Genomic DNA, 144,179 nt, shown 5'->3' with positions numbered 1-144,179 from the left:
GATAAGGGGTCCGATACCTGTACCAGTATTTGTGCTGAATGAGTAATACATCAGTCAATGTATGTATAGGGCCCGTGTCAGCTGCATATTTACTGGACACCCAGACACCACCCAGACACCACAAGATACAAAGTGCCTGTTATATATGCCTTTTAGGGTTACCATCTCACAGTTATTCACAGTTATTGAATACATGTGATGAAAGCTGGATGCATGACTGCATGCAAATCCTTGGTCTGCTGCATGTATTTTCAATAAGTGTCCTCTATTAAAGAGGTGAGATGGTAACCCTACAAATTATTATGTAGCCAAAGCAAAAGTTGCCCATAAAATACTGGGACCAGTGTAAAACTGACTAGTCTTTCTTTTTTTTTTTTTTTTTTTACAATTTTAAGTGTTTATCCTTAGTTCAGCTAAATCATGATAGATATACATGGTACATATTTGAATTCCTAATGTTCAGATTTCTAGAGCTAGCCACGCATGCAATGACCAGGAAATCCAGTATAGTCATTTAGTCAAAATCTGTTGAAGGCCTTCAAGCTCCAAACCATGCACACGTACTGAAGTAATGGAATTGGCAGAACCAGCATTAAAGGAACAGTAACACCGAAAAATGAAAATGTTTTAAAGTAATTAAAATATAATGTACAGTTGCCCTGCACTGGTAAAACTGGTAAGTTTGCAACAGAAATGCTACTATAGTTTATATAAATGAGCTGCTATGTCAACACGGGGGCAGCCATTGAAGCTGGGAAAAAGGAGAAAAGGCACAGGCACATAGCAGATAACAGATAAGCTTTGTATAATATAATGGGGTTTTAGCTGTTATCTGCTAAGTAACCTGTGCCTTTTCTCCTGTAAATGGCTGCCCCCGTGGCTACACAGAAGCTTTATTATATAAACTATAGTAGTCTTTCTAAGAAAAACACACCAGTTGTACCAGTACAGGGCAGCATTACATTATATAGTAATTACTTTTATACACTTTAATTTGTTGGTGTTACTGTCCCTTTAAGCCCTTTATATTGGCTCTTCTAACGTTTTCCACACCTAAAGTTACACACAAACTGATATTTAAGGAAAAGAAGCACATTAAGGTGCCACTTATTTTTACATTTTTGCTGGTTAGCACATTTATACCAGGAGAATCCAGACCTTTCTGTGTCCTTTTCACATGGTTGCTAAGAAAAAGTACTGGAAGAACTTTAGTGGTATGATTGTGCCTGCAGTTCCCTTCATTATGCTGCATATCCCAATTCACAGGTCCTTCTGTATCAAACTAATTGGATTTACCATTGTTACAATGATTTCTCTGCATGTGTCATCACAGCAGAGCCCATTAAAGAAATGGTAGCACACATGCTAAATTGCTTTTGTTTGTTATAATTCAAATAATGTCTTTTTAAGAGCAAATTGCACATCTTAGACTGATTCGTTCACAAAGCCATTATGGTATCCCACATAGTGGCCAGCCTGCTAGAGTTCTCCTAGGCATTTATTAGAATGTGACTCATTAAACAGTATGTGTGCCTTTAAGCACTGATACAGGCTGCTACTCATGCGTGTACTACCTCCTGCTGGGTGCTCAGCTCAGAAACTAGCACAGGAAAACCTGAAATTCATCTTAAAGAGCACAGGTTAGGAAAAAATGCATGTCTCATATTTCCTTTTATTTAACACCTTCTCTGCAAGGAAAACACATATGTATATATATATATATATAATTAATTAACCAAATTAAAGGAGATGTTCACCTTTATAATACTTTCAGTAAATAAACACATTTTCCATTTCATTAACTATGGCACTTTGATTTTATTTATGAAAATGCACTATTTCCAATATATTTATCTGGAAAGGTTGCACTGGTAGATCACTAGAAATCTGCTCTCTGCACAAGCCAGAGGGGATCACTGACACCCTGGCTAAAAAAGATCTTACCTACAGAGGAATGACAAGCTCAAACCGAGAGCACGGGTATCAATTGCTACTGTGCACGCCTACTTTATTTGCATATCTATAATTCGATCAAACCAGCCAATCAAATAAAGGATATGTAAATGATTAAAAAAAAAAGATCAGTAAAGAAGGGGCATATGCAGAATCATGCGTCTACGTCAGATTTCTCATTGGGGGGGGAAGAAGAGTAAGAATCTGCTGGTTTATTTGTATATATGAGTATGTGTGAGTCTGCTAGCATGTGTGTGTTGTGACTGTGTGCATTCCCTTGATTCAACAGCCATTCATTAAGTGGGGGGCACATTTACCTGTGGCTGTTGAAACAAGGGAAATTCACCAAACCACTACCTGAGCATATTGTTCTAAACCAGTGCTGTCCAACTGGCGGCCCGCGGGCCGCATGCGGCCCGCGACCCCCCTCTGTGTGGCCCCCCACCTGTCTGGCTGCTTTGATGGCTTACTCTTGTGTAAACTTTAAATGGTATCAGTACTGAGATTAACTGCCCCCCTGCATGGTTCTCACCTCAGATTCAGGCTGTAATCAGGCTGTATTGTTTAAATATGTAATCCCCTGTGTTGTTCACACCTTTTAATCTCTGCATTGTTCACCCCCTGCAGTGTTCACACCTCAGGCTCAGGCTGTAATCACCCCCATTGTTCCCCTGTTCACACCTCAGGAGCAGTAGAAACCCACAAATAAACCCTGCATACTACAAAAAGAACATATACTGAGGTGGTACTTCAATTAAAAAGTTTTTTAATATATAGTTATTTTGCAGACTGTAGGAGCAGTGCCAGCATTGTGTCACTGTAGGCTGCCTGTGTGTGCCATACACACATCATAGGGCAATCAGAGTATGCCACACACAGGCAGGGTAGGGAAGGCAGAGTATGGCACACACAGGCAGAGTATGCCACACACAGGCAGGGTAGGGAAGGCAGAGTATGACACACACAGGCAGAGTATGGCACACACAGGCCAAGTATGGCACAAACCAGCCAAGAATGGCAAACACAGTGAGAGTATGGCACACGCAGGCAGGGTAGGGAAGGCAGAGTATGGCACACACAGGCAGGGTAGGGAAGGCAGAGTATGGCACACACAGGCAGGGTAGGGCAGGCAGAGTATGGCACACACAGGCAGGGTAGGGAAGGCAGAGTATGGCACACACAGGCAGGGTAGGGCAGGCAGAGTATGGCAGGTTTTTGCTGTACTACAACCATTAATATGGGTATGGTCATGTGATAACATGGGTGTGGTTTCAAGTGGGTGCAGTTTCAAAAAGGGGAGTGGTCAAAACTGGCTTCCATTATCGGCCCTCCACCACGTAGGTCGGAAAAATTCCGGCCCTCGGTACAACAGAAGTTGGACAGCACTGTTCTAAACTATCCCAATAAGTCTTGCAATATAAATCATATACGAACCATCATATATATAAAATATATATAGATATGGGACCTCGTATCCAAAATGCTTGGGACCTGTTGTTCCCTGATAAGGAATCTTTCTGTAATTTGGTGGTTTATACTTTGTCTACTATAAGTCATTTCAACATTAACCCAACTCCAATAAGGATTAATTGTAACTTAGGATCAAGTACAAGGTACTCAAGGTACTGTTTTATTACTACAGAGAAAAAAAAGGTAATCATTTTCGAAATTATAATAATCTGGTTAAAATGGACTGTGGGAGATGGCCTATTCAGAACAGGGGTAAAAATTCTAGGGGCGTCCCATTGTTTAAACCCATATGAAATAGACTATCTAGTGGGCATTTTTAGATTTTATGTTATTTTAGCAGAGATAGCCACATAAGTATTATCCTCATCAAAAATGTATCATACCAATAACATCAGTAACTGAGCAATTGACATCCTCTTGAAAGGTATTCAGTCTAACTGCCCGTCCTAAAATTCAGTAGCATATTAGAAGTATAGATGCAGTTACTTATGAACTTTGATGCAATTCGACATTGATCTCAGGGACAATCCAGTTTAATGAAGGAGTTTTGCATTCTGTTATTAGACACTTTGTAAAACATAACACTGAACCTAAGAATGGAGAGATATTCTTGTAGCAAAACCTAGACGTTGGCTCTCTGTATCTAATAATTTAGTCAACTGACAAAAATATTATAATTACAATAAGCTTAACAATTAAAGAATAAAAATACTACCCCCTTCTACACCAAAAAAAGCTATTGATAACAACTTTTCCTTTTCCGTTAACCTATATTACAAATCCAAATATATTCATTTATTATATATGTTATTTCAACAAACAGTGTGGGAGTGAATACTGGCAGGAAAATATACACAACAACTCCTTCTCGCCCCCCCCCCCCCAAGATTAAATATTGATATGCACAACATAGTGTATGGAGTCGTGCAGTGGTGAATTCTTCTGTGCCTGTAACAAACTGGCAATCCATTCCTGTATGTTATTTCTTGTATGTTTGTGCATCTCTGAGTATATACATCTCAGCAATATGTTATCTGCTGATGAGAGTAATTATCAGTAGGCTGCCTTCTTCTACAGTTAAAGTATGTTCTAAAAATAGTTTTGTTTAAAGGTTGCCTCTTCTTTCCTAGGACTGAGGCACATGAATTGTAATTCTGTATTTCTTATTATTTCAAAATACATCGTGAAGTCCAGAACACACAAAAACTAGTGTAAATCATGTAAATATTGGAGGTCTGTAAAAACCACAGCTATGAATATTTCATTGTAGTGTACTTTATATTCCTGTCTTTCATACATTTCCCGAAATCTTGTTACTTTATTTATGTCTGTGGCTCAGCTGGCCAGGGATATTTCATTTTTAATGCATATTCTGAATCAAAATTTTAGATATAGATTTAATATGTATCTCATGCTTCAGTTTGTAATTATAACATTATTTTCAGGCACATTGGTTTAAATGTTTACCTTAATGAATTGTTAGAAGTTCTCATGAAAAAGTCTGGAAAGCAGTGGTCATGTCTATTGCCATTTTAGAGAAGCAGGTGTTTCTCTAGTTGTACATGTTTAAATTGAGCTTCACACTTATGACTACATTATCCTATACACTATCCTGTAAACAAGCACAGTTTAGGAAATCTTTTTGTCATGCTGTATGTTGTATAACAAAATATTATAAACAGTTTATTCTGACTCACTGTATCTTTGTAATTCCTTTGAAGCTGCACAAGAAATGAGTCCTCTGCATCTTAACTGTACTTTTAGGGGCATCCGCCAACGTCATTGGTGATATTGGCTTACCCACTATAATAATTATCCACCTTAGTGTTTGCTACTGAATCACTAGCTAGGGAGAAGTGAATTATTGTCATGCCAGTATTTGGAAGGTCAAGAAGATGACAACACAAAACTGTAGATTCATTTTGCATCATCTCTTACAAAATTAACTATATTGTGTAGCAATAGGCAAAAGCCAGAATGCTACCTTGGAACAACCATGGTGTGTGAAGTTGGACCAAGTTAAATTCTATCAGATGTACCATAGGAAAAGGCAACTCACTGCCTTTTCCATAAGCCATTTTAAAGGGGTTGTAAACCCTACCATAGCACAGTCCCGCTGTGCCCCCTAATTTTTCTATAGAAGTTGCCAAAAACGTAATTATAAATGCAAGAAAATTCACCAATGATAATTCTACTGGTCAAAAACTGTGCTTAATGCTCCCAACCCAAATTGCCGGAACAAAGAACATGGTGCCAGATTTCCAGATTAGCTGGGATTCTCACTGGAGGATTTCTTGCATTTTAATGCAGCCCCTGGCCCTGGAGATATTTCGGGAAAGTTTTGAAAAAGTTTTATTGTGCAATATTGCTTTAAGAATACAACCCTGATGTTGCTGGAATACAGCTTCAAGCATGCCTCAACCTTCATTATATGTTAAATTGTTCTGGGATTTGTAGTCCAGCAACAGCAAAGTAAAGTTTGGTTGAGCATTGCAGCACAGCAGGGTTTAGTACCTTTTAGATATGTGGCAATTTTGTGCTATCTGTTAAACCAGAACTTAATGAAGATGCCAGGAATTTTGGATGCTTTTTGATACTAACCATAGTGGCTTAGAGTTGACCCCCAAATTAGATTTTGATAATGGCATGTATGGTATGTATTGTCATAATGCACTAAGCAACTGTCAATTTATGAGGATTCAAGATATCCTTATAGCAAGCCTATTGCACAAAAGAAAGGCTATACTGCTTTTGTTGCATGTATCAAACTTTGAGAACAACTCTTTTGAGCAAAAGGGTTTGCTACAACCAACATAAAAGTGCATATTAAATTAAATATTTTAATACTGACAAAAATACTGACAAAATAGTGGCAATTATCTTTATTAAAATATGGTATATATTTTTAATTTTAACTATACTGAAAGCAGATCATTAAAAATATGTTGGCTGTGTTTTGTGAAAGTGTTTGTGTGTGTGAAGTGGTAAATAATTATACATGATCATCAGTGACATTGTTACTACCCCAGGCATTGGAAAAACAGATGTAAAATAAGTTGAGTGTATGAATTTGTATAAAAGTCACCTTAAAAATATACCTCAGTGGCTATGTGCAGATGTCTTGCTTCTGTGCTATGATTTATTTCTTGCAATATGAATATATCAAATATTCCAGAACTAATGACAACACCAAGGAGCAATACCATCCTGACATGATATCAATGCTGAGATGAACAATTCTGCAACTGTAATAGCACTGTTGAGTGATTTAAAAACAGAGATCTGCAAGAATGGGTCACAATTTATTTTAATATGGAAAATGTTCATAGTGAAGGTCTGCGCATTGCACTTTTACATGTCTTATCCTAGTTTAAGACAGTCTAGGTGTATGCTTCCCTTTTATCTGCCTTATTGTTGGAAGATCCATCATTTACTAAGCAAGATATACTGGTTTGGATGCTAGCTGGCTTGTTTTATGATCAAAACCAGAGAACTGTTGTCAGTATTCCAAAATGCAGGAGAAAAGAGAAAAGTTTTACACCACTTGACACTTGACTGCATAATACCTTTTTTTCCTTTTTTTTTTGGTACATTTGATAATGTAGATGACATATAGATAAGAACATTCTCCTTATGTGTAACTGCTGGCTTGTTCTGGCTGGCCATCTTGTTGATTATATGGTTTGCACTAAGCAGGCACATGAAAGATTAGAATTTTAGTTAAAAATGATAATAAAAATTGGTATACATAGGCAGGTGCTGTAAATATAGTCATGCCCCTCTTAGTATAGTTTTTACTGTTTCACTGTGTGTTTATTTACTCCTGAAGGGCAAAATTCCAACTTGAGCTCTTATCTTAGATTTTAAAAAAAGATGTTTTAAATATCTGCTTGAATAATAGTTGTGTGTGTTTGTATGTATGTGTTAGAGATGCACAGAATCCACTATTTTGGGATTTGGTAGAACCCAGAATCCTTTATGAAAGATTCAGGCAATGAACCAAATCCTAATTAGCATATGCAATATGTTGGCCATTTTCTAAGTGGCGATACAATCGAAGGTCCCAACCACACACTAGGGCCAGCTTTACAAGGAGCAAATTTACCTGCCTTTAGTGCAATTACCACTAACTAATTTAAGACTACAATACATCACTAATTCAGAGAAAAAGATAGATTATTGTCATAGATTGTTCAAGTAAATATGTAGGCTATGCTTTACAATGAACATTTGGTGAATATGGTACTACATTACATTTTATACGAATCCCAATAAATATACCACAAATTATTGGTTATAGGTTGTTCAAAATCCAGTTTTCAGTGCCATATTGTTATTTGTGTCTCATACATGCAGGATGAGGGGGAAGCAGACATGGGTTGTAGTCTCCTGTAATATGTAGAATTAATTTTGGTCAGTCTAAAGGTGGCCATACACCATCTTTCCACCAATATGGAAGTGCAGTCCCCAATCTGACTGGGAAAATCAATTAGTTGTATTCCAGCTGTCTACTTACAATGCTTTTTATTCTGACTTGGCCAATGCTTAATTCTGTCTCTTTATATTTCTGGGTAACATAAAGGAATACTGTCATGTTTTTTTCAAAACGCATCAGTTAATAGAGCTTCGCCAGCAGAATCCTGCTTTGAAATCCATTTTTCAAAAGTGCAAAAAGATTTTTTTTTTATATCTAATTTTTAAATTTCACATGGGGCTAACCATATTCTTTATTTCCCAGGATGCCACAGCCATGTGACCTGTGCTCTGATAAACTTCAGTCATACTGCAAGTTGGAGTGATATCACCAGTAGTCGATCTGCAGAACAATGGAAAGATAGCAAGATAGCTCCTAAAAGTAGTAGATATAAGAACTGGCTCCTTCTGAAAGCTCAGACTTGATAGAGTGCATTATTTATTTATTTTATCCCTTTAAGTACAGGCAAGAACTACAAAATCACTATTTCAAAATGGAAGGCAGGATTTACTTATATAGTTACATAGTTAAGTTGGGTTATAAAACAACAAAAGTCCATCAAGTTCAACCCCTACAGGTGAACCCATACATAAACCCATACTGACCTGTCTATACACTCACATACATAAACTATATATACCAACATCAATACTAACTAGATTTTAGTATCACAATAGCTTTGGATATTATAATATTTTAAACAAATATTATACATTTTAAATGCTAAAATGCCATTACAATATTCAGAAAATTACTTTGGTTGAACTTATATAGATATAGCAATCTATATTTTCTCAATTTAGCAAGTGTTCCTTCAACTTAGGACTAGTGATGAGCAAAAATTTTTTGCCAGACATGGATTTGAAGGGAAATTCCGCATTTCACCATCTGCAAATTTTTCAGTGAAACTGTGGCAAAACATTGTCATGGGAAAAAAAAAGACAAAAAAGTCACTAAGAAAAAATGTCATGGCCCATTGACTTTAATGCATTTTGAGTGAGATAAAACACCCAATGATTTTAATGCATCTGGAGTAAGAAAAAAAGTTGAGTGTAAAAAGTGTTGCGTGTGTAAAAATTTGTTGCACTAAAAAAAGTTGCCTATTGACTTCAATGCGCTTCGCTCATCACTACTTAGGACCTATAACCCCTAATTGCATTAGGATGAAAGAAATGTATGTAATAATGGATTATTTAGCAACAGAAATGCTTTTAGCATTGCAGAGAAGGGACAGAGTTGTGGCAAAAATGAATTTGCTCCCTGGTGCACAGGCACTGTATATTTTAAAAACAGCCAAAATCTGAATTTATCCCCAGGAGTTTACTGTAGAACTGTGAAATTGATATGTTGTTTAATGATAATCCACAAGAGCATTATACTAATAATTAGGTGCATAAAATAGCAAGCGGAAGTCATGGTAAACAAGATATTTTAATAAGCCCTTATGGAATTACTGATTTCAAGTCTTTTTTGTGCAAATATTATTGAGCTTTGAAATTGCAGGCAGTAGTACATTCAATACTTAAAAAAAGCAGGGCAGTTATTTATGATATAACACAAAATATAAGTCCCCCATTCTTAGTATAGCATTTCGTTTAGGTACATATTTAGAATGTATTCACACTTAAAGAACTATGGGACTTCAAGAGATTATAGCTTCTAGCAAACAGCAGAGACAAAACACAATGCAGTAATACAAGTGTGCAAAGCTAGTACATATTGAACCCAAAAGACTTAAAGAAACAGTAACACCAAAAAATGAAAGTGTTTTAAAGTAATGAAAATATAGCGTACTGTTGCCCTACACTAGTAGAAAGTTGTGTCTTTGCTTCAAGAGCAATACTATAGTTTATATACACAAGCTGCTGTGTCCATTCAAGTTGGAAAACAGGAGAAAAGCCACAGGTTTCATAGCAGAGAAAAGCTAAGCTCTTTAAAACAACATTGTACAATACAGAGCATATCCATTATCTGCTATGCAACCTGTGCCCCATTTTAGTTTAAATTGCCATTTAATTGATCTTCAATATTCCAAACACCTAATTAGTGCCATGATGGCCAAAATAGTTTTTTAAAGGAGAAGGAAAGTCATTTTACTTTACATTTTACTGCCAATAGTTTAGCCACATTAGTGCAATCTAGAACGCTGCAGAAAGCTTTACCATACCTAAGTAAACAGCCCTAGAAGCTCCCTTTGTTCGTTTAAGATAGCAGCTGCCATTTTAGCTTGGTCACAGTAGCTTCTGTGTTGCAGCTCTAGGGGTTGGTAGCACAGATCATACTTTCTGATGGTGTGTGGGGAATGAATTATTATGGGAAGGGGGAGCAGAAAAAGGAGAGGAGAGAGCTGCGCAGACTCTGGCCCTGGGAATGAAGGATTTTTCTGAGAGAGGAAGTCTGATACCGAAGTACATGTGCACACAAAAGAAGACTGAAATCATGTGTTTCTTTTGATTCAGTGCAGCTTTTCTGTGAGTGCTTATGGCTGTATTTACATAGACCTGACAAAGCTTACTTACTTTTTACCTTTAAGGAGAACAATCAATTGAACATACTCAGTCTAGAATGCCAAAATCATATTATAGAGACATTCTATTACCATTCATTGATATGAAATGAAGCACCTTATAATTTGATTTTGCTTTTACTTGTCTTTAATTTGATTTAGAAATCTACATGTTTTTGATTTTGCAGCGCATCTCTGAATGTAGAAAAAATACATTTTCCACAGATTAAAAGGTTATTCTAAGCATTTATACAGTGACTGATTACATGAGCAAGACATGCATACTTCTGTGGCAGGGTGCTTTAAAAGCTTTTGGGTAATTATGTGCAGCTAGAAACCTAGAAATTGCTTGACTTGATATAAATACTAGATTTTAGTAAATACTGGTTGAACAGGCAGAACATTCTACTCTTTCATTTTCCTTTCTTCCATTCCATTCTCCTCTATACTTCTTTAATTTTTTTCTGTTCTGTCCTTTTCTAAAACTCTTTCCTGGCCACTCCATGTCAACACTTTTATGCTCCCAAGTACATTACCTCATTGGTTTGGAGTCCTTAATGTTAGGGCTCTGGGATCAGGTAGGGCACTGTGGTGCTATGGTTTGTATCACTTGTTTGTCCTTGATACATGTGCCCTCCCAGGCAGCGGTTAGCAGGTCTGGTGGCAGGGGCTAGTCCCCCCCCCTTACTGGGCTTTCTTACAAAGCATTTGGGGGCAGTGGTGTGTGTGGCCCCTGCATTCCTCTTCATTTTTACAGATGGAAGAGGGAGGTGGCAGTTAGCTAAGCATCAGGAAATGCAGACTTAGTTAGCGGCCCGAGCCTTACGGCCTCCTTTTCTTTTTTTTCCTATATTGGGGCATCATTTTTTTTCTTTAAATGGAGGATTCCAGGTTTCAGAGCCAGCTGCCTTCCTCACAAGTCTTTTCCAAGGTTGAGGTAATTTTTGGGTAGGATATATGTAGGCCCTTATGCACTCTGTAGACATCGATGGGGGAGACATATTATCTAAAAGATGCATATGTTTTGCAGGGGGAAACAAGATAGCTATCTGCAATAGCTTGTCCAGGTCTAGTACATGTAGAATGTCGTTGACTGTGTTAATTTCCCCTGCTAAGTCTTTTCCGTAGGTGTTCTCTACTTTAGCTGTTTCCAGTAGTGATCGCAGGGAGAGCATATTATTACAGGCGTGCTGGTAAGTAGTGGGAGGGAGAAGAGTTTATGGTCTGTTGCTATCCTTTTCCTTATCTGTAAAATATATGGTCCTCAGATGTGGGTTGCACATTCAGTATCATTATTGTGTTGTGGGTTTTGCCTTTATAAAGTTCTAGTCCTTACTCTGGCTATTCATTTGGCTCTCATTCCTGTTTTATTTCAGTCCAGATTCCTGGCCAGATATAGAGTTCACAGATTTATACCAGGTGTTTGTTACTAAGCCCCACAGTGGGGTTTTCACTTGGGATGTATCTGGAATAGATGAAATAGAATTATATTCTGGGATCCTTCCTTCCTTTGTGGAACTGTTACCCTCCTATTTGGGGATATTAGCCTGCTATGTAGAGGGTGTTGACATGGAGTGGCCAGGAAAAGGGAAAATTGTAATCATGCAAACATGTAATCATGTGATTTTTCTTTCCTGGCCACTCCATATCAACAGTTTCCCACCCTCTTTTTGTAGTTTCTAGAAGCTCATTACTAGACACTGGAGACAGGGCCGGATTTCTCTTCTGGGCGCCCCGAGGCCGCCACTGTTGCCCCCCCCCCCGTGCGCATGCGTAAACACGCGCCCCCCAGTGCGAATGCGTGAACGCACAATAACCCCCCCCCCCGCGCGCAGCCGCGAGTGCGCATGCGCTCCTTTAAACTCCCATATGGAGCAGTGGGGAGAGGTCCCGACTGCTCCGTATGGGAGCCAAATTTACAAAATTTTATTGCGGCGGGGCGGCATGCCGCCCCTAAGCTTCTGCCGCCCTAGGCCCGGGCCTTTGTGGCCTCTCCACAAATCCGGGCCTGACTGGAGAGGGGGTAGTATTGGTCTTTTAAAGCTTTGGGGAGGGTCCTTCTGATGGGAGCAGAGGGGAGGGGTTATCCCAGAGAATGTAAACATGGAGTGGCCAGGAAAGGAAAATCACGGAAAGTATGAAACAATTTTCCCTTTTCTCCTTTCCTCTTCAATTCTCTACCCTTCTCATTTTTACTGCTCTTGCTCCTCTGCAGTTTTCTTCTCTTTTGTCTTTGTCTACCCCTTCCCCATAGTCATATGTTCTCTCTTTCTTTCCCCTCGCTCTTCCTGGCTATTCATCCTTACATATTAGGCATCATTAAATAAGTGCAGAGCAAGGGGCCTAGCAAGACTATCAAGTGCATGCACCAAGCTAATCAACCCTGCTTATCATCTATTCTAGACAAATATAGGAAGCTGTGAAAATCTGAAGCGAATTACACATACTATTTTTATAAACAAACACTTCTTTTAAAAGGTAGTTCACATTAGCATTCATAGTTTTTACCGCGTCATGCACTTGGGTACCCTGGTGCCTTTCAAGCAATACTATTCAATTATGTAATGGCAAACATAAGAACGCTATGCTTTATACATTTCCAAGCAATAGAAAACTACCAAGATGGCAGTTAGCTGTAGTACAAAAACTCCAGAGCAGGGCTGCATTATTAAATGTGGCATTTGCAAATTAAATGTGGTCATCTGCAAAGAACTTTTAAAGGACATGTCAACCCCAAAAATAATTATAATACTAATTATAATAATAAACTTAATTCTAAGCAACTTTCCAATATCAATTTATTAAACATTATTAGTGCTTTAAAAGTTATTTGTAAATGTAATTGCTATAGAAAGCAGCATTTGCTGAACTCCTGGTTGTTACTTTTTAAACATTGTTGCAAGTGCCAGGCTCCTCCAGGCAGGTCTGTAAACTCTGCTGGTGTTTATTACATTGTTTCAAACGCCAGAGCCAACAGGGCAGAGAATAGAAAGGACAGGCAAACACTGCTTTTAATAGCAGTTATATATACAAATAACTCAAAAACCATAACAAATATGTAATGAATGTATATTGTAAACATGATTAGAATTAAGTTTTTTTTATTAGGCAAAAAATTATTTTTGGGGTTGACGTGTCCTTTAAATGAAATCAATGGAATCATAGTAATAATATAAATACTAAACACAGTAGTGATTGTGAAATGAACATTGCTGCAACTAATTCAGATATCGAATGCCCATCCTCATACTCCTTATACATGGGGAGCAATTCTGAAGCAATATTGCTGAACATTTGTGTTCCCACTGCTGCTTGATAAGAGTTATCCAGTATCTTCCATGACATAGCAGTTATCCCCGGCATTGCAATAAATAGGGACAAACAGGTTGGCAATCACGTCAACCTGATAATACTTTTTGACTGTGTGCATCAATGGTAATATTTTTGTGGTAGGAATCCTGGTTAGGATATATTGGCAAGGATAAGCAAAATACAGTAGTATGTTGAAAGCAGAGAAGAAGAGGTAAGATGACCTGACCCAAGTGAAATGTATGTCTGACTTCTGTAAGAGTTGCATGTATGAATTTACAGTATGAATTTACAGTGAAAGTTTCTAATATACAGTGTTACTGGGAGTTTTCCTTCGGAAATGCTCAGCAGACTAATCATTACTTTGCTTTTTCAAGGTCACAGTTTGTTGCAAGATGAAGAATTATTTTCCCCCTTCTGGCAGATGCACACAATTTAATATCAAGTATAGCTCCAGCAGATTCATCAAAGCTTCTTTTTTCGGAGTCAACTACTCAAAATTATAAGCAAAATCATGCAAATTGTCTCACTTCTTCTGTATGGTGAAATGACAGTCTAGAGAAAATGCAACAATTTTCATTTATATGCACAGAATAAATGTAGATGAGCAAGAGCTCTATTAACTTTCAGATTATATCCAGAATCTGGATACTGAAGGAAAATCATAACTAAATAATTCTAAATGATTTACTAGTCAGTCTAGATTCAAGATGTAGGGATTATGAAACATATTGTTTATATTCATGCAGAACAGTTTTTGGAATAGTCCCACCACCCCTTATGTCCATCTAACTCAAATGGAACATGGTTAGAGATACTTCTGGCTAGGAACATGGTTAGAGATACTGGGCAGATATAGAGCTCACAGGTTTATGCCAGGTGTTTGTCCCTAAGCCCCACTGTGGAGTTTTCACTTGGGACATATCTGGATGTATCTATTAACTTTCATATTATATCCAGAATCTGGGTACTGAAGGAAAATCATAACTAAATAATTCTAAATTATTTACTAGTCAGTCTATATTCAAGATGTAGGGATTATGAAAGATCTTGTTCATATTCATGCAGAACAGTTTTTTGAATAGTCCCACCACCCCTATGTCCATCTAACTCAAATGGAACATGGTTAGAGATATTTCTGGCTAGAATAACAATATATTTTATAGTGATAGGTCTAAAGCAGGTAGGCTTGTTGAGTAATCTTGAAAACATTTCAACATTCATCCAATTCATCTTCAGTTCTAATAAGGTAACTAAGTTCCTAGCATTTCATACACTTAAAATTAACAAATGAAAACCTTTGAAGACTATGTTTGGAGCTTTGTTACAATAAAGGGGAAGGAAAGGTTCAAAGACTGGGGGGTTAGGCACCCCCCTCATGTGATTGTAAGCTAAAAGGAGCATCCTGGGCAGGTGCTCCATTTAGCAAAAAACTGCACTGGTCAGGGGTACATGCACATGTAAAAATTTACCATACTACAGCTACTGTTACTGACAGTATTGGCATAGATTTACAGACTGCAGCTATATAATTACTGCACTCTAACCATTACTTATCTGCATTTATTTCCGTGAAAAAAAATCTGTAGAATATGTGTGTGTATATATATATATATATATATATATATTTGTAATAACATGCATAATGAGATAATTAAAGATATACTTATTGTCAACATGCATATTTCCATATAGATAGGAACAAAAGGGTCTTCTCGTATTTAACGTTAAACATACTGTATGCTAATATTTGCCATTAGAAATTATTTACTTTTGACTACATGCTGGAAGAGGAAAAAGCAGTCCTTTTAGCCCCGCCATCTGGCAGCTTTAAGTAATAAAATAACAGTGTCATATGATAAACCATTCAAACTAAAGGGGTCATCAATGTGACATGTTTATTTGTGCTATTTTTACCTGTGTAGCTCCGCAATTTTAGTTCAAAATATGGGTAAATTTGCTTCTAAAAACTGGCAAAGGGTGGTGAACAATAGGGAAACTAGATGCAACCACTAGAGTCGATAGACTATTTCAGATTAACATGAAATTGAAAATTCGTACCCCTTATATAAAGGCAGAAAAACAGAGGGTGGCTTGGGCTAGAACAATTTAAAACAAAGATCACAGCTTTAGAAACCTTGATAAATGCCACAAATAATAATAAATGCCAAAATCAAATAAAAAAAAACATCATTGCATACACTACTGTACTGTGTGGCATACACCACCATCTGCTGTAAGCCCCCCCCCACTTCCTTCCTGATGAACCTGGGTGGTGGAGCCCACCAGGATTTCTTTAGGTGCCTGGGGGATAGTCTGACCCTGACTAGAAAAATACAATTTTGCTGATACAGTACATTTAAAGGTCAAGGAATGCCAAATACACTGGGGGTGCCAATATGTTAAACATGCCCCAGTGCTCCTTTTAAGGCAAAGAAAATGCACTAAAAGGACCTACAAACACAACTAACTGACACCTACGAAATCATAGCTGCAAATTTGTGTCTGCATCGGTAAATCATGCACAAGTGTGTACACCCTACTTTGCTGGCACCAGCAACTATGCTAGAATTCTGGGAAATAGGTCTGCAATACACATGCTTTGTATAGTTGAAACGCAATGCTAAGTAAAACAGAAACAATCAAATACTTTAAAGGATGTAAATGATAAAATATTGCTGCAGATCTCAACATTCATTTGAGATACCATTTGCAGAAAAACAGTTTCCAGAGAGCTTCTGACTTATTACAAATAATTATTCTGTACTAAGAAATAAAAACCTTGACATATGACGGCAGGAACTGCTTTATAGGGACAGATGAATCATTCTTTACATTTCTTAAGACATTAAGAGAAGGCTGATGTCTTGAGGGTCAACTTGCTGTTGTTATATAAACAAATGGGAAATGGTAATAATGTTGAATAATGTTGATGCTGAATTGTGCATCCCCTATTCTTAATAAGAGGGGTTATATAGTTCAATGATCATATAATAATCATGCAGCTGCAAGCTGAGCACTTTTAAGGTGCCTCCTAATATCTTTCTATTTTATAACAGGGGTATGCAAGTTTTAATAAATCATGTGACACAAGTGATACCACTAACTACTAGGAACTTTCTCATGGTGACTTTTTTCATAGCAAATTTTTCCATGCAAAATACATTGGAGTCTATGGGTCTTTTTTACAGTGACTTTCTTTTGGTAACTTTTTTTTCACAACTACTTTTTCTGTGCTAAATACATTGGGGTCTATGGTCTTTTTTCAGTATCAACTTTTTCAGTGAAAATTAGCACTCCAAATTTCTGCGGCAGTTTTGCAAAAATATTTGCCAGTGGCAAAATGTGGAATTTCCCAGTGGATCTATATCTGGCAAAAACATTTGAACATCATTAATGAAAGATACAGAGCAAAACACTACAGAGCTGAACGTAAACTCACTGCAGTAAAAACTAGGTCTTATTTTTCAAAGTTACCAAACATTATACTTTTATATAATTTTAAAGGGGACGTTCAGCTTCAAATTCACTTTTAGCATGTTATAGTTTGGCCTATAAGTAGAAGGTCTTATCCTTTCAGTTATTTGCCTTTGTCTATTCTGCCCAGTAACCAAAATCTGTTGTTGTGTGAGGCTACATTTTTAATGTTTCTGTTATTTTGTGCTTTTATTTCTGCTGAGGCCTTCCTCTGTTCATCATCAGACGTCTACTTGGTTGGACTGTTTGAACCACAAACTGGGTGGCTGCAAATCAAAACATTAAAGGAGACATATACCATAATTTTTCAGTTTATCTTAAATTGCAGCTAACACTCTAAAATTGAATAAAATAAAGTGTATTTTATACCTACTGTTGAAGAAGGCTGTGTAATCCCCGCACATATGCTAAAGCCCCTCCCTTTCACAGGGCTTTCACAGGGCTTCCGGCTGGAAAATAGTCTGTCTGTAGTTTGGGCCGCCGGCCCTGGCTTCTTTCCTATACAGACGCTGCAGCCAATGAGAGAGGAGTGGGCGTGAGACGTGGGCGGCGCCTTTGATGACGTCATTTCCCCGCCCACGTCAGTCACGCTGGGGTCCTTCTCAGTGCTGCTCCCGGCCGGCCCTGCTCTCCTGACTAGCAGCTCAGTTGAAGGAAGATTCGCTGCTTCTGTGACATGCTGGAATGTAAGGCACCTTGATTCTCTTTCTTAAAAAAAAAAAATTATTTACCAAATCAAAAAAAACGTTATTTACAATGAAGGAGTCAGATCTGTTTATTCATTAGACTGTACCTAATGATAAATGATGTGTGTTATTTGCTTGTAACTCCCTGCAGCCATGTTAGGTTCCAATTATATATAGTTACAACTCCCTGCACCCAATCCTACAGTGTCCCTGCCCATCAGTATTACGTTCTGCAATAGCTATGAGTTTTTTTTTTTACATGCAACTCCCTGCAACTTGTACTTTGACACCTAAACTGGGGGGTTTTTTGTATTTTCCCCTGCAACAACTCCCTGCAACTTGTACTTTGACACCTAAACTGGGGTTTTTTTTGTATTTTCCCCTGCAACAACTCCCTGCAACTTGTACTTTGACACCTAAACTGGCCGTTTTTTGGTATTTTCCCCTGCAACAACTCCCTGCAACTTGTACTTTGACACCTAAACTGGCCGTTTTTTTGGTATTTTCCCCTGCAACAACTCCCTGCAACTTGTACTTTGATACCTAAACTGGCCGTTTTTTGGTATTTTCCCCTGCAACAACTCCCTGCAACTTGTACTTTGATACCTAAACTGGGTTTTTTGGTATTTTCCCCTGCAACAACTCCCTGCAACTTGTACTTTGACACCTAAACTGGCCGTTTTTTGGTATTTTCTCCTGCAACAACTCCCTGCAACTTGTACTTTGACACTTAAACTGGCCGTTTTTTGGTATTTTCCCCTGCAACAACTCCCTGCAACTTGTACTTTGACACCTAAACTGGCCGTTTTTTGGTATTTTCCCCTGCAACAACTCCCTGCAACTTGTACTTTGACACCTAAACTGGCCGTTTTTTGGTATTTTCTCCTGCAACAACTCCCTGCAACTTGTACTTTGACACCTAAACTGGCCGTTTTTTGGTATTTTCCCCTGCAACAACTCCCTGCAACTTGTACTTTGACACCTAAACTGGCCGTTTTTTGGTATTTTCTCCTGCAACTTGTACTTTGACACCTAAACTGGCCGTTTTTTGGTATTTTCCCCTGCAACAACTCCCTGCAGCTTGTACTTTGACACCTAAACTGGCCGTTTTTTGGTATTTTCTCCTGCAACAACTCCCTGCAACTTGTACTTTGACACCTAAACTGGCCGTTTTTTGGTATTTTCCCCTGCAACAACTCCCTGCAACTTGTACTTTGATACCTAAACTGGCCGTTTTTTGGTATTTTCCCCTGCAACAACTCCCTGCAACTTGTACTTTGATACCTAAACTGGGTTTTTTGGTATTTTCCCCTGCAACAACTCCCTGCAACTTGTACTTTGACACCTAAACTGGCCGTTTTTTGGTATTTTCTCCTGCAACAACTCCCTGCAACTTGTACTTTGACACCTAAACTGGCTGTTTTTTGGTATTTTCCCCTGCAACAACTCCCTGCAACTTGTACTTTGACACCTAAACTGGCCGTTTTTTGGTATTTTCTCCTGCAACAACTCCCTGCAACTTGTACTTTGACACCTAAACTGGCCGTTTTTTGGTATTTTCTCCTGCAACAACTCCCTGCAACTTGTACTTTGACACCTAAACTGGCCGTTTTTTGGTATTTTCCCCTGCAACAACTCCCTGCAACTTGTACTTTGATACCTAAACTGGCCGTTTTTTGGTATTTTCTCCTGCAACAACTCCCTGCAACTTGTACTTTGACACCTAAACTGGCTGTTTTTTGGTATTTTCCCCTGCAACAACTCCCTGCAACTTGTACTTTGACACCTAAACTGGCAGTTTTTTGGTATTTTCTCCTGCAACAACTCCCTGCAACTTGTACTTTGATACCTAAACTGGCCGTTTTTTGGTATTTTCCCCTGCAACAACTCCCTGCAACTTGTACTTTGACACCTAAACTGGCCGTTTTTTGGTATTTTCTCCTGCAACAACTCCCTGCAACTTGTACTTTGACACCTAAACTGGCCGTTTTTTGGTATTTTCTCCTGCAACAACTCCCTGCAACTTGTACTTTGACACCTAAACTGGCCGTTTTTTGGTATTTTCCCCTGCAACAACTCCCTGCAACTTGTACTTTGACACCTAAACTGGCCGTTTTTTGGTATTTTCTCCTGCAACAACTCCCTGCAACTTGTACTTTGATACCTAAACTGGCTGTTTTTTGGTATTTTCCCCTGCAACAACTCCCTGCAACTTGTACTTTGACACCTAAACTGGCCGTTTTTTGGTATTTTCTCCTGCAACAACTCCCTGCAACTTGTACTTTGATACCTAAACTGGCCGTTTTTTGGTATTTTCTCCTGCAACAACTCCCTGCAACTTGTACTTTGACACTTAAACTGGCCGTTTTTTGGTATTTTCCCCTGCAACAACTCCCTGCAACTTGTACTTTGACACCTAAACTGGCCGTTTTTTGGTATTTTCTCCTGCAACAACTCCCTGCAACTTGTACTTTGATACCTAAACTGGCTGTTTTTTGGTATTTTCCCCTGCAACAACTCCCTGCAACTTGTACTTTGACACCTAAACTGGCCGTTTTTTGGTATTTTCTCCTGCAACAACTCCCTGCAACTTGTACTTTGACACCTAAACTGGCCGTTTTTTGGTATTTTCTCCTGCAACAACTCCCTGCAACTTGTACTTTGACACCTAAACTGGCCGTTTTTTGGTATTTTCCCCTGCAACAACTCCCTGCAACTTGTACTTTGATACCTAAACTGGCCGTTTTTTGGTATTTTCCCCTGCAACAACTCCCTGCAACTTGTACTTTGATACCTAAACTGGGTTTTTTGGTATTTTCCCCTGCAACAACTACCTGCAACTTGTACTTTGATACCTAAACTGGCCGTTTTTTGGTATTTTCCCCTGCAACAACTCCCTGCAACTTGTACTTTGACACCTAAACTGGCCGTTTTTTGGTATTTTCTCCTGCAACAACTCCCTGCAACTTGTACTTTGACACCTAAACTGGCCGTTTTTTGGTATTTTCCCCTGCAACAACTCCCTGCAACTTGTACTTTGATACCTAAACTGGCCGTTTTTTGGTATTTTCCCCTGCAACAACTACCTGCAACTTGTACTTTGATACCTAAACTGGCCGTTTTTTGGTATTTTCTCCTGCAACAACTCCCTGCAACTTGTACTTTGACACCTAAACTGGCCGTTTTTTGGTATTTTCTCCTGCAACAACTCCCTGCAACTTGTACTTTGACACCTAAACTGGCCGTTTTTTGGTATTTTCCCCTGCAACAACTCCCTGCAACTTGTACTTTGATACCTAAACTGGCCGTTTTTTGGTATTTTCCCCTGCAACAACTCCCTGCAACTTGTACTTTGATACCTAAACTGGGTTTTTTGGTATTTTCCCCTGCAACAACTACCTGCAACTTGTACTTTGATACCTAAACTGGCCGTTTTTTGGTATTTTCCCCTGCAACAACTCCCTGCAACTTGTACTTTGATACCTAAACTGGCCGTTTTTTGGTATTTTCCCCTGCAACAACTCCCTGCAACTTGTACTTTGACACCTAAACTGGCCGTTTTTTGGTATTTTCTCCTGCAACAACTCCCTGCAACTTGTACTTTGATACCTAAACTGGCCGTTTTTTGGTATTTTCTCCTGCAACAACTCCCTGCAACTTGTACTTTGACACCTAAACTGGCCGTTTTTTGGTATTTTCTCCTGCAACAACTCCCTGCAACTTGTAAAGATCAGGCAGCAGCACAGGACAGCTATGTGCAGACTGGTAACAGATACACAGGCAGGGAGGTGGGAGGGGTTTCCCTGCTACAGCAGAGTTCAGCCTGTCAGTCAGTGCTGTGACCATTTCCTGTGGGAGAATGAAGAGACACTCCCATCTCTCATTTCAGTTTAGCTTCAGAGGAGTGAAGATCTCTCTGCAGCTCTGATATAAAAACGATTTTAGCAGGTAAAATGCATTCAAATCGTTTTTTTTCTGCAAGATTACATAGATTGAAGAAAGATGAATCATATAACTGAATATGAAGGTTATATGAAATGTCTCCTTTAAATAATTGCAAGTAGATTTACTAAATGCTAAATAATTAGGTAATTATTTATTCTAGGTGGCTTCCATGGTTGTTTTCTAAATAAACCTTGCAATAAATCTGTCATTTCATTATAAGTCTACCCTTTCACCCTATAAGATGTTTAATTACTTTCAATGTCCACTGCTCCCTGATGACACAGCCCTCCATTATGAGCTCACTTTTTTTTAAAAAGATGTTTATTTTCTTTTTCCAACAAAGACAGTTACAAACAAACATTAACTGCAATAAAGTACAAACAATAACCATTTGCAGTGTAGATAAATTGTACAATACCAATATTTTGTTATATCATTCTATTGTTTTGATAATTGCAATGGTCAGTTATCATAGTTTATTAGTGGTTTGGACTCGTCATCATTAAATGTATAGTGTTTGCTGCTTTGGGCTAATATGCATTACCCCTTAGAGCTCATTGATTGGGGGGGTACCTCTGGTAGCTTTATGTCCAGTAAAAAAAAGTCCAAATGTGCATTAATTTATAGTTCAGTTACTAATCCCCCCATAGTGCTTAAAAAGCACTGATTCTCTGTACAGGTAAGGATCCCTTATCTAGAACCCGATATCCAGAAAGCTCTGAATTACGGAAAGCCTGTCTCCCATAGACTCCATTTTAATAGAATAATTCAGATTTTTAAAATTGATTTCCTTTTTCTCTGTAAAAATTAAACAGTGCTTTGTATTTGATCCCAACTAAGATATAATTAATCCTTACTGGATGCAAAATAATCCTATTGGGTCTAATTAATGTTTTATTGATTTGTTAGCAGACTTAAGGTATGAAGATCCAAATTACGCAAAAACCCCTTATTTGGAATACCCTTGGTCCCGAGCATTCTGGATAATACCTGTACTTCCTAATTCTGGGCTGCTCTCTTTCCTATGGGAACGATATGGTCCTGACTAACTTACCTTTCTCTGACAATGGAAAAGACTTCAGCTAATTAAGTGGTACAAGGAATAAGAGCTAGTTATGGCTAATGATAATGGAGCCACTCCCTGATCATCTCCTGTCTGTCCCTCAATATGTAAAACGTCTTACTAAAACACACGCCAGATTTGTTGCTTTTTTAATGAGAGGGAGGGTTTGTCTGTAAAAATACCATAATTATATTTATATATATATAGATATATAACACGCATGGATTCAGCACTCCTGAGCGTAGTCAATGGACCCGGGTGCAACCAACTGAGCATTGAAAAAAAGAAAATATAGTGTATATTGGTGCACACCGGGAATCATTTAAAACATAACTTTTATTAAATAGTTAATACATTACAGATCAGGCTAACGTTTCGGTCTGCATCTAAGACTTTTATCAAGAGGAAGTCTTAGATGCAGACCGAAATGTTAGACTGATCTTTAATGTATTAACTATTTAATAAAAGTTATGTTTTAAATGATTCCCGGTGTGCACCAATATACGCTAGGTTTTACATATATATATATATATATATATATATATATATATAGGACAAGCACACCATTTCACTGCAATTCTTCTATTTATTCATTCACACACACACACACACACACACACACACGGTGAATGAATAAATAGAAGAATTGCTGTGAAATGAAGTGCTGGTCCTGTTTATAGGTATTTACATATTTTGACTTCAGCACTCACCAGTTAAACTGGTTTAGAGTGCGGACACAGCTTGACTTATATATATATATATATATAGATATATATATATAAACTTTCTTCATTTCATAATTTCATATTACTGGCTGATATGGGCTGAACAGCCTGAAACCTTCTAGTAATCCTCTACTGGCCAATAATGAAAGGGGGAACTGCCTGACACCTTCACCCACAATTCACTGCACCCATGGCACCTGCCCTGTCCCCACTGTGTTTAAAATAAAAAAGATGCTCTTTAGAGAGGAGTTGTGAGAATGTGGATATGTATGGTCAGATTCTGAGTGAAAACAAATGTGCTGCTCCCTCATTTTGTCATTTTGTGGCACCTTTATACCGGCACCTACACCAGTCACCTGCAAGCATCCCCCTCAAAGGCAGCAGAGTGAGCGCTGTGGGGGATTATTGGAAGGAGTTCTCTCTCTTTCTCTATAGCCTGTGCAGTTGTTCACAGCTGAACTATGTAGGAGGTGTGGTTTTGGCACCCTCTTCACGGAGGAAGTGGCAAAGCAGAGGAAAACTACAGACAGCAGGATTAAAAATAAAACCAAGGAGGAATTGGGAGGAGGAGGAGTTGGCAGAAGGATTGAGCAGGAGGGGAAGAGGCCATGATCCGGATAATGATCTCATGGCCCGGCTGCCAGTGAGAGTTGCAGCCCCTGTGAGTGACGGCGTGTCTGCAGCACTGACAGGCGGGCACGGGTTGGTCAAAAGGTGGCACTGACCAGTTACCTCAGCAGCAGCATTATCCGCTCCTCATCCCGTCAGGGTGACAGACTGCAGGGACAGGGACATAAAGCGAAGTAGAAGGACTAAAAGCAGCGGTTCAAGCTCTGGCTCTTCGGTAAGGGGTGAAGGTAAGAAAGGCTTGCTTTACCTTTTGTTATTAATCTGCTCAGCCTTAACCCCATCCTCCCCAGGTGGGTATTGTGTTTGCCTTGTAGTCTCTGGCAGCTTCCACATTTCAGACAGTTTATTTGTTTTTCAGCAGTCCTTTAACCCTTTCACATTAAGTAAGGTGTTTTCAGACCTTTACTTGTGGGTCACAATAGGGACACGCAGTCATTTAAAGCCTGGCATGGTGCCCTGCACAGAGGGAGGGGGCATGGAGTGTAAGAACATAAGGAAATCTGCTTTGGGCATCAAAGCCGGGAAGGCAGTGCTGCAGGCTGCTCTAGTTCTCTGAGCTTTACAGCTGCTCATCCCCTTTCTCTTCTTTTTGGCAATGAAGTTTCAGTGAGGTGACAAGCAACTTAGCAGTTTCATTCTCCACATTATTCTCATTGTTTTATCAGTGTAGACCTGAGGCAGCAGAATTAATAGCATCTGCACCTTTACCTAGGATTAGCTCTGTGTGCTTCTGAAAGAATGCTCTTATACTGTATATTTATACATTTTATTTCAGTTAAAGGGGTAGTTCACCTTTAAATTAACTTTTAATATGTTGTAGACATTGATATTCTGAGACAATCTGGACAATCATTGGTTTTTCAGTTATTTAGCTTTTTGTTCAGCATCTCTCCATTTGGTATTATAGCAGCTATCTGGTTGCTAGGGTCTTATTTACCCTAGCAACCAGGCAGTGGTTTAAACAAGAGATGGGGACATGAATAGTAGAGGACCTGCATAGAAAGATAAGTAATAAAAAGTAACAATAATAATAAAATTGTAGCCTCACAGAGCAATCGTTTTTGGCTGCTGGGATCAGTGACCCCCATTTAAAAGCTGGAATAAGGCAGATGAGAAAGGCAAATAATTCAAAAACTATAAAAAATAAACAAATTGCAGAGCTGCTAGGAATAGGGCATTCTGTAAAATTCTAAGAGTTAACTTAAAGGTGAACCACCCCTTTAACCATGTATATGGAAAAGATTGTTCTCTTAATGTGAACTGTTAAGGTGCCCATACATTGGCCGATTGTAGCTGCCGTCGGCAGCTTATTGGCCTGTGTAGGGGCAGCAACGACGGCCATGCCCGACCGATATCTGGCCTGAAATTGGGCAGATATCGTTTGGGCAGGTTAGAAAATTTAGTCGGATCGGGAACCACATCGGAACCCAATGCGCCCTTTGCCATCGTTATAATTCGATCGCTTGGCCCCCATAAATTTGCCCAATATTGCCCACCTGTAGGTGGGGATATCGGGAAAAGATCCGCTCACTTGGCGGCCTCGCCAAGCAAGTAGATCTTAATGTGTATGGCCACCTTTAGACTTGTGTATGTTGTACAAAGGTGAACAACCCATTTAAGTTTCATGACCCAAATATTAGAAAAAGACTGATAAAATATTTCATGAACACATAGCCAAGAGAAAGCCCATTTACTCTAAAATGCAATGGCAACACAGTTAGGTTGACTATGTTGTATCTGAAAGGATCACAAGATTTCTGGAAAAATCATCCTCCGGACAATTAATAGTTTGTCCTAATGCACAAAATCCTGTCTTTCCAAGATGAAAAACAACATAACACAAGAACCTCATACAAACTGCCAAGACACAAAACCTGCACATTTCACAGGCAATGAGTCCACTATGAATTTCTCTTCATACCAGAGAATTATAGAGCAAAATGTGGTGCTATCTGACAGTACACCTACAAATTTACACCTAAATGGCTATGGGATATATTTATCATGCTGTGTAAAAAGTGGAGTAAAACATTGCCGCTGATGTTGCTCATAGCAGCCAATCAGATGCTTTGCTTTGATTTTCTAACTGTTGAAATCTAATTGCTGATTGGTTGCCCTGGGCAACAATCACCGGAAATACTTCACTCCACTTTTTACACAGCATGATATATATACCCCTTAGTGTTTTGGAATGGCAAAGTCCAGACCTCAAACTCATGGAGATGTTATGATGGACCCATAAAAGAGCTATGCATAACCAACTACCCTCAAACATCAATATGGATCTATATGGAAGAGTAGGACAACATTTCTCCCTGAAATATTGTTAACATTCTACAAGAACTAATTACTTCAAGTTGCCGGTAAAGGTTCTACTTGTAGATACTACAGCTACAGTGCCTCATTTACAAATGGTACACTCCCTTTTCTTCAGTTTACATTGCCTAGCTGATCCACAATTCTTCTGATGCACTGCATAAACCCCACAAGCCCATGTTACAGAGATGCTAGTCTGGTGGCTTTTTGTTCTTGGTGAATCTAGGCCAGGCCATGACAATGCCATGTCTATTACACCATTGCCATTCTTCCAGATCTACCTTATGCTGCTAGTTTCTGAGGATATTTAGTTAGTTTTAGTCAGTTTTAGGTCAGGTTTGGGTCAGTGTTTTTCAGTGGCGGGATTAACGTTGATTCAGGTGAAAATTACAGGGAGCAGATATTGGGCTGTTACTGCAGACAATGGGAGTCTCCAAAAATGTCTGAGTACGGTCCTTAATTGCTATTTAAAGGACAACGAAAGGTTAATATAAATTAAAAGTAAGTCTAAAGGCATTCTTTTTAAGTACTTACTGCATATCTAAATTCCCAGATCCCTGCTTGCTTCTCTCAGATATGGTGCTGGCAGCCTACAGTAGTGTGAAGACTACAGTGACATCACTGAAATCTCTCTGTCCTTCCTGTAGGCTGCCAGCGGCAGCCTTCCTATTCTCTGAGCATGTGTGTAACTTGATCCTGTCTCCTGTTCTGAGCTACACATGCCCACCAGCCAATCAGAAGTGGATCTGGCAGAGGGAAGGGGGGGGGGGAATGAAACACATGTGCAGTATGAAGCAAGGAGGGAAAGGAAGGGAGAAAACCTTTTTAGAGATGGCTGCCTGTTCTAGAAAATGTGAAGTAAGTGTGACTGAGTAAATATTTGATTAGGTGAGCCAAAAGTGTGGTGTTTTTACTAAACAATAAGAGGACTTTTGGGCAGTATGCTTTTTAAATTTTGACTTGCATTCTCCTTTAAATTAATTCACTGGTGGCCAGTATGGAACCTACTAAGTTAGGTAACAAAATCACCACCATGTTACACCATGTGTTCGCAATTTTAATGTGCTGCACACATGTTTAGATGATACAAAGAAATTACATATGATATTTTGAAAATGGCGCCTGCTTACATGGCTAATATGGTCAAGTTCAGGATGTATGCAGAGCATCTGAAAGGCATGGGGAGAAGATCTAAAATTGTGTTTCAAAAGGGATGGTAACTCAATATTACGAGGTTTTTTAGTCCTGGCTTTCATTCTCCTTTAAGTTTATGCCTTGTGTCCTTCATTTTAGGGGGGAATTAACAAAAGAGGAGGAAACTGAAATTGAGTGATGTTAAAAAGGAGTTTTAAAAATACCACATTCACAAAACCCTTAATTCATTGTGTAAATATGGAAGTTTTGCACACTTTTTAGGTGAACTGTCATTTCAGAAGGTTACACAAATTTCTCCATGCTAATCTGGAGTACAAAATCATTTTTGTGCAGGGTGGCATCAAAAGAAAAAGCTGGCATTCAAATGATTGTAAATTTGTAATTTTGATGGTTTTCTGGCATAAAAGGAACATTTTACACCAATATAACGCTAAACTCATGTTAACACTACTTTTGTGAATCCCCCCTGCAATTATAGCACAATGCCTAGAATTTGCATCATGTGCTATTTTTTGGATTAAAATTAAATAAATTAAATTTCTTAACTGAAACCCCCTCACAGAACCTAACTGCCAATAGATTTGCCACATTAGTACCACCTAGAACACTATATTTATTCTGCAGAAAGCATTACCATACCTGAGTAAACAGCCTTAGAAGCTTTCTTTGTTTGCTTAAGATTGCAGCTGCCATTATAGCTTGGTCTTCATAGCTTCCTGCCTTATAGCTCTAGCCTTTATAGCTCAGGTCACACATTCCTATGGGAAGGGGGAGGGAGTACTTAGCATATTTGTGGGAGGGGGGAGAACTGCCCAGACTCTGGCCCCAGGAATGAAGATTTTTTCTGAGAGAGGAAATCAGATACCCTAAGAACATGTTTACAAAAAAGGAGACAAGAAATCCTGTGTTTCTTTTGATAGAGGACTCTGGCAGCTTTTCTGTGATACTTATGGTTGTATATACATAGACCTCTCTGATTAAGCTTACTTAGTTTTTACCTTTCCTTCTCTTTTAATAGCAAAAAAATTAGCCCGGAAGAGTCATCTGGGTACTTGGTCAGGTCGTGGGTCAAGTGTGGTTATTATGATTATTATAGAGATTTCCTTAGTGACTGCAGTATACAAGCTATTTTGGAAATACAGAGACATAATTTTGCAGAACCTCATTACTTTTTTCCTGAATTTTTTGCTGAATTCAGAGCTGCATTCAGGAATCACAGGGCCCCTTATTACTAAGTTAGCAGGGCACTCCTCCAGGGGGCCCCACATTTTTAACTTACTGTGCAGAGAGCCGTGCCAAAAAGTAAAGTGGAGACCCAATGATAAAAAATTGGACGCGCAACCACATTCCTGATCCACCCCAGTCTTGACTTGTGCTGTAACTTTGCCCACAATCGCTCAAGAACACCCACAATCTTCCACAAGCCAAGCTCAGTCCCCACCAATCCTCTCACCTTTGGGACCCACTCTTACATCTATTGGAGCCCCCTTTGCTATTGGACCCTTTATTTCTACAATAGGATGGCCAGATCACTTGAAAATGAAGAGACATGTGTAATACATTCATGCTGCAGTGATCGCATTTACATTTATTTGCAATCAGTTCAACCCCTCTAGCTGGATTTTTTAGACTAGTCCCTGAATTTTCAAGTGATCTGGTCACCCTACTCCAGAATGCCCTGTAAACCGCTGATGGGAGGATTCAGCTGAATATTTACCATTTAGATAAACTAAATCTGAACTGTTACTGTCATTTGACATGATAACAATATGCAAAGCAGCAATTTTATTAGGTTATGTATTTGGCAGAATATTTTGTGAAGCATTTTGTATTTGCCAAATCCAGAATAATGGATTCAATGCGTCCTTAGTTTCAGATATTCAGCTTAATATTTTGGCAGGTATAAAGGGAAACTGTAGCATCTGCACTAGGCTTGTCATTGCATGAATAAAAGTAATCAAAAACATCTGGGGGTATAATAAAACAGGATGCTGCATTGCTACAGAATTGCAAAGGCAGCAGGTACGATAGAGGGCACCATATTTACTGTATTAAGATCACATTATACTAATTTTTATGCTTGCCTAATTTTTTGTTTTGATCATAGGATCAGCAGTCTGTGGATAAAAGAACCACAGTTTGTAGATGCTGTGTTCTACAGTATGGATGTTGGAAGAGCTGGTTAAATGCTTTTAAATAATTTCCTTAGGGGTCCCTGCCGTTGTCCCTGCATTTACAGGCCCCCAGCACCCCAATTTGTCCCACCCCCTTCCCACAGTCTTTATCAACATGGCAGCCTTTCTGCGGTCCCAGTGGCCCTCCAGCATCTACTGCCTGCCTGTAACACACAAAGACACACTTTTTCAAGTGTTTTATTGTCCAGTCTTATTAGTATGAACATTAATCACTAAGCATACACTGCATTTTTCCATTTTCAATATGAAATCTGCCTTGCCTTTTTCACACTAATAGGAGGATGCCATTCCTTCCATTGCAGACGTTTGCAGTTTATTAGATTAATAATTGTATAGAATGTGTAATTTCCAACCAATTTTTCAATTTTCCATTTAGTCCTTTGCAAATAGCTGTATTTTTGTGCATATAAAATGTTTATACTATACTTCTCTATATTGTGTAAATTACATGATCCCCCCACACTTTTTAGGCTTTACTCTTTAAAACATAGAAGGAATGTGCTAAAAAAAAGTTCTGTCTGAATTACTGAAAAATTCTCCAAAAACCCTACTAGGAGAGCCTATCTGTTTTACTTCCTGCTGCCTCCTTTCCTAGGATGTGCATGGGTGGCACTCAGCACTGTGATGCAGGGTAAAAACAGACTGAGCTACTATTAGTAGCTACTAGTCACAACTACAAAAATAGATGCTGATCATTTACTGATAATTTTCTCTATGTGTGTTTTAGCAGAGGCAATTCTCAGTATTTTCTGGGGTTTAGTAGCTGCTACTAAGTAGCCCATTGTGTCTTCGTCCTTATAGTCAATGGTTGGAATTTAAAGGAGAAGGAAAGCTTAAATCACCAGGAGGTGCTACTTTTTAAGCACCCATGGAGCAGTTGTGTCAGCCACAATAGAGCTCTGCTATTGCAGGCGACAAACTGCCCCAAAAAGGCTTTCCACCGGCAACAGAGTCGCTGGTGGAAAGCCCTTTGCATCGCTTCAAAATTGCCTGCGATGCCAAGGGGCTTTCCCCGGCGACTCCTATTCTTGCCCATGTGCTGCTGCCCTTAGGGTGAAGACACGCAGATTTATGAGTAGCAGCTACTTGTCGTGACTACAGAAATAGACAATGCTGATCATTTATTGATAACAGTCTCTACCTGTGCTTTAGCAGGGTAATTCTCTGTATTGTCAATTGCAGGGTATTGTCTGCCGTTTAGTAGCCATGACAAGTAGCTGCAACTAAAGGTGGGCTTACATGTTATGATCCGCTTGCTTGGCGAGGTTGCCAAGCGAGCAAATCTTCTCCCGATCGGGCTAATTCGGTCATTTCGCCCTGGGGCCAAACGATCGAATTAGAATGACGAGTATAGGTGTCTGTTGGTTTGGGGACTGCATCAACAAGCTGATGTGGTCCCCGATCCAACTAAAAATCAAATATGCCTGATCGACATCTGGCAGATTTCAGGTCAGATGATGGTCAGGCAGGCCCGTCGTTAGTGCCCATACACGGGCCGATAAGCTGCCGAATCGGTCTAAAGGACCCTTTGAGATTTCATCTAATACGCAGAATGCCAAGCAATAAGGAACAAAGTAAGGAGATGCCGGCACAGCTTTTATTAGTTTTTTTTATAGCTTGGTGTGGTTCTCTCCTAACAGGATTAGCAGCCTGGGGAAAAATTTTAGCAATCTAGTTCGCTGGGGGGGGTGCCTAACATTTTGGCATCTCCGCATAAAGTAGACTTTACATATCCTTAAATATGGCCAAACGGCCCAGTAATATTGGTCTTGGTATTCCTGCAAAAACACACTGATTTCAATATTTGTTTAAACTGTAAATGATTAAACATGTAGTTGTGATTTTGGTCGGGGCAAACCCCTAGTGGTGGCATTCCATTACTGTGTATACTATATCTTCCTTTGTTTTAAAGAAAGTTAGGTAAAACATTGGTGAATAAAAAAAAGACAGGCAAGTAAGGTTAATGTACTTGCTCAGTAAGTACTAACTAAATTACAGATTAGTGCTGGTATTGGTGTAGTTACTGTGTACAAAAGTGTGGATTCAAAAAGTAACTGGAACTTTTTGTGTGTATATTTATTTAATATAATAAAGGCACAGCAGTTGGAAGGCAGTTGTTATTACGGGGTGCCCGGGGACATAGCGGCATATATGTGTGCGTGTGCAGTGCATGTACACAGGGCGGCAGGAGCGGGCCCGCACATACAGGCTGAGTTTGTCAACCGGAGCAGAATCAGGAAGTCAGAGGAAAACACACAGACATGTTTGATCACGATGACATGACGGAGGGGAGGAGGAACAGGAACAGGGCCTGCAGCTTTACCTCTACACTAGCAAGGGAATAGAACGCCCCCACGCACATTGCATTAGGCTGGACCTTCCTTACGCCCGGATTTGCTTGCGGCCAGGTAGGCTTTATATTCGTCGGTGTATTCCTTCTTTCTCTTGCTGTGGCGTATTCGCTGTTTCTTTTCCTCGCAGTGTAGGGTAGCCGCCATCGATCGGGTGTAAAAAACTTTCAGGAGAGAGGGGAGGGAAGTAAATATGGCTCCCCCCCGCCTTCCTCAAACCCGCTTTGGGCCCGGTGGTGGAATGCAGTGCTGGTCAGTTTGCTGGGGTATAGAAGTAATGCGGACACCCCCTGCTGCTAGATGTGACGGGGCCTGACACCTCCTGACAGCACAGCTAGCTGGGGAAAGCAGGCACCCTGTATGGTTAGGGGTACAGTGTGTGGGGAACAACTATTCATTTTAGTATTGTGTTAATCGGGGCTGGACCCATTCCAGGCGGGGGCATAACGTGCCTTCTCGTATTTCCTAGTGGCCTCTAACTTTTTATGCTCCTTCAATCTTCAACCTGGCGCATACAGTTGTATCCTGGTCAGCCTCTTTACCCTTATATATGTATCAGCCTGTGGGTTCTACGCCTTTGGGGCTAATACAGGGGTATCCAATCTGTGTGACTCTACAGTTCTTGTGCAACTACATGTATAGTCAGGGTTGCAGTTCTACAACACCTGATATCCAGCTTGCAGTGGATGTTGGGGTTTTAGTACAGTGACTGCTGGAGGGTTACTAATTCCCTATGGGTTATCTATCTAGGCAGAAGCTGACGTTTTCATTTGCCAGACAGGAATCCTACTAGTATACTTAAAAGGGGTACTTTGGCATTATTAAGCATAAACATCATTACTATTTAGAAATAAATACAAGATTTTAAAATCAAACAGCTTTTCAGTCTCAATATTGTATGATGTGCCTACAAATCCCACACAACCCTGAATTCTGGCAATTAGCTACTCTCAACTTTTATAATTAGACACCTTTGACAAAATACAGCCAGACTGGCACTCCTGGTTTTGGGCCAGACAAATTCACATATTCTGCAATAACTTCTGTAGGGAAAAAAATTACACAGGCCTAAAGATTTCCTGCTGAGAGGGCTGCACTAATGAAATGTGAGAAGGCCCCTCTATTCAAGCCCCTGTTGCTCACATTTGAGTTGGAGTCATGTTTGGTATTTGACAACTTCCCTGACGTAAAGCACATGCTACCAGGAGGAGGAGGAGGGTTCCAGGCTTTTCCTGTGCACACTGGATTCTTCAGAAACTACTCGCTTGGTTAAAAATTAATCTGCATATTTGAGTGAACTATAATATAATGATCTATATTGAGCAGTGTTTTAAGGAAAGGACCAGCACCATACATTAATATGGAAGTTTTAGGTTATGTGGACAAACTGTTTTAAGACTGTGAATGTCGACCTCTGCTTTATTTTATTTTTTTTTAATTTATATAGCGATATCACATTTCTGCAGTGCTTTACAGACACATACCTCATGCACACTGAAAAGCAAATTGTACCCCCACAGGTGCCAATAATTTAAATACATCCTAACATTTATATTAAATTACTTTTTTATGTATGTGAAACAAATAACATGGCCAGCTTGCTTTATTCTGCACTACATTTTTTCAGTAAGGGCTTTTACACATGGGCATTTTATTTGTGACACAGTTTTGATACACATTAGCTAAATGATTATATTATGTATGTATGTATGTATATCTTTATTTATAAAGCGCTACTTATGTACGCAGCGCTGTACAGTAGAATACATTAATACAAACGGGGGTTAAAGATAATGGATAAATACAAAGTACAACAATAAATACAAATAAATACAAGGTACAGTTGCAATAAGAGTCAGAAACACAAGATGAAGGAGGTCCCTGCCCCGTAGAGCTTACAATCTATATTATTTTATTTTTATTCTTGTGTATTATATTCACACAAAGAAATGCACACCACGAGTTCACACAGGCATAATATAATCAATTAGCACAGGGAGATTAGCAATTAGCAAAGGGAGATTAGTCGCCTGTCATAATCTTCACTATTGCGGGTGACTAATCTACCCAACATGTCATCCCACCAGCAAGAATGTAAATGGCACACGCATCACTTCGGTTTTCGGAAGTCACCCGAAGTTTCCTTGCGAGGCAACTTCAGGCGATTGAAGCAATGCATATACCATCCCACCGGCAATTTACATTCATGCTGTTGGGATGGCATGTCGGGGAGATTAGTTGACCGCAATAGTGAAGATTTATTACGGGCGACTAATCTCCCTGTGTGCCAGTGCCCTTAAACTCACAAATTGCACTTAGCTGCTCTTGAAAATAAACACCTAAGTGGGGAATATGGGTTTCAATGCACTGGGCATGCATTTTAAGACATAAAAGTGAATGTTCATGTGTAAGAGCCTTTAAGGTTTAATTGTTCAGATTTTTTTTAAACTCACAGTGAGAAAGATATGTCTGATTTAGTGATATGCAGAAAATTTTGTTGGGAACAAAAAAATGTATACATTCCCAACCACTTGGTCCCATATGCTTTAAAAAAAACCCAGTTACTGTTTAATAGCATAAAGCAGGCATGGATGATATCTGCCATTAGGTTCTGTTCCCACTAGTGTTTGCAAGTCTGACATAAATTTTAATTACTTCTTAGGGCTCTGTCACACAGGGAGACTAGTCGCCCGCAACAAATCTCCGTTGTCGCGGGCGACTAGTCTCCCCGAAATGCCATCCCACCGACGAGAATGTAAATCGCTGCGCATGCCATACCATCAGCGATTTACATTTTCGCCGGTGGGATGGCATTTGGGGGAGTCTAGTCACCTGTGACAAGGGAGATTTGTCACGGGCGTCTAGTCTCCCTGTGTGCCAGAGCCCTTAAAGTGGGCTATACATGGGCAATTTCCAGCTGCCAATTTGTGTCCTTTAGTTTCAATAGCCTATGTGCCTTTGTATAGGCACCCCCCCAACAGACCTACCCAACTCCTATCTGGCCTAAAAGTGTATTGCCACCTCAAGTCTTCTGCTGTTATCTTTGTAGCATTTGCTATCTGACCTTTGCACAGGCATTATGATAGGGTCCACTATTACATAAATGCAAATATGCAGAATAGGACTGGTCTATGTGCACGGTTATTTTTGATCCTGAGAAGTTCTTCAGTCCCCATATTTTTAGTCTTTTCTGATGAACAGCACAGCTGTCTGTTATAGACCGCATGGTTCCTATTCACATATTTGCAAATCTGAAATACTCTGACTTTAAAGTGAATAAATATATATTTTTTTAATTTCACAGATCTAAAAATTGTAAGGACCTACCTAAATAACTGACATTTCCTGTATGTCATGAAACAAGACCAGCCATAACTATTTAAAAGAAATGTGAGTGTCTACTATTTTATGAATTATTTTATGATTAGCATAAGTTCCCTCTGCATTTATTCTCTTTATAAAAGTATTATCAACTCAAGCTTACCATATGACGCAAAAAAGGTTTTCCCAGCTATAAACCCAGAAAATAAGCACTTTTAACTGTAAGATGCATTTGAAGGCCTGGTGTACTGGTAAATAACTTTGTGTTGTAGCCATTATGTTGACATACAAAAATTTAAAATTATGCATTTTGTGGCTTTATAAAAGTCCATAATTTAAACTCGAAGCAACATTAGCCTGAAACCATTAGAAATGTGTAATTTACTTATTTGAATGTTGTGCATTGAATTACATTAGTTTCATTATGCAAATAAAAAAAATGTTTAGTTCCCCTTTAATGCGTGTTTGTGCTGCAATAGTTTCAATTCCCATTGTCAGGGATTAAAACTGCTCTTATTTTTCAGTCATTAATTCCAAGAGGCCTTCTTAGTCGAATAAGAGGCATGATATTCTGTTGGCAGAAAAATGCCAGTAACCCCAATACCACCACTGTACTCTGCAAATGACATTAGTTGCATCCACCTTAAGGCAGTTAATGTTAAAAAGCAGTCTACATGGACTAAATTAGGTGTTTCTCTGCTTCTGGAGAAAACAGCATGTGTGACATTAGCCTTGAAAATGGTTTTGGGCATCCAGAAGCTGCATAATGCAACTTGCACACATATCACCACAGGGTACTACTGTTCAAAGCAGACCAACAATATGTTTTAGAACACAAGCCATTTTTAAGTGCAGACCTTTTACCAATTTGCATGCATTGTTTTTACTTGCTTAATTTCTGAGATAACGATGTATCAAGATCTTTTTTCAGTACCTGATATTTGCTGTTATTTATTCTATTTTGATATACCATAGAGCAGTGCTGTCCAACTGGCGGCCAGCGACCCCCCTCTGTGTGGCCCCCCACCTGTCTGGCTGCTTTGATGGCTTACCTTTGTGTAAGCTTTAAATGGTATCTGTACTGTGATTAACTGGCTCCCTGCATGGTTCTCACCTCAGATTCAGGCTGTAATTCCCCTGTATTGTTTAAAAATGTAATCCCCTGTGTTGTTCACACCTTTTAATCCGTGCATTGTTCACCCCCTGCAGTGTTTACACCTCAGGCTCAGGCTGTAATCACCCACATTGTTCACCTGTTCACACCTCACATATTGTATGTACTGCCTGACCTATGCTGCCTGTGTGTATGGCACACACAGGCAGAGTATGGCACACAGAGGCAGCATAGGGTAGGCAGAGTATGGCACACACAGGCAGCATAGGGCAGGGAGGGTATGGCACACACAGGCAGCATAGGGCAGGCAGAGTATGGCACACAGAGGCAGCATAGGGCAGGCAGAGTATGGCACACACAGGCAGCATAGGGCAGGCAGAGTATGGCACACAGGCAGCATAGGGCAAGCAGAGTATGGCACACACAGGCAGCATAGGGTAGGCAGGGTAGGGTAGGGAGGATATGGCACACACAGGAAGGGTAGGGCAGGGAGGGTATGGCACACACAGGCAGGGTATGGCACACACAGGCAGGGTAGGGCAGGCAGGGTATGGCACACACAGGCAGAGTAGGGCAGGCAGAGTATGGCACACACAGGCAGGGTAGGGCAGGCTGAGTATGGCACACACAGGCCGCATAGGGCAGGCAGAGTATGATACACACAGGCAGCATAGGGCAGGCAGAGTATGGCACACACAGGCAGAATAGGGCAGGCAGAGTACTGCCTGTGTGCGCAATACCCTATGCTGCCTGTGCGAGATGAACCTGGCAGGGGTTTGTTCTGGGAGTTTGTTGGAAATAGCCATTAAATGGTCCCTAAGGTGTGTAATTATGTGCTGGGGGTTGCTGTGCTATCCACAGGGGAGGTGGAGGAGGCATTTGGATTTAAGGCATATGTCTTAGTATGACATAATATAATTCTTTCATATATCAACGATGGTTGATATCCCTGCAGTGAGGACCAAGCATTTGGGTTTTTGCTGCACTACCAACATTGTGATAAAATGGGTGTGGTTTGAAGTGGGTGTGGTTAAAAGGGGTGTGGTCAAATCTGGCTTCTATTAGCGTCCCTCCACCATGTATGCTAGAGAAATTCCGGCCCTCGGCACTGCAGAAGTTGGACAGCACTGCCATAGAGTATGTCACCAGTAGGATAACCTATGATAAAGCTTTGATTATCAGTATCATCTTCATTAATATAAGAAGGCCTTAATATTTCTGTGCATGCAGTGTAATAGTCTACATTGCAAAATTCCTCAGTTTAACAGTTTATTTTTCTTCATTGTTCACAGTGCAATTTAATCATATTATTACAACGCCTTCAGTGAAACACACTAGTTAGTGCTATAGAATATGTTATTAAAAGGAGTTGGCGCTCAAAACAAACCACCATGTGTAATCAAATCAATCAGACAGTGTTTATTATACAATAAATCAGTATATTAAAAAGTTACAGTTTAGAATATGTCCAATAAACGTAATATTTCAGAAAATAGAGAATTAAGCGCAACCTGGGAAATCACTGTTTTCAGTTGTAGCTGTTATACTGTGCTGACAGTTCTTTCTGTACCAAATGATGTGTTATAAAAGAGCAATACTGTTAGTGTTTGGTGCCACTCACATGTTGTGACCACACAAAGAACATCAATGAGCCATGAGTAAAAATCCATCATATATAAGCTATATGCATCCTCTTCAGTAATCTGTATGAAATTACATCTCTCTTTTGAGAACTCTATCCACTGTTTTTAATTTGCCTGTTTGAATCAGCCTGTGTTATTCTTGAGCATAAGAAGCATATATAAAACAGATTTTGCTTTTGGTATATATTTTCTTATGCAAGAATGTAAGCACAGTGTACATACTTGTTAAAACAGATTTTGGAGCACTGTTAATTGTGGATAGTAATTGTAAGGACAAGAATGATTATTCTTTATATAGTGCCACCATATTTTGTAGAACTTTACAGAGATTGTATATCATTGACATTGGTCACTGCCTCTGTGAAGTTTGATGACTAAAAATCCCTATCATACTTACACAATAGGGTCAGTTTTATCAGGTGCCAATTAGCCTACCTATATGTAGAAAACCAAGGGCTACAATGCTAACTACTTGTCTAACTACTTGTCCCTCAATGCTCATTGCTGTTCCTCAATGTGGGGATCTGACAATAATAAAAGAACCCTCCTTCTTTCATACAGCAAGATGCAAGTAGTTGTATATGGAGACGGGTATGAACAATGCACTTTCCCTGGTTCCCAATTTCACTAGTAATTTGGTATCTATGCAAGTGTGTATACTTTAAAAAAAAACAGGCATTTTTAGAATAATAAAATAATAAAATTGACAAGCCACCATACCACTTCAAGGTACCGTATATACTCGCGTATAAGCCGAGGTACCTAATTTTACCTAAGAAAACTGGAAAAACTTATTGACTCGAGTATAAGCCTAGGGTGGGAAATGCAGCAGCTACTGCTAAGTTTCAATAATCAAAATAAATACCAATAAAATTACATTAAATGAGGCATTTATTTAAAAGAAATACAGTAAACTAGCTCAATCAGCAACCAAGCTAAAACACAAAGAGTTACAATCCTTCAAAACTATGTATAGTTTATATAGAATATAAAGTGCAATGTCTAGTGCAGAATGGGACAGGTGAGGATGGTAGATGAAGATAAATTTGGGAGCGGGCCAGGGCACTGGAGGGTCTGGCTGTGGGTGACCTAATTTGCACACAAAGGACAGAGGGTGCTAGTCTGGAGGGACCTATGGCACCAGACTCGAGTATAAGCCGAGGGTGATTTTTCAGCACATTTTGGGTGCTGAAAAACTAGGCTTATACTCGAGTATATACAGTAAATCCCATATGGTGGTCATTTTTCGTAGGCTGGTACCTCGTTGCACGGTAGGATTTTTTCGGATAAGAATACCAGTACACCGGAAGATTAGGCACCCCCCATAAATCTTTGCACATGCAGCACTTTGTTTTTCCAAACTTGCCCAATGTTGTCTTGCAAGGAAACTTCAGGACACTTTGGAAAAATGAAGCGCTATGTATGTTTTCCCACCAGCAATTTAAATTATCGCCGGTGAGAAGGCATTTCTGGGAGATTAATTGCCCGTGGTAACAAAGATTTATTGCTGGTGAGAAAGCATTTCTGGGCGATTAATCACCCGTGGTAACAAAGATTTATTGCAAGGGACTAATCTTCACATGTGCCAGAACCCTAAGTGTCTCCTGACCAAAGGACTGGTTTCACAGGCTTAATCCTCCCCCACACGATGCTTTTGAGAGAGAGAGAGAGTGATTGCCCAGACCACCACCCATATTTAAAGTCATAAGACCACCTGCTTGATTTCGACAGTAATAATATAAAATAATATTGGTGAAATCAAGTAGTGTTGGAGACCAGCAATGTCTGTAGGATTGTGAATTGCTGAGCATTTGAAAAAAAATACAGTACTCTATGATGAACCGTTATCAACAAAAAATGTATAGTCTTTTATTTAAATGCCTGCTGGGGAATAATGACACAATACAGAAAAGCAAGGTCTATAATGTCATACTTTACAGTAAACCATGCATGCCATTTTGGCATGGTATACTGCAATTAAGGTGGGCATACAAAGGCTGCAAAAGCCACTGCGTTGGTTCCTTCAGACAGAGTTAGCAGCTTATTGGCCCATGTATGGGGCCAGTCATTAGGTACCAAGTGGGCTATGCAGCTCTTACAGAACCTTGTAACGCCCTGTATGCTTTCACTCTAAGTAGCCTCTAAATACAGGTCACTGAAGGCAATTACCATATATGTGTGTGCTGCACCTGTTGCATCGTCTTGCATGTTCTGGAGGAAATTAATTGACTCTTGCATCAAGGATTTTTTCTACAGGATAATTTCCTTCAATTGATGAAAAATATTTGTCTTTTTTGCTCAACTTTAAGGCGCATAAAAATTCCAAACAATGCAATAGAGGGCTATTTACGACAGTGGGGTGTAACCATAAGTATTAATTGCTATAGTAGCAACTATACATGGGTGAAAAACATCACTTTTTTTTCAAGATGGTGCCAACAACTCTCACAAGATAATGTCTCTGCATCATTATGTTTAGTGTGGTGCTGTATCATTACATTTAGTGCATATGTAATGACACTAGCTCAGAAAACATCTCTAGCAACACAAATGCATAATCATAGCGGCATTTGTGTTTACTCTTTGTAAAGTTACCAGAAAACTGATTGATTTGAAATAATGCTAGTCAATATAGTTGTATAAACATACAGAGCAAGGCAAGCCACACTGTGTGCTTTTTATGTAATGTCGTAAAGTTACGAAATGACACAAAGGCGTAATGATCCACTGCATTATGGGGAGCACAAAGTTACTGATAATAGTAGTGGTGTATGGGAAGGTTGAAGAAAAATGCATGACCAAAATCAGTTAGTGTATAAACACAAAAAACTTTATTCAGTTAAACAGAGAACTGAAGCTACTCCATGTTTGGTTATTATGAGGTTGATAATTAGATTAGCAGTGCACAGATAACCACTGCATAATGGTCTCCTGCTTATCTGTAAGCCAAAACAGTCACAACAAAGGGTGAAAATTGATTGTTTTCCATACAGAATTCATTATCACTAGTTAAACTCTGATAATTATGGTAATATAGTAAGTGTTAAAGCAATGATAAATTAGTAAGTGTGAATAATAAATCTTAATGTTTTATCTTAAAAATAACCTATTAAAATATTCAGAATTTTCACAAGTACATTATGCCTATTTTGCTTATGTTAAAAAGGGTATATATAGGTATATGCTGTCAGTCTAATAACAGTTTCTTAAGCACAGGGTGCTTTTAAAGGAAAAGTAACACTAAAAATTTTTAACTAAAAAATCTATTCTACCCTCCCCCAATAATTGCCCTATCCTGAAAACCATTTGTTATTTTGAATGCTTTAGTAGAAAATACCTGTAAAAAACTTGGCTTCCGGTCATTTGAACAAAGGCGATACGGCGATGCCGGGGAAAGTATCAGGAGATACACGAACTATGCGGCAATCGATTGATCGAGCCTAGCCTGACCCTGACTCCTTCCTATACAGAAGTCAGGCTAGGCTCGATCAATCGATTGCCGCATAGTTGATGCATCTCCTGATACTTTCCCCGGCATGCCGTATCGCCTTTGTTCAAATGACAGGAAGCCGAGTTTAACAGGTATTTTCTTCTAAACCATTCAAAATAACAAATGGTTTTCAGGATAGGGCAATTATTGGGGGAGGGTAGAATAGATTTTTTTGTTAAAATTTTTTAGTGTTACTTTTCCTTTAAAACAGGACAGAGAAGGCTATTCCAGCTATCTGCTATTTGTTTAATACAGGTAAATGCTTCACATCTATGAAACTTTGGCTCATTTAGAAAGCAAACCCATCAGTCATGTTGTCTGACTGCACTTAGTTTGATTTTGGAGGCTAATCAGTATGCCCACAGACTAATCAATATTATGTTTGGCCTGATATTTTGGGGATTAGACACTGCTAATTGACTAAATTTCTGCTAAGTTGAGATGCCATTCTTTTCCCTTTTTTGAATGTTGACTGCCATTTATTACAAGCCAATGTAGTTTTGTGTTTTGAGGAACCTGTTATCCATAAAGCTCCAAATTATACCTGTATCTCTGATGCTGTTGGGTGCCCCTCCCATAGACCAGTGCCTGCTTGCTGATAGCATTTACACTTTAGAACTGGCTCCTATGTACAATTAAGAAAACTTGGCGTCTATGTATAATTTAAAGAGCTTCATCTACCAAACCACTGCAGCACCGGACTTGCTGCCGAGGCATAAATATTAATCCCAAAAAGGAGCTGCTAGCTGCAATATATAGTACCAAACTAACAAAAAATGTTTTCAGTACTAATGTACTGTACTACTTATTAGTATTATAACTTATAAGCTTAAATGCCCAGGTCATGCAGCAGTACAAGTGCAGGTATACAATTTAATGCACGTGTAATTTGGTGTCAGTTATTGTTGGGTCTATGAGTGGGGCTATTATAGTTTTTCTGGGATAATCTCTTTTATATCCCTATGGCCAGTTTTCTGTAAAGAAAATGACAAAACAACAAATAGGGGTTTAATTTTTATATTTTTGTCTTACAATAAACCCATAATGTATTGATTTCTTGGGGCTCAATAACATTAAAGTGGCTGTGGGTTTTAAAAATAGAAGTGGGTGGATTTTGGATGGTATAGGTCTAGTTTTGTAGAGTTTTGTAAATTAATTAATGATCATGATGCTAAACTAATGGCTTATTTGAATGAGACTGTTTCAGTTTAACAGATTTCTTGCTACCTGTCCTGATATATAGATAAATTGTATGCCACTCCACAGCAGAAGATGTGAAATAGATTTCCTTGATATCACAGTGTTCTCTTGCCTCCATTTCCTGGCAAATAGCTATTGTGCCCTTGAACAAAATGATAAACAACGCACTAGAAACTGCAGTTTTTTAAGTATCCATCACAAATTTTGGAGAGTAATGATCCCATGTTGAATCTTTCAGTATTTTTGACATTAACACCAAAGGTGGATGCCGTGAAAATATTTTTTCAGTTGTATTGGATACTTCTTTCTTCATTAAAAACATAGTCTCTTTTTGGAGTTGTTATAACTTCAAACTGGTTATTCTGGTAAGGGGATTGTAGACAGGATTAGCTCTCTATATCCATCGGTATTCAGAACATTTGAAAAAGGAATCTATGATGTGAAATATTGTATACATTTTTATTGCAAATAATGTTTAAATATATTTGAATAAAATAAGTTTTCAATGTGATTGTGCTCTGTTGTGCATGTTTATAACATCTGTGGTGATGACAGGTTTTTAACAATAGATTACATTATGTAAGTGATTGGCAGTTGAGTTAACACGGGATGATTCTAGCTGTCAATATCGGCCTATCGATGGGCTGCCTGACCGACATCTGGTCTGAAATCGGCCAGATCTCGATCGGGCAAGTTTGATTTTTCATTGGATCGCCTATACCCGCCGGGAGAAGATCCGATAGCTTAGTTTGTAGGGCCACCCTTAGGCAGGCAATTCAGTAATGTAGGAAGGAGCATGTGAGAGGTAGCAGTCGATTACTTATAGTAAAAGTTACAATGTGCAAAATGGACAGTTCCTTCAGATTGTAATGCAGGTTAAGGGGTCTCTGTACTATTTAGCAACCTCTGGAGTCAGAGCCACCTTAGCAGTACTTAGTGCAAGGTCACTGACCTTAACTGTCAGGCAAAGTCTAAGTTGTTTACTGTGGGGCTCCTTTAAGAAGGGATAGAAAATATATAGTAAAAAAAAAAAACATGTAAAGCACTGCAAGAAGTTATGGCACTTTATTAACAATAATTACAAAAATTACCTCAATCAATACATTATTATTTATTTTATTTTTTTTTACAAAAAAGTTAAACCAACTTTTTTTGGTTATCCTGCTGAAATGTCTATTGAGAGACTACTTATAAAGCTCCAGGTGTCTCATATTTAATAAACATGCATGAACTAAATACATGAAGATGTCTAACCGTAAATGTATTCTTATACAGTTAGTTGCATATAAACATTGTTTTGGTAAATAAAAGGACACTGCAAGGTACATGTTACAATAATAAGATTATTTAAAAATGTGTCTGTCTGTTCAGGGTTTGTTTTTTAGATAAAACAAATACTTCAGTATGGTTACATTTATATTCATTATGCTCCCTCTGTGGACTAGTAGTTATTTTCATTATACTCTATAATGTTTGAAGTGGCTTATGTGAATATCACTTGGCTTTTATTCATGTGAATTGAACGTTCTTGATTATAATTATGGCATCTTAGCTAGTGATTGTTGCACACTGTGTGCTTATACTGACATATTTCACCCATGCCATTATCATGGAAGTACAGAATTACAGTGCTAAGGTTGATAACATGTTCATTTACATAATGCTTATTTAACTTTTATTTACTCTGTGGGCAATTTAAAAAAAAAAAAAAAAAAAAAATTGTGTTAATCAATGCAAAAAGCCTTGAATTCTTGCATATTCTGATGTGCTTAAAGACACCCAACCTGTTAGCAATCTACCAGTTCAACCTTTTCAGGGTGAGAATACTACACCTTTACAGGAGAAGTAAATATTAATACACTGGAGTGTAAAAATGTATTGTGCAACCCCCCACTGAGTACCACCATGTTAACTACAATTACCCAAATATGGCACATGTGAGCATAGTAGAAGACTACTGTACTGCAGGTGTCTGTCCTACTGTACAACTAAGTACTGGTGCTCCAGCTACCTTAGTTGTTCAGTGGCAGTGAGCCTGCACAAATTTTAGGGTTACTCAGTTGGAATTCTTGGTCCCTGCCTTAATTGATTAATTGATTATCTAAGCTTATTTAGATTGATTCTCTTTTTGTCATTTACAAGTATTTATATTTTGACTGGGTTTTTAGATATTAGCAGTTTTATACAGTTGTATACCGCTAGGCAGACTTCAGTTCAGTAGCTCAGTAGCTCTCTTTTTTTAAAGGAAAACTAGAGCTGGGCGGTATGACCAAAAATTTATATCACGGTATTTTTCAACATTATATCGGTGTCACGGTATTTGACGGTATTTTTTTTTTCATGCATGATTAGGTGTTAACCCCATTTCCTAATAAATTAGAGAATAATTACTGCAGTATTGAAAATCAGAGTCAGGCAAGCGAAGGATCAGCAACAGAAAGTCGTAATGTAAATCAGGCAGGCTTAGTTTCCCAGGCAAGGCCGCAGACAACATAGCACAGGAGGTGGCGTTTGATAGCTTTAAAAACCCCCCACGCACGTGCAGAACCGGCGCCGTCAGCGCGTTGCGGACGTGCACACTTTGACATGTACGTGCGCTTTGACGTGCGTGCGGACAACGGGACGCGCGTGAGACCGGGCCGCACGGGTGAGTACCCTGACACCCCGGTATTGCGGTATCTGAAAAATGAATATAGTTTTAGAAAAAAACACCGGTATTCGGTATTAAATGGTATATCGCCCAGCCCTAAGGAAAACTATACTCCCAAAATGAATACTTAACCAGCAGATAGTTTATATTATGTTAAGTGACCTATTGAAGAATCTCAAAAGGAATATGTATTTAATCAGTAAAAATTGCCCTTTTACATCCTCAAGCATTCTTGAGGGAGGAAGGGAGGGGGGAGCAGGGAGCAGGAGAGGGCTGCATGTCTCTGGCACAGGAAAACAAAGAGACGGCAAATCCTGTTTCTTTTGACAGAGAACTCAGAGCAGCGTTTTTATGAGTGTTTATGGCTGTTTTTACATAGACCTTTCTGTTAAAGCTTACTTAGTTTTTACCTTTCCTTCTCCTTTCTATTCAGGAGTACCGACTACTAAAAAGTATATTTTCTCCTTTTATTGTGCTTTTGCAATTATTCATACTATTTATGCTTCTATAAACGGCAGTTCAGGTGATAAACATTTTAGCATTTGTTTAGCACATGCTGGCTTAGTAAGAATCTTCATGAAATAAAGCGTGCACACACTCATTTTTTGGGAGCAATTAAATCCATTGCCTGCAATGCACAAGCAGGGGAAAGATAGCTGATTGCTAAGCATAACAGGGCGACAGTAGGCAGATGGTGATTGCAGGTGCTCAGTGCAAATCTGCAGACTTCAGATTTCTGGTGGGGGGGGAGGTAATTGCAGACTGGCATTCACTTTGTAGATACATGACTTGCAACCTTTACCCATCCACATCCCACATGCAGACAAATAAATGATACATTTATAGTACAGATATGGTATTGGGGATTGAATTATATAGTAAATGCATGTATATATTTATTCATTTAGGACTACTTAAGCAGCACTGTAAAGCAGACATATAACTAAAATTCATGGTGTTTTATATGAAATAACTAATATTAAAAGTATGCAATATTTCACAGGATTCATCAGAAATGAAGGAGAGAGATTCATGCGCAATACAATTAGCTATGGGAAAAAATTGAAATCCTAGATTTACTAATACAAACTCTTCAGGGTGTTTACATTTGAGGGTGAAAATGTGTTCTGCACTGAGTCAAATTTTGTGGCCGAGTGAATCTGATTTTCTGTTGAAAGGAATGCCCAGGGTACTTAGTTGAAGTGCCGGCCATACACGCATTAATAATATTGTAGGAAGCCTCGTTACATAAGATATTCAGTGTGTGTATGGCTGCTTGAAGAGGCGACCGGTATAGCAACAGGCTGCAGATAGCGGTCGACTCGTCAATCGGCCAGGTTAAAAGATTTTGATTGAGTGCCATTGAAGGTGCCCGAGCAAAATCTACGTTCAGGGCTGAATCGCCAGGTGGAGGTAGAACTTCTATTGTTTCTACCTCTATAGCTGACGATTCAACCCTGAACATCCAATGGTCGCATGAAAGATCGAAATTGCTATGTGTATGGCCACCTTTAGGGTTGCCCTTTCACAATGTAGGCTCACAGTTATGACCATGTCCCACAGGAGAAGCACAATTCTGCTCTGGTCTGCCTCTCTCTGTTTATAAAACTGTGGTTAGTTTTACTGTGTTCCCAATATTGGCTGTTTCAAAACACTGTTATTTGCACTGATTATTTTTTGCTGTGTATAAGAACTATGGCAAATGTGGAGAATAGTCACCCACTATAGGTCCCCTCTGTGACCGGTGACTTATTTGAAAATGATTTCGCACTGGCACTAATGTAAATTTCCAGTGAGAAAACATACATGGCACTTCGGTTTTGCAAAGTAGCCCAAAGTTTTCTCGCAAGGCAACTTTGGGCTGCTTTGCAAAGCTGAAGCAACGTAATTACACGTGGTAGAGGAGATTTATGGCAGTCTACTAATCTCCACATCTGCCATGTCCATCTCCACTGAAGTGTGCAAGGCAATGTGGGAAATTAAGCAAGCTACTCCTTCATTGTTTCAATAATACATTTTGTCAAAGCCAGCAGTGAGGTCAATACAGCAATTACACTAATGGTGGCCAAAAGGCAGATCTACCAATAGATTTCAAGATGAGGACCAGTAGATTACCAGCATCCTTACTTTCCATATTTAGATTTTTTTAATGGTTTAAGAGGGTGTTGTACAGTTAAATATAATATGATCTCTCCTTGTTATGAAATGAAATTACGTTTTGCATGGCACCTTAACACTTTAGATGGTAGACTATGATCCAATAACATCACAGATTTTGGATTTACAAACAAAAGCGGGGAGAGTACAGAAAACAAAAGGCTATACTCACAGCTATCTCAAAGGGTGTTCTGTAAGTTCAAACACCTACTCATTGGGAACAGGTACAAATTTATAAGCATTAAAGTACATATTATCACTTTGTATTTTTGCCTATATTTCCACAGTTTTCAGAGCAAGTGCAGAATACTATTAATTTAGAATTAAATAAGAATAATTAATGAGGTTGCCGTCTTTCTCATCTTCTGTGCAGCGTATTTACCTGGCCAGATTGTGTTAGCTGGTAGAGACAGATTTGGCAATACCTTTAGATTTATTTCTTTGTTTCTCCGATATGAAGGACAGCACGGCGAGTCCCAGAAGTCTCGATGAGCAGAGAATACATGCAGCTCTGGGTTATCCACATCCTATTCTCTGTAGAGCTCATTATGGTTGATTTTCAGGGAAGAAGGCTTGACTGGACTTGAACAGCATGCTGATATTCTGGAAGCTCTTATAAGCAGGCTTTATTTGCTGTGATATATGATAAACTTTGAGGTGGAGGACTGGATGAGACATTTTAAGTTACAGGAATTTTTCAAAAACCAGCTTTCCATGTATACAGATTGCTTGTTTCTTTTGCCTGGCAAGGCTATCTGTAACTGCTGAATTTCTAATGTGTAAAATAGAGAGAATTAACATAGTAGCATTGCATCTATATCTTCATTTTAAAACAGCACAAATACTTTGCTTGATCACTTTTAATGTCACAATGGATCCTCGGGTATAAACCTTTTAGTGCTATCAAAAGCAGATATTATTATTAAGTTATATAATTTGATAATAACCCAGTCTCTTGGCATGTGTCATGTATATTTTTGTGTATGTTGTGTATTTAGGCTTTTCAAGCTATGTTGTCATCCTAGATAGGTTGCAGGTACCTTCACATGTAGGCAAATAAGGGTCATTTGTATAGAGGTCAGAGTCAGATTGCAAACACTGTACCTGCATCCGAAGCCATCAGATGCATCTTATAATGTCAGAGTGCTTTGGCTGCAGGTGTTGTGTTGGTATTAGGACACCATCCTGACACCATTGTCCACCTCCGCTGTGTTAATAGGATCTCCATGTTTAAGATGCCTTCATCTTATCAGGAAATTAATGTACCTTAACTGCCAATAGAAAATCATATGTGTATATGCTGTATTTAAGACAAACAGAACCCTAATTTTACAAGAAAGTTCTCAGGATCCACTTTTTTTTACCCAGTGGTGTAGATATTTAAAATATCCTGGTGGGTGCTTTGGGTCACTTGTCCTATGCACTGCTGATATATGTAACATTCTCTGCTGCTATGTATGTTAGTGCCAGCAGCTTTGCTATGCTGGTGAGCAGTGACTTAATACATTTTTGTATTGAAAGAATAGATGGAGTTAAGGAGCTAGAAAAGGAAGTATGCACATAATCATTAGTGAAGAACCTAAAAGAATGGTAGCCAGGACTGAAGCGATTGAGGCAGAGCTCTCCCTGTTCTGGGATTTATCCAGCCTTATTGAGTCTTGCTGTAAGAAGTGTTGCCAGCTGTTCTGCTTTTCCCTGGATCATATTTTTTTTTTTTGCTCGAGACAGCTGTCTCTGGAAGTCTGTATGCTTTCCTTGGACACTGCATTTTCTGATTTTTGTGTTCCCACCCCCATTTGTAAAGTGTATAAATATCAGATGAGAGCAGAAAATCACGTTGATAGTTATATTTTAGCACATTTACTTAGCCCCTAGGCTCCTGCTAATCAAGGATGCACTCCTTTTCATTTTAAAAATTCAGTGCTGCTATTCTAATACCTTTATAATGTGGCTGACATCTCCTTCAGTTGTCCAAGTTATGATCTTCCACTTTTGTCCTTACCTATAACTTCCCAACGCACATCTTCAGGGCTCTACCTTATTTTAGATTTTAGCCATTTTACCTGTATCTACCTAAAAAATGTAATTCTTCACTTTGCAGTCTTTGGGTTTACCGTTAATTTAGCAGTAAACATTGAGAAAAATGTATTGGTTTCAGATATTCTGTTTATTTGCCATACGTTTGGAAAGTTTATTTGCCATACATTTTTATGAATAGAAATATAGGCTGCTGTGCTTTTGTTATATATGTACCTCAGCCAGGCTCTCCATTTAACTGCGTAGATGGCTAAATTGGTTGGCATCAATGCTTTGTTAATGTAGGCATTTTGTTAAAATTATATTAGGGTTTACTGCCATCCATTTTGGGCCATTTTGTAATTTTTGGTTCAGATAGATTTTGGGGCATCCATATTTCACAGGGCCCTCCACTGCAGCTTTAGTATATTATTTATAGTTTCTGTTTTAAAAACCACTAAGCCTTCTTAAAGGAATACTGCCATGGTAAAACATGTTTTTTTCAAAGCGCATAAGTTATTAGCGCTTCACCAACAGAATCCTGCATTGAAATCTGTTTTTTTAAAAATGCAAACAGATTTTTTCATATTTAAAGGAATACTGTCATGGGAAAAAAAGTTTTTTTCAAAACGCATCAGTTAATAGAGCTTCTCCAGCGGAATCCTGCTAGCCATATTCTTCATTTCCCAGGGTGCCACAGCCATGTGACCTGTGCTCTGATAAACTTCAGTCACAGTTTACTGCTGCGCTGCAAGTTGGAGTGCAGCCAATCAGCAGAACAATGGGAAGGTAGCAAGATAGCATCTCCCAGTAGATATCAGAATAGTACACAACAGTAAGAAATCCAAGTCCGGCTTGGGACTCCTCCAGTTACATGGGAGTAGGAGAAACAATAGGGTATCTGAAAGCTGTTTTAATGTGTAGTGCTGGCTCCTTCTGCAAGCTCAGACTCAGGCACAATGCACTGAGATGGCAGCCTACACACCAATATTCCAACTAAAAAAATACCTTTGTTGGTTCAAAAATAAAATGTTAAATGGCAAAGTGAATTATTTGCTAAGTAAACAGTGTCATTTTGAAATAAAAAGTACACCATAAAAATCATAACAGTATCACTTTAATTTTGAAATTTCATATGGGGCTAGCCATATTCTCCATTTCCCAGGGTGCTACAGCGATGTGACCTGTGCTCTGATAAACTTCAGTCACAGTTTACTGCTGCGCTGCAAGTTGGAGTGATATCACCCCCTCCCTTTCCCCCCCAGCAGCCGATCAACAGAACAATAGGAAGTTAGCAGCTCCCAGTATATATCAGAAAAGCACTCAGTAGTAAGAAATCCAAGTCTGAGTTGGGACTCATCCAGTTACATGGGGGTAGGAGAAACAATAGGTTATCTGAAAGCATTTCTAATTTGTAAAGCTTGCCCCCTTATGAAAGCTCAGAATCGGGCACAATGCACTGACATGGCTGCCGACACACCAATTTTACAACTAAAAAAAATACATTTATTGGCTCTAGAATAAAATTTTAAGAGTGAATTATTAGCTATGAAATGGTGTAATTTAGAAATAAAAAATACACCATAAAAATCATGACAAAATCCCTTTAAACGTAGCCTTTGTCAAAGTAAACGGGGTAGTGAATGATGTCTTTAAACATCCAACCTTATTCTAGTTATCAATGAAACAAAAAAATAATGCAGAATTAGAGATATGATAGATGCAAATAAAGATAATAAATAAAACAATGTAACAGTTGGAAATCAACTCCTAACAAAATAACAGGTGTATAGTAAATAAGGCATAACCGTGGGTCCAGTAATTTTACATTGTCAAGAGGCTTTTTAAGAAAGCTATCAAAAGTTAGTAGTTAATACTCTGCTCACCTTTCAATGCATATCACTGAGGGGGGTGCTCTTCACATGTTAGCCTTTAGAAATAAAGATTGATTGTTCGTAAGTAAATGAGATTGGACCCTGTGACTTTTGCGGCATGACAATATTATATGGACTGCCCCTATTGTTATGTGCTGACTGATATTGACTCTGTGTGTGTGTAGATATACATACACACTGTGATTGCCTTCCTGTTAGATATGTTGCAGAGCAATAATTATTTATGAGTCTGCAGAGTTGGCCGAATCCATGGTCCTGGCCGAACCGAATCCGAAGTCCGAATCCTAAAAATCACATGACTTTTTGTCATGTAAACATATTTACGGTTTTCTGATATTTAACCCTTCCAAAATCTAATTAGCCTAATCCTTTACAAAGGATTCGGGGGGTCGGCCGAATCCAAAAAAGTGAATTCGGTGCATCCCTATCTTAAATATATTCTGCCAATTCAACACATGTATCAGGTTGTTAAATTTATAATAAGTTTCCTGGCTGTAAGGAACATTTTAATAAATGGGGAAAATATTGAACAGTTGGAAATCTCATTTCAGTATATATAAAATGAACCTTTAAATAAAATTGTAAAAGTGATCAGTGTAGCACTTTGAATACAATGAGTACATTCATTTTATGTTTGAAAACAGAGCCAACAATTTTCTTTGAACGCTGACTTTGTTCATGACGTCTGTTTTATTAATTATTATTTTGACATTTTTCTTTTAGCTCCAGAAAATTAGATGGCTACGCCAACAGATCCGGGTGCAATGCCTCACCCAGGGCCTTCACCAGGGCCAGGACCATCTCCTGGTCCTATTCTGGGTCCTAGTCCAGGTCCAGGCCTGTCTCCAGGATCAGTGCACAGCATGATGGGGCCAAGTCCAGGCCCACCTAGTGTTACCCACCAGCTCTCCAACATGGGCTCATCAGATTATGCACCAGAGAGTATACATCAGATGCACAAGGTAATTCTGAAATAAGATGAGCCTTCACCAGAAAGACGCATTTAGCTACAGCGAAGTTAAATTTATGTTTTACATTTTATGCAGTTTTGTTTTTAGTCCCGCCACAGTCAAAACTCAAAATTTCCAGGATTTAACAGGTTTTTTTTTTTCACAGTCCCTTGAAGTTGTTCTACTGTATATGTTGCTATTCCAAATTGTCACTAGGCATTTACTTATTTAAAGGGGTTGCTCACCTAAATTTTAGTATGACATAGACATTGTTATTCTGAGACATTCTCCATTTGGTAGTTTTTCTTAGATCTAACTTAGCCACACCTTTACACACAAAGTCAGATCTTTTGTGCTCTTTTAATGTAATTTTTTCTTTAAAAATATTGCTTCTTCTAGGAAGATGTTAAGCATAACGCGTGTACACAATAAATGATATATGTTTTCTCCTTACAAATACAGATGTCATGTTCTTGCCCTTTCCAGCCAGGCATACAAGAGGGCTAAAGATCAGAGTACAAATGCCTTCCCTACATTAATAATAAAAAAGCCAGACACATCATGAAAGCCAACTTCCCTGCAGTGTTTGTTGGAACATGTCCCTCTGTGTTCAGATTAATAAAAGAAACAGCATCTAGTGTAAATGGAAATGGTAGACTGTGGAATGCTGAATGTTGTTCTTGTGCCTTGAATAAACTGATCTTGAGTTGACATTTAATTAGCTTGTTTGAATTTCCAGCAACCAATGGATAACATGCATGAAAAAGGAATAAGTGATGATTTGCACTGTGGAACCCTAAAAAGTTCAAGCATGAGACCTCCTCACACAGGAATGGGACCCCCTCAGAGCCCTATGGATCAGCACAGTCAAGGTATTTGTCCAGGCAACAGTGACTTTTTAGAGAGACCAGGGGTGTTACTGAGTAAAAGACAATTGATTTGAGGGACTTTTAAACAGTTATATGTATACTGTCATCAGAGCCCAAATCAGTTTAAAGAAACAGTAACACCAAAAAATTTAAGAGTTTTAAGTAAAAGAAATATAATGTACTGTTGCCCTGCATTGGTAAAAGTTGTGTGTTTGCTACAGTAACTCTACTATAGTTTATATATAATAAGCTGCTGTGTAGCCACGGGGGCAGCCATTCATAGCAGATAAGGGATAAGCTCTGTAGAATACAATAGTGTTTTATCTGTTATCTGCTAAGTGCCTGTGCCTTTTCTCCTTTGAATGGCTGCCCCCATGGCTACACAGCTGCATTCTTTATATAAACTATAGTAGTGTTTCTGAGGCAAACACCCCAGTTGTACCAGTGTAGGGCAGCAGTACATTATATTGGAATTTCTTTCATACACTTGAATTTTTTGGTGTTACTGTTCCTTTAACATTTGAGGCAGAACTGTTTTGAAAAAAGCAGTTGTAACATTTCCTTATCTCCATCTCTTCTAAAAAGTCTTTTCTGCATTCTTTTTTTCACACAGATTTTCTGTCATCATGATCTAATTGCTTGTGTACTCTGTGGGATTGATTACCTATGCGTAAACTTCTGCTGTAATACATTGTATCTAAAATAAGTTCAGTAATTAAAATACACAGCAAGATACTTTGTTTTTCATAATCACAGTATATGGTTGCACACAATTTTAACTGTTCATTGTAAAATTGTAAAAACAAACAAAAACACTAACTTTGATATTCATTGATTTTCAACTAAAAATGGCCCTTGATTGCCAACCACTGCAGATGGCAGGGGCTCATGCTGCTGTGCTGCTGCATTATCATGAGGCAGCCTTACTCTACATTGCCATAGTGATGCACAAACACCACATATATACTGTGTTATAAGACATTGTCATCACAGTGCATATGTTAGTGATAATATCTTTATTATAGCATTTTCTTAATGGGGACATAACCCGCCACATTGCTAACTTTTTACTTTTCTGAATACCACCAGGTTTGCTAATAGAAGCCTGTAGTGTGCTATTTGTGCACAGCAATATCACAGTGCTGTCAAACTGTCTGTGTTTTAATGTTTTCTCTGTCAGATTTATGGGCTGTCAAGCAGATGGCATATCATTAGATAAGCATTTGTACTCCTGTTTTTTGGTGGCTGGTAGTGGGGGGTTCCTCGTGAAATTGATATTTGCATGCCTTTTAAATTAGGATATTTGCTAAAAAAAACTTCCCAATTCAGATGTAATTTGTCGAATTTTAGTGTTAAAGGAAAAGTAACACTAAAATTTTTTAAGTAAAAAATCTATTCTACCCTGCACCAATAATTGCCCTTTCCTTCAAACCACTTAGTATTTTGAATGCTTTATTAGATAATACCTGCTAAAACTTGGTTTCCGGTCATTTTGAAATAAGGTGATACGGCAAAGGAAGGAGCAGCATCCACTATGCGATGATCGATTGATTGAGCCTAGCCTGACCCTTCCTATACAGAAGAAAGGCTAGGCTCGATCAATCGATCGTCGCATTCAAAATACTAAGTGGTTTGCAGGATAGGGCAATTATTGGTGCAGGGTAGAATAGATTTTTTACTCAAAAATTTTTAGTGTTACTTTTCCTTTAACTCACTGCAAAAATGTTAGTTTACAAGGGGAATGCATTTCTGGGAATACGGGACATAATTTTGTGCTGTGTTCTTTGTATTCTCTGAGTTTCATTTTTTTTTCTTGCTGGCTGTTCCTGCCCATGCCTAAATATATAATATGGGGATTTGGCAGAATCCAAGCCTTTTTTAGATTTGGGGGAATCTAGCTGAAACGAATCCAAACTGTATATAATGTAAAAAATTTGCTTTGCACATTGTGCGTGCATCGGCCATTTCCTCTCATGCGGCAGCAGTTTCTAACACAGCAGCGGGTTGGATTTGGTTCTGTTCAGATTCTGCCCGAATCCGTTAAGGAGGATTCGGGGATTTGGCAGAGTACCAAAAAGGTGGGTTCGGTGCATCCCTAATTTGTTCACAGTAACATCCTGCATTTTGTAATTGTTACTAGTCTGATGTGGGAAGGCAGTCGTGGTAGTTTTTTTCTTATACTGATGAAAGATAGGTACCAAGTTGGAGAAATTTGCTCCATTTGTTTGCACTTACTAACTTTTTACAATTTTTAAATGAATATACAATGTTTTTATATATTTTGCATGGTTATTCCTCTGAATACTTTGTTCATCTTTGAAACCAACCCTCCTTTTACTTCTCAGATGATTAGTGAAACATTTTCATCAGCAAGTTTAGCTATTGACATTGATGAGCAAAGTAGTTTGATAATCGTCATTAAAAGTGTACAATAATTTTAAAATAGTATTATTTTAGTTATTTATTTATTTTGCATTATAGGGTATATGTCTCCACATCCTTCCCCCTTGGGAGCACCTGAACATGTGTCCAGTCCAATATCATCAGGAGGTGGACCAACACCACCACAGATTCCACCAGCTCAACCAGGACTAATGATTCAGGGAGAGCCCCAAGTTATGAGCCAGCCTACTCGCGGGCCCTCAGCTTTTAGCCAGGTTCAGCTTCATCAACTACGAGCTCAAATTTTAGCTTATAAAATGTTGGCGAGAGGACAGCCTTTATCTGAAAATCTGCAGCTTGCGGTACAGGGAAAGAGAACTCTTCCTGCTGTTCAACAACAACAACAACAACAGCAGCAGCAACAGCAGCAGCAGCAACAACAGCAATCCCAACAACAACCCTCTGCTACTTACAGCAGGCCACCTAGTAAGTGAATATTAACTTTTATATATTGTTCTGAGTTTCTGGGTCTTCTGCACACAAAATAGTACCTCTCATATAAGAGAATGGAATATATAAAATTACTGAAGTTTTTCAGACTTCTGGATCACAAATCTGAATCACAAGTTCACAAATCAGTGTAGTCTGAAAGAGGCCTAAGGATTATTTGTGTCTACTGTATCATAATTTCCAAATCACCTGCTTTCATTTTCACAAATATGTGATTTTATATAACAACAGTTTCCTGTACTTCAGTACTTGGCCAAATCTATAAATTGTGGATTCTTTCCATCCCTGATAAGCACAGTCCTTTTACACTTGTCACATGTGTAGTTAATTTGTAAATTATCCTAGTCCACACACAATTTAGTTTTTTTCTAGTCCTTTTGTTTTGTTTTGTGCTCCTTCCTCATTATTTTATTCTTCGGGTTGCACTTAGCTTCTTTATTGCATTTGGCCACATGCAAGAGTTGTAGTTTCAGTGCATCGCTTGTTGTGCTTTTTAAGTTTTATTGTCCATTTTTGTATTAATGTAATTTGAGACTATATTCCCCCACCCCCTTTTTTCCTTCAGCGCCTCCATTTTTATTTTTGTCTTCTTTGGGATTATTGCCCCACTGAGAAACATTTATTAAAGGAAAACTGTACCCCCAAACAATGTAGGTCTCTATAAAAATATATTGTACAAACTAGCTCATATGTAAAACCCTGCTTGATCTGTTGGTTAAGTATTCATTCTGGGGGTATAACTTTCCTTTAGTTTTCACTCTCCTGTAGGATTTCCTTGTATTTGGCACCATCTTTTTTTTTTTTTAAACGAGAAAGCCACTCACACAGCATGATGACACCACCATCACAGAAAAAAAATTCTATGTAAGATCTGTTGTTTGGTAAAAGGAGAGAATTGGCCGAATGTTTGAATACATTTGCAAAGCACTGTATGTTCCTGTTCACTTCTTTTTTTTGATTGACATACAAAATCCATTTCCTCTATTGTTGTTGCAAATAGAATAAAAGTATGTATTATTTTAAGGTATGGCAATGCATGCAATGCCTGTCCCCCCTGCTGGGGCAGGGCCAGCCCCCGGAATTACAGGCCATGTTGCTGGCATGATGCAGAAGCCTTGGGGAGAAGGTAAACACATATTTGTAATGTCACTAGTATTTATTACCAAAGAGTGTCTGCTACACAATGAATGGCTGTTAGAATGGCATTAGCATTTATAGCATACTCTGAATGTTATATGGCCATACAATTTTAATATTATGGAGAAGCTCTCTTCTGCAGAATCTGCTCTTACAGTCTAACTATAATATGAAATGGTGACACTATATGCTTAGTAAGCTGAGATCCACTGGATAGGATTCTTAGCTCTACAATATTAACATTGCATAATTCCATGTATCCCAGTTACAGATTGATTGTTTTTTTGTCTCTGTCTGTCTATTTTTTTGTGACTATATGTAGTTGTAAACCAAAACTGTATTTGTCATTTTCAGTTACATTTATCTAGCATTGTATTTTGTTCACATGTCCATTTGCACCATGTCAACTTATATATTCTGGTTAAACTATGATTAGCAGGACAAAGTTCAGATCTGAATGTTCCGAATGCTCAGCAGAAACTTGTGGTACCACCACCTAGTGGACGACCTTCTCCAGCACCCCAAACAGCTCCACCCTCTGTTTCTTTACCTGGACCTTCTGTACCCCAACCAACTCCTGGACAGCCTGCTCCAATTCAGCTTCAGCAAAAACAGAACCGTATTAGCCCAATCCAAAAACCTCAGGGCTTGGATCCCGTTGAAATACTACAAGAACGAGAATACAGGTAAAGGATTTTTAATTCTTTTTTTTATTTTCTCAGTTGTCAAATGTATACCTTTCTTGAGGGAGGATAAGAACTTTCACTGTAAGCAAGTAAATTAATAAAGTTAAAGAACACTTATGCTAGACAAATTATTTATGTTAAGTTTCTGAACATAATATAAGGGTTTATCATGTTGCTGTATTTCTTGTTTTCTATGTTTTTCTATGTCGTATTTTGTTATTAACAGGGCAGATCTACATTCATAGCAGATTATAGACCATTTAGTACTTGCTTTTCTAAGGGATTTATTACATTATGCAAGGGAGTATGGTTAAGGTAAATGGCATAATCTGAAAGTATTGAATATTACCTTCATAGAACATTCAAAAAGCCCCACAAACTAGCGTCCTGTGTGGGTCAAGTTGGGCAGACCCGCTACCCAACCCTACCTGCTCTACCCAAACTGGGGACTCGTGCTAACCTGAAGTCACTGGAAATCACCGGTGGGTGGGAGTGACACCATTCCCGGGGTGGACCACTTTTAACTTTGAGGAGTGGGGGGAAAGGTGAGGCTGAAGTTGGCCCAGGTACCCAGGCAGGGTACCTGCGAACTGCCCACATGTTTAGGTAATCTGGGTCTTTCTGCCCAAACCCTGACGGTTTTGCAAGTATTCCACAGGCACCCTTCCTGATGCAGGACTCTACAACAAGCAAAAGAACTAAATTTTTCTACTAGAGTGGGTCCCCACCCTAAAAACAATAAAAGATGCATTTCTCCTCTAAAAAATAAAGATGAATTTCTAAGCAAATCTGAAATATTAATTAATGTTGCTGCTCTGAAGTTACCACATTGTCTGTCTGCTCTTTTTAGAAAATTGTATGACCTACCAAAGCATGAAAATGTATCAATATATTCCATAAACAATCACCTTGAAATAACATTTAATATGATGTAGTGATACTCTAGGCAATTTGCCTTTGGTCTTCATTTTTCATTTTAATTTAATTATTTGACTTTTTGTTAGTTTAACAACACCTGTAAGGAATGCTTGTAAAAAGAAAGTAAGTCATACTTACTGTGCTCTTCCTTTCCTAGATGAACTCATTTACCTATTTATTGTTTTGCATGGTCAGACATGTAATGTATGTTCTGATATTAAATGTATTCTGTTTATAAAATGTGCCAGAGTTTCAACCTCTTAAAAGGAGGATTATATAATATGGTTGTATGGGCAAGTCAGCCTGTGTGCTGCCAGCTTTAGTGTGGATCCTATTAAATATGCTGCTGAGGTAGCAGTTAGTCATGCAGATTTTCATTAACCATTGCACCTGAGTGTGTTAGGTCTATTGAAATAACATAAAAGTCAATTTGAAGGTATCAGCCAATTACCTACTTTATATCTTCTCGTTACATACATGAGTAAACAATAGTAAGCAAGCAGTTGCTCCTTAGTGCAGGAAAGTGACGGTATACGAATTCAGCAGAAAAATACTACCAACTTTGCATTCTCTTGAGCCAAATAAAAAAACTTGTAGAGATGCTGAGTCTGACTCTTCTGTATGTAAATGAATTTGTTTGCGTTTTAAAATGCAAATGATCTTTATGCTGATCACCTCTGGACGTGCAGCCAGTGCACGGTGTTCACCTGTGGACAAATGTTATTTTTTCACTAAAAAAAAGTTAAATGCTTTGTAGAGCAGAAAGAGAATAAATAGGTATTTATGAAAGTCTTTTGCAACAACATGTGGCTCTTACAAAAATGAGCTAATGCTGTATGCACAGTCACTTGAGGTCTACATTTACTGACAGTCTACTGTTCACCAGTCCATATTTTACTGGCAGATCACTCTCTAGCTTTTAAGCAGTCTTTGGTTAACATCTAACATAGAAATGTAAGATCTGTGGAGCTGGCACTTTGCTACTAAAGTTTGGCATTGTAGATGTATTGATCTGTGTCACTTTAAGTATTATATATTTAGGTGGGTATTTTTGGGGTCTCTAGCTTACTACAGTCACCTGAATCCACTATTCATTATTTGTGGAGGTAATTCTACTGAATGCCACTTCATGTTGACCCATATTTATTTCGAAGAAGGAGGGGTCTGTGATATGGCAATATAGTCAAGATGTGCATTAGCTGCTCTAAGGAAATATGTTTTAAGAGATTTGTTTAAAGACTGATAAATTGCCACCTTTAAAAATAATACCGTTTAGGATGTTCTGTAGGGTGTCTGTGGCCTGGTCCGACTACATAGGAGGTTGAGGTGATGATGTAAAGAGGGGTGACAGGGAATAGAGCAGGAATTGATGGATTGGGGTAGAAGAAGACATTATTACAAATTTATTGGCAAGTACACTGCAGGTAAATTTGTAATATTGGCCCTATCTGTGCCTGGCAGCAACCTATTTAGTGAGTCATTTAAGTTATGTAGAAATTAGCAGAGTTGTGAACTGATTTAAATGTTGTTATTCAGAAAGGAAGCAGAATCCATTGTAGAGTCTGCCAGCTTTGCATAGCAGAAGGGTGGTTGCTGAGATCAGAATCATTCCATGTGCTTGCCTTTGTATAGATCCTATACAAATGCACAGAAGTGTTAAGACTAGGAAACACCAATAGTGACTTTCATCTATCTGTCAGGGTGCTATGAAAATAGCACTAACCATTCCTCACAGCGAAACTACCCAGGAAATTTTGTAGGATGTTGTCAGACTGACAATATAGCTACATGGCTATAAATCCTCAAGTTATGGACAGCACTCCAACCTCCAATCTTCTTAAAATAAAATGCCATTATTCACATAATTGGCACAAACCAGTTATTGCTTCTTTTATCTTAGGGGCTTTCAATGTCCTTTAAGCTGGCCATACACGCACCGATAATAGGTTTCGTACGATATTTAGTGCGTGTATGGCAAGTTGGCGAGTCGACCGATATCGTAGGAGGCTGCAGATATCGGTCGACTTGCCGATCGGCCAGGTTAAAAGATTTTGAACGGGCGCCATAAAAGGCGCCTGAGCAAAATCTCCCATCAGGGCTGAATCGGCAGAAGGAGGTAGAAATCCTATTGTTTCTACCTCCTTATCTGCCGTTTCAGCCCTGAACGTCAGTGGTGGATTTAACGATCTTTCGTGTGACCAGCGAAAGATCACAAATCGTCACGTGTGAGGCCACCTTAAAGCTGATGGCCCACAAAGTGATTTAGTCACCCGCGATAGATCTGTCAGGCGACTAACCGCTCCAAAAGGCCTTTCCAGTGGCAACAGTAGGAGTCACAGGTGGAAAGGCCTTTGCATCACTTCAGCTTTGTGAAGTCACGCAAAGTTGCCTGCAGGATGCGTAGGCCTTTCCAGTGATGAGTTCTGCAGCAAAATGCTAAGAATTGCTTTTCTGGGCTTTCACCATTAAAATATCAGAAAGTTTTCCTTTTTTTTTTTTTTTTTGTTATTATTATACATGTAGCTGTTTCTGGTGTCTGAGGCTATGATTACACTGAAAAGACTCACTGTTTCAGCTCTGGGGTGCGAGGAATTTTAATAATGTAATATAATGTTTTATTGAAAATATAGCATCACTCTAAGTAAAACATAAGCCACCCTTCACACAAACACCCTGCAGTATCTGTAATTAAGCTTTATTTGACTCTAATTTTAGCTGTGTTTGTATGTACCGCAAGGCAGATTTTATTTTTCCTCAATTAACAGCAGCCATTTTTATTGTGCATTTTACAGTTTTGTGAAAACCATATATTATTGGCCTGCTTTTAATTAGCAATCCATAACATGTTGTTTGTTCTGTGCAGCTAATTAAAACTTGGCCTTAAACACTGTTGAGAAAAACTGTATAACTAAATTAAATAATCAAATATGATTACTTTTTGTGACTTTATGAAGGCGGTCATTTATACATATATGCTTAGTGGAAAGTGCTTGATATTATTTATATGTCCCAGGTTCGCCTATGTTTACCATTTTCCTGCCAATTCTGCACTTGTATATATCCTGCATAAAAGTTTTGCATGATCTAATTGTGTGTGTGTGTGTAATTTGTTCTTACTGGTGGGAAAAAACATGGTATTTTGTGTTGATGTATTGGTTCTTAATGAGTACTTGTTGCTATTGTTGTTACTTGTTAATATATTGTTGATAATGGGAGCAACAGACAGTGTTTAAGTTAAAACTTTCAGTTGTTAAAATATATTGACATGGTTATAGTTGAGCCCTGCCAAGCATTGTCCTTTTGGGCTCCCTGTATCATAATTCAACTTAAATTTGGGAAGGAAATGGTGAATTTGAAGATTTACTGTATATTTCTTGTAAGGGGATTTTCTTAATATTATAATAAATTACTGCAAGTCTATAGGTAATAATTTAGGGACCACCACCAGCACATGTGGAAAAGGGTTAATCTGTATGGGATCCATATAATAACTCCATTGGCTTTGTTGCCTCTGGATCAGGACAGTTTGCCATCATTGATGGGACTAGGAGTTCTTCCTGCAAAAGACCAGTAAATTCTGAAGGAAAATGTAAGGGTATCCATCCATGAATTATAGCACAAGAGAATGTAGGTCATACACCAAGACAAAGACCCTAAACACATAAGTCCTTCTAGCTGTCGAGTTAAAGTTGTTTTGTAAACAGAAATCATCTAATATTTCTCCAAGCCACTGTGCAGAACTGAGGAACAGTTACCAGAAATGTTTTCTTGCAGTTATTGCTGCCTTTCTGGGACACACCCTTTACTGAAAGTTAGTGTTGACATACATTTGCCTCATGCTACTATAATTTTGCATAATTTTCTTAAATAATGTAAATAAAGAAGTGTTATGTTTTTGACTTAGATTCTCTTTGATTAGGTTCTCATTATCCTGTTTTAGGAATTGAGAAAAACCGGTCTCATTGTAGGTCATATTTATGATGAAATATTAAGTTCAAAATGGTACACAAAATGTCATGCACTGCTGTATTCTTTTTTTAAAGTGGACCTGTCACCCAGACATAAAAAGCTGTATAATAAAAGCCCTTTTTCAAATTAAACAAGAAACCTAAAATTTTTTTATTACCACATCCATACCTGTTATAAAAGCATTTAAAAATCCCAGCTGTCAATCATATATTGCCTGCCCCTCCTCTATGCCTTAGGCAGAGAGTTACTTTCACTTTCAATTCAGAACTTCTTAGATGTTGCTGGTCTCCTCACATTCCCCCTCCCTTCGCACCATGTAATTGTGTAACCAGTGCATGGACATGGGCATTAGGTCCCCCCATACTGGCACAGAAACAAGATTTTGACAGGATGCAATGCCTGCTTTGATAACAGTGTCCACAAAATGCTGCCGGCCTGCTTGCAGCAAGTGTGAATACCAAGGCTGAAGAATATAAGATTAAAATAATTTATATGGTGTAAGTAAAGTTTATTTTGCTTGACAAACACAATAGAAAACAATTTGTAATCTTTTCTTAAGGTGACGGGTCCCCTTTAAGGGCAATAACACATGGCGCAAAAGTCACACTACCCACTAAAGATCACTTTACACTGACATCAGTTGGAAGTGTGGAAACTTCAATTATTTGTTCTTGGCCGTACAGAGTATTATTCTTGTGCATATTTGGATCATTTGGAATCATAAGCAAACTGGTAAATTTTGATTTGGTCTTCAGTGCCACTTGCATGCAGTCTCTAGAGAAGGGTTCTGTGAAGGAGCAAGGAGTTCACTCAGACCTCACCACAGCCTCTATGATCTGAGACTAGCCTCACAATTTGAGAAACACTCTGCTTGGGAAATTTTTTTTTATTTAAGTTTAGTTTTTTTTTCAGCTGGTGCTTTTGAATATATTCAGTATCCCTGAGTTTAGCTTCTGGTATGATTATTTGTTGCTAGTTTGTGAATAAAAGTTTTGGATCAATTCAGAATGGAAACAGTAATGTCATCTCTTCATTGGCTGCTAGACTGGAGGGTGTGTTTCGTATCCTGAGTTGAGAAGAACTGAGCATGCTTAGTAGCCAACAGCCAAAGTATATTCCTAAGGGAGGGAGCTGATTAGGTTAGAGGAGGACACCTCTTTTTGTGCAGCTCTGCCTCTAGTGTTGTATATTAGCAGGCCACGATATGGGCGTGACTCCTGTGTTGATTCAGTTGGGCAGACCTGCAACCTGCTGACCCTAACCATAAAGGGTTAACTTTCTTACCAAACTAGGAACTGCAAAACTGATGTGATTTCATTACAGAGGCAAATCAACCACATTTGTGGAAAAATTATTTGTGGAGGCATTATATCCTGCCTGTCGTTATGTAAATGCATTTTTGTAAGGAAGCTTTTACATTGATTTTAACAACAGCCAGTTAGTGACTAATTTCTGAATTAGGTACTGCAGGTTCTGTTTAGCTTTGCATGTACTGAACACCTGCTCTTCTTTTGGCCCTTAGTTCCTATGCTGCTGACATGCTGTTTTCAGTGGATTTAGCAGTTGCTTCCTCAGTTTTCTTATTTTCATTTGTGTATGCAGACTGCATCCTGCAAAAAGTTTCACCAGAATTCATATAATGAGGAGTCAAAGTAGTGAACAATGTAGACTCAAAAACAACAATAATTAATCATTAATTTATATAATTAACTGTGTTGCTAGAAGGATATTAAAATACATGTATAAGTACAGGAACATCTAGGGTCCTATATAATTCCTAATGATTCCATGAGTAATTTTTTCAGCTCAGTATTTTCTATTCCCTTTTCAAAGACCATTAACACCATGAAGTGAAAATATTTTATTACGTTTAAAGGTTATCTGTTTATTGAGCAAATAGCATCTCTTGCCAGCACAAGTGCTGTTTTATATAAATGAGGTTTTCATGCATTAGGTGCATGGAAAGACGTGAATTAAATTTTGACCCAGGTTTGCTATCAGTTTAGTACAAAATGCAGGTATAGGACCTATTATCCAGAATGCTCGGGCCTGGGGTTTCATAATTTGGATCTCCATACCTTAAAGGGTAAAACATTCAATAATGTAATAGTTAACATAAAAAAAATATCTTTGCCATAAAAATGGTTTACAGAAAATGCACTTGATGAGATATTTACTTAAGAATGTAACCTTTTGCAGAAACTTCACTTAATCATAGGTTCTCTGCTGGGAGGGGGTTGCCGAACCCCAAAACCACTATATTCACTACTGCACTTCCTTATTTTACAACACATAACTACTGGCAGAAAGTGCTGCAGTAGGTGCAGAGTGAGCAGCATTTGCAGTATTTGACAGTCTGTCTTGGACTGCGGCCCTTTAGATCCCACTGCGTGGTCAAACCTGTAGTGGAAAGCAAACTTGCGAATAAGAAGTGCTGTACCACCATGGGACACACTGTAGAATCAATGCAACTGAATCCAATATTACTAGAGACAGCAGGATCATCGCCACTGAACCACCAATATTCCTATGCCCAAGAGACAGTGCAGACAATAACCATAAAAATAGCATTTGCATATGCAAATAATGCTGCATAAGGGTTAAAGAGAACCTCGCACTTCGCGTGTGCTGAAAACTTTTCAACTTCTGTTGAGTTATTTGCCCAGCTTGGCCTATAAATGCTTTTTACCCATAGGTCATTTTTCCCCCCACAATAAAGTATTTACTGGTATGGGATTATCCAGAAACCCGTTACCCAGAAAGATCCAAATTACAGGAAGGCAATCTCCCATAGCGCTCAATTTTAATCTTATAATTCATGTATTAAAAAATGATTCCTCTTTTTATCTGTAATAAACACTTGATCCCAACTTTATATTTATTATTAATATAATGAATTCTTATTGGAAACAAAACAATCCTATTGGGTTTAATTAAGGTTTAAATTATTTTTTAGTAGACTTAATTACAGAAAGACCCCTTATCCGGCAAACCCCAGGTCCCGAGCATTATGGATAACAAGTCCCGTACCTGTATATCATTTTCTGTGTTTTTTTTTTTCATCAAAAGTGACCATTTCTGTCAGTATCCCCTGCCCATAACTAATGCAGAATTTCAATGTTACCATTGGTTTTCTTACAAAAATTTCTCACTGTGTTTTGTTTACAAATATGTTTATAATCTGTGGGCCATATATTTATTCTTGCCAACATAATAAGCCTATTTAAGCAACCTAAGCATATCCATGGTGTGACTGCAAACTAACACACTAAAAATTAAATGGGCCAAACTAAGAAGTATAGAGCCTCTCAGAAACAATGTAAGGTAGGGGTAGTAATCTTCTGTTTTGCTCTGTAAATGTACAACAAGGTTGAGGCAGTTAAACTGTCTGCTAAAAATGCTTGGAAACTTTAAATCACCCACCAAACCCCAAGGATGTAATTGTACATCGCTGCAAGAGACTCATTTTCTCTCCCCAACAAAACAAAAAAAATTGCCTCGGAACTGGGTCAGCCAGGTTTTTCATAGTGATTGAACTGCAAATCAAAAAGGGTTACTGCTACGACAACAAAATAGACCTCTATACTAAGCTACAGATATTCAGGTCCAGAAAAGAAGTTTATGAATTCCGCAGAACACAGATATGGAATCCGTGGATTTAACTTTGAGCCATTAGTTGCTAGATAATTCATATATTTTTATCTATGCTTGAAATACATATTTGTGCATCTTTATGATATTATTAAAGTTTCTTTTTATCAGTTTGAAAATGTTTGTTCATGGTTGCTTAAAAAATTAATTAAATGGAATATTATTGTAAGGGGAGTTGTATAAAAGAGTCAGGAGTAACATAATACCGGTAATATGGAACATCTCTGTAGTCCCTGTCTGTTTTGAGATATGAAGGGGGTTGTTCCTGCTAAACCTATGCTTATGGATAGCCATTACCAGCTGTTGGCTAACAGGCCAGGCACTATGGTAGGCTTTTTTAAGGGAGTTATGGTATTACAGGGCGTTCTGGGTTAAATTTTATGCCCAGAAAACAGTTATTTTGATAATCATAAAAAACAATAATATAAAAATATACCATAAAAAAAAACAAGAGAAACCAACACAAGTATAAATCTACATACTCCTTTTCACTGTTGGACTGCCCAACCGGTCCCAGTGGGCCATTCTACCCACTGGGTGTGTGGGGGCGTGTGGCATTGACGACATAAGAAGGGTGTAAATAGAAATGATAGAGTGAAAATATTCACAATCACATTTCAGACCTCATACTATGCTGGCATATGCTTCAAATTTTTTTTTTTTTTTTAATCTTGATTTGAAATCTTCAAATCTGCAATTTTTTTGTATATGTTTGTGGTGATCCTTACTATGTCTGTATTTTGTCACAAGGCTTCAAGCTCGCATTGCTCATAGGATCCAAGAGCTGGAAAACTTGCCTGGTTCTCTGCCACCTGATCTTCGTACGAAAGCTACAGTGGAGTTAAAAGCACTCCGGCTTCTGAATTTTCAGCGGCAGGTAAAATACAGAGACTTCTTATAGGAAATTTCTATAGGCTAGCTACTGTACATAATTTATTGCATTTGTAGAATATTTGAAAACATTGTATCAGTAATTTATACTTTTTAAACTGAAACCATACTTTACAATTGTTTTCCATAATTCAATGTAAAGTGTTCACACCCTTGCTCGAGTCTCTCATTTTACTTAATAAAAAAAAATCCTAAACTGAAATCTAATTCTGTGAAAGCACTGAAACTATTTTTAAATGTGATATTATATTATGTAAGGAAAAAATATGCTACTTGCAATTGCAATTTTAAGTCTTTTGAGGTAGGTGTATGCATGTTCAAACTTTATACATGGTCCGGGAGTGGCCAATTATTCCAAATACTTTTGCTCTTGTATAGTCAAGGGATACTTATGAATTCTTTCACTAAGCTGTTGTGGGTCATTCATTCATATTCTTCTGTAGTTTGCACCGTACATTCTATATTATGCCCTCACATACAAGCATAATACTGACTTGTATGTGAGAGTGGCACAAAAGAAGCTATTAATAAGGAACATGTGATAGCATATCTGGAGCTAGCACAAAAGCTACATTACATTATGTTTATTTATGAAAATTGAAATTTCCTTGTAATAAATTGTATTCTCCTTAATGAATAACAACATTACTTATGATATTTCCTTTTTAAGTATCTAATGACTGTTGATTTTGTGTCACAGCTAAGACAGGAAGTGGTGGCATGCATGAGGCGGGATACCACCCTTGAGACAGCACTGAATTCTAAAGCATACAAACGAAGCAAGAGACAGACTTTACGCGAGGCCCGCATGACTGAAAAGCTTGAGAAGCAGCAAAAGATTGAGCAGGAAAGAAAAAGAAGGCAAAAACATCAGGTCAGGGAAATTTCAGTTTTGTTTGTTGTTACATGTGATGTAATTTTTTTGTGGAAAGCAGATGTTTATAAGTCTCTGGAATAGGCAGCTTGTGCAGCCATTTTTCAAAAATTCACATTAATCAAAGAATCAAAGACGACTTGAATAAATCATTGCAACATAAATGTATTTGTTCACAAAGGATACAGTTTTTTTTATTGCTTTAATCCGTATGAGACATAGTAGGACTGAACTCTAAATATGGTATTTTTCTACAGATTGCATTTTCTAGTTGCTATGGAGAGCAGTAGTTGTTTTTAGAGCACTTTCTCTAAATGTATCTTTTGATAAAACATTTGGGGGGAAAAAACATTTTTTCCAGGTAGCAGTGAATTTACCAACTTCTGATATATACTAATCATAGTTCTACATCTGAAAGTAAAGATGTTAAAGATGTTCCTTAACAAAAAGATGTTAAGTAACAGAGGAAAACCTACAATTAGAGGGTGACGGAGTTGAGATCCGTCTTTAAGGAAATAGAAAAATAACATTCTGGCATGCTTCATCCACTTATTTGCTGTCTCTTGGCCTCTAACCTCAACTCTGCTGTTTGCCATATATATATATATATATATATATATATATATATATATATATATGCAGATTCAGTGCAAAGAATAAGCAAAAGAACAGAAAAGGCAGAAATATCCACCTGCCATAGCTGAACTGCAACTCCCACTCCTTCACCGTATAGGAGTGGGAGTTGCAGTTCAGCTATGACAGGTGGATATTTCTGCCTTTTCTGTTCTTTTGCTTATTCTTTGCACTGAATCTGTATAATGATCTTGTCTACTCGATCTATTTCTCTTTTGATAATTTTTATTTATATTTTTTAGTAGTTTCTAATGTTTGTTTTGCACTTGGTGGGTGGGAAATCACTAATTACACAGTACATGACGTCATCAGTAGAATTTTGGCGCCATTTTGGGTTTATGAGTAGGTTTGCTGTAATGTTTGTTTTTGCATACGGCACCCAGGCACCTGTGACCTTATTGTGACGTGAGTGCCTGCTTCTCCTTTTCTTGAGAGAGATATATATATATATATATATATATATATATATATAGATATATATAGATATATAGATTGTATTCTGTATTGTATTCAGTGGTACGTTTGATCTAGGTCAGTGGTTCTTAACCTGTGGGAATGACCATTTCACAGGGTTCGCCAAAGACCATCAGAAAACACATATTTCCGATGGTCTTGGGAATAATTTTTGTGGTTGGGGGCCCCCACAACATGAGGAACTGTATTAAATGGTCACAGCATTAGGAAGGTTGAGAACCACTGATCTAGGTGATTTTTACAAGACACCTTCCTAAGTATTTTGTCCCCTGCTTTTTAATTATTCTGCATGTAAACGGTGTAATGTCTGTATATCTGGCCAAGTCATAAACTATTAGAATAGGTTTTGTTTTTTCACAAACCTACACCTGTCATAGTCTCTTGCCATCTTAATCAACAAATATCTTAAGGCTGTATGAGAAATGGCAAAGTTATATGCATCTTTTATGCAATAGTCTTCAGACCATGCCTTTTGAAGTCTGCAAGATGTTTCAGAGTAGGTTATAGATCCAGTCTGTTTTAAACAATATTCAATAACCTAGGAGAATTTTTGACTTGTATATGAATGATATAGATTTCCAGAACCATTTAAATTTTGCAGTGAAATGGCTAGCAAGTGCAAAATATGATATTATCTTGACAGTGGAATACTATCTCCCTTTATGCAAATGATCCAGTGTGTTGTAAGAGTTGGAGCAGTATCTCATAATGTAATTTTTTTTAAATTATTTAATTAAAATGGAGTCTATGGCTGACAGCATTCCCAAAATTCGGAACTTTCTGGATTACGGGTTTCTGAATATACCTGTACTGACTTCTTACTAATTTTTTTTTATATAAGCTGGTTGTATATTGTGAGATTAGTTTTATAATACATTATTGAAAAAAATATTTACCTATATTACATTGTCAGATGCTTTTCCAATTTGAAATTCTACTAATTCTAATTTTGGAGTTTATACATATATGACATTTAAATTTCAACAATAGATAGCTGTTGGCACATATTTGGAATTCTTCTTTGGTTTTCAAAACCTCCTTTTATCTAAGTGAGCTCTTGACTTCTGAAAGACCAGCTGTACAACTCATTTTAAGTTATATTCACTATGTAGTGTCATGTCTAACTAACCTTTATTAAATTATGACTTCCCTTTTACTCTAGGACTAGAGCTGGAGAAACTACCCCTATTTTCTGCTTTCTTGACAATAACAGTACACTTTTTTCCTTTTCTCTTTTGTATGGTTGTAATTGCAGGAATATTTGAACAGTATATTGCAACATGCTAAGGACTTTAAAGAATATCATCGATCAGTCACAGGCAAGATTCAGAAACTCTCCAAAGCAGTTGCCACATGGCATGCCAATACAGAGCGGGAGCAGAAGAAAGAAACTGAGCGCATTGAAAAGGAAAGAATGAGAAGGCTTATGGTAAGAACACAACATAAAATATTGACATTCTGTTCTAGAAGAAGGCAGGTTCATAGTGAATATATATATTTTTGTTTTAAATATTTATTACTACTTTGGAGAAATGAAATTGTGTCCTTGACAGTTACATTGATACATGTTAACATATTATTGACGTATGATAAATATGTATATTTTTGTTATAATTGAATAATCCACAGATCCACAATCCAAGAGATTGTGCTAATAAAGCATATAAGAAAAAATTTAGTTATAAGGAATGGCAGGCCAAGTTGGGATTGTTTACTTTACAGAAAATGTATTTAAGGTTGCATACGATCACAATGTATAAATAATAAGGGGGGCATACGACCAGTCACATGCAACAGGCAAGATTTCAGGGACCTCACACATGGCTCCAGATTTTGTAACATGCAACACAGTGGTTAATCCTATCTTAGAGAAATAAACAGTGACATATTACAATATAGGAGTTTGTTCAACCACACTAGGCCTTTTAATTATGTTGCCCAAAGCCAAGAGCGGTGGGAAACTCATCTATCACTTAGCCCAAACGCAAAACGTGCACTGTATGGCTAAAGAAGGGACTGTGTAATGCTTGGCTACCTCTTGGCCTGTTAGTATACCTACCAGTTCCATCCTAGTTCTTTTGACTCCACCTGCTACTTTTCTTTATTAGATTTTTGGTGAGCTGTTAATTTAATGAACTGGCTTCTGATAAGAGCAGCCCAGGGTTGAAAGTACTTGTAGTCCACCACAGATAGTTGGTAATAGCCACAGGAAATTGGGGTATCATGCAGGCCATGTTGCTGCAATAAAGCTAAAATCTCACCAATGGGAAAAAAGCAGTTTTGGCCCCCTACTTCCCAATGTATATGCATTAATCCACTTGTCACTGTAAGCATGGGTGGATTTTGGCTATAAAACGCACACTTGAGCAATGGGAGACCAAGTCATCAATTTCTCCATGTTGTTTTCTCCACCAATATTACAAATGGCTCTGATGCCTTATCTACCAGTAGATCTTTTTTTGAAGACCCAAGGGCTGCTCTTGAGTTTTGAAGGCAGATTAAAGGAAAAATAAACACTAAAACTGGAATATGGCTAAAAATGCCATATTTTATATACTGTACTCATCACACCAGCCTAAAGTGTCAGCTTCTCAATAGCAGCAATTATCCAGGACTTCAAACTTGTCACAGGAACTCACCATCTTGAAAAGGGTATGTGAAACTCACATGCTCTGTGTGCTCCAAACTGCTGTTGAGAAGCTGATTTTAGGGGATCAGTTTATATGAGTTGAAAAGTTGGTGATAATAATTTCACTTCAGGTAAAACATAATGGGTGGTTAATGTTTATGGCAAAGTTCTTGCTCTTATTCCTTTAATAGGTAATTTGTATTATATTGATAATTATTAAAATAAACATTTGTTGTACAATGTGCATGTACATTGTTTGTTCTGGAAGCAGATAATTGTGGCAATTAAATAAATTTCACATAAAATTTCATAAAAACAGGCAGAAGATGAGGAAGGTTACCGAAAGCTGATTGACCAGAAGAAAGATCGCCGTCTAGCCTACCTTTTGCAGCAAACTGATGAGTATGTGGCTAACCTGACCAGTTTGGTGTGGGAGCACAAGAAAGCACAAGCTGCCAAGGAGAAAAAGAAGAAGAAGAAAAAGAAGGTAAGACGAATAATAGTTGGTCAGGCCATGGAGTAGAAGACCATGTCAAATGTACAAGCAGTGGAACAAAATTTCTTATATTGGTCACTTCAATATTGTATTTGTTTCTTAGCTCCTACAGGGTTACTTTTACTTTTTTTTGCCAAACTTTCTACAGGATAAATACACTATAAAAAGTAAAGAAGCATGAACTAACATAAATTTAAATATCTTGTGTTATTAGAGATTTTACACTTTACAATGATCAATATGTTCGGGTTGAGCAGTTGTCCTGAAATCAGTGTTGGCCATTTATGTGAAAAAATATTTAATTATAAATCATTTTCAAGAACACTGGGGCTCTGGGCAAATGTGCACCTGAGCAGTAACCCATAGCAACCAATCAGTGATTTGCTTTTTTGAACCAGCTGCAAATTGAACAGTGAAATCAAACATATAATTGGTTGCCACGAGTAACTGCCTAGGTGCAAATTTGGCACGTGTTTATAAATTACCCCCACTGACTCTTATTTCCTATGCAAAAGCAGAGCAGGTTCTCAGCTATTAAGGCAATACCAGTGTAAAAATTTGAGAATCTGGAAAGGAAATTTACAAGATGATTCCCCCATAATATTGCTTAGAGAGAGAGTGTACAGGGAGAACAGCAGTGTTTATATATGACCCCTTGTGTTTGTCATTGTCCTAAACATCAATTTTTGGAAAAATGTTTGCAAGTAAAATAATACAAAGCAATTGAAAAAAAGTTTTTCTGGTGTACTGAACTGAAAATGTTTTAAAGGTGAACATCCCCTTTAATAATATCTTTAGGGAATCCGTCAAGTTAATTTTTATCACTTATCTTGTTTCTATTTATTGTTTCCATTTTTTTATCTTTATAATATTTTTTTTTTAAGAATGCTTTTTTATTAAACCTTCTATAAGACTCGCAGCATGGATCTCCTTTAATCAGTGACTTTGCTGGCAAGGACTTATTTTTCTAAGATGTTTTTTTAAATTGCCCTGTTTACTTCATTCTTGCTAGACTTTTTTTTTAGTGCATTTGAAGCCTGAGAGCTGAAGTGTGTTCCAGTCATTTCCCACAAATGTCTCCATTAGTAGCATTTAAATGTCCGTAACCATGCAACCAGAACTGTACTTTCTTACCTGCCCATACATTTTTTTTTTTTTTTGCTCCAAAATTACACTGACAATTGAAACCTCAGTGATGCAGCTACCCTTCTACAAATATGACGACAATTTTGTTCCGTTTTCTTATTAAGCATCCCTTTTGCTAATTTTTACATGTATAATCTGCATTACTAAACAACAGTTGATCATTTTAATAGTTCATTGATTTCTGATATATTAAATTCTAGCTATAAAGTGCTCTATTATGCTAACTCCATTATTCTGCCAGCTGACCCTTTAATGCCACAGAGCTGCATAAACGGATGGGCTCCATTCTGAGAATAGTTGCTCCTGTGAGAGATGGGCACAACTCAGGGGTAGCAACGTACAGAGGAAAAAAAATACTGCACTTTGCACCTGTTTCTTGTAGTTGTCACCCCCCAACCTAAAAAGAATATTGGAGGTCTTCTTATTCTGTTTAGGTATTGAGCATATGTATTTGGAAGTCAAAATTAATTTGTCAGTCACTGCAAAATGTCTCTGTTCAGTAGATATGGTGTAAATATTGATGTCTTCCTGCAAAACTACATAATCTTCTCATCACAAATGTGTTCTTATTGCAGAAGGCAGAGGAGAATGCTGAAGGAGTAGGCTCAGGCTTAGGAATGGATGGAGAGGTACAGTATATTTATATATTTCTGCTTTTTTTTTTAGCTTGACTCAAGGAAAGTATTAGAGTTTAAGAACTAAAATAATGCATCTCATTGATTGATATATTTTTTTTACTGTTTTACTAATTAGGCCTGGAAATTCCAGTTACTGATGTAGAAAACCATTTTTTTGTTAATGTTACGACAGGATTACATTCATGAGATAGGTAAAAGGAAATATGCTCACAGTAAACTTTTTCAAGGCCCATGATTTGCAAAGAATGGTAAATAGCCCTAATTATTTGGGTTAAAATTAGCCCTTTTTTAAAAATATATTACAGTGATTCATGTGACACAAATTATATTGCTAAACACCTATTATAACTGAAGACATCATTAAGCACCATTTATAAGGATAACATTTTAATGGCTCTTGTTATAACTGAAGTCTCATATTCTGTGTTAATAACTCTGAACATTATAAACAATGTTATAGTAAAGAAGAAAATGTAAAGGTTTAAGAACATTTTATTTGAAATAATAAAAATAAATAAAAAATGTTTTGACTTTGTGTAGCTTATAGATGAGAGCAGCCAAATGAGTGATCTGCCTGTCAAGGTTATTCACACGGAAACAGGAAAAGTACTTCTTGCTCCTGAAGCCCCCAAAGCAAGTCAGCTTGAAACATGGTTGGAGATGAATCCAGGGTAAGTATATATTAGAGAATTAAAAAACAGGAAATAAAGAGCATTATTGATTACTGTGATACAGTTTTGCTTTTCACATAAAAAGCTATCTAAATTTATTAACTGAAACTACAGTCTTCCTTTTACATAAAAACATGTTATTGTTTCTGATGGGTTTAGTTATCCTTATTTGTTTTCTACATAATGCCCAAAATAATTGTCTTCAGTGGAACTTTAGCGCATATTCATGAACTGCTCCTAAAAGCCACACTATGGGTGTTTTCATTTAAAAATAATTTGAATTTCTAAGCTCATGTAATTTCACTCTGTTCTTTTTTCCTCTCTAGATATGAAGTTGCTCCAAGGTCTGACAGTGAAGGAAGTAGCTCAGAGTATGAAGAGGAGGTATGCCTTTCATAGTGTTTTAGGTGGAAATTTTACCTACCAAGTACTACATGAAAGCAGTTCCTAGTGCAAGGGCACATGGGTCAGATTGTCAACCTGCAGATCCGCTACGCTTAAAAAAAAAAAAAAAAATCTTCTCATTATACCTGCGCTCAAAACATTAAATCTGTCCGGGTATATGCACATGCAGTTGATATCGGCCAACAAGCACAAGACTTGGTATTTGTTGATGGGTATGGGCTGCATGTGCCTGCACCCAGACCGATTCAGTGCTTCCAGGTGCAGACACAACAAGATTTTTGTAAGCGTAGGGGTGGATTGTAGTCGTGTGGTTTGAGAAAAACTCAGCCTGCACCCGACCCGTACCTGCTTGCTTCCAAACTAAACCCTACCCGATGGGGAGGGCAGAGGGAAAAGCTCAATCCAAACCCACCTGTAAATGGTGTGCCAAGGTCGACCTGAACCTTCCCCAGTCCCGAGTATTGGGTCGGCCCGCACATAACCAGTGGATTGTCTGCCATCGCTGTACCTGACAGTGTTGAAGTTTGTCAGTGCTTTTTCAATTCAAGTAAATTAGTATCCATTTAATATTTTTTGTTTGTGTGTGACTTCTATTTTTAATGGTTGTAGGAGGATGAAGAAGAATCTAGTAGACTGGACACAGAGGAAAAGAAACGCCTTGGTCTTAACACGGAGGACAATGTAAAGCACGACGCGAAGCAGATAATAGAGTAAGTTATAGGAATATTCTGGAAGTCTCAAAAAATGACCTACCAAAAATGTAAATAAAAGAAGTAGTTACATAAAATCTCCTTTTTTGAAGTGTGTTCGTGAGCTTGTCAAAACAGCATTATTAAAGAACCATTATTGTTTTAATGCAGCATGATAAAGCTTGATAAATATTAGGTGATAAAAAGGTTTTTGCATATCAGAGGTTGGCACAAAGTGTCTGTTTGGGTCTATAAATAGTTGTTGTTATTTATTTTTCTGATTCATGTGAACCAGTTACTGTAAATTTGAGTTATTTCTATTACAGTTTTTCACAATTACTCTATCCCTTACTTTGTTAGCAAATGTACATATTTGGCTAGATGTACATTATATTTGCTCTGTTTTTCAATCAGATGTAATTCTTAAGAATCCTTGTACATCTGTTGAAATAATTTTTTATGATGATGTTTTTCAACAGACTCCGTAATATATGCAGCATCTGTGTAACAAAAATTTATTTTTTTACAAAACAAAAATTTATATTTTTTACACTAGCACTGACAACAGGTATAAGTATCAAATCTGGCTTGGGTGTTAGTAAATTTGCTTTCTTCAACTTTCAGTGCATGATTGTGTCCTGAAGCCTTTACTCATACGGTTACTGTAAAATTATATGATGATTACTATAAAATGATATGGAAAGGGCCTTATATCAATGCCTCCTTTAGCTTCACCCATAGGAAAAGCTGAGCTTATTTTAAGGTGTCCTGGGGGATATGCTGTTTTAACAGACATGGGTTTACTACATGAATTTCTCAGAATGCAAATGAATATTGTAGGCAAACTAAAGGTAGGGCAGAGTTATGTAATGTCTATTTCCACTGATAGGAACATTGGAGTCTTAGTGGGTTCCAAGAATCATATATTTGGGGGAAGTGTTGATTTCAGCTTCATAGCTTTAAAAGCTCAAGGGAGCTTTCAGTAATATTCACACAAGCTAGACACAAGCCCTAGGGATGATGATGTAGAAAGAGTACTGTTTCTAGTATCATTACATGGGACATGCAAGATAAGAGACATTTTCTCCTTCTTACAATAAGACTTTCATGCTCTTTGCCGTCTAGTATATTCTTTGGAGTAACCACTAGCATACTTCTTGAGGCAAAGATGTAAAACAAAATAAACAACAATTTGTTTGACATTGAAATGTGCAGCATTTTACATACACACTTGGCTAAACTCATCCACCTTTGTTGAGAAAATGATGGAGCTTTCTTAAAATTAACTAAAAAGTGTTTAGGCACTATAATGGTCTATACTGTTTGGTTAAACATGTTGTTTGATGTTTTAGGACAGCAAAGCAGGATGTAGATGACGAGTATAGTATGCAAGAGGATGCCCGTCAATCTCAGTCCTACTACGGAGTGGCTCACGCTGTCACAGAAAGGGTTGAAAAGCAGTCCTCCCTCCTAATTAATGGCAGCTTAAAACACTACCAGGTAAACAGTCACTTAGCTCATCTATTGTTAAGTATAAACGTGTTAAAGGGGCAGTGTACCCTTTGTTCATCATGAGTTCAGTGAATATTATTATTATCAGTAAATAATAAATGGTGTGCAGGATAGGGCAATTATTGGGGCAGGGTAGAATAGACTTTTTACTTAAAATTATTTAGTGTTACTTTTCCTTTAACTCGGTTACAGCAGTTTTTAAATGTTTCTTGATAGGTGAGGTTGTTACTATTACAGAAACTGAGCACTCATTATTTTTAAAATAAACGACTGGCCCAGCAGATATTTTTCTTATTCATCAAAAATTTCCTTGTGTCAGAAACATTTTCCTGATAGGAAAGTTTTTATTGAGTGGATGTGTTTATCAAAGTTGATACCTGTTGCCAGTTTGTCAGAATATGTTGAAATGCTTTTAGCAGGCAAACCCAGTTCTGCTCTGTGGGGTGGTAGTTCTTAGTGCTGCTCAGGAGCAGTGCTGAGCACTATCACCCATGCAAATCTTTGCCCCCAATGTGTATAGTAGAATACAGATGAATGGGTTCAGACAATTATTTTCTGCACTAAAATGTAATATATAGACACTTAATGGTTAAACAGTCAGAATCTTCAAAAGTTCAACAAGCTTTTGCTGATTTTCTTTCAGCTAGAAACCGCTGTTTTATATTTCAGATTCAGGGTTTGGAATGGATGGTTTCCTTGTTCAACAACAATTTAAATGGAATCCTGGCAGATGAAATGGGGCTCGGAAAGACCATTCAAACTATTGCACTCATAACCTATCTGATGGAGCACAAAAGGCTTAATGGGCCATACCTTATTATAGTTCCTCTTTCGTAAGTACAGAAATGTTGTCTTTTGGTTCCTTACCTGAAAAAATAGAATAAAGTTATAATGTGCACACAAACACATGTTGGGTGTCATCTTTTTGGCTTAACATTCTGATTATATCAGAGGCCCTGTAGAGATTGTCAGGGAGAGTATTTCAACTACATTTCCAACATTTTTTTTTATCAGTATTAAAATGGGTCTGATCAGATACAAATAATTTAAAAGCAGAGGAAGTAACAATTATGTCAGAAATGTTCAGTTGCAAGATTTTTGGCCTCTACAAACTGTCAATAAGCAAAATCGGAAGGGCCCACGCAGATACATAAACTTTTCACCTACTATTGCACCTACATGTGCCGTACACATATGTGCTAGTACAAGTTACTGTTTTCTTACTACATAGAATAAAGAAATGATAAAAGAGAGACACTATAGAAATCACAATTTCTGTATTTCTGAGTTTTTAGGATAATGGGTTTCTAGATAATAGATCCCATACCTGATCCCATAAGCAGTTAACTGTGTAGTGCTGAATAATTAGCAGATGTCTAGAAGATTAGAAAATATCAAGAAGATGTTTTCAGATCAAGCTGGCACTTGTCTACAAAACAAAAATACAGTATATACAAAATTATTTTAAAAAATGTCCATGTTATATTTTAATGACTTGATATACTGTTTATTTATTTAAATCAATATTCTTTCCTCTAGGACTTTGTCCAACTGGCTATATGAATTTGATAAATGGGCCCCATCAGTTGTGAAAATCGCATACAAGGTTTGCAGTTTCACTCTATTATTAATGATCGTGAAATTATTCCTTTACTAAAGATATATGTGTGTGTGTGTGTGTGTATATTTTATTATGTTCACCCCATCTTTGCATAGAATTATGTTAAACTGCTTAAATTGCCACATGCGTCCTAGTGCAAGGTAATCATCCTAAAGACATCACTGCAATATGGGATAATTACTTTCAGATGGAAAAATGCTGCACAAAATGGTTAATTATCATATCCAATATCTAGAACGAGAGCAATAATAGTTCTTACTGCATGTGATTTTGTGGGCATGGCTGACTGATTGAAAGAGCGCACCTGTTTCTAACAACCAGACACATAACAGAGTTGCTTGTTCTAATTGAGCTATTTATCTTTCAAATGAGTGTCTTGCAATGTAAAGAAGCACTTAGCCTAGTTATTTGCATCAAGGAGTTGACCTTGAATTTAACTTGAATTTAATATGAGTTACATTTTGGAGGCATAAATCCCTGACTCCTGAACTTCCCATTCTGCTGAATTATTTTCAGTGTTTTTTGTATTGAAAATAGTATTTGTCCGTTTATGCACTACTACTTCTGACAATACAGAAAAAGCAGTTAGCGAATAATTTGAATAATTGAATCTTGTTTCATGAGTCACAACCAACAGTGCAGAGAATAGAAAGGGATAGAAAAATGTTGCTTTCAACTACAGCTACATTTGCAAATAACTCTGACCATTGACATTTTTAAATAATAAAGTCATTTATACTGGAAAATTATATTTTTTAAAGTGAAACTCAACACAAAAAAACACCAAAAAAATGGGTCAAGTTTTAATTACAAAAAAGACTGTTGTGTTTTATACGGAACTATTTAAGTTCTAACAAACTTCAGGCTTGATTTATCTCTCTCTGCTGATTCATAGGACAACCTTGCAAATCCCAATTTGTATAAGCCTAAAAAACACCAAACCTAATCTAAATTCTGCGTTTTCTGAAAGCAGAGCACCAGAGGATTACACGATTCAAGTAGAATGCTAAGTGTATGTAGTGTAGGAAACCCAGGAAAATATTAGGGGTCATTTAACTTGATCCCTGACTCAAGTGTTAGCGCATCCAGCCTTGACTGGCCCTGTACCTACCAGATTGGAAATTAGTGCAGAGCACAGCCCTGTTCTTAGGCCTATGCCACACTTGCTGATTCTCAGCAAGCAGATAAATTCCTCATGCGGCATAGGCCTTACTGCTTACCATAGGGGAGACGGTATAGTTCTCTGTTGTGGCACTGCCTAAGTTGAGCATCAGATTGATAAGTGAGTCGGGGCAGGAGTGGGGCATACGTGCCTCTTACCCTTCATGGATGCATTGTATTCACGAGGTACACTCATATCTTTAGGTGTTTAAATTAGTGTTGTAGCTTGTCCTGCATTTTGTAAACGTCCGCTTTTCTCATTTAACATGGAAAATTGAAAAGTTACTCTTGTAGCGAGTAGCATGCAAATACCTTGTAAGATGAAAATGGACTGGTATTCTTAAGAATAATTTCTTATCACAGTCATTCAGTGTCTTTAAACTTGGCACATTTCCTTCTGTTTCAGGGAACACCAGCAATGAGACGTTCTTTAGTTCCTCAGCTAAGAACTGGGAAGTTTAATGTTCTGCTAACCACTTACGAATATATTATAAAAGACAAGCACATACTGGCAAAGGTAAGTGGCCTTTTTGTGGCATTCTTTTTTTCTCATTTATTTTCTCAAGTTTTTGCTGTTCATTCTGATATTTAAAAGAGACTCCACCAAAAACACAAGTGCCCAAGCATAAACTTCAGTGCCTTTAACAGGCCAGTATTTAAAAACAATCCTGGCTCGAGTACATATCAGGTGATTAGAGACTATGCGCGAGCCAGACAGCAACCTAAAATTGCTGCAATAAAGGCTTCTAGTCTGCCTTTAAAGTCCCATTGACTTTTGAAACATTACTTTAAGTTGATTTAGCAAACATCACATACATGGTTGCCACAGAAGATTGACATCAATGTCAGTTCCAAGTAACTAACAAAGATTTTCAGCCAAAGCATGTTTTATAAACTACTTGAGGACAGCTGGATTATAAGGTGAATTACAAAAATGTTGAATGGAGCTTTGCTTGTGTAATACATTGTGTGTGGCCATACATTGATAGATCTGCTTGTTTGGCAAGGTTGGCAAATAAGCAGCTCTTACCTTGATATGCCAACCTCAAGGACTAAATGATCGTATCACATTGACAGGATACAGGCCATTGGGACGAGGACCGCATTAGTGAGTCGACAGTAATTGGTCAGATATCAGTCCTTCAATATAGGCTCCTCTGAGGGTCCCATACATAGATTGTCTGCCCATGTATGGCCACCTTATTGTAGTCTGTGTTCGCCATGCAATAGAATGGTTCTGCAACCAGCTGATGGGTTTGGTGTTTTAGTCTCTTGAATGAATGCCTTTTTACAGCCTGCAAACTATGATTCTTATTGCTTTATGTCCTTTCCTCTTAATTTAGCTTGCATTAATGTTATGCTTACAGCATATTAAAAAAACATATAAGACACAAATATAACTTGGTATAAAAAGACAAACACCCATCCTCTTCAATTTGCATTCTGCTATGAACATACAAAAAAAGCTGTGTTACTGGCTTAGAATTAACAACATATGAGTACAGCAGCAAGTGGGAGGTTGAAATATAGAGTAGTACGGTATGTGTATGTATCATTATACAATATCTGTGATATTTCTAATAGTCACTGATTCTTGTCTGTTGCACTTATGTGTACACTGTTTTCATTTACCCATCAACAGATCCGATGGAAATATATGATTGTTGATGAAGGGCATCGAATGAAGAACCATCACTGCAAACTAACACAGGTGTTGAACACTCACTATGTTGCCCCAAGACGTATTCTACTGACTGGCACTCCTCTGCAGAACAAGCTGCCAGAGCTCTGGGCTCTTCTGAACTTTCTACTGCCTACTATCTTTAAGAGTTGCAGCACCTTTGAGCAGTGGTTTAATGCTCCATTTGCAATGACAGGAGAAAGGGTAATGTCTTACTTCCATCAGTAAAAAACTTTTACAGTTAATATTATGCTCTGTCTGGTGAATGAAAGCTTTAGTGTCACTTGTAGCAATAGGATGCAACTACAGTTAAAGTGCATTAAATCATCTGTAAGTTAGACAGCAAATCTTTAAGGCAATTAGTTTGTTTACTAAGATGATGTTGCCCATAGCAACCAATCAGCAATAACATTTAAACAGTCACCTACAAGTTAAGAATCAAAAGCAAAGACCTACTGTATATACTCGAGTATAAGCCTAGTTTTTCAGCACCCAAAATGTGCTGAAAAAGTCACCCTCGGCTTATACTCGAGTCAGGTGCCATGGGTCCCTCTAGACTAGCACCCTCTGTCCTTTGTGTGCAAATTAGGCCACCTGCAACCAGACCCTCCAGTGCCCTGGCCTAGGCTCCCACTAGCAATACTTATTTCCCCTTACATCTCCTCCGGGACCAGGTCTGCTGCCAGTTTGCCAATGTGCAATGAGCATGGGGTAGTACTCATATTGTTTTTGTTGACCCTCTTCTCTGCTTACAGAGCTAGTTTACTGTTTTTCTTTGAAATAAATATTGAAGAACATATACCCAACTGATGCCTCAATTAATGTCATTTTATTGGTATTTATTTTGATTATTAAAACTTAGCAGTAGCTGCTGCATTTCCCGCCCTAGGCTTATACTTGAGTCAATAAGTTTTTCCAGTTTTCTTAGGTAAAATTAGGTACCTCGGCTTATATTCGGATCGGCTTATACTCGAGTATATACGGTAATTGGTTGCTACAGGCAACATCACCAATGATATTTATTTCCAGTCTTAGTAAACACGCCCCGATGTCTTCATTTTTGTTTCATTTTTTTTTATTATGCATCCCTTGGGCTTGGAATTTTAGTCAGAATGGAATATGAATAGAATTGAACAATATTTGCAATATAGGCACCCAAGACAATTTTAGGGTGTTAATTTAACAATGCATGTCTGTGTGGTCCCAGGGTTTTATATGAAAGTATAATTTTTTTGTATAGATTTTTGTGGGACCTTCATCTTTTTAGAAGTTGTTCTTAAACAGGAACCAGACTTGTCGATGTCCACAGTTATTTCTAAAGTCTTAACTTAGTTGCTTTGATTTTTCCTTCGGTATTATTGGAACAGTTTAGTTAGCCAAAAATGTACTCTATAAAGGCTGGAGTGAACATATGTCTAATGTAATAGCTAGGACTTTACTTCCTCCTTTACAGCTCTCTAAGCTGTTAGCATTCAGTAACCAATCGGTGACTTGAGGGGGGCCATATCGGACATAACTGTTTAGTTAGTTTGCTTTTGAATCTGACCTGCGTGCTCACAAACTAACTGAATAGTTATGTCCCATGTGTCGTCCCCCCCCCAAAGTTGATTACTAACTGACTGAGGTTATAGAGCTGTAAAGGAGGAAGTAGTGTTCTGGCTAATATTGTAGACATCTGCGAAATAAAGTCTTTAAGTTATTCCTTTGAAATGAGCTCAGAAATAAAGTAGATAACTTATTTGAATGTATGAATGTTATAATAGACATAAAATATTGATATTGCATTTGAGTTGTTTACTTAGTGCAATTACATGTCATAGAGGGGTATATATGTCCAACAAAAAAATCATTACTCTAAGACGGCAATCTTCATGTAAATATTATATGACAATATATGTACTTGGCCACCATTTTTGTAGCTTAAGCATACATGTAAGAAGGACTCAGATGTTGGTTTCTAAAGGGGAACTTGAACACACATGGGGTTATGTAATAAAAGGCACTAAGTTAGCCCAGGAGCAGTAACCCATAGCAACCAATCAGCAGGTGGCATTTATTGGTCACCTGTTTAAAAATAAATATCTTATTGGTTGCTGTGGTTTACTGCTACTTGGCAAACTTAATGCCTTTTGTTAAATATGGGGGGAAAGTCTGTTGGGGGAAGAAATTATTTATCCTATTGATTTAAATCTTAAATATTGTGTATTTAAGCACAAGTGCAGTTAAGTTTATGTGCATTTCTGTAGGTGGATTTAAATGAAGAGGAAACCATACTGATTATCCGACGTTTACACAAAGTTTTGCGCCCTTTCTTGCTACGAAGATTGAAGAAAGAGGTGGAATCTCAGTTACCTGAAAAGGTTTGTGTGCTGAATTATATACATAAGAGAGCGAAGCCCATGGCCCATTGTTTACGGCATCCTAGAATGGCATTTTTATATATTTGTTTGCCAAATACGGGGTAGAAGAAAGTAAAACAGGACATGCATGTAAATATCTGTCCATAGACTGTGCCAAATTGGGCCTAAACAGACCTTTTGGAAGTGGACTCCGTCTATGGGCTGAGGCAGTTCTCACCCAGTGGCATTTTCTGGCCTGCGCAGTAGATATCTGGATGATTTTTGCCAAGGCATATACATTGACCAGTAAGATGCCAACTCAGACTGAAAGGGCCAAGTCAGCAGCTTGGGCTATCAAGAGGTTGTGGACATACCACAACTTGTGGTATGAGAGCTGCCAATTAGTGCAAAAGATAAGCTTATTAAGGTCAAACTTCTTATTCTGTGTATCTCTAAATTTAAAAATATGTTAAAGGGGATTATGTAAAGAGAGGGAGAGATTTCAGTGTTTTTACTCTTATTTATTTTATTAAGCTGGTTATTGTTTTCTGTATCATACTTTTAAAGACAGCAGGACATGTCTTCTGTAATTTTTTTGTTGTTCTTTTGAATTCTTATATTAATAAGATGCATAAGGGTATATCAGATGGATTGCTGAGTTTTTTTTCTCAGGTGCAGAAAGAAAGAACGTTATGCATTTATGATGTTGGTTGTTTTGCATCACTGTTGTATTTATCGTAGGTTGAGTATGTGATTAAATGTGATATGTCAGCTCTACAAAAGATTCTGTATCGTCATATGCAAGCCAAGGGGATCCTTCTTACAGACGGCTCGGAGAAAGATAAGAAGGTGTGTAAATTGCAGTGTTTATTGAGCTCATACTGCTGCCTTAATGATAAGGTGGAAGCCCTCAAAAAGTTTATACCTGCACTTCCAAGGGCAATTACAGGCTGGGCATTTTGTTGCAAGGCAAAATGCATGAAAATTCCTTTCCATTGCAGGTATTGAGACTCCCTTCAGGTAAAACACATCATGTAATCATGCAAAAATACTTCAGAAGGCAATTTCATACAATGACACAGTTTAAATATTTTAACCGCAATGATTTTCAATACATGCAGTGGAAGGGAACTTTCTGGAGACACAGCAACAAATGTGCAAAACAAAAATTCACGTCTTTAATTGCCCTAAAGGAGGCATAGAGTTAAACTATTGCGTAAAAATAAGTACTTGAAATGGGTATTAAGGTGCCCTAATAGTAACTAACAATAAATGTCATCATTCCATAGGGTAAAGGAGGAGCGAAAACTCTCATGAACACCATTATGCAGTTAAGAAAAATATGCAACCACCCCTTCATTTTCCAGCATATTGAGGTAGGTTTTTGTTTTGCCTTTCTGACTCAAAACATTTTGCATTGATTGGTTATAAGCACTGACTACCAAAAGCAAGAATATGTATTAAGTACTTCAAAGCTGTATTGCCATATAGTAGGACTGTTAGCCACAGACTCCAAGTTTGTTGATTGTTTTATATGAAAATTATGCCATACAGAGCAGTCCATGGGGCCCATTGGCAGACAGGGAGCTATAATACCTTGGATATCCACATTCAGTCTACAGATGTTCAGTCTACTAGCTCTTGTTTTTGAATCTAGTTTATTCACTTGCATAAAGAGACTAATTTACTGTTTACTTGAAAGTTTTCCATGAATGAGTATAACTGTAATTTGTAGTTGTAGTTAGATAACCTCATTAGATATGACCATAGATTTCTTAGGTTTATGAATAGTAACATTTCCTATCTGTTGATCTTTTTATAAAATAATTATATAGTTTTTATTTGTTTCAGGAATCTTTTGCTGAACATCTGGGATATTCTAATGGCATTATCAATGGGTATTTCACTTTTTTCTTAGTAGAAAACTACTCTGTTAGACACATTTTTTGAATTTGCATTATTCAGGTCTTATATGAGATTTTATATATGACTTTTCAGTAATGTTAAAGGAATTTTAAATTTATATTAACTACTTCACTATGAATATTTTTACACCTGATTGGAAGACTGAGTGTTCTGAATTTTATTTTTATCTAATTTTTTGACACATATATATATATATATGCGTGTGTGTGTATGTATGTATATATATATATATATATAGTATAAAACATATAGCAGGCGCACTCCAAGGACTTTCATAAAAAATCAAAAATCTTTATTTTCACATTGCCATCGGATCGACGTTTCGGCTCTGGCCTAGAGCCTTTATCAAGATATATATATATGTATATATATGTATGTATGTATGTATATATATATGTATATATATAATATATATATATATATATATATATATATATATATATATATATATATATATATATATATATATATATATATATATATATATGTGTATGTATATATGTGTGTGTGTGTGTAAAAAAGGGGAAAGTTGTGCTCAACCACTAAATTTTAAACCATTAGGCGGGGTTGCAATGAGGTTGTGACCACAAAATTCATATAGACAACAACAAGAGATCCTCTGCACTCACCCATTATCGATATATATAGGACATTAAGACATTCTGTGCATTAAGCTACTAAGAAATGCCCTCCCCTTTAAACAAAACAGGGATTGTTTGTCCATACATTGCAATATACTTCAAGGTCCTATTTTGCCATGTACTAAGTTTTATATATTTTTCAATAAAAGGCAATTTTTAAAGGATTCCCAGTGTGCACCGGTATATCTATGGACTCTGTTGAAATTGCTCAAATCGGCAGCACCTGGGTCAGATGGGTTTTTGCTAAGGAGTGCTGAACCACCGTGGTTTGTATGTGTTCGAAAAAATAACTTTAAATAAAAGATAGCAACTGATTTGCATTTCATTGAGTGAAATAAGTTTTTGAACCCTCTAACAAAAAAAGACTTTATACTTAGTGGAAAAACCCTTGTTTGCAAGCACAGAGGTCAAACGTTTCTTGTAATTGATGACCAAGTTTGCGCACATTTTAGGAGGAATGTTGGTCCACTCCTCTTTGCAGATCATCTCTAAATCCCTAAGGTTTCGAGGCTGTCTCTGTGCAACTCTGAGCTTGAGCTCCCTCCATAGGTTTTCTATTGGATTAAGGTCCGGAGACTGACTAGGCCACTTCATGACCTTAATGTGCTTCTTCTTGAGCCACTCCTTTGTTGCCTTTGCTGTATGTTTTGGGTCATTGTCGTGCTGGAACACCCATCCACGACCCATTTTCAGTTTCCTGGCAGAGGGAAGGAGGTTGTCGTTCAGGATTTCACGATACATGGCTCCGTCCATTTTCCCGTTAATGCGAATAAGTTGTCCTAGAGCTGGGCGGTATGACCAAAAATTTATATCACGGTATTTTTCAAAATTATATCGGTGTCACGGTATTTGACAGTATTTTTTTTTCCATGCATGATCTTGGGCAGCACAGGTACAGACACACGGGGAGGCACAGGTACAGACACACGGGGAGGCACAGGTCACTGCTAGAGGGAGATTTATAAGAAGAGGGTGAGACTCAGATGCCCCCCCAGGTATGTATGGAACGTATCACACAAATAAATAATATATTACAGCACAATAAGAGGGCCATAAAGAAGGATACTTATAATTTGTAATGTCGGGGGCTCTCAAAGCCCTTGTCGCCTTTCTTCCTATTCATTGCGCCGGTCTCAGCAGTACTGCCTCACACAGCTGCCAGCCGATTCCCAGCTTATGTAAGCACACGCTTTATGCCTCCGTGCCCCGGCCGCGGTTGCTATGGTAACGGGTGAAGCGCTGCCGGCGATCAAATTTCTCTCGCGCTCCATCAAAGTCCCGGCATGTACCTTATCCCAAGCACTTCCGCCCTCCGGCTCTTAAGCTTCAACTCCCGGGATCTGCACCGGGAATGACGCATGCATGCCAGAGAGCTTATTAAAAATACTTTTTTGTATCATGAAAGCGCAAGGAGGCGTGCGAGACCGGCCGCACGTGAGTACCGTGACACACCGGTATGTGCAAAATGAATATAATTAAAAAAAAAAACACCGGTATTCGGTGTTAACCGGTATACCGCCCAGCACTAAGTTGTCCTGTGCCCTTAGCAGAAAAACACCCCCAAAGCAAAATGTTTCCACCCCCATGCTTGACGGTGGGGACGGTGTTTTGGGGGTCATAGGCAGCATTTTTCTTCCTCCAAACACAGCGAGTTGAGTTAATGCCAAAGAGCTCTATTTTGGTCTCATCAGACCACAGCACCTTCTCCCAGTCACTCACAGAATCATTCAGGTGTTCATTGGCAAACTTCAGACGGGCCTGCACATGTGCCTTCTTGAGCAGGGGGACCTTGCGAGCCCTGCAGGATTTTAATCCATTGCGGTGTAATGTGTTTCCAATGGTTTTCTTGGTGGCTGTGGTCCCTGCTAATTTGAGGTCATTAACTAACTCCTCCCGTGTAGTTCTAGGATGCTTTTTCACTTTTCTCAGAATCATTGACACCCCACGAGGTGAGATCTTGCGTGGAGCCCCAGAGCGAGGTCGATTGATGGTCATTTTGTGCTCCTTCCATTTTCGAACAATCGCACCAACAGTTGTCACCTTCTCTCCCAGCTTCTTGCTAATGGTTTTGTAGCCCATTCCAGCCTTGTGCAGGTCTACAATTTTGTCTCTGACATCCTTGGACAGCTCTTTGGTCTTTCCCATGTTGGAGAGTTTGGAGTCTGCTTGATTGATTGATTCTGTGGACAGGTGTCTTTTATACAGGTGACTAGTTAAGACAGGTGTCCTTAATGAGGTTGACTAATTGAGTAGAAGTGTCTAACCACTCTGTGGGAGCCAGAACTCGTAATGGTTGGTAGGGGTTCAAAAACTTATTTCACTCAATGAAATGCAAATCAGTTGCTATCTTTTATTTAAAGTTATTTTTTCGATTTTCCTTTTGATGTGCTATCTGCCACTGTTAAAATAAACCTACCATTGAAATGATACTGTTCTGAGACTTTTCATTTCTTTGTCATTGGACAAACTTACAAAATCAGTGAGGGGTCAAATAATTATTTCCTAGACTGTATGTATATATATGTATATATATGTATGTATATATATATATATATATATATATATATATATATATATATATACATACATATATGCATATATACATATATACATATATACATACATACATGCATATATACATATATACATACATACATGCATACATATTAAACCTGTGACCTGTATGAAAATTCCTGTGTGCTGTCACCCCATGTATATATATATATATATATCCTTTTTTTTTTTTTTTTTTTTTTTTTTTTTTTTTGCACTGTCACCCAGGTATCATCTGTTTTTTTTTGGTGCGTAGCTTCCTGGCTACCTACATATATTATATATATATATATATATATATATTATATAGATAGATAGATATGGATATATTACACCAGGGGTGGGCAAACTTTTTGGCTCACGGGCCACATTTACTTACCCCCGGGCCAGGGCGGGCAGGGCCAGGCCAGCGTTACGCCCCCTTCGTCTCTTTAATTCCGGCCTGCCAATGACACCAAGTCTCGCGTGATGAGACTTGGCGTCGGCGGCGGGCCGGATTAAAAAGGCCAAGGGGACAGATGTGGCCCGCAGGCCGTAGTTTGCCCACCCCTGTATTACACCATAACCTTTTTTTATCTACCATAGCTGTTCGGTAGTTGTTAGTATAGAAAAGGGCCATTTTTGCTTTGACAACGCCATATATGCTTATGAGCCTTATCCCAGTCAAAATGCCTATCTTTTTAAAAAAATATGTTAATATTTTTGTCCCAATAATTTTATTAACTAAATATGAGACATAGTTCAAGTTTTAACACTAAAAAACAGTTTTCATGTTAACATCAGTGAATTCTTAATTTTTGGCGTTTAGGCCTGATCTTTATAGAACCTCGGGAAAGTTTGAGTTACTTGATCGAATCCTGCCAAAGCTGCGAGCTACAAACCACAGAGTCCTGCTTTTCTGTCAGATGACATCACTCATGACTATCATGGAAGACTACTTTGCTTTCCGAAACTTTCTTTACCTTCGATTAGATGGTATGTAACTGTTGTTTAGTGAGAGGGGGAGAATTTATAGAAGGAAAGGTTTTAATGTGTTTTATTTGTGTCGTGAAGTATACGCATTGTGTTAATATTTGCTGTTATAATTTGCTGTTTTGTCCTAGTTAGGTTCACTGCTCTATTGTTCATAAAAAAAAAATCTAAAACAGATACAAAACAAACACTACCTAGCATAGTGCCATTAAACCAAATAAAAATAAAATGAAAGAAATGAGCATTACATGCAGCGCACACTTGTGACATATGCTTAATATCAAATGGAAAACAATTTTAAACTTCCTATGTGCTTTTAAACCTTAAAGAGAAAGGAAGCTGATAAATATCTTCATCCATGTGCACAGCATCTGAAAAATGGTAAGAGGCTTTGGATATCTAAATTACAAAGTGACTGGCAGCAAAAGAAAAGCAAATAATAAAAGTAGGGATGCACCAAACCCTCGTTTCTAGGTTTGCCCAAACCCACCTCAACGGATCCAGCTGAATACCGTTCGGAAAGGGTTGATTTTCGCTCAGCCCGTAGCAAACCCCCCCCCCCCCCCCACAACATGTAACCTTTCCGAATGCTAATTAACATATGCTAATTTATGCTAATTGTGGTTCGGATTTGGATCAGCGCAGAGCAAGGATTCTGCCGAAACGGAATACTTTGAAAAAAGGCTGAATTCGTTTCAAATCCTGAACCAAATCCAGAATTCGGTGCATCCTTGTACAAAAGTGCATTTTCATTGTGCATAATGAAAAGAAAAGCAAAAGTAAAGTCATGCATTGCTTATAATCTCTTCTTGTTACAGGTCATTGCTGCATGGCATAGTAGTAAATTGTGTGCACTTATATCTCTCTCTAGTCTCTACAGATTCTAACAATTATATATGTGGTATGCTAAATTTGGTAATCAGACATTTTTTGATTATGGACCATTACAGGTTTTATATAACCATAAAGGTTAATTAAAAGCTTTCCCCTAAGGGTGAGGACCCCTCTTGGCCCTGCAGTTGCGCAAGTGACGTCACATGTATGGCTGCACACTACTGCCAGAGGTGATATCACTTCCAGCCATCAACACCCTCACCTTACCTTGCCAGCCAGATTTACACAGGTATCATCTGGTGGCTGGGGAGGTTTTCTTTATTTTTTAATTTTTTTTTTTTATTTTTATTGATTATATAGCTACCAAAGGGCTGGCCCCCTAAAGCTGACACCCTAGGCACATGCTCTCAAGCGTATATATATACACAAATGAACAGACTATATCCCATACACAAATAAACAGACCATATCCCAACACCCACAATAAATATCCCCACCACATAAAATGGTGCCAAAAAACGGCCACAGTAACTATGGCAACCAGTTTTCCCAAACACCACACCAACCAGAGAAGGATAAATTCAAGTGTCAACATATACAGGCAAATGGTATGGGCTAATGGTAAGTTTAAAATCATGTAGCTAGTAAGCAAATGGATACATGTTGCAGAAGATAGATATTGCAAAAAAAAACTGTTGCAAAAAAACTATATAGAGTATGTTCCCAGTCAGAGACGTCAAGCATTTTACCATGCTAAAAAAATTTTTTTTGCTACTGGCAACTTCACTTGTGAACTAAACCAGTGTTTTTCAACCTTTTTTGGGCAAAGGCACACTTGTTTCATGGAAAAAATCACGAGGCACACCACCATTAGAAAATGTTAAAAAATTTAACTCTGTGCCCAGCAGCAGTGCCCCCCTAGTACACTGGTGCCCAGCAGCAGTGCCCCCCTAGTACATTGGTGCCAAGAGCAGTGCCCCCCTAGTACACTGGTGCCCAGCAGCAGTGCCCCCCTAGTACACTGGTGCCCAGCAGCAGTGCCCCCCTAGTACATTGGTGCCCAGCAGCAGTGCCCCCCTAGTACATTGGTGCCCAGCAGCAGTGCCCCCTAGTACATTGGTGCCAAGAGCAGTGCCCCCCTAATACATTGGTGCCCAGCAGCAGTGCCCCCCTGTACATTGGTGCCAAGAGCCAGCCCCCCTAGTACATTGGTGCCCAGCAGCAGTGCCCCCATAAGTCAGTGTGCCCCGTGGCCCCCCCTAATACATTGGTGCCCAGCAGCATTTTACTCTTCGGCGGCTTCAGCAGCATCTTCCCCTCACGCGCGCCGCCTCTGCACTTCTGCCTACACGCGACCGCACACAGGCCCTTTTATAACGTTGCGCCCCGTGCGTACTGACGTCACCCGTACACACGGGGCGCAACCAATGACAGGGCCCGGATTTTTTTTTTAAAGTAAAAATTGCAGCCCTGCCTACGGCACACCAGGCAACATCTCGCGGCACACGGAACAGCGGTTGAAAAACGCTGAACTAAACCACTAAAGAACAGTGTGTGTTGTATGTGTGCTTGGAAGATGTTTAAATCTATTCTCACTGTGTGTATCTAGCAGCATTATCTTTAGTTTATTTTACCTGGCACAAAATAATAGGGGTAATTTATTAGGATCTAGGGTAGAAAGGTCACAAGTGCATGCCCCTTAATTCTCTTTGAGAGAACAATTTCTTTAGGCTGCAAAGCAGGGTGCAAAGTTAAAAAAAAAAAAAAAAATGACAATTTTCATCCATTTTTGTTCTTTGCACCCTGCCTTTCAGTTCATAAATTAAGTCCTAATGTGTTTTGATATAGTCTGTATAATCAGTGCATAACTTGTTATGGATGGCTGATTTATATAACACGCACGCATGCACACATCATTTTTACACCAAAATAGAGGCTTTGATATGTTTCATTTGACAGCATATATTTAACAATATACTTGGGTATTTCTTTAAGGTACAACCAAGTCAGAGGACCGTGCTTCCTTACTGAAAAGGTTTAACGAAGAAGGTTCTCCGTTCTTCATCTTCTTGTTGAGTACCAGAGCTGGAGGTCTTGGACTGAACCTTCAAGCTGCTGACACAGTCGTTATTTTTGATAGTGACTGGAATCCTCACCAGGTTTGTAAATTTTTTTCTTTGTTATAAGTTTTGAAGTAGGAATCACTGGTTTAAATTTAAATGAAAAATAATCACAAACACATTTGCAGACACCAGTGCTAGAAACTGTCAGTGGAAAACTAGGAATTTGCAATTCATACTGATCTTGAGATAGGAAGATTGTTCTTGTTTTTGAAAAACAAATGGAAATATGTGTGGATTGACTTATGCAGTTTACTTACAGGTATCTGGAGATGATGTTTGGGGGTGGGGGTGGTATAGACCGCTTTAAATATTGCCTGCACACAATGGCAACTCTATCACCATTAGAGAAAGCAAAGCTTATAAAATAAATGGGCCTCTTTACACAGCAGTAAATGCTTAGTTCTTCAGAAAGAACTTGCTCTTTCTTACCTCCCTGGCTTGTTACTTGTCTGCCTCTTACCTCTCTGCTATTTCATCTGTTCCTGCTCCAGTAATTCCAGCCAGTTCTTTCCTCTACCCCAGTCCAAACACATAACTGCCAGCTTCTCTGCTCATGTGCCTGCCAGCTCTGTCATTCCTCTCACCCACTCTCCAGTATCTGCTAGCTTGCTCTTTTTTCTTTTGGCTTTGTTACTATGCGTATATGCTTCTGTGGTATAGACTGCTCTAGTGCAGCCATTCCACTCCAGCAGAAATCTGTAAAACCTATATATATTTCCACATCTTGTTTTGTAGAATTGTATTTCCAGTAAGATTACTTAGAGTTGGTAGTTTGCTTTAGATTAGCTTTCAATATACTATAGACAAATCAGTCTTGCTAAAATGTCATCCTTGTAGCTGGCCGATATACATGTCCATTGCAACTATATAACATGGAACCATTACAGGTTCTGGCTGTAAATACATAATAGTTAGAGAAACAACCATTTCAGTCCCACTGACCTTTAGATTTTTTTATGCTGTTTATGAATTGGAACTAAGTACCATGGCTAATAATCTTGGATTGCTCTCTGCAGTGTGTCAGTGCCAACTCACAAATGTATCACAGCAGAAAGAGCAGATGGAGGCTGATTCAAAACATAGCACTGCACTTCTTTCATTGCCTTTGTGGCAATATGAAAAGTAAATGGTGCTTAATGTGGAAATAAATCATGGACATCAGACACAACAGCTTTGTTTTGTCAAAATGTTTCTAAAAATAATGCCACCGCCACCAGCTAAATGATGCCAAGTTGCTGTGCTGAAACAGATTGAAGAAAATGTGCAAGAAAAATGATTATGTAATGTCTAGTATATTCCTTCTAAATGTGTAATAAATAGTAACAAACACTGTTAGCCTTCCCTTGGATACAATGGTACAGTGGAAATGATTTATAGTACAGGTTTAGGATCTTTTATCTGGAATATTTGGGACCTGGGGTTTTCCACTGAATAGATCTGTCTGTAATTTGGATCACGATAATCTTGCCTCATAAAAATCCAATATGGATTCATCAGCTTGTACCCTAAGGTACAAGGTACAAATATGCGAAGGCCATTTCCCATAGACTCCATTTTTATCTAATACATCAAATTTCAAGTAATTATTTCTATCTGTAGTAATGAAACAGTATTTTGTACTTGATCCCAACTAAGATTATAATTCCTTCTTATTGGAGGCGAAACAACCCTATTGGATTTAATTAATGTTAAAATTATTTTTAGGTAGACCTAAAGTATGGAGATCCAAATTACAGAAAGATGCCTTTTCTGGAAAGCCACTCGCATTCTGGTTAACAGGTCCCATACCTATATACTTTTTTATTATTACAATGAAAACTTCCATTTTAAAAAATGAGAATACATTTACTTAAAATACAGGCTATGGGAGATGACCTTCCCTTAATCCAGAGCTTTTTGAAAACCAGGTTTCTGGATAGAAATACCTGTACCAGTTTTTATCTCTTAAATGGCCTTTATTTGCAGTTACTTTACTGTGTAAAATTGTATTTTTTAGGTTTATAATAAATATAAAATTATATATAAAATGCTCCGTATATAAGGGGTTTAATACAGTACATAATCTGTTTCATTGAATTTGGTTATTTTACCTGTTAACATGCTGTCATTGGGTTCTTGGTAACCTGTTGCCGGAGGGTAATATGCATTATAGTTGGTTTTCAAAAAGTTTGCGTTCTTTACTTTTTTTTTTTTTTTTAATTTGAACAGGATTTACAGGCACAGGACCGAGCCCACAGGATTGGCCAGCAAAATGAAGTTCGCGTGCTTCGCTTGTGCACTGTGAATAGCGTGGAGGAAAAAATTCTTGCAGCTGCCAAATACAAGCTGAATGTAGATCAGAAGGTTATCCAAGCTGGCATGTTTGACCAGAAATCTTCAAGCCATGAACGTAGGGCATTCCTTCAAGCTATTCTGGAACATGAAGAACAAAACGAGGTACTTGCTGCGTTGATATGATTGTTTCATAAAATACAGTGTTTGTAAGAAATTACATTTTAATTATAATCTAGATTATCATCCTTACAGATGAAGAGATAGCTTTGTTAATCTTTGTGTGTATATTAAACTTTGTATTAACTCACAAGGAAAAATAAAAACAGAAAGCAAAAGTGGCAAAATATATTTGTCTGCTTAATATGATTGTACAACCCTATGGTGATCCAAAACAATCACACTAAAGAATTACAGGGGTGCACATTCTTCTAAAGTGCCCCCTGTTTTCACCTTAGTGGTCGACACGAAGGCCATAGTAGTTCAGCCTAGCTGCTGGGGTCACTGTTTGAAGGCACCTTGTAGTGCCATGGACACTAAGCCTTTTAATGAAAACCAGTGAATTCTTGAGCATGCCTTTTGTAACCAATCACCTTTAGAAGTAGCAATTATCAACAGAATATCAGTAAAAATTGACATTTTATATTCTACATTTTAATCAAAAGGCTGTGCACCCTGAGGTCTTCCTTTGGCATAAGGAACTGCAGTCTTAGAATGGACTATACATGAAGCACTTTTTTAAAATGTATCTACTACTAACAATCGTAAATGTTTAACTGTTCATTAATATGCATGCCAGTATTTTGAGATTTAGCATGCCAGTGGTGTTCATGGAATTTTTAAAGTAAATTGCCGTCCGTTCTTTGTCTCATCTTCCTTTATGTGAAAAGCATTTGTAGGGCTCATTGTTCACATGTCATTTTCTCCTTTGGTATATGCCAATAGAAAATGTCTGACAGCACCAAGACTGCCTCCTTCAACCTGTTGTAAGAGGAGGGCATCAGGAGCAATTCAGGCATTTCTTCACCTGCTGATATGTACCAGAAAAATACAGTGGGGCTTATTTATGAACACGTGGTAAATTTACACCTGAACTTAGACCTATAGCAATTAATCATTGGTTAGATTTTTTTCAGGTAGCTGCATATGATATGGGTTGCATTGCTTAAAAAAACTGAGCAGGTTTTGCTGTTTTGAGTTGTAAAGGAAGGTTGTAGGGAGTAGAGAGAGTACAATTGCTCCCCTACGTTTTTGGGTTTCATGTACTTTAGTGGTGAAATACAAAGCATACATGTTGACTGTCCAATAATTTCCACTAGGTGTCACACTCATTCAGTTTTTTTTTAGCTCCACATAAAAACAAACCCATGACTTGAGAATCCCCAGTATTAATCTTGCTGTAAAATCATATTCAATAAATAGCTAACTAAAAGGGCTTATACTGTTATTTACCAAATCTGTCCCCACGCACCACCAACCTTTTTTTTTTTTTTAAGCAAATTCAGTTTACTACTCTAACAGTTGCTGCATGGGGCAGGGCTCACCTACAGCATGTTCAGCCAATGCCAAGGGAATAGGGGAATTGTGCTTTTGTTAGAAGTAGGTTTTGCCTGATATTGGAAACAAACATTCAGTCTCTTGTAAGGTTATCAACAGGGATGTTTTCCAGCTTTGTCTAGAGGTTAAAAATACTACTAAGCAGATGAATACTATTCCATGGTTCTGCTATAGTGTAACATGCTGCACTGCTTAATCCTTTTCATTATACAGTTATATTGTATTTTAAGGTAAAACTGACTCTACTGCTTATAACCTTTCAGTACTTGAAGAGTAATTGCCTTCCTATCTATTAAAAGTCTTCTGTCACAATATTTTTTAACGTGGGTGTGATGTCTTCAAGATTTTTTTATAAACATAAGTTGCAGTTGATGCCTATGACAGTATCTGTCGGTGTTTGTCACAAATCTTAATTGAGGTATAAATCACTTAGCCCCTTTTGTTTTAGATCTATATGTGATTGCACACACTCTTGGAAATTCATTCAGACCTGCAACAAATCTGTTCATATGGAAGTGCTTAAACATTGTATATGATATACAAAATGCACAATTTTGCAATACATTTGCCTTAAAATCTTGTTCATATGTCTCAGTAAAAAGAAACTTTAAGACACCTTCTTTTATATGCCAGAAACCCATCCAAAGACCAGTGGTGTATATATAATGGTTCAGGGCCTAACCGCATTATTAGGTCATACCCAAACGTCGCGGTTTCCAGTTATCCCTCACTCCGACAGATTACTCATATCCAGTAACTCTTCATGAATGTAAAATACATCATCTAAAATGTTGTCTTTCTAGGTCTCCTAGGTCTCCTATAGAGGTACGCTCGTACAACTCTCGTACAACTCCTCTTCATGTTCGCTGTAGAAAGTGTTTTCTAGTAGAACAGAAAATATTATGAATTAATATGGTCACGTGATAATTATGCTACAAGATGCTGGATTTAAGGCTTCATATAGCGCAAAGTCTATGAACCTTGAAGAATCTGATAGCCTACCTAGTAGTACCCATTATGCAGAAAGCTCCAAATACGAGACTGCTATTTCCCATAGACTCCATTTTAATTATATACAGGTATAGGACCTGTTATCCAGAATGCTCAGGAACTGGAGTTTTTCAGATAGTTTTCTGGCTAAGAGGAGGTTAAAGAGTCCCACACAATACTGAAACCCCTAATACACATATCACTGTAATCTGTTCCTGCAAAAAGTATGAATAAATACCATCAAAAAGTTAATGAAATGAATCCTTTTTGGACGCAAAACAATCTTATAGGGTTTATTTTATGTTTAAATTTTTTTTTTTTAGTAACCGTAAAGTTACAGAAAGACCCCTTATCCGGAAAACCCCAGGCCTTAAGCATTTAGGTCCCATACCTGTATAAATATTTACTTCATAAATGTACAGGACATATTGCTTTTGTGGAATATTTAGAATTGCTTTTGGTTAAACAAGTTTAACAGGCTGCTATGTAGTTTGTTCATGAGTAATAAGTTGTTCACCGCAGTGTTATTTATAAAAAAAAAAAAAGAAAAGAAAGATTGTCCATTTTAGAATTAATCTTAGGTATCATACAGAGTTTGATATTCTGAGACAATTATTAGGTTATTCTGTTTTTTGTCTTTATTGTTTTTGATGCTTTATGTCTTTCTATTTAAAATTTTAGAATGCTATTTAGTGACAAGGTCTTTTGCCCTATGCTCTCCTATTCATTTTCCAGCCTTTCAGTCAAACACTGCTTGGTTGTTTGGTCACTGTCAATCAAGTAACATTTTAAGTAACATTTAATCCCAAAAACTGCAGAAGGAAAAAAAAAAGGAATCGCAAAAAAAAAAAAAAACTGTGAAGACCAAGTGCATATTGTCATAAAAATAGCAGTCTACGTGATTAGTTAATTTTTAGGAGGACTTCTCATTAATTTGAATATAGAATTTATTTCACATATAATAGGTATGGGATCTGTTATCTAGAATTATCAGGACCTGATGCTTGCCATGTAATTGAATAATATGCTTTTTTTTGGCAAACAATTACTAAACACTACAACATTAAAACGCCTCTTCTGTGTCCTCCCCTCCCTGTTTCTGGTTAAAAGAAAGGAATTTAGGCTATCTGGTTGTAGCCTCTTAGCATACTCAATTTTCAAGTGTTCCAGATACCTGGACAAGGTAAAGGGTCCAATACCTGTATATCACAGATATAATTTTTTGTATTTTCCATATAGATTTCTCAGAAAAAATCTTTTTTATTTTTTATTTTTTTTTTTTATATATTAAGCAGCCCCCAGTGAAATAGATAGCTAAGTTTTTCCCCTGGGCTGGTGCTCCTTTTCTGAGAAGCCTGCGCCAACATTTACTTTCCACCGTAATTGCGTCCCTTATGAAAATCCTAGTTCAGGCATGTGCAGTAGAGTAAACCCGGCAGATCTACTCTACTGCGCATGCCCAGATTGCCAACTGCCAAAGGATAGAGGATTGAAGGCACAAAGATGCCGGCACAGCACTTAGGTAGCTTTTCCATGGGCTGGTGCAGTTTTTTCCCAACAGGAGCACCGACCCAAGGAAAGACATAGCAATCTATTTCACTTGGGGGTGATTAACATTCTGACATCTTCCCCAGGGTAATACACTTTACATGTCCTTGAAGCTATGTGCCAGTGAGTTTTGACTAGGGAGTTTATGTATGCGTTTATATTTCTTCAAGGAATCAAACTGTACCATAAATTAAAATAATCCCTATATGTTTTTTGAGCATATAATTCAAATTAATTTTAAATTTTTAAAAAATTTGTATAAATGATTATTTCAAGTTTTATTTACATTCCATATATTTCTATATTCGTGGTTTGTATGCCTTGAGCTTGAATAAAAAGTATGTCAGGTAATACAGCTGCCCATTTGAATGAAGATAGATTTGCTGAACTTTCCTACAATATTTTGGAATCCAAATAACTGCACTACAGAATGGTCAGTTGTTACACAGAAAACCAATTTACAGTGATGTTATCAACATTTCAGCCAGAGCCATTTACTAAATGATTTAAAGATTGATTTTTAATTGCATAATTTGGCAAATTGCTTATTGTTCTAACAGAGGCAGATTGCTCTCCAGTCTGCTGCAGCATTAGCTAACGTGAAATATTTTACTTACCGTTGATACTTTTAAATGTAAATTTGGTGAAATTAAAAAAAAAAGTGATAATCAAGTGGTTGGACCTAGTATTGCTGCCACTGCATTCCGAATGGGTGTGTTTGATTGAAAGTCTGTGTCCTGACCCTATAGAATTGTAGTGTTGTTAGTGTGCTGTGATTCAAGTTATGTGCCTAATATAGTGTTGTACTAATTGACCTAGAGCCAAAAGAAAGATGACCTTTCAGGAGATATTTCCCAAGAAGGTGCAAGCCAGGTTGGTGGTTTTCATGGACTTGTTACAGTCGTTGGTCTATTTTGCATGTAGTGCTTCATCCATACATATTTTTGTGGTTTTATTTATTTGCATACCGCATCAACAGGTTGTCACATTGCACACCGTGCCGAAATTATTTGCCACCATCACGGCAGCTTCTGTATTTGTTATACTGCTTTTGTGTATTCTTATTTATGTGTATTTTCACAAAATGTGCAATTTACATCCCCCCCTTTTCTTTTTTTTTTGTATATGGACAAAGATGTTATATATAATTTTTTTTTCTTTTAATGTGCAATAAATAGTGCCATTGGTTAAACAGTACAGAAATACTTTGTTTGCAGATAAAATATTGAATAATGTCAATCGGGTCAGTGTCATGACAAACATTTTATAATACATTATTCTCTTAGTTGGGATGTGTTTTATTTGTTCATTTTTACTGATGAGTAAAAATTATTGAAGTTGGAGCTCTTAAATGCTTTAATATTTGTGTTGGTATTACATATATAGTTTTGTTTTCTTCTGATTTCATCTGTGTTGAGAAGCTTGTATACAATATTGCAAGGTTTTATGAATATCTCTAAATAAACTAAAAGGTTCTTCCTGGATAGAAAGAAAGAGCATTTTAGTACTGCACGATGGTTGTGCTGATTAGGAACATTTAAGCCAGGCATTCTACTAGCAATACAGGTATGGCATCTGTTATCCTGAGACCTGTTATCCTCAAAACGCCAAATTGTGGCCATCTCTCATAGACTCCCAATCAAATTATTACAATTTTCAAAATTTCCTTTTTCTCTGTATTTTTGGACCGAGAGGACAGATGGTTTGAAAGAGGTGTGAAAGAGGCCATTTATGCCAACCTGGAAAAACCATCCCTGAACAGAGGAGGGGGCCTGAGACACCGCTTGTCACCAACATACAATGGCGCGTTGACATCCTTACCCCGGCAGTTTCACAACAGTTCACACTTCCAGTCGTGTACTTTGAAGGATTAACACCTTCATCAATGAGAATCTTGGTACCATTGTGATTGGATCATACCTTCTTACACCTGTCAGTTTCAGCTAACACCTAACTGAACAAGTTCAATGGAACCATTGTGATTGGATGTCTGTGACTCTACTACCATCAAGAGTTTAAATACCGGGGAATTCCCTACCAGTCATTTGAACTGAAGAAGCCACTCGGATGAGTGGTGAAACGTTTTCAAGAAAAACTCAGAAAAGTCCAGTTGTTTTAGACTTAATTCTACTAGATACTATATAACTAGTCCTTATTGGAGGCCAGCCAAATGATCATATTGGGTTTATTTAACATTTAAATGATTTTTTTAATAGACTTAAAGTATTGTGATCCAAATTATGTAAGGGACCCGTTATCCAGAAAACCCCAGGTCCCAAGCGTTCTGTGTAACAGGTCCCTTAGCTGTAGAATAGAAGAGTTTAGCTGTAGAATAGAAGAGTTTAGCTGTAGAATAGAAGAGTTTAGGCAAATCTAAAACTAATAAATGAGCGGGTAGCATTTTGTGAAGAAATACAGAATTGATATACATTATGCCTTTAGCTTCTCTGTGAGGCAAGTAATCAACTGGAGATATTTTAGTAGTGATTAAATCACAGCAGAAAATCTCTCAGAATGTGACTGGGACTTCCCATAGGAAAACACAAAGAGCTTGGTGTATACATGGACACCTTTTTGGACAGAGATGTTAAAAGAGTTATTAGCTGCTTTGTAGCAAATTCCCATGAGTCTGCCTAGGCAAGCAGTAACAGCTTTGTTTCAGCCTTCCTGGTACTCTGCTTTTCAGTCCTTATGTAAACTTCAGGTGATGAATGCTGCTCCGTTGCAAGTCTAGTGAGGATTATATACTCTTGGTTGATTCTTGATTGCACTATAGCATGCCCAATGTTCCCTCTAATGCCTTTTCGGCTATGTACGCAAAAAAAATATTTTTGTTTTTAAACGTGTGTGCGCATTTTTAAAAACAGTGTGCTCAGGTCAGAATTTCACACACCATTCTTTGTGTGCTGGCCTCAAAATCTGTGTGCACTCATGAGAGAGCACAAATTAGAGAGAACAGTGAGCAGGCCCCTAGGCCAGTACATGAACCTAAGCATGAGATACATGTTATTTTCTAGGCTTGCTTTTTTCTGTTAAACTGTTTAAAAACAAAAAATATGAAATATTTGTGTTGGTACCCAAAACAGGGGTGCTACGGCCCAGTGCTGGACAAGGAGCCTAATGGACCTGGAGTTACTTATACTGAGCTTGTCCCCAGACAGGTGTAACCTATACGATGGAACTTTAAATCACATGTTTGTGTTGTGTAAACACATGTAACAACAACCAATCTATATGTTTGATTTCTGTGCTTCTGTGACAGTGATTGCAGGCAGAAGATGCAAAGAGAGGTAGAGTCAGTGTGCAGATTTCTCCTGTACTGTTTGTGATTACTTAAGCCTGTTTAACTGCATAGTAAGAACTGGCTTTATGACTTCAAGCCATATGGGCAGTTTGGTTACTAATGGTTTGTTTCAGGTACAGACATCTGCTGATTTTTTATACATGGAATTCTGAAACAAATTGTTCTGGTGCTATCCAATAGTAATTATACTAAAACTGCTGTTGGATCTTGTAGAAGTAGCCATGGGATAATACCATGGACACCACACTTGATATAAAAAAAAAAAAAAAAAAGCTTCCATCACCCAGTGAAACATTCTGTATGACTGTAACGTGGCAGTAATATAGCAAGATATTTTTGACACATTTTTTGTCATACTAAATTTATTTTCCTAGCTGGACCGATTCCAGTGCAGGAAATAATTGTTTAGGTCCTTCCTCCCAACATGGGATATGTATTGGGGAATCAGAATTTGTGGGAGTACTTATTGTTGCTTCTATGGTTCCCGCAGAATGAGTGCAGTCTAAATGCAGCTCACTGTTACTGAACTCATAGGATTTTACCATTGTTTCCACTGTGCAGTGGTTCCCTCAGAACATATGTAGTCCAAATCCAGCTTCAATTCCAAAGTCATGGGATTTTGCATTTTCAAGGAGTTTGCCTTGTTTTCTTTTAACTTCCTATGTGAAGATCATGCTGTAAGAATAATCTGCCATCTAGACATGTCTTAGTGCTAAAAACAAAAAAACCCATAAATAGCAGTAAAGGCAAGTGAGATCTCACTTATTAAACCAGTAAAAGGTTCTGTTTTGCTTCTGTCCAGCACAGTGCTATTCATTGCATGCCTACCCTGCCTACCATTACCATGCCTACCCTGGTTTTGCTTTCTTTCTGTTGGTTAAATTGGAAATAGGCTTATGTGTGTTTCAGACCTTGTGCTTTTTTTTTTAAATTTCATTTCACTGGTTACCAAACAGCAAATATTAGTGATATGCAATATACCCTTAAAATTCTGATGAAACTTTGTGTTGAAATAACTGTATGGTATGGAGGCCCACCAGTCCTGAATGATATCCATGTTCTATTGGTTGGCTTTTCAGTCTGCAGATTAAAAACATTTATTTGCTGATGCACCATTCCTGGTAGTTCATAGTACATCAGCAGATGAGGAATTATAGAGAATGCCACAGCTCCTTCTTAGTTCCTGCTGTTGTAATTGTTCATTTTTAGCCCCTGATATTTAGCCCCTCGTATTTTAGCCTATAGGCCTTTTGGTCAGAAAATGCACAAGGTCGGCCCAATTAATTCCTTAGGCCTCCAGGATACAAGCATTTTATCAGTCAAAAAAAAGAATACCCTTTTCATTTTGTATTTACCAGCCACATCAGAGAATTACTATTTATCAGCACAGGTATATGCAAATGCTAAATAAATGGTACACAGTCTAACACAAAAGTGCTGACAAACAGATCTCCTTTGAACTGAAGGCTTAAGCTGGCCATATACGTTCAGATTTTGGCCTTCTGATGAATGTTCGGATATCAGTCGTGCTTTTAAATGCAACAATCTAAAACTAACATTCTGACTGAAATTGTAGACTAAAGCCCTAAAAATACAAATTGGAGGATATTCTAAACATGAAATAGTTGGCAGACACCAATCGTACGATAGTGACTTCCATTGTAGGTCGCCCTTCGATATCATCCGATACACAATACTGTACATGCTGAGATTTCATCCAACCAAAATTTTTTAACCTGGCCGATCGACTAAACGTCCGATCGCCATGGTACAAAAATTACCGGGGTGATAATTCTGAGCCCACGCAGAATCTGGAAATCGTATGAAACTAGGTTTCATATGATTTAATCAGTACATGTATGGCCACTTTGGATTTTAAAGGGCCAGTGGCACCAAAAAACTGAAAATAATTAATTTAAAATGGCTTACCAAATATTGCTACTCTACACAATTAAAAATAATATCTATGAAGCAAAAGTCATCATTTGTATTGAAGTGTGTTTACTATCATCTGTGGTGTCAGAAGACCTGGGGGCAGATTTATCAAGATGTGAGTTCAGAGCTTAATACATACAAACTCACCCACATTCTATTCATTCCTTTTTTAGAAGTGTATTTATCAAAAAGTGAGTTCTAACTTTCATGGATTGATAAATACACTTCTTAAAATCCCATGGGAATGAATAGAACATGGGTGAGTTTTTATGTATTAAGCTCTGAACTTACATCTTGATATATCTGCCCCCATATTCCCATTTAAAATTGAAGGTGTATATGTAAAGATGAGTCCTGCCTGAATGTAGGGTGTTTTATGTATCTGTATGTATATACTGATACTAAATTATAGATTATAGAAAAATAAACACTTCTAGCTGTCTCATAGGGAATCCATTTCATTGGGCATTAATTATCTTTTCCCTGGTTTATTCATTCTGGAGCAAAATGATGCAAATACAACTTTGCGTGTTCCTATTATTTTCCCTTCCCTTTATGAAATGTATATAATGTACATACTTCACTATAGCATATTTCTGTCACATATTGGCAGGAAGAAGATGAAGTTCCTGATGATGAAACCCTCAATCAAATGATAGCAAGACATGAAGAAGAATTTGAGCTTTTTATGGTAAGTCACCCAGAACGGCAGTTGGTTTTGCCAGGTTTTATTATTTGTTGGACAGGGAGTGCATTTCTGTCTAGTATAGTTTCCCTGAAATTAAAAGAAAAAAAAATAAAATAAAAGGTATTCTACAGGATCACCAAATCAGCAAATTTGGTTCCTGGAATTAGGGGTAGGGATGCACTGAATCCACAGTTTTGGGGTTCTGCCTTATTTTGAACCCACCACAAAAGATTCAGCCGATACTTGTACTGAATCCAAATCCTTAATTTGCATACGCAGATGCAAAAAATTGACATATACCAAAACATTTTTAACCTTTAAGTAACTCAAGTCATGTTCTATTGAGAGTTTGGATTTGATTTGGCCAGGCACTCATGATACAGGTTGGGAAAAAATGATGAGATTCAACCAAATGGCGAAAACAAATATTGGATTCAGTGCATCCCTAATTTGGCTATCACCTGTGTCCTGGATTTCTTACATGTTTGAGCATTTTTTTTACTGATACTTAAATGGATTCTAATTCTAGGACAGTGATGAGACTCTCCTTATCCATTTTATGACCCATACCTTCCCATATTCCTACTGACTTAACAGACTTTTTCATAAACTCTTTAATATATGTCCATATATATGTCTATGGTCCACATATACTTACTTATGCAAATAATTTATATTCCAAAATGCAAAACGAAAATTTTTTTTTTTTTTTTTTTTTTTTTTTTGCTGAGACCATTACCAATATATAATTCATATAATGTTTTATCTGTCTAGAACCTTTTATACCCATGAGTCACATTCAAATTAAAATAGTGTTGGGGAGCAACACAACCATGGAAAAATTTCCTGGGGGTGCAAATAAGAGCTATAAATATTAGGTAGCCCCTATGTGGACTGGCAGCCTGTTTGGCTTTACACTGGGTTTTATGCAACCAAAACTCGCCTCCAAGCCAGAAACTCAAAAATGAACACCTACTTTGAGGCCCCTGGGAGCAACATCCAAGGGGTTGGGGAGCAACATGTTGCTCACGAACCACTTGTTGGGGATCACTGGTCTAGAACAATGGAATCTACACTTACAGTTGGTACTAAACTGGGGAAAGCTCACCACTGGGGCATGTACACATTCTAAATGGGTGCCGTGTGAAACAAAACTAACCATGTGTAGCCAGATTGGGCAGAAATTCACTCATTTGAAGACCTCACCAAATGAGTCATTCTTTATATTTTGGAGTTTAGTGGTGCACTGCTAACCCGTGAAACTATGTATTTTGCACAAGTACCGGGAAGACAGGACTGGTGGAATATATCTAAATGCTGAGGCAAATGTAGGTGATGGCAGCAATGCCAGCAGGGACTCCAAAAAGTAACTTTGTCAAATTTTGACATTTGCAGAATATCCACAAGTAGGAAAGCACCACATTTTATGGATGGTTATTTATCTGTTTCAACCTCTTTCCAATTATGCTCCTCAACATTAGTAATAATTCATTGCTTTAACAGCTCCTCAGTTCGTTAACAGCAAAGGAAAGCAAAAAATAAGACTCATTCATTCACCTTTTACTTGCAGTCTATTTACTCATTGCCCATATGATCTTAATATTCAGAAAAGGTTTTTTACAATGAGTAAAGTTGTGTAATTCTCTACCTGATTCAGTTGTACTGGCAAAAACATTAGATGGCTGAAAATAGCTCTTAGCACAAGTTAATCCAGGGAGTGGCTTCAGAAAGTTTTTTTTTGCCAACTAGCAGGTGTTATTTTGGCATAAAATGTTGAACTCAATAGATGTCCTTTTAAACCTTTGTTACATGCGCTTTAATTTTCTTCTGGTTCAATTTTTATCTTCTGCAACAAAGTTTATCTATAGACAGGACAAATTAAACACACATGCACATTGTTATTCATAACTAGAAAAATAAACCCATTTTTGCCAAACTAGCCACACCCAGTACAATACCCAATACACCCAGTTTTCTACCTTTAAACCACTTATTACTCCCTACTAAAACCCATTTATCTGCCTCCCTAACAACCTCGTTGGTGTGGCCTTCTTTAGTTTTTTGTTTTTTAGGGCTCTGGTACACGGGGAGATTAGTCGCCCGCGGCAAAACTCCCTGCTCGCGGGCGACTAATCTCCCCGAGTTGCCTTCCCTCTGCCATCCCACCGGCGAACATGTAAGTCGCCGGCGGGATGGCAGACGCGGCGGGGCGATTTCAGGAAATCGCCGAAAAAGCCTCGCGAGTCTTTTTCGGCGATTTGCGCGAAATCGCGCCGCCGCGTCTGCCATCCCGCCGGCGACTTACATGTTCGCCGGTGGGATGGCAGGGGAAGGCAACTCGGGGAGATTAGTCGCCCGCGAGCAGGGAGTTTTGCCGCGGGCGACTAATCTCCCCGTGTACCAGAGCCCTTAAGTACAAAAAAAAAAAACAAAGTCACGTGAATTCAAAATACTTGTTTTGTACTCCAAAGACACTTAATTTCTGGTTGAGCCTTTGATTACGTGCCTTATGAGCAAGGCTACAGAGAAAAGGATTTTTTTTACTACATTAATGTGGCCTTTGTGAATTCTTTGAGTGTCCATTATCTTGTTTTTTATGGATTTCCACTTCCCTGGCTTAGGGTTTGGGACTGGTGCACCTGTACCACTTCTCCTTTAGTTTCTCCTTTGTCCAGTTTTTTTGTATAACTTCCTATTTCCTCCCCTATGATCCTATTTATTTTAAAATGTCATCTACAGATCCCCTCTGTGGTTACAGGTTCCCAGTATGAAAAACCTCTATGAATTATTTTCAGCCTATGTTTTACATAGTGGTTATTAATTTTTTAGCGAATGGATCTCGATCGTCGTAGAGAGGATGCTCGCAACCCAAACCGTAAGCCAAGACTGATGGAAGAGGATGACCTGCCCTCTTGGATCATAAAAGATGATGCTGAAGTTGAGAGGTTAACCTGTGAAGAAGAGGAGGAAAAAATATTTGGCAGAGGGTCACGTCAGCGCAGGGATGTGGATTATAGTGATGCACTCACAGACAAGCAGTGGCTCAGAGTAAGTGTGATTTATTTCATTATTTTAACTTTGGTGGAGTTCATACAGAGGAGGTTCTTTGTGAGCAGTTATAAAAATAAAATTTTCTCAGATTAGTTCTTTACTTCTGATTCCCTTATTTGTTTTCTCGTTGTGGAGAAGGGATAGGGTAGAATCCACAGAACTGTCACATCTTAACAAAAAGACAAACAAATAGCGCAACAGCTGATTTAAGAGAGAGTGAAACCCTATATGTTATTGCTAGCTGCCAGTTTTATGCAATTGTTGTGCTTCTCCTGGTTATAGGACTATATAATAATAATATAATTCATTCACTGAAGTTTAAATATTTCCTCCTTCTGAAATTGTCACATAGATTGCAATCTCCCATTGACAGGCACTGGATCATTATAAAAAATTATGATTTACAATTAATTTTGATGCTTGAGACATAGGATAATTTTACTGTTGTTTCCAAAGTCAAGGCTTCCCCAAGTTAGATTTCTGCAGTTTTAGCATAGTGTCAGAAACACAGGGATCAAGTAAAATAATGAAAACTAAAAAATAGGAGGAATTGGCCCTTCAAAACTAAACATGTGTATGTAATCTTTATAATGGACATTTCTTTATCCTTTATATGATTTCACACCTTTTTAGTAGAAATCTGATCTCCAAGTTCTAGGGGTTTGTATGGAGAGTAAACTCAGTGTCCCTTATAGAAGTGATACAAGTGAATCTTAATTCTGAATTTATAAAATGCAGGGCTATGGCAGAATGTTTATAAAAGACAAGTGGTAGAACTCAGGTATTGAAGTTTAGTGAAAATGAAACCAGTGTGTTCAGTCATCCAGTAAAGCTGATAGAAGGAATTGCATTTACCATGACACATGAACTAACTACCTGTAAGAATCTCTGAAATGCATCTTATGAAACAAAATACACTAGTTAAATTATACATATAACTATAGAACTTACAAAATTAAAGGGATACTGTCATGATGTTTATGGTGTACTTTTTATTTCTAAATTACACTGTTTACACAGAAAATAATTCACTTTACCATTTAAAACATTTTTCTTGAACAAATGTGTTTTTTAGTTGTAGTATTGGCGTGGATTCTATTGAAAAAGCTCTATTAATTGATATGTTTTGAAAAAGACATGTTTTCCCATGAAAGTATTCTTTTAAAAGAGAAGGAAAGGCTTAAATCGCTTACCTTGTACACCAGGCTGGTGCCCCTATTAGGAGAAAACCGCACTAGTCCGGGGTAACTTGAGCGAGCGATTCCTTCTTCCTCTTTCTTCTGCCGGCAAAATCCCTGGGCCGGCGCATGCACAGTAGAGTGAAAAGACGACTTCCTTGTTACAGTTCGGCTTTTCACTCTAATGCACATGCGCAAGCGCGAAACAGGATGGAGGAAGCACCCCAGGCTGGTGCTGTTCTCTCCTAACAGGGGCACCAGCCCAGGGTATAAGGTAAGCAATTTAAGTCACTTGGGGGTGCCTAACATTTTGGCACCCCCAAGTGACTTAGCCTTTCCTTCTCCTTTAATATTCTTTTCTGTAAAGTTTAGCTCAAGAAATAACAAAAATCATTTATTTTTCGTAATTAAGACTATAGGAACAAATAGCATAAACCCTATTTATTTCACTCATGTTGAAAAAGGGGGTATGCAGTTTTAAAGGAGTGCAGGGCCTTGCAGTGCCTTTTGCTTCACCCCTGAGAGACTGACTATCCATTTAATATATTATTACCTGAATAGTCTTGATATCCCTTGTCCCAAAGCATATGACTGGAGGTTCCTCTCTTGTTCCTAATCCGTGGGGGCAGGAACTTGGCTTAAGCAATGTAGTAAACCATGTAGTTAAAGATGATAAAGAAATGTTGGCAGTGGCACTTGGTATGCCTTTGTAGTGTTCATTTGGGTGAGAATGTGTGTCTGTCCTCCCCTTACATGCACTAATTGTGTAGAAGCATGCCCTCAAAACAGAGGTATAACGTGCTTGCTGTGCAGTCCCTCTTAACTTGCCAGTTGCTAAATTGTATCAGAGACTGTAAGATAAGTAATGAGATCATTTGTAATTATTACACACAATTATTCCTAATTGCCAAACAGTTGCTAAACTGCTGTTTTTTTTTTTTCCAACTTACTTTTTATTATTTTTTTTTTACAATACATATAAACCATACTAATTACACTGCTTACTTTATCAATTTCTCCAGAGAGAAAAGAAAAACACCATAACTTAACATAACTGGTAGCTCCCAAAAAAAAAAAACACATCAAACATAACCATAAATTATCAAGACCAGAAATGTTCTGCCATATTTTGTGAGCTTCCTGTAAGAATCTTCTTTCCGAAATATTTCTTGGAATTGCCATTCCATATTCTATACTACTACTAACTTCTCTCATAAGCTAGGAAATGTTTGGGACCTCCTGTTTTTCCCAATTCCTGGCATTAAAAGTCTGACAGTAATTTTTCAATTATCAAATACAATTTCCAGAGCCTTGTTAGGAATTTTGTCATAAATGTTTAAAAACACCACTTCCGGAGATAGACCAAAAAGTCCAGAAGGATTGGATGATAGAACAGGACCACCATATGTGTAACATATCTCCTATTTCTTTGTTACATCTCCAAGTATTACAGTTCCTGGATAAATCTGTGACAATTTTAAGGGGGTTAGGTACCAATTGTATAAAATTTTGTAAAAAATTCTCTTGGTGTGTTATGCATTTTATACAGCTCTGTGTCCTGGTTATTGCTTGTTGCCAATCTTTCATAGAAAAGTTTTTCTTTAGACATTTTTCCCATTTCTCCATCTTTAAAAGATTATAGATCCTTGCCAGACCTTTTTTCCTTCTCCCTCCCAGAATAATTATCTTCTCAAAATTTGATAATGATCTTAACTTGCTTTGGGGAAGAGATGTTAAGTATGTGCATATTTGTAAATATTTGCAAAATTTCAGCTTTCTCTAGGCTGTATTCTTCCTTTAGAGAAGTAAAAGTTTTAATATGATCCATATTGTAAAAGTCTTTTAAGCTGGAAGAACTTTTTTTACCGCAACCTTTGAGATCCGTTAACTGCTACGGTTTTAATATTTACTAGGAATTTTGCAATATAAGTTTAATCAGTGGTTTTAAAGGTATTTGTTTGTGTAATTACTATACAATAGGGCTCATTTACATCTGCAAGCGAAGTGGCCAACTTGTGCATTTCCCCACAGTGAGTTGCGTGTAACACAACTTTCATTATAGGTACTTGTATCAAAACACGCTTGATGCACTTCCGTATAATTGTGCTCGGTTTTGCTTACTCTTCCTGCCTTCCGTTCCGAAACAGTCACTCCTACATTTATTGACACATGGGAGCCCTTGGGCTACTGCTACCGTCTGATCCGGCAGTAGCTCCAGGGTTCCCTTCACACCCCTCAGTCAACAGGGGCAGCACTCTCTGGCATCTAAAGAAATGGGTGCAGATGTGCAGTTTAACACTGGAAATTACACCACTTGGTCTTCCACCCAATTGTACCAGATGCAGTGCAACTGTGTGAATTGCAATAACACTTGCATTCTTGGAAAAAATGCTGCATTGTGGAAAAAAACGGTGAAATTGCACGTTTCTCACTGCGTCTACAGCTATCAATGCGCCCTCATTTTGTTAAAGCCAGTAGGTCTTCTGATATGTTGTTTAAGTCAGAACCAGTGAGTGCAAAGAACAAAAATGGGGACCAAAGAAGTACAGATATAGGATCCCTTATCTGGGAACTCATTATCCAGAATGTTCCAATTTACAGGAAGGCCATCTCCCATAGAGTTCATTTTAAGGAAATAATTTAAATTTGTATAAAAGATTTTCTTTCTCTTTGTAGTACTAAAACAGTTATTTGCACTTGATCCTAACTAAGATAGGGCAAATCATTGATGTCAATACAATACTATTAGGTTTGTTTAATGTTTTAATTGTTTATTTGTATAATTATGGTATGGTAATCCAAATTATAAAGGATCCCTTATCCAGAAAACACTTGGTCCCAAGCATTCTGGATTTTACATCCACCAGCTTTTAAAACCAATGAAAATGTTTTGCCTCAAACAAATCAACAATGCAGCTGCAAACAAACATAGTAGGTTATTTCTAGCTTGGCTCATCCAGTTGGGGGGGCAGATATATGAACTAAATGAACTCATTTTACCATAAATTATCACTTTTGATGTTAAAATGTTGTTTTTACAAACAATTTTGTTGTTATGAGCTAATTGTGGTTATCTATACTGTGGACAGTTATGCTACAATGTTTTTCAGTTCCAGTACTTTAGAACAGGAGTTGCACCTATAAGTAGGATTTTTTAATAAGAAGAAAATATATTTGTGTGATTTTGTGACAAACTTAAATTAAATGGTTGTAATTCAGTCTAAACACATCTGTGAACAAGTAGTTTTATTGCTGCTTTATGGCTAGGTCCCTTTTTTTATTCCAGTTTGCAATGAAGTTCAGCCATGCATATCGTATGAGGGTACTGAAGTGATTTCTTTTACCTTGTTTAAGCTAATTTCTAAAATAGTTCTGCAAGGTGACAAGCTTTAGGGGACAGGAGAGTAATATTTTAGTTTTTGTACCAGATGTTTTATGGCTTGGTGCCTATAAAATAACTACTTAAAGGTTAACAGTACTCATATTCTCCCTGAAAGTTTGTGCTGAGGCTCAGTGTATCTGCTGGTTAGTTTATTCACATTATGTTAGCTGTTATTTTCTTGGTTCTCTTAAAAGATATTGTGCTTTGTATCTGTATGTGTTATATATAATGTTGCTCTGCATACATACATGTAACACTTACAGCGTATCTTACATTTGCAGTATCAAACACTCCCTTGCACTTCCCAGGGATGGCATTAGAGGAGAAGGCAGTTACCCTTGACAATTGAAAGTGAAATGTATGGTCTGTTTGTAGCAAACCTATTTCTAACTGCAACAAAATGTACTGTTAAGGTAGTGAAGTTGGGGAAATTAGATTTCTTTAAATGTATTTCTTCTTTAAGATGTTATTGGCTGTGGGCGGACTGTTCACAAATAAACCCCTTCAAATCTGTAATTCCTATAATGTCAGTGGGGGAACTCTAAACTTTAAATTCAGATTCTACAATGGGAAGCTATTTAAACTATATGTTCAACATTATGAAAAGTAGTATAGTACAGGGTTTTATGATTTCGGAAAATGTACTTGCTGTCATTAGGAGGTACACTACATAACCACTATTCTCTATAAAATAAGGAAGCAAAGTTACCATATAGTAAAATATCCACTTCAAGGTTACAGTCTAAAATTAAGTTAGGGGGCTGATTAAAATGCTGGAGTGATACATTATGTAAGGAATCCCCAATCTTTGATTTTTTTTTCTTCTATACTTACGAGCAACACTCAGATGTGAAAAGTGTTGGTGAGCCACACAAGCATGAAAGTTTTCTTTGGGGGAGGCCAAATAAGGGCTGTGATTGGCTATTTGATAGCCCCATGCAGACTGCAAACCTGCAGGAGGTTCTGCTTGGAGTTAACTGTCTCTGTGCTTCCAAAACTTGCCTCCAAGCCAGAAATGTAAAAATGGGCACCTGCTTTGAGGCCACTGGTAGCAACATCAAAGGGAGTGGTGATCGACATGCAAATTAATCAGTGTTAGATGTGTAAAAATATGGAGCAGAGCTCTGTAATGCTCCACACAACGTTATGTTCTTCCAGAATTCATTTGCTAATATGTAAGTTTTAGAACCTTAGTGGACTTAATATATCAAAGATCTCTCTCTGGATGGTTTTACCTGCTGAGCGAGATGGTTAAAGCAGGCTGAACAAGCCAGACCATGCTTCCCTTCACTTAAAGGAAAAGTAACACTAAAAATTTTTAACTAAAAAATCTGTTCTACCCTCCCCCAATGCATCAACTATGTGGCGATCGATTGATCAAGGCTAGCCTGACTTCTGTATCGCCGCATAGTTGATGCATCTCCTGATACTTTCCCCAGCATGCCGTATCGCCTTTGTTCAAATGACAGGAAGCCGAGTTTAACAGGTATTTTCTTCTAAAGCATTCAAAATAACAAATGGTTTTCAGGATAGGGCAATTATTGGGGGAGGGTAGAATAGATTTTTTAGTTAAAAATGTTCAGTGTTACTTTTCCTTTAAGCTGGACATACACGTTAAGATTTTTAAAACACCTTTTCGTTATTGTAGGACCAAGCTTATCCGAAATGAATGTTTGAAAGTATGATTTTTATCCATCAAAAACCACAATTTCAAGGGATATCATCTAGTTGAAGCTAGGAAAAACTGTGGTAGCTACCTGCTTGGTCCTGCAAACAGTTGGACAATAGACAAATTTCATTGTTCTCTGGCTGATGTTGGATAAAAGATCGCTAGATGTACCATCATTCAATGCACACTAACCTTAAATGCTTTCAACTTGGATTGAAAGCATATTACATCCACTCTTTGCAGCCTTACCACTACTGCCAAAACATTTCACCAGCAATAACTTCTGAACAGTACTAAAAAAACTCTCCAAAATATTGCTTGGGAAAAATGCAACCCTTTAAAATATATCCTGATGTTTATGAATGGATGGCATCTAGGTATCCCCTGGTCCTGCATTATTAGAAGAAATGTTTATTTTTCTTCTTAAAAATACCTCTGTGGCATGGCATTGCTGCTCAGAATAATTCTGGCATTAAGAAGTTTCATGCTGCAGCCATCAGGGTCTCTCCCGTGCTTGTTGGCTACAGATCTTAATACTTCAACTTCCATACCACTTGTGAAGGGAAGTTTTTAAAAACATTTATTATGTAGGGTCACTAGAGAAAAGGGATTGGTATACAATCAGTATTAATTAAGCAATTCAGTTCACCTTAAAGAGTAATTGCTGAATTGTGCTTTCTTTTTGTGCTATACTGAGTTTGATATGTATGGGGTAAATTAGCTGCCTTGTGCAACTTCCATATATTTATATATTTTCAAAGCAGCACAAGTGTTTAGCTAAATAGGTATGGGATCTGTTATCCAGAAAGCTCAGAATTATGGGAAGGCCATCTCCCATAGAGTCCATTTTTAGCAAATAATTAATTTTTTTTTTTTTCAAGAAATCCTTTTTTCTCTGCAATAATAAAACAGTACCTTGTACTTGATCTCAACTAAGTTTTAATGAACCCTTTTTAGAGGCAAGCCAATTATATTGGGTTTAATTAATGATTTTTAGTAGACTTTAGGCACGGTGATCCAAATTACAGAATGACCCCTTATCTGGAAAACCCCAGGTCCCGAGCATTCAGGATAACGATTCCCATACCTGTATAATTTTTGTTTGTGTTAGGGGCATCACAAATGAGCATTGTTCAAAGGGTGGCAGAGACTATGCACAAATATTAGCAAAATTCAGACAATGGGATGATTTAAGTTGTTTTTCTTCCAAGGCTATTATATTGTAGATCTGTCTGCAAATGGACTGTAAATGAATCTCAGTAATGCCGTAATGTAATAAAAATGCATTATAGCAGGTCTAAAATTATCTCTGTGCAGTGGATGGATACCCCTAAACAACAGTGCTTAAGTGAGCGCCTCTTTGTGCTACTGCAAGTGGATTCTGGTAATGTGGTTTTATGTTGTCCCCTTGCCTTTTCTGTAAATATGATAGCATAGCTTTAGAGGCGTGCCATAAATTACAGTGCTCATTAATATACACAAGTACATTGAAGGAGAGGACCTGAACCATTGCAATGCTGAGTCCAGTTGTTGGGTTGCCAAGGGTTAAGCTTGCTTCCGTTTAGTCCTTGTGCCTCCCTTTCCATTCACCTCACTAAACTGAAGCCGATCAGCAGGAGAGGCGTCACCATGCTGAATAAGGTCTCACTGCAGCACGTCACCAATCAGAAATGTGGGATTTGTCTTTGTGATTTATAATTACCGTGCTGAAGATTTGGATGGGCATTCTCTGTTCTCTTTCTGTTTTGTTTCATGGCACCCTTAATCACTGAAAGTCTAGCCTTGTATAGTAAGTTGTCCTTTGGAGTCTAGTTGTGGATTGTATACACACATTTCTCTCTAAAAGCATCCTGTCGTGCATCAGGACTGCAGCCGTTTTCCATTTTCCGCTGTGTCTTTAGCATACAAAGAAAGCATGCATTTTCATTTAAAGGGACATTTTAGCACCAAAAATGTAGCCTTTCTGGATGATTTTTTTTTTTTGTAATGAATCACTGACATGCTATTGTAATGTTAATGGGTCTGCTTGATTAATTTTTGCAGCAAGCTTTAATTTTGAATAGAATTCGTATACTTTGGTGTAGCTTTCTAAACAGAAGATTTTGCATGCACAAGTAGCTAGTGAAAAAAGACAAAACAAAAACAAAATTAGTTTTCAGTTTTAGAAAATTTTGTGTATTTGTATTTTCTTTCGCATTTCTGCAAACCATGTCTCAGTCTGGCATGAGCAAATAAGTGTAAATATTCCAAATTAAGTGTGCATATTTTTCCATGGGCTCTGTGGCATTTAAGTATCTGTGTATATGTGATGTTAAATTCTTTTAGGTTTTCTAAAGCTTAAGGTTGACCCATATTTACAGATTTTGCTGTTCCAAATATGCAGCCGCTATAGAAGTAATGTATTTTTACATTATTCCTAGCCACTGTTAAAAAAAAAAATAGCATATGATCAGTTTTATAATTGATAATAGGCACAATTATTGTTGCCATGTATGTGTTTGCAAGCGATCCTAGCCTGTGCATTTCCTCATTTTACCTTGATTTCATTATTAAATTAGTGGTCGGAAAGGAAAAATGCCCAAGACGATAATGTTATTCTTGTGCCTGGAGTAATAAGGGTAAATATGATAAGTAGTTGTCAATATTAAAGCAGGGCTGTAGGAAGAAGGCTTTGGGGCCTTGTGGTAGGTAGAATGAAACAGCAGATTTGAGTATCTCAATCCTCTCACTATTACATTTTCTGTAAAATAAAAATTACTTGTATATGAAAACATAGGCTTTCTCCGGCTCCTTTTTTTTTTTTTTTTTTTTTTTTTTCCCTGATCAGCTGATGAAGAGACTAGCAGCTCGCTGCTTTGCTGGCTTGTTAATTTTGTCCCCACTAACTGTGATTTCCGATAGCCGGCCTGCTGATAGTGGTAAGGTAAATATCCTTTTTCTATTGTCGTCTCGAAGATTAGGTTGTACTTGTATCAAAGGAATTTGTAGGTGTGTAACACTTGAAAAGCTTGTGTTCCTCTTATTATCCCTGTTCATGTGAGTGCTTAGGGAAAGCAGTACCATTAACTGTTGACAGCCTTGTTTGCTGCATTTTTTATTACAAATTATAGCTTTCAGACAATACAGAGAATATGACAGAATTTTATTGTAATCCTTTTGTAGCTGGCGTGTTGGTGTGGGGGGTTGGAGTAATCATCAGAATAGTAATTATACATATTTTTCGTTTTTTTCACCCCCTTGTTTGAACTCAATAGATTTTTACTGTCGGTTATGGTGCCTGTGTCTGAAAGCAAGAAGCATGTCAGAAATTGACTTTTGATTATTAAGGCCTAGACTAGAGCTGTCCCTCACGATGTTCAGCTCATATTTCTTCTGTGGGCTTAGACATTTAAGGGATCTATAGGTGACGCTTCTTTATCTCCCTGTGGATTTATAACATGCCAGGTTAGAGAATTTTCTCCGTTCTGTTTTTTCCTGTCCTGCATTTCTCTCCATAATTTATTTTCAACAGAATGTAGGACCATAATAATGGAAATCCATATGAGATGTAAACACTGTTTATTTTGCATGATAGTTCTGTTCATATGATTGTAAATACTGGGCATGCTTGATGCTGTGGAAAAGTGCAGGTAATTGCCTTTTGATTACACTTCTTTTCAACTGCTGATGAGTGATGAACATTTGTATGCAGGCAGCAATATTTAACTATGTGACAAGTGTGTATTTACATAATGAATTGTAATACTATAATGTTTGCATGTGTGGGAGTTATATCTGAGAAATTGGTAAATGAGTTACATGTATGAAAATTGTATTGCAGCATCAACATATCTATCTCTACATGCATTTGCAGTTATAACTTTAAAAGAAAAGGTTTCTTCAGCTGGTCAGTTTTATCCCTGAATACAGTTCTCTATCAATCCTTACTTCTTTGTTCAAGTCCCTGCAGAGCTGTGTGTAAGGTAGCAAGGAAGGGTGCCCTAATGAAATGTTTTTGGGTGCTCAGCACTTGTGCTTTAGACATGCACACAGGTCTAGGTTCTGTTTAATGGTCAGCTCATACATAAAGTAAAGTGTCCGTGTAAGTATGTTCAAGCAGTAGTAACCTGTATCTTTTTTCAGGCTTTAGACCTTTTAAGAGTAACTTTGTTTTACAGGGCATTGAATTATATTGCAGTCACCCGTGAAATAGAGAAATTTTGTTAAATACAGTTAAAATTGGGCCAGTTTGGTCAGTTTCAACCATATTGGGTTGATATTTGTGTATGTGGGCCCTAATTAACATTTTTTTTTACTAATCTAAATGGAATCTCAATCCCAGGACAGCTTTAAACTCACATTTTGATAAATCTGCCCCTATGTAACATATAAGTATAGCAGTGTTCCGACCTTTATACCACGAGTGTTACATTTTTGGGGCATCCCAAAAATGTTATGTCTATTTGTTATTCATGCACACCATGTAATTGTTTTTGCTGTGTTTGTTTTCAGCTACATCAGGTGCCTGTCGAGATACAGGGTTATTAAAGGTATAATAGTGACTTTTTTTTATATATATCCATGAGTTGTCTGTGGGGTCTATATACAGGGGAGACAGAACAGAAAATATGTTACTATATCTCCCAGCATAGCTCATCGATTTAATTAAACTATTTCTCCTATATAGAGACATTTGCAGAGCTTATGTTCCATATATGTCAAACCTACATTAGTTCTCCCTACTGTGCCCAGTGCTGCTGGTTGGAAGCTATTTGGTTGAATTTTTCATGTTTGTTTGGTGGTTTTTTATTTTTAATTTTTATTTTGAGGTAAAGTTTATTTAACTTGAGTTAGATATGACATCATAGTAAGGTATACAGAACATGGAATTTCCATGGCTTCCTACTTTTGAGATAAATTAGTCCTAGTTTACAGTTTTCAGTCATTCGGATTTCCTAAGCTTGTACTATGGTGGGGCGGGTTTTAGTGAGAAATAGTGCTTCATGACGAAACAGATGGTGGTATTGATTGGTATGGGTATTTCCAAGAATATTGAGAAAACATACTTTGGGGGTTCTACTTAAAGTAGTTTGTACCATGGTGTTTATTATGTAGGGATGCTCCGAATCCACTATTTTGGGATTTAGCCAAACCCCGAATCCTTAGTGAAAGATTTGGGCAAATATAGAACAGGATTCTAATTTGCATATACAAATCAAGCCACCAAGGGGGTAAAAAGAACTAAGTGTGCGACGAAAAATTTTCAACCGTGCTTATGTGACGTAAAGTCGTTCAGGACCAGATTCAGATGAATTGGAATCCTTCTGAAAAGGGCTGAATCTTGGCCGAACTGAATCCTGGATTTGGTGCATCCCTGCTAATTTGTCTAGTATTATGGACCAGTACAGTTTAATATCAGAACATTCCCTAGCTGGTGTACTTAGGAACCCTTTCTAGGTTGCATCTCATTCTCATGTCCGATATAGTGGGATTCATTAGATGTAGTCGGCTCTCTGCAGTACATACAGTTGGATCATTCAGGCCTGTAGCATACAGAGACCATTTGAGGGAATTCCTGTGTTTATTGCCATTTTTCATCTAAGATAGTACCTACTGCTAGTTCCTGTTTTATAGAATATGGATATAAGGTCCTTAGTGCAGGACCTGTTGAGGTACAATTGTTAGTGCAGTTGTACCTCAACAGGTCCTGCACTAAGGACCTAATATCGTCCCCTAATGCCGTCCCCTGTCCAACTTTAATATGGATGCAAATTACATGAAATGAATGACTGGGCTGTTGTTGCAAGTGACTGACTGAGTGGGGGCAAAATTGGAGGAATCCATGTTTGACGTGTCTGTGTTTTGTCAAGTCACAGTCCCAAACAAGTTAAATGATTTTGTTGTTATTAAGTACCTGTTAAAAAAAGAGAAGGGGACAAAATAGCCACTTTTTGTAGCCTGTTAAGTAAAGGTATTTGTCTGAAGGTTCATTCCAACTCTGCGGCTGAAGTGGCCACAGAGGAGCTCCACTAACTGGCTGTTTAGCCTTGACCTTTCTATACAGTTTATCAAGTCAGTAAAGGTCAGGTGACTCACTAAAGGTAATGGCAACCATGTCAGTTTTAGTTTCCTTTATACAGGGCTATGAAGTATGCTTAGGACCATTATTCCATTACATAGCAGGCCTGCTCACTAAGTCTCGTACCAGAGGGTATGGTGTGGAACTGAAGAATACTGTGTCAACTCCTTTCATTCAGAATTCCAATCAATCTATGCATTCCCCCAACTTTAGAGCTAGCAAACCCACCCAAACCATAACGTTACCTCCTTCATGCTTAACAGCTGACACTGAGAATTCTGTGACATACAAAAACTTGTAGTGATGACCCAAAAATGTTAAAGGAGACATATCCTATAAAAATCACAAATGTACCAGTGAATTCCTCCTCTAGATATAGAAGGATTGTGCTTAAAAAAGTTTCAGGCTGATTTATTGAGAAATTCCACCAAACCCCACTAGTTCCACCCACCTGTTCCACTTCCTGCTGGCTGAATTCTCTGGATGTGCAGGGGAGCCGGCAGCTCTCAGTACAGTGCACTGTAGGATAGGAACCAATCAGCAGCTAGGCTGACTTGATAGGGAACTGAAGTCTGTCTTGTGTGAGTGCATGGCTGTCATTGACTATCCCCCTCCAACTGTGCTTATGACAGGGACTGTTAAGACACGCCCACCCTTCACCCTCACCCTACAACACAGACAGAGAACTGATAGGGTCTATAGGGAACTCCAATAAAGGACATTTTTACAGATAGGATTAATTTTTAGCCCAACGTGAAATCAGCACATATATTATTCATAATTGCCTACAAAATTAGTGTTTTTTCCCATTTATCCAATATGTCTCCTTTAAAGGACATGTAAAGCCTACATTTGCCTACAATGTATATCAGTTGGGCATGTCTCCCCCACCCAAATGGCATCATTTGTACTGCATATATCCCCTCCGCTTGCCAGCACCATCACATTTTTCTAAAGCAAATAGCAGCTTTCACTCGGTGGCCATTTTTCCTCTGATACATAATCAGTTACATTTAAATCTGCAAACAGCATACACACACACAAACCCTTATTCAGCATACATTTCATTAAGAGTACAGGTTCACACTGTCTCTGATAAAAGTTCTTCTTTGTTTGAGCACTGTAATGGTAAAAAATTGAAGCAGACAGCTAGAGCTGAGTTTCTATGGGAACCAGCAATGCCATCTCTTCACTGGCTGCTAGACTGGGGGTCGTGTTTAGTAATCTGAGCTTGGAACAACTGAGCATGCTCACAAGCCAACAGCCAAAGCAAATTCCCGAGGGAGGGGGCCGAGTGGGTTACAGGAGGAGAAGGCAATCTCAGTGATTAAGGGGATGCTGCAGCCTTACTATTAACTTCTGGACAACCAGAGTGGCAGGTATTGAAAGATTTCAAAGAGGCTGTTCACTGATTACATTTTTGTGTGGGTGGTTTACATGTCCTTGAATTCATGAGTCCGCAATACTTTTTTCCTCATTCTATAGGAGTCCAGTTTCTTAGTTTTCTTGTGTTTCTTAGCCCAAGCAAGCCTTTTAACCCAATTTTGTTGTCTTAACAGTGGTTTCTGAGCTGCTACTTCACCCTTCAGCCCTGATTCCCAAAGGCTTCTCTGTGCTGTGGAACTGGCCACTTTTTTTGGAATTGTTTTCATACATTTGGATCTTGATATCTAGTGCAGTATACTTTTCATCTACTTTTGTCATTGATCTAGATCTGCCAGACCTATTATGAATGGACTTCTTCATTGTTTCTTGATGTCATTTCACAGTATAAGCCACATTAAAATATAGTCCATTTCTTTTTATATCGAAATAATTCTGAATAAAATAAGTCACAGACATTTGTCAGTTGATATAGACATATTTTAAAAAAAAGTGTTCAGAAACTTTATACTGTGGTAGTGGTGCTCTTTACAACCATCAGGTTTTAATAATTGTGAATGATATGTATTTGAATAACTGTTGTATAAAATATTGTTCACTGGTGGTGATGTTTGTGTATGGTTAACATTTTTCTGTGGATTTCACCTTTGTCATCATTTTTTTACATGGCTCCTCTTGAGATAAAAAAAAAAATCAGTCAAACGTCAAATAGGAAACCAATAGGATTGTTTTGCCTTTAATATGGATGAATTTTATCTTGATTTGTGTCAAGTACAAGGTACTGTTGTAATAATACAGAGAAAAAGAAAATTCATTTAGAAAAATGTATTATTATTATTTTTTGAAGCTTTTTGGGTAACAGGTTTCCAGATAATGGACTCCATACCTGTATTTCTTTTCTACCTCTTTGCCGACCGGGATCTGGCAGGGTTAAAAATCCTGTCAATGTCATTTGATCATTTGACTTTCAGTCCAAATGATTGGATCAATCTATTATCTTACAACTAAGGGCTCTGGCACACGGGGAGATTAGTCGCCCGCGGCAAAACTCCCTGTTCGCGGGCGACTAATCTCCCCGAGTTGCCTACCCCTGCCATCCCACCGGCGAACATGTAAGTCGCCGGCGGGATGGCAGACGCGGTGGCGCGATTTCGCGCAAATCGCCGAAAAAGCCTCGCGAGTCGCCGGTGGGATGGCAGGGGTAGGCAACTCGGGGAGATTAGTCGCTCGCGAACAGGGAGTTTTATCGCGGGTGACTAATCTCCCCCGTGTGCCAGAGCCCTAAAGGTGAGATCGCCTGAGTGGAACTTTAATTGTATGGCAACAGTATGTAAACTTCATATTTATCTAACAACAGAATACAAACCATTTGCGGCTAGATTCTAGAGTGGGCTTCTGCAACCCCTGGCAGTAAAGGCTGGGAGTAACAGAAAAGAACCTTAGAATGTAAATATGAGCTGCAGGGTTGGCCAGAAACAACCATCAATTTACAATGACATTTTCTCTCGTCATACTTTAGTTTATTTCATGTTTCTGGCTTTCAAATTACTGGGATATTTTCAGTGTTACAGGTAGGAGGGGACTGAACATTTCTTCTCTGAAACTTTTCTCATACTATTTTATGTTTGGTAGGTTGCCAGCATACAGTGCTAAGTAATGTGAAGCAGATGTGCCTACGTTTTATTAGAAAACACACAGATAAAGGGTGTGTGGACCATGCTCTTAAAAACATAGAAACATCATACAAAAAAGGAAAATAATAGAAAAGTACTACATTTGCTGGTCTTTTTATTTATACGTAGTATTGATCAATGCATTGCAGATTAGAAAAGCTCTTTTGTCTGATATACTTGTAACTGTTCATATTATGTTCTTTATGGCTATGCATATCTTTACGTATAAACACAATAGTTTATATTAGAATGTATTGCACATTTCATTTTGAGCCTGCAACATTTCCCATCACTGTTTGTAGAGGTGGAGCGACTGCCCAAATCCAAAATTGTTCTTGGACCAGTGCCTGGTCTTGTATTCTTTGTTTACCTTTCTTTGCATTTAACATATTTTGAGATATATTATGCATGCAGAAGAAATATAATATTAAAAAAAAATAACTGAACTTGATCCTTTTCAGGCTATCGAAGACGGGAATTTGGAGGAAATGGAAGAGGAAGTACGGCTGAAAAAACGCAAAAGACGCAGAAATGTGGACAAAGATGTTGTTAAAGAGGATGGGGAAAAGACAAAAAAGAGGAGAGGGCGACCACCTGCTGAAAAGTTATCTCCAAATCCACCCAAACTAACTAAACAGATGAATGCTGTAGTGGATACTGTTATTAACTACAAGGACAGGTAAGACTTGACATTTATTAGCTTTTATGTTACCCCGTATGTGTGATAATATGCTGGAAAATTGCAATATTTTGTATAAAGCAATTCAGATTAAATTATTATAGTATAAGAGCATAAATGGCTGCAGAGGCCTGCGCATTTTGCATAATGCAAATTTGCACATTTTTTTGCCAAAAAATGCCAACGGCAGGGTTTTTTGCACTTTGTAAATGATACCTCTTGTCTTTTGTGGGTATTATTAATGAAATACTTTTAATCAAAAATAGGTGTCAGACTGGCGGTTAAATGGTCATATCTATTTGGTATCAGGTAACAATGGGAGTTCATGAGGATTTTGGTTTAGTCTTCCTTTGCATAAAAAAAACACTAAAAATGCTCCTAATTACTTGGCCTTAATTAGCTCACAACCAGGGTGCTACCTACTGCACATCTATAGCTTCTCTGGCATTCAGTTTTATTGTAAATACACTGCAGACAAACTGGCCCTTTGTTTGGGAATAGTTCAAGAACAAAAAGGTAAATATCATGCAATAGCCTAGTCAAAGCCCTGATCTCACTTTAACTGAAAATTTATGGAGCTTTTTGAAATACTGAGTTGCAAATGTCATGTAATCCTTCACAGCAAAATGCCCGAATTATTTGGTTTACCCCTCAGAATTCGTAATTTAGTCACAGAACATCAGTAATAAACTGCTTCTAACCCAATGAAACATATAATACATGCCTTTAGATTGCTAGATGCTGGGATCTGTAACCTAAAAAAGTCTATGTACATAGTACAAGTATAGGATCCATTATTGGGAAACCCCTTATCCAGAAGGCTCCAAATTATGCAAAGGCCATCATCCATAGGTTTAATTTTAACCATAGTATAAAATGTGAATTATTTTATTATAATGGAGTTTATGGGAGATGGCCATCCCGTAATTTAGCGCTTTCTGAATAAAGGGTTTCCAGATAACAGATACCATACCTGTACTTGAATTAAAGAAGAATCAAGCAAGATTCTCCAACTTTATACTGTACCTGGTCAAAATGACCAAAGTATTCATCCTTTCCTGCTAGCTCTCTCAGTATTTTCAAAATATGATGTTTGTAGCACTATTTTCATTTTGCAATGGTGAAGGGCAGATACATTTTATTTTCTTTGAGGTGGGTGTCTAGATATGTTTTGCAACAAATACATACTGCTGCATTTTATGTGTCCAGTTGTAAGGCTAACAGCCATGGGGCACACGCCACATTTGCCATTACTGGAAAGTAAGTTTAGTAGAGGTATTCCACCATACTAGGTAGGCTAAACATAGCAGAGAAGTTGATGGGCCTCCATGTTTTTAATTTCTTGCAAGAGGTAGATAATAAGATTGTGAACTGCATAATGGTCATCTCTAAGCCAAAACAGTCACAACAAAGGGGTGGAGTAGTAGTATACAGAGCGCATTTCTAATTAAACTAACTCAGCTAGTTACAGGGTTATTATAATTAGTGTCTAATGAAAATAATGCACCATTATTGCTTTAGAATAAAATTAAAATAGCAGAATGTATTTTCAGCATAAGTTCCATTTATTTTGCGAATGTTCAAAGTTTGTATTTAGACACCATGAATATATTGGCGGATTAAAGTATATTTATATTGTTTCGAAAGATGATCTCTGCACCAGGTTAGTAAAATAAAGTTAATTTTAGTACAGCTACAAAACAGTGCTAGTAGCTGTCCCCTGTATACTTAAAAAGGGGTTATGTGCATAAAGCATGAAGGTGTTTCCTTTTAAAGAGATTACAGTAAATGTCAACCGCTAATTGCTTGCTATGAGTTACTGCACTTGGGCACACAAAAAAATGGGGTTATATAATTAAAGGCACTACGTTTGCCTAGGAGCAGTAACAACCAATCAGCAGGAAGCATTTATTGGTCACCTGTTTAAATAAAAAAACCTTATTGATTGCTATGGGTTACTGCTTCTGGGCAAACATAGTGCATTTTATTACATATGCGGGTTAGTGCCTTTTATTACCTAACCCCAAATGTATTTAAACCCTGCTTACTCAGTGGGTATCCCATATTGCACTTTACTCTGCAGCCTTGTTTAGGCTTGCTTGAGTCTTTTGTTGAAAGCTGTAATATTGTTCTAACAGATGACAGGAGCTTTGCTCTGCTCTTTTCTGCATCGGAGCAGCATGTGATACCCAGGCATTTGTGCTGCCGGTGGAAGTACTTTACCCTCACGTGTTTTGATGAAACCTTCATAGTAGCACTGGCGAAACAATGGCTACATACCTCCTTGTGGCAGATATACCTCAGTCAGTAAATGGTCACCCTGAGGTTCCTATGTCTCTGGAACATGGCAACAATCAGTGGCGCCCTTAAATAAATAAGACATTTTTCATAAATATATGTTGAGCCAAATGCCCCTCTGGACCTTCTGGGCCCAAACTATAGTGCCTGCTTACTCAGGTCTGGATTGGTAGTCAGTATAGGCCCTGACATACCACGTACACAAATACCAAAACAGCCCCTACCAGCCCAATAAATAGTGACTGCCTATGGCATCTTACAGCAGCCCCTCTGGCATTTGCCATTATCCACAGATTGCCAGTCCAGGTCTGTCTTCTCTCTGTAGTTACACCTGGTGGGATTATAGCTGCCTACCTTTATGCCTACTGTTAACATGTGTTGTTTGAGCTCTAACTATCAGTCCTTACTTGCTTTATATTAGCTAGATAGCTCATCTTAACACACATCTGAAGAGTACATGCATGCAGCTTGCCAGGAAGAAGTTATCAAACAAGTGAAAAAAAAAGAACAATCTTACAGAAATACGTAGGAATCAAAGTCTTACTATTTTAGCCCTTATAAAAATTGGGTATCTGCTGATAAACGTGTGCTGCTTGTTCCCGAAAATCCAGTATGGGAACACCTGCCCAGAACTGCATCACCCTGCTGCCCATTAATGCAGTCCCGCTCTGGCTGCAGCAGGCATCTTCCCGTTGCCTAGCAACTGTAGTAGCTGCCTGCCTGGCGCCTGCGCTTCTCATCTAAGCTTGGGAGCACAGCAAGGATTATATTCAATACTGTGTAAATGGACATTATCTTGTGCAGCCATGTAATGCTCTGATAGCCCCAGTATTATGCACAAATCATAGGTTCCCACAAAATGACAGCGTCTAAAGGGAGAGAGAGAGCTAGAAGGCCCGCCATTCTCTGTGTGTTAAACAAAGAGCTTGTCACAAATTGATATTTTATTGAAAATATCTGCTGAATATTGCTATCACTTGTTTTTGCAACCTGTTCTTATTTATTTTAAAAGGTTTTATTAATGGATGTCTGTTCTCTTACTATTATGTGTATTATATTTCTCCCTTTTTCCTTTTTTTCATATAAAATCATTTTTATTGTATATCCTTTGTATGCGTTGTTCTAATGCTTAAGCATATTATTACTGAATGAAAGGTATCCATTTTAGGTTAAAATCCACCATTAGCTTGAATGTCAGGACTTCAGGCTACTGTTGCTTCTGCATATTTCATATTATCTGCTTTGCTTTATAATCTAATATATCGTAGAAAAAGGTCAGGTGCTTTATAAGTCATTCATATTTTTTACATTCATTTTTTTGATGTGTTACTTCATAACATACACAGGGTTTTTGTTTTTGGGGGATTTTCTTTGTCTTATTTCTTTTGGCACATATGCAAATTTCCAGTAGGTGGCGCAGTTTGCATATACAATTGTTTGAAGCCTTTGTATTTTTCATTAGTGACTTAAGAGGAATCAGTAAGGTTTATAGGGAAGGTATAAGTAAATTTCTTGGGGAAAAAACACAATCATGTATTCTTGAAATACAAACAGAATGGCTTTTTAGCAGGGTTTGATAGGTTTTATGAAACTATTAAGCACAAATTCTTTAGCTGTCTTTGTAATTCAGTTTGTTTACAGTGCCCAAACTGATTTAAAATTTAAAACATGTGTTTGTTTTTTTGATAATATTTGTGAACCAGTAACATGGTAAACCCGCCCATAGAAAAGATACTTGAAAAACTAACATTGTAAAAAAAAAAATGTGAATTTTCTTGAGATAAATGTGTTGTCTATGGATTTTTTTTTTTACATAACATATGATTTCTCAATACACATATATTTTTATTTTTTTTATCAGCAACGGAAGGCAACTTAGTGAAGTTTTCATACAGCTTCCTTCTAGGAAAGAACTGCCAGAGTATTATGAACTGATCCGCAAACCCGTTGACTTCAAAAAAATAAAGGTATGTCTTACTGTAGTACAGTGCTGTCCAACTGGCGGCCCGCAGGCCGCATGCGGCTCGCGACCCCCCTCTGTGTGGCCCCCCACCTGTCTGGCTGCTTTGATGGCTTACCTTTGTGTAAGCTTTAAATGGAATCAGAATTGAGATTAACTGGCCCCCTGCATGGTTCACACCTCACATTCAGGCTGTAATCCCTCTGTATTGTTTAAAAATGTAATCCCCTGTGTTGTTCACACCTTTTAATCCCTGCATTGTTCACCCCCTGCAGTGTTCACACCTCAGACTCAGGCTGTAATCACCCCCATTGTCTACCTGTTCACACCTCTGTGGAGTAGTGCCAGCATTGTGTGTATTGTGTGTACTACCTGCCCTATACTGCCTGTGTGTATGGAACATGCAGGCAGGCAGAGTATGGCACACACAGACAGAATAGGGCAGGCAGAGTATGGCACACACAGCAGCATAGGGCAGGAGGGGTACGGCAGGAAGAGTATTGCTCACACAGGTGGAGTAGGGCAGGCAGAGTATGGCACACACAGGTGGAGTAGAGCAGGCAGCGTATGACACACAGGCAGCATAGGGCAGGCAGAATATGACACACACAGGTAGCATAGGGCAGGCAGAGTATGGTACACACAGGTAGCATAGGGCAGGCAGAGTATGGCACACACAGGCAGGGTAGGGCATGCAGAGTGGTCAAACTGGCTTCCATTAGCGGCCCTCCACTATGTATGCTAGAGAAATTCCGGCCCTCGGCACCGCAGAAGTTGGACAGCACTGCTGTAGTACATTTAATTCTTAAATAAATCCCATAAAGTTATTCTGACTTATAAAACATTGTGGCTTGGCCAGTCAATCAAGAATAAGTAATGGTCTTCCAAAGCTGCACCAGGCACAGCCCACAAAGTTGATGTGATCAGGACAAAAGACTAAAGCAGTCATTGTGAGCCTGGGGGGCATAGGGTTATCAGATACCTCCAAGCATTGAAAGGACATATCCAGGGATCTTGGCAAGAGTAACTGTGGTAAGGTAAATAGACCTTCCAGTTACTGGATAAAACGTGATCAATTAGGCCACTGTCCAAAAGCTGAATAAGACAGCATGCTGATGTAGTGGGCTGATAGGCTTTGATATATTACAGAGAAGGTCTGTGCATAACAAAGGCACCACCAGTCCATCCCATAACAAGGTGACATAAAAAGCATAAATCACCACTTGGAGCTTCTTGTATATTGTAGATATGTATTTGTATAAACCACATACTGGTATATGAACCATAATGTGGAAACCCATAATCCAGAGTTCAAAAGACCATCTTCCATAGACTCCATGTTAAACAAATAAGTTTATTTTTTAGAAATTATTTCCTTTTTTCTTGTAATAATAAAACAGAACCTTTTACTTGATCCTAACTTTTATATAATTAATCCTTAATGAAGGTAAAACAATCCTGTTGGGTTTATTTAAGGTTTAAATGATTTTTAGTAGACATATAGTATGATTTCCCAATTACGGAAAAGATCCCTTATCAGGAGGGTAAATGCTTTATTAGAGTTTATTTACATTTCTAATTCACTACATTTTTTTCTCTTTCTTTTGTTTCTTAACAGGAGAGAATTCGTAATCACAAATACAGAAGTATTAGTGATCTAGAGAAAGATATCATGTTACTGTGTCATAATGCACAGACATTCAATTTGGAAGGATCCCAGGTTAGTTCTATGTTTTCATTAGTGCTATTACCACCGAATGCCAGATCCCTTTAACCATGACATTTCTATTCCCTTGTAAATCAGCTCTTTGTCATATTTTGTAATAGGACATGTATCCCAAGCTTTTGCTCTAGAAAGTATACAGTATGCAGGCACAAACTTGTATATCATCAGTTTCTTTGAATAGTCTCTACAGTGTCTGTTAATATATGTTGAATATTTCAGCTCAGTTTAGCCTTTGGTGCATACGTAAATTAATCTTTTATTGCAATAAATTGTCAGACTGTAGCAGTGGTCCTCACTCTTTTTACCCCATCCTAACATGGGTTTTTAATCTCACAGCCAACATAGATTAAATAGAAAACTGAAAACATAAATTTAACAATCCACAGCAGGCAAGTAGTTGAAGAGCAAGTATAACTTTCTATAACAACACATTTGCACAAGGAAGAGTAGCTGTTCTGTATGATTAAAAGGGAATGGTTTGCCAGTCCTAGAAGATACTTTTTTTTAAAAGTATATAGAAGTTGTGTTAATAGCAATGCCACTTACAAAATATACCACCTACAAAATTATAGACAATCCAATTGTGCAGTTATTTCTGATCCTGTTGAGAACATCCGCGACATTGCAGCATTCTGTTGTGGTCTGACCATGGCAGCTGGAGAGCACATTGCATTGTGAATTGCACTTCTTGTTTCTATGTGTCGGGAAATACATTTGATTTCATTTTTACATTTACATACAATCTTTTATTACTATCTTTTTCTATGAAAATTGCTTCCTACTGAAACCATATTCAGATTGGCAGTTGCTTTGAAATGTATTAAAATCTCATTTTTGTGCAGCAAAAAATGTGCCGGTGGAATTTCACAGTTCATAGGGTGAAGTAGGTTAAGTTACTCTGCCACTGGCATTTTTTGGGAGATTTCAGTTTGGTCTGTATCTACAAAATATGTTTTTGCTTTGTTTATTAGATTTATGAGGATTCCATTGTTCTACAATCAGTCTTCAGGAGTGCAAGACAAAAAATTGTGAAAGAAGATGAGAGTGAGGAAGAAAGCAATGATGAGGAAGATGATGATGAAGACGATGAATCAGAATCTGAATGTAAGAGTTTAAAATGTTACCATTGAATCCAAAAATACAACTTTTAAACTACAGAGTTGCTGTTACATAGAGAGTCTGCATAAATCTATTTTCACAGTGCAAAATAAATTGTCATTGACTAGCAACAACAAAAATTGTCAGTGCAACCGTTAACTCTTACAATGCAACAATGCTGGCTCTCTCTAATGTAATGCCATTTGTCACAATGTTTATCAGTCCATTTAGTATGACCTATAAGATGTACTGTAAGATGTAAAATCAGTCTCAGTATGGCTACTAAATTATCAAGATTTTTTGGGGGGAAATTTTGTATTCCTTCCACTCCATATGATTTGCTTAAAAAAAAAAAGTATGGTCCAATAACTGCATCAGAATATCAAAATATATTGATATATATATTTATATATCTAATGAATTAACTTAAAAGAGTACAGTCTATTAAAGCTCTGTAAACTGCCCTCATTGCACTGTATCTGCAGTACACTTGGCAGTATATTAATGCAATTTGGCTACACAGTTGGATGGCTAAATTAAACTGCTAAAAATATTGATGTGGGCCCTTAAAGGGGTTGTTCACCTTATAGTTAACTTTTAATATGATGTAGAGAGTAAAGAGTCAATTTGCAATTGATCTTCATTTTTCATTATTTGTAGTATTTAATTATTTCATTTTCAGTTCAGGAGCTTTCCACTTTGGAATTTCAGCAGCTATAGGGTCCAAATTACCTTAGAAACCGGGGAGTGGTTTGAAGGAGAGACTGGTTTATGAATAGGAGAGGGCCTGAATAGAAAAAAAAAGTTACAAAAAGTAACAATAACAATAAAACTGTAGCCTCACAGAGTAATACTTTTTGGCTGCTGGGGTCAGTGACCCTCATTTGAAAGTTGCAAAGAGATGGAAGGAGGCAGCAAATAAGTTCAGTTTTTTTTTATATGTGCAATTGCACTCTCTGCACTAGCAATGCAGCCGTGGGGACTGAAACACCTCTGCCATTGTTAGTTGATATAAAAGGTTTACATTCTGAAAATCAAATATGTACCTGTGTTGGTCAGAACCATGTGAAAGCACTAGGGAATTTCCTGAGGTTCTGTACGGAAAAGGCTTACTAACATGAATAAGAGGCAACAGCAGGTGAGTTGTGGCATTCTGTATGGCAACTTGTGCCATAAACATTGAACTCACAGTCATTATTCAGCCTAATGTACCAAGTAGATGATCATCCCAAATATCCAACATCTGTAAGCCCAGAGCCCATTTCTATATGATATATGACTTGTCAAAATCTAGAGCAAACAACAGAATAGCCAGATGGCACGGAATACAGCTTGTACAATGCCTGGAGAAAAATACGCCTCATGGATGGATTGTAAATAGTGAGAATGTATTCTGCGCTGAAAAGATACTGCAGTGCTTAAAACGTGATTAGTTAGAAATGGTAAATTTTTATTCAATAAAAAAAACATGATTTGCTAATGTTTCATTCCTCCTTCACAGCAAAGTCCGTGAAAGTCAAAATCAAGCTGAGCAAGAAGGATGACAAGACCAGAGAAAAGGGAAAAGGAAAAAAGAGGCAGAGTCGAGGCAAAGCCAAGCCTGTTGTGAGTGACTATGACAGTGAAGAAGATCAAGAAGACAATGTGAGTTTAATCAGCTTACTTTATAAATGATATGCCCTTGCCAAAGGGAAAGCAACTTTTATAGAACACATAACACCAAAGCCCAAATTAGAATGTGTACAGTATGTAGTGGTATAGAATTCTGAGTCAGAATTTTTTTTATTGGATCTCTAGATGTTCTTGCCCAACATAATCTAACCATTTTATGTTGGTAGGATTTAAGAAACAACCAATGACCACTGCTTTAAGTAAAACAACTGTGAAACCATAACCTAGCAAAACATTAGCTCGGTACATAAGTGACTTCATTTGTATTTATATCAATCATTTTGCCCTTAAGTTTGTTTATGTATAGTTGAGGGGTTTTCCATTTTGCTGCCTGGGTGCCAACAGTATAAGTTTGTTTAATCAGTGTGTGCCATTTTTATAACCCTTAATTTAGTGCCCCTGCCAAATAAATAGATCATTTGGTAAGCAGAATGCCTGCCAGATAGCATAAGATGCCAGTAGGGAAAGAGCCACAACAACTGTGTGTAAGGTATGAATTAAAATAAGGATGCTCATAATGAATTTGTAAAAATAATACAGACTTATTTTGTTATTCTTGCATTTTTTATCTAGGAACCATCAGAAGGAAGTGGAAGTGATGACGAATGATCCTTACAAGACACAAGACTTGATTTCTGGTCAGATTTCTACATTTCTAAATTCCAAACCATCCTAATGAATTTTTCTAAGAATAAACACTGGGGTTGTACTTTCATCATCTAGAAGTAGTGTTAGAATAGTGCCAACCAAACATGGTATCATCGTGTACACCAATAAAAATCTTTGTAACATATTGTGACCAAGTGGGCCTCCGACATGAAGCAAGTAACCCAGGCTTTGATGGAAAACTGTGGATCAGTTGGTTCTTGCTGTGGGCCAAGTTTCACGTGGCAACGGTTTCAGAGACAGCCACCAACCCTGCAGAGCTGAAAACAGAATATTTTGTAGCGGGTCATTCAAGACACCAACAAATATAACTGGCTATTTTATTTTTCTTCAGGCAATTTTAGCAGTTTCTACGTTGCTGTGGTTCAGTATTCGTGTTTTTTGTTTTTAATTTTTTTTTAATCATTGTGGTACATATATGCAACTTCTTATGTATGGGTTAACCCTTTGGGTGCTGGAGGGGCCTGTAAAACATTGCTCCGCATATAATGGCTCACACAGTTCACAAAGCGTTAAAACATATTCCCACCCACCACCCCATTTGTTTCCCCCTGTTTTAAAGCTTTTGATTGCAAAATTCTTCTATACATTTAAACTATATGGCTAAAGTCTTCTTTTTTTTCTTTTACTATTTTATGTTATAAAAACTACACAGTTTGTTTAAACTTGTTATCAAATGTTGCAAACTCTATATAGTGTAACAGAATGCTTATTCCTCCCCTTTCTTTAAACTGACCTTTGTTACCAATGTGGATAATCAGCTTTTTCCTAAAGTGTACTTAATCTTTGCTTTCTTTGCACAATGTCTTTGGTTGCAATTCATAAGCCTGAGGCAAATAAAATTCCAGCAATTTTGAAATCACTTGTGTGTTCTTTCCTGCAAATGCACATTACATTTACCAGGTATGTTTTAAGATTATTAACCAGTTTTACGTTTTAATGGTTCTTGAGTCCAACTGGCTGCACATGTCGTGGCAACAACCTGAAGAGACTTCTGTGATCGACAAACTCTGGCTTTCCCTTTTAAAATGGCAGAAGTCATTTGTAGAATTGTGCAAGTGCAGTTATATTGGCCGGGACTGGCAATCTGTGAGTTCTGACAAATGCCAGAGGGGCAGCTGTAAGATGCTATATCAAGTTACTATTTATTGGGCTAGTAGGGGGCTGTTTGGGCCTTTGTGTATTTGAAATGCCAGGAGTTTTTTGTTTTTCTGCATGATCACTGCTGCTGTTTCAGAGATTCACACGAACAGATGAGTAGGAGTGCAGCTATTTTGCTTATAGCGTTATATGTATGGGCCCTTACTATTGTTTTCAGTATATTGCCCAACATTTCACATGTATGTCATAGTAAGCATACCATGACATACATGACATTCAAGTGCTACTTCTTTGTTCAAGTCTCATATTAACATCATAGTAGTAGTCCTAAATAAATTACAAATCTTTATTGTTATAAGTGCACAATACATTCTTTCTCTCATCTGTTAGTGTACACATGTACTTGCCTTGGCTCATGTGTTATTTTTCTTTGGAAGAAAGCCATTAGGAAGGGAGTTACTTAATAACCAGACATACCAACACATGGCTGATACATACAAACCTATACTCAAAATAGGTTAAAAAAAAAAAGGTTGTAAACCTAAATATAAAATTGTGCATAAAAAAAAGTTAACTCTTTCCATTACTAAGTATACATTTGAAACAATAATCATAGAACCTGAATGGCACTGAATGGTTTTTCAACGTTTTTATGTATACAATTAATGAGTATCCTAGTATTGTATGCTTGGAAACTATATTCCTTCCAGATAAATAAATACATATAATAGAAGGAAGATATTAGGGACAAGTCAAATAATATATAATTATTTTTCACATTTATCTGGTAACATTTCATCAGATAGAATCATCTATCTTCAACAATTAAAGCACAGCTGTCCTTGCCCTTTGCTAACCAGTAGAATATTAATAACACTAATATCAATGCAGCACTGCATACATGCACATATAGACCACAAGGGTAAAATCCTGGGTTAAATTATTTATTGAACATTTTACAAAATTACGTAAGTATGGTATTTTCATCCAAGCACTTTTCCCAATTCTTACAAATATCAGCTGTTTCACAGTAAGTAATGAATGAATCAATCTGGTTGTGATCAGGTTATTTTTAACTATTCATATAACTGAACAAATTCCACAGTAAAAAAGAAACCATGCCAAGGAGAGAAGTAGGAGTAAGGAGCTGCTATTACTGATAGTAAGAGGTAAATGCTTAGCCAATCTGGATCAGGCTAGCCACTAGTACTTCTGTCTGGTTTCAACAGGAAACGAGGAACAAATAACAGGCTAGCATCAGTTTTATATAGCTTTCCTTTTCTGTATATTATGCCTATCTTGTACTGCTGGTATCCTATTATCTTTTTATTTATATTAGCTTGGAGCTATTACTGAGTACTTAATATTAGTTTCAGCAGGAGAAACGCGCTGAACACATTCCATTAAAATAGTACCACCATGCTACCCAGTCCAAGTCTATTTAATCCAAGTTAACATGCCATTAAAATGTAGTTTCCAACAAGCCGATTTTACCTGGGGTGGTACATTCTGTTAGCAGTCACTGCTGACCAGTAACCACTGGCCTAGTAGTAGTAGTAAATGGAATACTGCAGCAATAGGCTGGGAATACCTGCTTTGATTTTGTTTTGTGCATCTGACCCCCAGTTACCCACATTAGACTGCAGGTGCATTCTGGTCACTATTTGAAATCTAACCCCAGTGTTTATGACATGCCTGGCTAAAAAGAACCAATCCTCTTGTATCAGGCCCAGACTGGCAATCTGTGGATTCTGTCAAATACCAGAGGGGCTGCATTAAATTGATGGTGACTATTTATTAGGCTGGTGGAAGGCTGGGCCAATGTGTACTTGAAATGCCAGGACCTATTTTGAATCCCAGTTGGGACCTGGTTTGTATAAAGATGTCCTTGGGCTATTACACAGTATGACAAATGTTAGTACGTCCTGTCTATAAACGAGTTTTGTTTAATATCTTCTGTTCCTGGTATTTGCTATACATCTACATAGTAACATAGTAAGTTAGGTTGAAAAAAGACGTACGTCCATCTCTCTTATCAATGACTCATTCTCTGCGAGTGATGTCAAAAATCTGCTCCTGGTAACTTCAAGAGCCAAAATTCGGATTTTAAAATTGGAATTTTGGATATTTTAGTGCAAATGCGCCCCAGCCCCCATCGATGCAAGCATTCACTTACTACCACGTTACAGTTTAGCAGCTTGACGGGATTTGATGCACACATGCAGCAAAATATACACTGGGTGGCAGTGTCAGACCTGTGCCAACTTACTTGTGTTGTATTCACAAGGTTATATATCCAGAAAAACAGCCTTATTGGTGCACAAGCTAGACACTATTAAAGCATAACTAATGGAACAGACTATTATACAGAAAATGGCAGACATATTGAACTCCACTGTATAACTATCAAAGCAGAGGTGTGTGCACTTGCTACATTGCCCAATCCCCAAATGTAAGCTCACCCAAATGCACTCATTTCTATAGGAAAATAGCAGCCTTCTATTATTATTTTGTTGAAACACCAACTAAAATGATTGCTTCCCTGTTGGGTGCTTGCAGAGCAATCTGGCTTAATCTTTGCCTGTGGACTCCCATGGAGAGAAGGTATCTCCTGGGCGGGGGGGCAGGCTTTACATCAGGAGACTTTTATAGCTAATGTGTGTTTTAATACGGTCAGCGTTATTAGATCCCCCCAACTCCAGTCTGCATTGTTTTTTATTAAACATGTTTCATTAAAAAAATAGAGATGCAAGAGAAAGGTGTCACCTTAATATTAATTCACACAGCATGCATTACCTCCTAACTGAGCTTTGCATTCTGTAACCTATTACCTAAAACAGGAACAAGCTGTGAGTAAAGCATTGTGAAGAGATACTATACATTTTATAGGCCAGACTATGGGCAGACAGTGTTCTCCTGTTATCTGCCAGTTTGCTGTAGTGAAACACCATTGCTCTACAGTCCTATGACCTGTACATCTCTCCAGCCGATGCTTGCTTTGCACATGGTGAAACCCCACATTTAGTATGAATAGTTCCTGTGCTGACATTGCTTTTAGACACAGGAACTCAGCGGTGAGTGTTACGTCTAAACACATCATTTTACCGAAAGTCTGGATACTTTTGGACATATGGTTTTCTCATTCTGCTCCAAAGAACAAAATGAAAGACCATGGTGCTCTAACTGATGGGCGCAACACTAATTGCAAAAATGCACACAAACTTGCATAGTAATGCACAAGGCACCCAAGTACTCTATATCTACCATTAACCATGTGGTATTTTCAGTTCTCCCGCTGTGCCCCTGTACTGCCTTATTTTGCAACTGAGAATTTGCACATAATTTATGCGCTTATAAGTAAACAGCCATGGATCACGTACCTAGAGGTCTTTTTGTATTTTCACCACTATCTTTTCTGTGTGTACATTCCGGTCCAAGAGTTTGAGTGGCAGAGAACTGAGCTGCTCAGCAAGGCAAATGGTTACAATACACAACCAGCACAACAAGTAAAGTGCAAGCAGGGCTTAGCCCTTGCGTGTTTATTCAAAATGCAACGTTTCGGGGGCGTACCCCTTCGTCAGGCATTTGGGGTACGCCCCCGAAACGTTGCATTTTGAATAAACACGCAAGGGCTAAGCCCTGCTTGCACTTTACTTGTTGTGCTGGCTGAAATATTTTGACCGGACTGTGTGGAGAGTGCCGACTCTCTAGGCTCTCCACCAAGTAGTAATTTTCTGGAGGAGGTAAGGGTGTGCTGGCGTAAATATTTTTCCCATTACAATACATAACCAAACAAGTCCCACAAAGGGATCACTGCTTAACAATGGTGAAGGGTGAAGACACATGGAGCTACTAGTAGCAGCTACTTGTCGTGGCTACTAAAATAGGCAATGTTGATCATTTACTGATAATTGTCTCTGTGTGTTTTAGCAGAGGCAATTCTCAGTATTCTCTATGGCTGGGTATTTTCTGGCGTTTAGTAACCTTGAAAAAGTAGCTGCTACTAGTAGCCCAGTGTGTCTTCACCCTGACACACTGGCCTTGGGGATGCTTCACTATAAATCTGAAGCCCAATATAGTGACATAAATGTAGTTAGCAATGGATATACAGTCTGTATATGGAATGGTAGCTCCATGACTACTGGCCCTGCATGGGTCCATGATAACTTCCATAGATGTCAGAGACAAGAGGCTTTGAAACCACCTTTCCTCCAAAATGGTTCATTTTAAAAACTGTTAAGTTAAGCACTTTCTACATATTAACTTGCAGACTGAGAAATCAGGGACATTTCTAATCAATCCTGTTACTGCAATGACTGCAAACGCATGACATTTATATGAAATGCAATAAATTCCCCAGAGAAGATTTACTGCCAACAAATGAGAATGAGCAATAGAAATAGAATACATCTTTAGGGCACATTTATACCATTCAATCACAATTCCAAATGAATGTTTTTAAATGAATTAGATACAAGGTAATCTGGTATATTATTTACTTGTATTGGTTGAATTTTTATTTGTAATATATATGTTCAGTGCATACCCCCATTTATTGAACACTGCTGCAGAATATGTTGGCACTTTATAAATACTTTATCCGTTTGTGCAGTTGCGTCTTGTATGTATGTATATCTTTATTTATAAAGCGCTACTTATGTACGCAGCGCTGTGCTGTGATGTCAAAACAAAGACACCTGTTGCCTAGACACATTGGGTCTCATTTATCAACACTGGGCAAATTTCCCCATGGGCAGTAACCCACTGCAACCAATCAAACTGTTACAATTTTTGTTTTACCTGCAACTGCCTGAAAAAAACAATCACTGATTGGTTGGTTGTTTTGGGTCACTGCCCATGGGCAAATTTGCCTAGTATTGATAAATGAGCCTAACTGAGTGCTGGGTATCCTAAGACATGCCATTATACCCATTTAGTCTTCCAGATTCAGCTGACTGTGTTACACAGTGTGTTCCCCTCCTGCCTTTCTTCCACCTTTTGATAAATATGCCCTCAAAAACCCCATACAAGTGAATAAAGTACTATGAAATTGCCTACTGACTGTGCTGACCTCTAATAAATATGCCCCTTAATATAAAAGAAGCAGAACACTAGTCGGCATTTCAGAGATTTTATCCTGAAACATAAATCTAGGTTGCAAGGATTGTAAAACACCGTGAAATATGCAGGCCTGAATACACAGAGCCTGACAATACAAATGGCTCAGCAAATGTACAAAGACACTTGTGTTAGCCTCAAATGTGACCATCCAAGCATATCAAATATAGCCACTAACATGAACTGACCAGCAGCAATTTGGTCTACCCACCATGAATCAGCTACTCATATACTGCAGCCAGCAGTACAGCAAGAAGTACACATAACGTATTGTTACCAACCCCTTGACCCCTTGACTTGACTGAAATAAAAGGATGGGAATCAAATGGTGGGCGATGAAATTCTCTTTCTGAGGAGAAGTTTGGGTTAAGAAGTAAATTTAATCAAAACATTGGGAAATGCAAGGTTCAGCAATGAGGAGAGCGGAGGTGACATCTGCAGCACTGCAACAAAAACTCTGTATATGTATCCTGGTCAGTATATTACAATTATCTTCTTTATGAATGGTGGCCTTTGAGCTTTCTCAATGTATGCTATAGAACTGAGTGATTCTGCAATATGCACAATCCTATTCCTCACACCATTGCTGTAAATTATAAATATATAGCAAAAATCCTGCTATAAATACCTAATGTTGAGATTCTTTTCTAATTTATGACATTGAGTAGGTTTTTTTTTGTTTTTGGGGTTCTTGGGTGGTGTGCAACAGTTTCTTAAATAAATCAGACTATCTTTATATGTTTATGGATGTTAGCATTACAGCATGTTGGCCTGCGGCATGCACAATTAAAGTTAGCATTGCTAAAATGGGGCAAAAATATGGTGACTGTATGCTTGGCCTGGAACTAGGCTCATCCTCCTTGCGCCCTAGGCAGCTGCCTCTTCTGCCTACCCCTAGTTCCAGCCCTGCGCCCTAGGCCCAGGCCTTTGTGGCCACAAATCCAGGCCTGATTCAGCATTTCCCCTTTTTGACAGTAAGGGAAAAGGAACTACGCTTTTGGCTCCTAAAGTGACCGTAAGTAAGGCTGAGATGATTTTGGTTTGTTTCTCTTCCCTTTCTAGATTATATACATTACTGCCATCCCCTCAAGAAGACTTTACGCCAAGACTATGAATAGCAAGACAGTGTAAACCTTTTTTGGCACAATGCCTTAGAATAGTATTAAACTCCCTGACCAGGCACAAACCTGTGGAACGGGGAACCTGGGATCTATGCATTTTTAAGCTATTTCACAATATTTTAACCGAGACAATTGTCTATGTCTATGACAATTGTCTATGGTAGGGTATTTTCTGGCATTTTGCTGCCATGACAAAACTTGGGTGGGAAATAGTGAGATTTGCAGCAGCAATAAACTTTATGTAAAAATTCAATGCACCAGGCATCTAATGTAATTAGAGCACTCTATCTCACTCAATTGCAAATAAAATACCCTTGCCAATATCTTCCCCTCAATGAATATTGGGTGCTTACCAGGGCCTGCACAGGTTCACAGACAGCTCTGACACTCTCCTCAGTGGAACCGGTCACCTATTGGGCATGTAGAACTTTGACAGCAAACAGGATGGGATCTCTCTGTTGTAGTTGTAGCTTTAGACCTCACCTCCTGGCTGAGCTCAGCCAGGGCCGCCATCAGGGGGGCACAGGGGTACAATGGTCCCGGGCCTGGACGATTTTAACTTTAAAAGGGGCCCGGCCATGCTAAAGTTTTCTTAGTAGCTCGTGCCTCCTTTAATCAGTTCCGGGCCCTGTCATTGGTGGTCAGCGGGTAATCCCATTGGCTACCAATGCATTATGGGGGCACAGCTGGCTACCAATGTACTAGGGGGGGGGCCCTGCTGGCTACCAATGTACTAGGGGGGGCACTGCTGGCTACCAATGTACTAGGGGGGGCACTGCTGGCTACCAATGTACTAGGGAGGGCACTGCTGGCTACCAATGCATTAGGGGGGCCCTGCTGGCTACATATGCATTAGGGGGGCCCTGCTGGCTACCAATGTACTAGTGGGGGGCACTGCTGGCTACCAATGTACTAGGGGGGGCCCTGCTGGCTACCAATGAACTAGGGGGGGCCCTGCTGGCTACCAATGTACTGGGGGGGCACTGCTGGCTACCAATGTACTAGGGGGGGCCCTGCTGGCTACCAATGTACTAGGGGGGGCACAGCTGGCTACCAATGTATTAGGGGGGCACTGCTGGCTACCAATGCATTAGGGGGGCCCTGCTGGCTACCAATGTACTAGGGGGGGCACAGCTGGCTACCAATGTACTAGGGGGCACAGCTGGCTACCAATGTACTAGGGGGCACTGCTGGCTATTAATGCATTGGGGGGCCCGCTGGTTACCAATGTCTCATGTCTGTGAGTCCTTTGTACTGGTGGGAGGGGGGCCCAGAAAATTTTGTTGTGAGGGGCCCCGTGATTTCTGATGGCGGCCCTGAGCTCAGCATCTGCTCAGACATCTGCCAGCTCTTCTGGATAGTCTTTTCCTCTCTCCTAGCTGGGAGTTGCAACAGGGGGATCCTTTAAAACCTTGGCAGCCAAAAGCAGGCCCCTCCTGTGTCCTTCTTTACCCTGGGGCTTCCAGCATTGCTTTTTTCCAGCCAATGGTATCTCTTCCCTGCCTTTAACCAGGTTGGCTGCTGTCACAGGCAAAAAAGCTAAGGCACAGGAACCGGTTGGCCTAAACATAATGCAGGTAGAACTGGAGGAAGAGTTTTTGATAACCTACAATAGGAAAAATCTTTCAGGTTCCTAATTTTCTTACAACCCTTAGGCAGTAAAACACTTATACGTGTAGATACATGCAGGCTATTACTTTTAGTGCAATTAAATCAGTGTGATGTGAGTTTTATCTGTTATATATGAAATACCTTAACACACAGTTTTAGGACTTATATGGTTAAACCCCATAGTCTTAAATTTCAAAATTTGTCCAGCACCCACTTAGCACAAAATACCGGTAAGTTTTATCAAAGCATTGCTATATCAGTAATTAAGCCATAGTTTTAAGAATATGGAGTACCACAACCCCTGAACTAGGACAGTTCCCCTGAATTTCCCCCAACTTAGGCCTTCTCCCCAAATATCACCCTAAGTAGCCACCCACACTTTAGGAACCACTGCCCTAAGGGACTAACTGAAATTTTATGTATATGAACTTCCACAGGGTAAACATTCAAGTGAAAAAATCCATTTAGCTATACATTACATATCACACAAAAAATCTATTTGAGTAAAAATTATTTTTACTTTAGGAAATTTCATTAAGCTGTTTCTTTTCAGTAGTTTTTATTAACATTTTTAGAAGTACAAGATGGCTATAACAGTAAGAAATATACATTATTAATTCCATGTAAAAAAGGAAGACTGGAGAATATAGAAGAAAATGTAGAGCAACAAAAAGTGGTGAAGTCAAGAAAGAAGATTTAAGAGAAACTGATTAATCAACCA

The 144,179-nt window shown here is 38.0% G+C and overlaps 1 protein-coding gene across 7 annotated transcripts; it reads left to right on the top strand.

Moving 5' to 3' along the window:
* The first annotated feature begins 24,204 nt into the window (after positions 1–24,204).
* smarca2 (SWI/SNF related, matrix associated, actin dependent regulator of chromatin, subfamily a, member 2) lies at positions 24,205–135,369 on the top strand. Of its 7 annotated transcripts, none has more exons than XM_031890694.1 (36): positions 24,211–24,465; positions 35,560–35,645; positions 52,465–52,703; positions 53,431–53,563; positions 56,042–56,428; positions 57,477–57,578; positions 58,026–58,275; positions 67,564–67,690; positions 68,405–68,578; positions 70,941–71,114; positions 72,634–72,801; positions 74,532–74,585; positions 75,135–75,265; positions 75,592–75,649; positions 76,280–76,380; positions 77,712–77,859; positions 78,541–78,704; positions 79,411–79,477; positions 81,060–81,170; positions 82,296–82,538; positions 84,581–84,694; positions 85,415–85,522; positions 85,963–86,049; positions 86,525–86,571; positions 90,602–90,768; positions 93,595–93,758; positions 95,931–96,158; positions 100,908–100,961; positions 105,941–106,018; positions 108,845–109,063; positions 124,871–125,088; positions 129,248–129,353; positions 130,965–131,066; positions 132,044–132,176; positions 133,672–133,814; positions 134,415–135,369. In XM_031890694.1, exons 3-36 carry the CDS (start codon positions 52,479–52,481, stop codon positions 134,448–134,450), a joined length of 4,821 nt encoding a protein of 1,606 aa, XP_031746554.1. In that variant the 5' UTR covers positions 24,211–24,465; positions 35,560–35,645; positions 52,465–52,478; the 3' UTR covers positions 134,451–135,369. The 7 variants fall into 7 exon arrangements, with proteins under 7 accessions (XP_031746562.1, XP_031746554.1, XP_031746563.1 ...); XM_031890703.1 differs by lacking the exon at positions 24,211–24,465 and adding an exon at positions 32,058–32,312 and having other exon boundaries at positions 58,029–58,275; XM_031890689.1 differs by lacking the exon at positions 24,211–24,465 and adding an exon at positions 32,058–32,312.
* Positions 135,370–144,179: the final 8,810 nt, after the last annotated feature.

Source organism: Xenopus tropicalis, chromosome 1 (assembly GCF_000004195.4).
Source record: "Xenopus tropicalis strain Nigerian chromosome 1, UCB_Xtro_10.0, whole genome shotgun sequence".
Taxonomy (NCBI): domain Eukaryota; kingdom Metazoa; phylum Chordata; class Amphibia; order Anura; family Pipidae; genus Xenopus; species Xenopus tropicalis.
Note: the sequence above shows the minus strand (reverse complement) of the source record. Positions and strands in the feature narration are given on the sequence as shown.

Bases quoted from the DNA above. Each gene is read 5' to 3' on its own strand.
- smarca2 (XM_031890702.1), top strand. From the start codon at position 52,479: ATGGCTACGCCAACAGATCCGGGTGCAATGCCTCACCCAGGGCCTTCA. The intron at 57,579-58,025 runs GTAAACACATAT...AACTATGATTAG, and splicing joins GCAGAAGCCTTGGGGAGAAG to CAGGACAAAGTTCAGATCTG. The intron at 68,579-70,940 runs GTCAGGGAAATT...TTGTAATTGCAG, and splicing joins AAAGAAGGCAAAAACATCAG to GAATATTTGAACAGTATATT.